This window comes from Micromesistius poutassou (genome assembly GCF_964030765.1).
Source record: "Micromesistius poutassou genome assembly, chromosome: 4".
Classification (NCBI taxonomy): Eukaryota; Metazoa; Chordata; class Actinopteri; order Gadiformes; family Gadidae; genus Micromesistius; species Micromesistius poutassou.
In genome coordinates, this window is record NC_140274.1 from 7,853,928 (window position 1) to 7,976,064 (window position 122,137).

The window sequence follows — 122,137 nt, forward strand, 5'->3', positions numbered from 1 at the left end:
TCTTCGAGATGGACGTGTTCTAACGCATTTTTAATCAATGAAATGTTAACACAACAGTATATATCTGACCATTTAATTTTCGAAATTTTAGGTGAAGCCGAGCTTCCCTTGCAGTCGAGAAGTCGCCACTACGAAAGAATGCAATGTATCCAACTAGCGGGATCTAAACAAACTAAGCTCCAGCGAATTACTACAATGCAGACGTAGTGGAGAATGGCGAAACACAGCAACTCTAGCCTACTCTCAACCAAAATAAAACTTCGCGTAGCGAAGTTGCATGATTGCTTTGCGCGTTAGCAGGGAGACCGTCAATGCGTGAGTAATTGGACATCCCGGCGCTGCTATTATGACGGGATTTTTATAAAAACAATATAGCTATGGGGAAGAAATATATATATTCTATGGGGCCTGGGGCTCCAGGCAAGTGCCTGGTTTGCCTAACGGTACGGTCCTCCCCTGCTTTTGTGTCTGTGCTGCTTTACCATTTCAATAATAGTGCTACCATATTGATCTATATTTAACCATTATCTGTTATCTTTCTCCACTCTACCTTGGCCTTCTCTCCCACCACCCCTCTCTATCGCTCTCCTGCCGTTTGTCCCCCTCTCTCTTCCATCCTCCGCCGTCTCCCTCCCAGGCGACGAGGACGACGACGAGGAGCACCTGCCATCCTGCCTGGACTACGTCATGCACTTCATCACCGTGTTCTGGAAGGTGCTGTTCGCCTGCGTGCCGCCCACCGAGTACTGGAACGGCTGGGCGTGCTTCTGCGTGTCCATCAGCGTCATCGGCCTGCTGACCGCCATCATCGGGGACCTGGCGTCCCACTTCGGCTGCACCGTGGGCCTCCGCGACTCCGTCACCGCCGTGGTGTTCGTGGCCCTGGGAACCTCCATCCCAGGTGAGCCCCAACCTTTACCCCCCTGTAGGGACTCTCCTCCACCGGGTCCGGCTGTTCAGAAAGCCAGGCGCCCTGCAGCCCTTAGTGGCTCAGTGTCGATCGTATACTGTTGTTCCCCTAACCCTAACCCGAAATCCAACCCTCCCCTCACCTTTAAGTCACTTTGGAGAAAGCATCTGCCAAAGGACCTGAATGACTCGTCTGGTGTGTCTGCCTAACATGTTAGATAAGACAGTACTTTATTGACCCCAGACGGGGTCATTGGGGAGCATCAGATAAATATAGGCATCAGATAAATAGAGGGATGTACATAGCACTCACAAAGGGTCTCCATGGTCGGCTCCTGAAACCCCCCCAACCTCTTCCTACCGGTCTCCCTCCACCAGACACCTTCGCCAGCAAGGTGGCCGCCACACAGGACCAGCACGCCGACGCATCCGTCGGCAACGTGACGGGCAGCAACGCGGTCAACGTGTTCCTGGGCATCGGCGTGGCCTGGTCGGTGGCCGCCATCTACTGGGCCTCCAAGGGCATGCAGTTCCGCGTGGACCCGGGCTCGCTGGCCTTCTCCGTCACCCTCTTCACCGTCTTCGCCTTCTTCACCATGGGGGTGCTGCTGTTCCGGCGCCGGCCGTCCATCGGCGGGGAGCTGGGCGGGCCCCGCAGCTCACGCATCGCCACCAGCCTGCTGTTCCTGGGCCTCTGGTTCCTCTACATCTTCTTCTCCAGCCTGGAGGCCTACTGCCACATCAAGGGCTTCTGAGGAGAGGGAGAGAGGGAGGGAGGGAGAGGTGTAGAGGAGTGGAGAGAGAGAGAGAGCGAGAGAGAGGGGAAGAGTGAGAGAGGAGTGGAGATAGAGGGAGAGGTAGAGAGGAATGGAGAGAGAGGTAGAGAGGAGTGGAGCAAGAGGCAGATAGGAGTAGAGAGAGAGGGGGAGAGGAGTGGAGAGAGGGGGAGAGTGAGAGGTTAGAGAGGAATGTAGAGAGAGCGGGGAAGAGGGAGAGAGTAATGGAGAGAGAGAGAGAGGAAAAGAGAGAAAGGGAGTAAAACCGCCACATATCATACACCCTCATCCTCATTGTTCAGTGTAGCCCAGGGAACAGATGCTACTGTTCATGGAGTCCCGCTGCGTTGCTCCCCCCGTGCATTGGGACAATGCAGACACACACGGCACCTCAACACATTGTACTCTTTACACACACACGACTTTTTAATGTATTTCGAGATTTTGTTTAAGTTTGAGTTCGAAAGATCCCCATTCTGCTCTTCTTATCACAGGTGTTCTGTCCCCATTCCAGTATTTACCCATGCCCACCTAGTGAAATTACCCAGGTCATGGTCCACTCGAGCGAGGTCAGGAGAAAGGCCTAACATTTACTTTTCTTGGAATAAGTCCTGTGTTTCCATTTCAGTTTAGTTCCATATTTTTCTGTAAACTCAGTGTCCGATATTATTTCTGTTAAAAATATTTTTCTATCTGTTTGAGTTGATTTTAGTCGGTTTCAGTAAACAACAATCACACTGAACACACATACACATTTTGTTAACACAGGGCAGAGGAGGGGCGACGGTAAGTGGTTTGGAGTGCATGGAAGAGTGAATATGAAGAAGTAAGAGCAAACAGAGATAAGAAAGGCTGAGTAGGTTTCATGAGGGAGAGTTTAGGGTATGGGTTTAAACACCGCAAAGGATTCAGTCAACATCCATCCACCCTGATTAGTTCTGTTACCGTGCCGATGATGGAAAGTGGACCCGAACTTACAGTTCCATGAGCCGACGCACACGGCAGAGAAGAATGCCCCTTGGTACAGTCAACCAGCTGTGTTTTAGACACCCTCTCATTCCTCCATCCCCATGGTGTACTTGTACTCTGTCCAAACAAACCTTTGATGAGGAGAGGGAAGGAGTGCAATGTTTACAAGAACAACATGAGGGACGAGCGCGCTCCTCTGTGTTCTACTGCGGTAAAGGACCGGCGGACCTAAAGGAAGGCCTGAAGATGGCTGTCTGAATGGAAGGAACCCTGCATCGCGCTGTTTTACACAATTGAATCACTTGCGTAACAGAGTACATCAACACACTGCACACAACACAACACACTGAATCCACACTGCTAGCTAATGTACAGACTGTAAATACAGTAAGATTAATTTCCTGTGACATGCATCACATATACTCTCCAACTCCATCCCTTCTTGGAACTAAGGACTCCTCCTCATTTCAATGTAAACGAACTGGAACTGGACCCAAGACTGTTTGGAATCCAGATTCATCCTCTTAATATCCACCTCCTTTTTCAGTGCGCAGGAAATGCAGTCCAGATCTGAAGTGATTATTTAGTGTAGAGTAAATATGGTGTTGTGTTTGAGAACGGTCACACTTTAGTCCGTCAAAGTGAGTTACTGTCCACTGATGCTGAGCCAAACATTTGTTCTCTTTGAAGCAGAGCAGCACATTAAGTTGTAGAGGGTTTAACATTGATTTAGGTTCAAACAGTGATCTAAATGCTTTTAGATTTGAGATCAATGAATTTGATTCTGTTTGTCTCATCAAAATTTGTTAAAGGATACTCAGGCTGCTAACATATTCATTTAGCAGCCTAAGGGAGTCAGGCATCAAAGTTAATTATAGCTCTTTTAATCAACACTGATATTATTCTAAAGGTGATTACATTTTCCCTTCTAATTGGGTTATATTATGCATGCTATAATACACACATGATAACGGGTTAAACAAGGTAATTGTTAAATGAATCCCACAGCAAAGAAAAAAGATTAGCTAACATTGATAATATAACTGTTATAATATAGCATTGTATTCTGTAACTGATTAATATTTTTCCACGCTAATTTGATGTTACAAAGGACGACGCTTTGAGGTAATTTTAAAGCTACAGAGAAAAACTTGTGCCTGTTCTAATTCGGTTTAATCCTCATTGTTAACCCTGGTAAGATTATAGAAACAATACAACAACACTAATACAATTGAAATTACATGCCTAGCAATTCTGGCTGTTAAAAATATTGGAATACAAAGATAATATTATATTGGAGATGCTATTTGTATTTAAAATGTATATATATATACAGTATATAAACATATACAAATATTGCCTGATTAGGCCGTGAAAGGGAATAGTGAGTGATTGAATGGGTATGCTAACTGAGGGTCCAACCAATTTAACATTTCCTTCCCTCATGTCTCTACTTAATAGTGATATGTAAATACATGAACCTCATTGGGTAATGTTTCCAGGTCAGTGGACAGTAACCATCAGCTATCAGCATTTTGAAGTTATCCTACTCTTAAACGCAAGGCAAACACACCTGTGACAGATTAATCTTCAAGACTGGTCCATCCAGAGAAAACGATGGGAGAAGAAAGAAGTTACACTTTTCTTCATCTACCAAGGACATTTGTAATATCATTGGCTCCTAAGCTCACAGAACAACTATGGGCTGCAAGCATCCAAACTCGTGTGCTGATTTTTTGTGTTTGCAAAACCATTCCAGGGGCCATCTCAGTCCACAACGGAACAGATTTAGGGCAAATTGTTGGAAAATCACAATTTAGTGGCCTGACAGCTGTGTTGCGGTATTGTGGGTAATGACATCCATGGGATTCCCATGAATCAATTTCTGTGGCATGCATCCTGACAAGACTATCGTAGCATGGTTATGGCATGGTTAACTCCAACTAATATGCATGGGTAGTCCGAGTAAGAGGCTGAACAGTGTTAGATGATCATCATGAGAGAGAAACCCTCAAAGAGGTCACAGTGACCTCTAACATCACTCATAAGCAGATCAGATCATCCGGCAGCATTACCTACCCATACCAACACAAAACAAATATGACTATTATACAGGATACTAATCGAATGCCTTAACTAAACGTTAAAAACTACACTAATAGTATATTAACACCTTTGGTTTTCCAAACTTTGTCTCTGTTGCACTTTAGTTTTTTATCATTTATGTCCACCATGTATTTAATACACGTGCAGGAGAACCCAAATTACCCTTTCGGGGCGTTGTCACTGATTTAAGAGAGACATTTGTTGAAACTTACCTCCCTTCTCTGCTGAGACAATGTCACCTCTGGGTGTCCCGTGTAGTACAATGCTAGGGTACAATTGATGTAAAACCACCCCAATATAGAGTGGACAGTCCTAACTGGTATATATGAAATATAATCCATCCAGAGTAAACTGCATTGATAGGACCTGTATTATATATCAAAGACAGGTCATGACCTAACCATGACATGATAAGGTAGGATCAAACCTGTTAATTTCGTGTGAGGTCTTGGATGATGGACTGAAAGAGGCGTGGTATGCCGTCGATATGTTTAAGTGTCCACACAAGTGCTCACTCACAAAATGCTGTCGGGGACAGGAAAAATGTACAGAACACAACATGTGGGGTCAGATGACTGCATAACAGCAAAACATTTGGTTTTATTTTTTCCGGTTATTTGAGTGATTTGGTTCAGAAGCAAGTATCACACCTAATTGGGGGCAGTTTCCCTTTGGTTGTTTGATATTAAAACATGACAAGTATTTACAAAGATATATTGGCCGATAAGCAGGGAGTGTTGTGAGCTTTGATATATTCAGATAACTGAAACTACTACAGTAAATTCACTGCCTAATATTGCTATTATTATGATTATTATTATATTACTGCAAGGATCTGTTTTGTAGTTGCCACGGTGTCATTGCAATTCTCTCCAACCCCCTCTAGAAGTTTACAACTGATAAGTGCTCTAAAGGTAGATTTTATTACTCCTGTTATTCATGGTAATATTTCGTAGCTGTCAAATTTGTTAACCCTATAGACAAACCATACTTTGTACAAATTTCTTAAATCAACTTTATACCGTTTCCTCACATATATAACTAAGATGGGTTTTTGTATTTCTTAACAATCTAGTAGTAGTGAGAACAAAATGGATTGTAGAGTGGTAGATGTGTCGATGATATTGCTAGCAAACACACCGTGGATTACATTTTGATCAATGTTTCACATGGAGGATGCTCCCATTCAAACCAGTCAGTGAAGTGTCTCATATTGAAAATACTTTAATCAAACGCACATTACTTTGTCCGTCGACTCGTTTGTTTCTGTGTTACAAAAACCTGTGTATATTTTTTCTGACGAGATTATTTATTTATTTACACAGATTATTTATGTATAGAAAAAATTGTACTGCAGTTTTTCGACGTACACTGTAGGTTCAACGTGCAATACAGATATCTTTAACACATTATTACTTTAATATCTTTGATGTGAACTGAACTACATTTAAACTCTAGCTAGGAGGTTAAAACTAAGACATCAGACATGATCTTCTCTCTTGTGTTTCTCGCACCCTTTTTGCCAACCCATCATCATCTATTCCCTTTCTCTCTGAGGAAGAAATGTTTTTAACGTTATGTTAAGTAGCATGTTTACAAAGGGAAACTGTTGAATATTCCCGGTATAGGCTTACTGTAAGCTTTGGAGTGTCACGACAAGCAGACGGGAGCATGAAAAAGCGACCACTTCAAAGCACAGCGGTCGCGATACGAGCCGTTAATAAGCACAGCATTTACGAGCAGAGCCACTAATAAGAACAGAGGTCAAACAGCTAGCTGCAACGGTAGCCTATTGTACTCCTTCCCGCCAAATCACACGTCTGCGCTCCTGAACTTAAAAGCAACGGTTACATCAAAGGTTTCCCTTGGCTCGTTTGTGGCCTTTTACTGGGTAGAGGCAGTCTCTGTAACAGTGTATGGTATATAGAGTGTTACTAATAGTACACCCAATGTGTCCTGCTTCTCCCCGGATGATGTGGCCCAGTGCCCCTCCCTCCTGCTCTCTGCCCCATAGAATTGTTTACAATGTCGCAACATGATTCTGTGTTTTGATAAACTTCTGTACCAACTGTCTAGCGGTGCCCTTGGCTGTTCTTGTAGCTAGATGTGATGTCTCCCCAGCCCCAGTGTTCGTATGACTCGTGTTTCCTCTAAAGACGCATGGTGTACGTGTGGTAGCAGCATGATCTACGACGATGGATGTTTCTAGACATATGTGATTGACAAGGTTGATTCCTGTGATTGACTTCTAACAAAACCCAAACTTTTTTGTAACATACAATAAACAAAAGCGGCATAAGAAATACATAACATGTGAGTGGAAACATGTAGGCCTACCAACCCGGTAACACAACATGGACACCGGGACTTGTGTTTCAAACACACAACTACATGCATACACATATGAAGGGATTCTGTGTCTGTGTAATTATATTTCCTTTCCAAGCTGTGAAATGAGAGCCTTCTCTGTTTTTGTTAAGGCTGTGCCTGCGACAAATACCATTCAAATCCATCTTGTTGGTGTAAAATATTTCTGTGTGTAGGCCTACCCCCCACCAACCTCCCCTCTCGCTCTGTAACCAGTGTCTTTGTGGCGTTTTACCCGTGATGAAATTTCTCTTTGCCTGAACCTTTGTAGGGTAACAACGACGAGTTATTACAATACCATGTGATAGAGATATACATTATTCAATACTGTAATAAATTATTAACCAAAATTGATTTTTTAACAAAATGATTGTGGAAAAAATAAGCAAATAGGGATGACGCTTGTTTTGAGAATATGGCATGAGGTGTTAATGTGTTACTGAAAGAAAATTAAGCTATTTAATGAACTGAAGTAGACCTTATTTAAATATAGTTTATTTATTTTCATCGCTTACTGTGTCTGTGTCGTTATTCTTTGCAGCACCCCAAGATGAAAAACGAATCCGAAAATAAACTTTATGTTGTTTCACTTGGGCAATTTATTGGGGTTTTCGATCATAGATTATATTAAGGTTTATATAGAGCGGGCCAGCGCCGCAGGGGTCTTGGTGCCCTCAGTGGTATTTTTTGCTCCCTATTTAAGCTTTATGTATCTATTGAGAAATAGCAAAAACAACACAATTTAAATGTGACTATCACTGAGGCTGTTGTTTCTAAAAAAAAAACAAAAAAAAACCTCCCGTTTCAGGTCTTCTACAAAGGCCACCAACAGCAGTTTTTAAGTGCATCTCCCTGCTGGTTTTGAAATTCATAAATTCTAAAAAATTTGCAATCTACTAGTGCTATATTCTTATGTCATTACTGAGATTAATAATGTACTCGTTGAGTTTGAAACCGTATGCTTATGCTGTTGCTGTACAGCCTCTTTGAGTCCATTGTATGTTTAAATCATGCATTTTTAACCCTGGGTAAATGTAAAATCCCCCTCAGCCACCATCGTGGCGCCGGGCCTGCTACAAAGCATAAATTCTGATGGCCAAATGGGGTCGCTGTTTTGTTCGTGGGGGAAGTTTCCTAAAAACCTGATTCCCGTCCCGCCCGCGACATTTTTTTCCTACTATGGCCACGCCAAGACCCGCCCTACTCTGTCTCTGATTGGCCGGGTTGCATGCAACTCAACGGGACGCTACGGTAGGCCTACCCTCGCTGTGAGCATTCGAGAGCGTCACAAAAGACCCCTAAACCTAACCCTAACCATAACCCCTAAACCTAACCCTAACCATAACCCCTAAACCTAACCTTAATCATAGCATCTAATATCAAGCCAGTAAAAGCGCGTATGACGGACCAATCAGACATAGAGGCGGGCGTGTCTTTTCGGGATATTGGCGTGGCCATAGTAGGATTAAAAATTTCGCGTCCCGCCCGCGAATCTTTTTTTCGTAGGATGGTAGGGCACGTACCGCCTTTTTCGCCTCTGATTGGTTAGAAGGGCTCTCCTCCGATTGGTTATGGTACAGGGCAGACTGTCGGCTAGTCTACCACCAACAGAAGTAAATGAACTCAATCGAACAGTGATAAGTGCATCATATTGAAGAGTACATAAGCCGACTTATGCATTGAATAAAACTGCACTATTTTGCCCAGCTGTGTGCAGTGCAGGTCACACAATTACACAGAGGGAACAAGGTATGGAAAGCAGCGAGAAATGTAACGCGACTATTGTACACTGCAGTGGAGTAACATTGACAACAACCTCTCAACCTCTCAAAATTAGGCTTCAAGTTTTCCGAACCGGCTTATAACAGCAGTACAATTAACAACAGTTAACACAGAGTCTAATTTAGGCTCCCTGAGGGGACGAGAGATGTGTAACTTGCATCCTGCCTGCTTAACATAAACTATTTAATGAAACTATTATGTCCAAATTATTACCAAAGTAAAGGCATGATGGTCATTTTTAGTAGGCTACCACAGATGAATGAAGCCGCAGCCAGTCAATGGTAGAAAATACACCACAGATTACTTCTGTTGGTGGTAGACTTGCCGACAGCCTGCCCTGTGCCATAACCAATCAGAGGCGAAAAGGCAGTACTTGCCCCCCACATCCTACGAAAAAAAGATTCGCGTCCCGCCCCTTGATGAAACGCTAGACTGCGCAGATGCGGATGTGGCGGCTTCGGGGGGCTCGCTGATTGGACAGCCCGCAGAGCTAGAGCTAGAACTTAGCCAGTTAGCCAAGGGGAAAGAGGTTCTTAGATACATTAACGCTTGATACGTTGGTTACTGGCCAAATAACACATTTGGATCGGTATATTTTCGGTTAAGTTGAGGGGTTAGCTGCTGCTTGCGTGCAGTAGAAGCTTCTTCGCCGGGCGCAGTAACGTGGAAACCGACGGAACAAGGTAAGACGGCTAACGCATGGGCTCGCCATTGTTTATGGACCGATGCGGGCACCGACTAATTCCAAGATATCGTAATAAAATAGTGTTTAAAATGTTTTTGTAATTTCGGTTTGCTGAGAATCGGTGGCCTCCAATGCATACTTCTTCTTCGATATTGATGTTTAATAACATTTTCATTTACTCATCGTACAACAGTTTATTTTTGTCCAGAACATAGACGGGTCCACACTCAGGTGTATATCTAAATAAAACGCTCTGACAATCTGATAGACTGTGGACAGACGGTTAAGTTTATCATGTTGAGCGAGCAATAACTAACGTTACTCATAAGTATTGGTTTAAGGGTTGGCTCATTGAAATATGAACTTATAATATTTAGTTTCAACTGTGCCGTAAGATGGGTTGAACGATTTGCATTCTTGGCAAACTGCATCTTATACACATGGAGCATAAGTGGCTGAATACCAAGACCGATATCTGTGTATGTTGCTGTTGCATTTAAACTATAAGGTTGTTGTAAAATAGACCCAATGAGGAAGCAGCTGATGAGCGGCCTGTGAGTGACACATGGCGCGCTTACAGGCGGCCGAGCGTGGCTCGAGTGGCGCTTGAGCAAAGGTCATCACGATGTGATTTGATTGATCTACAGATATCGGCAACACTGGAGTGATGAAGCTCCTCGATCATTAATCTACTGTTGTGGCTATGATGACGTTTCAATCAATTCCTTGTTGCATAATAAGACCCACTACTGTACTTTTATTTTGTTTGTACGGCATTGGTGTTTTATCATGCATTATTCTCATGTACACGCGCGGCTTCCGGTTTCCTTCCTTCGCGACTCCTTTCTTCTCCCAGCAGACGAGGTGAGAGATGTCCCACTACTCATCATCCCGTAGTTCGTCGCGGGCCACCGACTGTAAAGTGTACGTCGGTGACCTGGGCAATGGCGCAGCGAAAGGGGAGCTGGAACGGGCTTTTAGCTACTATGGCCCCCTCCGTACTGTGTGGGTGGCCCGGAACCCACCTGGGTTTGCCTTTGTTGAGTATGAGGACCCCAGAGATGCAGAGGATGCTGTGAAGGGAATGGATGGAAAGTGAGTATTCTAATTCTTCAGTCTCGCCGTATTCACGTGCATTGGTTTCTGTTTTGAACACGCACGTTTATTTAGCTTTTTTCTCAAATATATATTTAAATGTGGGCCATTTCGGTGTCTGACTTTTCACAGCAATTTCCACCAACACTCTATTGCCGGCCGGGCTTTGGCTTTGGCTTTGAAATTAAACCGTCTTTTCCATCAGGGTCTTGTGTGGGTCCAGAATTCGTGTTGAGCTGTCAACCGGCATGTCCAGGAAGGGTCGCGGGCGCCCAAGTCGCCGCCATTTTGACCCCCAAGACCGTTGCTACCAGTGTGGTGACCGCGGGCACTATGCCTATGATTGCTACCGCTTCAACAAGAGGGGAGGTGGCCGACGCAGCAGGTACCCCAGGGCTCCTCACACACCTCCACCACACAAAAAACACAGCTACCTTCTCTGAAAAGGCTCCTTTATGAGGTTGACCCTAAACATGTTAACTGAAGATGTCCAAAGGCATCATGGGGTTGAACCTAACCACTTTATCTGAAGATGCAGATGAATGCTTTCCAATATGCTGAGTCGGTTAAACCATATCGGTTGTTTTCTTTTTTTCTCCAGGTCACGCTCTCACTCCAGATCTCGCTCCCGGTCCAGGTCCCGCGGCCGTCGCTACAATTCCCGCTCTCGTAGCCGTAGCAACGAACGGTACATGGATGCCCTGCATGCCTCAAGAATTTGGTGTCAATGCCTGCCCATTGCAGTTTATTGATTGTGAGAATGGGGCACAATCCAGGTTGATTTCTAATTTCCTAACCCTTTGCCCCTTTGTGTTTTAGGGGCAGTGGGCGCCGCCGTTCTCCATCCTACTCTAAGCGCAGAAGCAGGTATGCCTCGGTGTAGACCGCTGTTACCAGGGTGTTTTGGCCTTTGTTCTTTCCCCACCATGTAATATGACCTCACTGCCAGAGGGCCGCTCTCTGTTATCGTATTTCAACACCCACACATTAAACCTGCTGCTAGTCCCCATTCCTTGAAGCCGTCTGGCTTGTTGAGTGCTTTGGCCTTGTTCATTTAAAGTGTTTCCATTCCAACAGGTCTGGCTCTCCAGCCCGCTCTAAGTCCAGGACTCCTGCGAGAAGGTGAGTTTAAATTTTTTTGGTGAAATGGTTTTCCTAAGATGGAGTAAAATATGTGTGAATAAATCGCCCATAGAAGCCTGACCCTACACAACAATTCTTCATTATTTTTCAAGCATTTCAACATTTAGCCCCAATCCCCCTCGTCTTTTAACATCAGACACACGTCTCCCGTAGAATTTAAGTGGGTCGTGATATTTTCACAGTCCATGACCCGTTTCCTGTGCTTCACCAGTCGCTCTAGGTCACGGTCCAGGTCCGCCTCGGCTCCCCGCCGTCGCTCTGCGTCTGGCCCCAGGCGCCGCTCTGCGTCTGGCCCCAGGCGCCGCTCTGCATCTGGCCCCAGGCGCCGGTCCGCCTCGCGGTCTCGCTCTCGCTCCCGTTCACCTAGCCACAAGAGGACAAGGTACGGCCCCATCTCTGCTTCCTCACTGACTGTAGAAAAGCTTTTTTAACTTGTCTAGTTCAACCAGATGTCTTCGTTTAGAAAAGTAATTGAATTTGCCCTGTGTACTACCCCATAAGCAGTCTAGTGATCAGCTAGCCTTATGAGTTCAGACAAGGGTCAGATTTGCCCATTAGCCAGGGTGGTTTGGCTTGTCCTCTGTATTAAGCAGTAGATGAGCCTCTCCATTAGTCTGCCTCCGCCAGGGAGCAGCCTCAGACCAGCCAAGGCACAGCCACAGCTCCCCTACTTCGTCGACGGGATTCGGACGGCTCTGCTACTGTTCCTTAGTAGCAGGATGGAGAGGTGGAGGCAGGGAGGGTGGATAGAAAGTGAAGTTGAAGGTTTAGAACAGCAGCCTTCCTTCATGTACCCTGTTCTCTCTTCACAACCATCACCGAGCAGTTGAGCGGGAGGTTCTAGTCCTATTGACCTCCGCCAGGCTTTGTGCTGAGGAACTGAGGAGAGGGCACATTGAAGGAAGGAACACCTTTAATCTTAGGATAGCCAATGGGATTTAATCTCCGTATAGATACAGCAAGGCCCTGTTAGCTAAGCATTTGAGGTTCATTAGATGCAGTCTGAATTGAAAGGGAAAACCACAGTATGACTAACACTAAAATCCAACAGCAGGAACCACACCATCTCCGGAAGCCTTGGTCCTTCTTATTGCAGTTTCAGATTGGTTTTATTAAGGGTATTATCCCTGGCCTTCTGCTTTTGGATCGTAGTGTTTAGTTACTCTTTAATCTGACTGCAGTCATGAACTGAAAGATTAGTAAACAGCTAGTAAAAAGCTTTTGGTTCAAATTTGTTGTTCTAAATTTGGGCGGGTTCTTGTGTACAGTAAAGGGTTACTTGTAGACTGGGAGTTGGGTGTAGTTGGGGTTCAGGCAGCATAGCACCAGTGGTGACTTCAATCTTTGCAGAACAGTTTTGTTTATTTTTCATATTTTCTTTAAAGCGTGTGGTGGCAGCGGACCCCAGGGTCTGCCCGCTGCCGGCGGTCACGTCCTGCGGGAGGGTGACTTAAGCCCTGAGCTGAGATCAGCCTCCGCCTGCAGCTGGCGTTAGAGTGAGAGAGAGCGAGAGAGAGAGGTCGACCGACCGACCGAGCACTCCCCCACAGTGAATGGGCGACCGACGCACGCGCTCAGACCAGAACCGCCCGAGCACACACACAGTTGTTCTACTAGAGCCAGCCTTCAGGCCTGCCAGCGGGCGGACCCACACAGTCAGAGTCTCGACCACACCCTTCTTGAATCCCTTACCCCCCCTACCCCCCTCCCCTTTCCCTTCCTCCCCCCTCCTCCCCCCTTCACCTTCCTACCTACCGGAGCTCTCCGGCCTCTGTCTTAGCTTCTGAGAGTGAGAGAATGAGAGGGGGAGGGAGCGCGCTGAGGAGACATCAGCCGTCTTCAAGAGCCTCCCAGCGCAGTCTCTTCGAGTAGTAGTCATCCGTCCTTCAGTGCTTTCGTCCTCCGCTTCAATGTACTTGTTGTTTCTGGCTCAAAGGTAAACATCCAGATGTCCCGTCCCCCCCCTCCCCCCACTGATAAGGCTAGAAAACAGCTGGTTTCGATGTAAAGTACTCACCTGAGGTGGCGGGGCTTACTGTTAGCCACTAGGGCAAAGGTGCTGCGCATGCTGATGAGTGAGTGACTGACTGAGTGAGTGATTGAGGGGTGAAAGGATAATGTGCTCAATTTCAGAGGCCTTGAACGAAATGGGGAACATAAACGGGTGCTTTAGCCTGAAGCTGACGGAAACTGTAACTGGTTTGCCAACAGAATAACAATATTGAAAATTACAAGGTGGGGCTCAAGACCATGTGGCCATCCATTTAACTCAAACCAACTTAAGGAGTAGACTCAGGAATGAATGGAATTGAATGCGCTCTGTGAATGATTTTATTGATTCCCCAAATAGATTAAACATAAGACTCAGTCAAAATGTATATAAGTATCTTGAGCCCCGTAGTGTGACGGTGACTTTCTATAAGTCTGTTTCACTTCTCCAGTGCAGAAACCCTAGCCCTGGTAGAAAGAGCCTGTTAAGTCCCAATTGGTGGTGATTGAGTCTTATATTTGTTACCATTACAATGTGTTGATCCCAGCCTACCAGATAACATGTATTGTTCTTTGATGCAGAGAGACAGTTTGTGGGGAAGTTGTATAATTGGGTTTGTTCAGAAGTGTCGGTCCTAACAATTGGATTTCCATTTGAAAGACAAGGACCGGCCTGCTGAAACTCCTTCATACATCTTAAGGGATTCTCCCCCAAACAATGCCATTTCCCTGGCACCGATTATCCCTAAATGCATTGAATCGGAGTCTCTGTACCAGGACTGATTGCAACATAACAATCTTCTTGACTATTATTGTATACAGTAATCGAATGGTTCTGAATCAAGCCAGGGAAATGGCACCGGAAGCGGGCGGGCATCCCAAGGTTGTGTTGTCATTGTCCCCATGCAGCAGCCATTAACCCTCGTCTCTCTCTGTTACAGTCGTTCCCGCACACCAAGCGCAAAGAGGAGCCCCACCCCCGGAGGCGATTGAACATACCCAACCACACCCTAATAAAGCATACCCTGATACACATGCTAATAACACACACCTAACCACACTCTGATACACACGCTATTAACACACACACACACACACACCCAAACACACCCGGTAATATGAGATGCTAATAACACACTAACCCTAACCACACAAAACAAAACATAAAAACACCCCCCCAAAAAAAAAATTTAACTAGTCTTTCAGAAACTATAGTGTGCGGTTTGCTTTTAACAGTTATTTGGGCAGTTGAAAATGGCACATTGTATGGACCTGGTTTTTAAGTTATGTGCCCGTGTTCCTTGCTTTTTTTTTTAACTTCCAAGGACCTTGCAATAACTTGCTTGAATTTCAGAGAAACTGTACATTATAATCAAATTCCTAGTTCTCAACGAATCCTGAAGGATTTTTGGTTTAATTTATGGAATGAAACTTTCTTTCACACTGAAACATGCTTCAACAAGACCCAACCTTAATTGCTTGATAATGTGTTTCAAACCTCCATTGCGGTTGTTTATTAGGGCTTTATCTTATGTTTTATGGGATGACCTGAGCCCCCATAGGCTGTTCAGTTCCAGCTCCACCTCTGTCCCGTCGGGACTGGCCTGCATGTCTTGGGACCATGGTTACATGTCATCATGGTTATCGTGTCGCTGGCTCATGGAGGAGACCGATACTTAGCATGAAGTCTGTCCTTTTACTGCACTGCCTGTTTTACATGTCCTCAGCCCACTGATCGGTATTTCTGTATGTGGTGTTCATTTGTTCCTGTGATTTTTTTTTTTTTGTATAGGTTTTTAAAGCTATAGAGTGCTGGCTTTTTGTTTTTGTAAGGGCTGTTTCTTAATATTGGTTGGCTCTCCCTTGCTCACAAGTGGCAGTTATTTTTGAATAAATTTCTTGGACATGTCTTTCGTCTGGTATTTCATTTGTTAATTTGTATCGGCTTTCGTCATACAATTGACAAATAAGCATCTGCAAGTTGATTTCTTGTCCTCTCCAGCAACAATTATTTCAAATAACTTTCAATTACCCCACATAAAATAATTGCTATTAAAGGTTAAGTAATATTACATAAGAGATAGTGAAGCTCTACTGAATATAAGCATAGTGCTTCTTTAAGCGCTACGTTGAAGTTAACTATTAACCGTAATTTGGTGCCAATCAATGGACACATTTGAGGAGAAATAGCTTGCTGCTTTGTGTAGGTCTACACGTTACCGCTACTTCGTGTGATGTACAAATTTTGTCTGTTTCCATTTGTTCAACCAGGGAAATAAGACGGTCTGACGGTCTATGTTTGAGTTAACCAGTGCTTCTTGACTCTACAGCACCCATAGAAGGCATGTGGTGCATTTAAATTAGTCTGAATTTATATATGTATGTGTGTGTGTATATATATATATATATATATATATATATATATATATAATTACATTCAGTTGGAGTACTTCAATGTCCACATCCGGTCTTAATCAATATGAATGGAATAATCAGGAAACACATTTTTGCATGGTTAGGGTAAGCAAAATCGCCGTAATATTGAGAGGGCCCATGAGCGTTAACCCTGTAAACCCATAATCTCTAAATAGATATAGGCCTAGTGACCTAGGCTAATCAAAACTTTGTCCCATGCACGTCTTGCATGGAAATCAATTTCAAAACACAAGGCGTCCCCATGATGACAAATTTTCCCAATTAATGACCAAAAAAACATTACTTCAAACATAGTAACTATGCATTCCAATAACCTTTCTTCCTCCAACATCGAGGCGGTCTGCGGTGCGGTTACAGCGATATAAAAGCCCGACGATGCAATGCGTCAGACAAATTGTAATGTGTCTATTTGTCCCTGTAAAATAATCCATAGCAAAAAATAATCTGGAAATCTATATTTGTACTGCTACTATAATACCATATATTTTTTTTATAAATACGTGGAAAATTCGCATTTGATATTTGAAAAAGCATGGTAGGTTGTATTGATTATTTCAATACTACCCTGATAACTGCGATTCGGTAAGTGACCCGTAATACTATTGGTTCCTCCTTGTGTCACATAAAAATGAACGTGGTGTTTTAAACCAATCAGTGCGCGCAAATAGCAATAATGGGAGTGGTCACAGGAGGGTCGTTTTTCTTGACTTTTCCGTCCATTTTCTCTCCGTCGTCACTCCAACCAACCTTTTTAACCGGGACAACATGGCTACTGCAACCAGCCGTTATTACAGCGAAGACGGCAGGGCAACGAAACGACAGAAAACCGACGGAATGGCAACGGTAAGTTCCCTCGGTAATAAGTATTAAGCCAGCGCTCGACGGTGCCCACAGTTGGCTAAAGCACGACGTTCTCGATACGAAGATCCATTCAATCCAACGCCTGTAGCAGTACCGCGAAGCAGTCGCTTCAAACATCAAAATGTGTCCTATGAAACGTAACAATCTCGTTATTTAAGAGTCGCTGATAATAATCCTGTATCCTTTTACAAACGGAATATGCTTAGGGCCATTGTACATCCATTTACACGAGTTAAACGTGAAAAGGGGAGCCCTGCTAACTGGGCCGCGCCACGCCGGATAGGCTTTGTTCGACTCATGCTAACGCTAGCTAGCACATACAGCTTCCCATATCGTATGTGGCAACATTTGAACATTGCTTTTTTTTATCATTACGTTCTAACACGTTCACACGTGCATTATGTTTGAATTTGAAGAACTACGGACCACTCATGAGTTATTTCGCATTAAATCCGTAACGGACGTAACGCTACTCAAGACCCCTCCCCCTATGGTTAACCCTTTGTCCCCATCAGTCCCATCCGCACCAGGTGTCGCTTAATGTGGCCAAATCGCGTTTTTCCTCACGCCCTGCACATATTGTAGTTACGTCAATCGATCCTCGTAATTACAATTATTTAAACTTGTCCCCTTCCTGTGGTAATGTTGGGCGAATTGGCCGGAAATGGCCGCACTGCTTTCCCCATAGGACATCGAAATGGGACTACTACAGAGTGGGTCGCATTCAAGTGAACGCACTTCAAATAGCTTTTTAATTTGTTACAGGGTTATGAGGACCCGCACAAGACCCTTCCGTCTGTGGTAGTGCATATCCGTGGACTGGTGGATGGGGTCACCGAGGCGGACTTGGTGGAGGCCCTCCAGGAGTTTGGAGCAATTAGGTAAGTTTGCTTGGAGAACATTTGACAGGGTAGTTGAACCAGGGGTTTATAAGGTTGCGTCTCCAGAACCTCATCGTTTTTTTTGTCTTTTGTGTTGTAGCTATGTGGTTGTGATGCCCAAGAAGCGCCAGGCCCTGGTGGAGTATGAGGACATGAACGGGTCTTCCACTGCTGTGACCTATGCCGCGGACAACCAGGTGTACATTGCAGGCCACCCGGCCTTCATCAACTACTCCACCAGCCAGAAAATATCAAGGCCTGGAGACTCGGACGACTCCCGGACTGTCAACAATGTCCTGCTCCTCACCATCATGAACCCCATCTACCCCATCACCTCGGTAACCACTGGGCGCCATTTGGTCGGATTTAAAGTGTGCGTTTCATTGGTTGTAATTCTGGTTGATGATTGCATGTTTGTTCATTTTTCCACAGGATGTCCTGTACACCATCTGCAATAACTGTGGGCCTGTCCAGAGAATTGTCATCTTCAGGAAGAATGGTGTCCAAGCCATGGTCGAATATCCTTTTTAGATGAGCGCTTGATTCTCAAGCAGACTATATATAATAATGTTCCCTTGCTTCACTGTTTTCACTTGCTTTTGAGGTCACACCTCTACTAGCTAATGCGTGCTAGTGTGCCTTAGCTAATGCTGAAAGACACTATTATGCTACCATGTTTTCTCCCATGTTTCCTTAACTCCAACATCACATTCGACTCGGTTCAGAGTGCACAGAGGGCAAAGGCCTCGCTCAACGGAGCGGACATATACTCCGGCTGTTGTACTCTTAAGATCGAGTACGCCAAGGTACTTGATTTAAACCTTCAACATCTATCTCTCAGCCAAGACTGGGTAACTTGTTTTTAATATGCATGCCCAAGCTGGTGCAAACAACTTGATTAGACTTACGGCAACTTTACTTTATATTAATGGTGTACACTTTAGAACATAACTAAATATTTTACTTTGGGGTAATTATAAAAAACTTCAAATGTATGCTACTGGAGTTAAAACTCTTAAAAAAAACATGCGATGTGGACCAGCAAGGGCTTTTAATATAAAGGTATGGTTTTTAATATCATCTTTGTCTTCTCAGCCTACTCGTCTGAACGTGTTCAAGAATGACCAGGACACCTGGGACTACACCAACCCCAACCTGGGAGGGCCTGGTAAGCGTTTAAGCAGGAGCTCCCCGGACATACACCATAGGCTCCTGCAGAGCGTGTACCTTACAGTCAGCTCGATGCTTCTGCAATAGTGGGAATGTTGAGTACCCAGGCTACTGGTGAAATGGCAACACGACTAGATATATACAACAAGACATGCAATATAAAGCCCCCATTCCTGTTCCATTCCAGTTTCACTGAAGATTGCGTTACTTGCACCAAGGAAAGTTACACTAGTGCAGAGTTGCAACATATTCATGGTGACGATACACTTCGGACTGCATAAGGCTAGGGCACGCAAAGATGCCCATCAAAGCCATGCCTGTTCACAACTGCAGCATTCTCACATTTTGACTTCAAATGATTCAACGATACAATAAAAAAACCTAATGGGATTGAGAGGTACACATTGTTGCTGACAACACCACCAGAACCACCACCCTCTCAAACATCCACTTCTCCAGTGAAGACACATCCACTCCAAAGCAGAACAGAAGGCCCCTCTCAAACACAGATGGACAGAGCACAGCGCACCTTCCATCCAAACACCACCGCAGTAGGACTGATCTGACTGCTGCTCCCGCAACACGCCTCATCTCCTCCCGCATCTCAACACCAGAGCCGTGAAGACTTTCATTCACCACACAGAGCCACCACACCCGAAGCCGGGAAGCTTGGTGATCCGTACTTTTGGGGCTGGAAGCTATGCTTGGTCTCCTCCCTCGCCCACCCCCTACCTCTGCTCTCTCTTTCCATCTCTATCTCTCCTTTCCTTCTCTTCTTACCCCATTGGTGTCATGTGCTCAACACACTGAAACAGACCTGGGGTGTAGCGGTGCCTACAGTCCCACTTTGATAACGGAGAAATGAATACTGACCTGATGGCCATCTCACAGAAGAAGGCCGCACAAAGACAACATCCACAACAGACCATCTGTCCACCCAACAAGCAGACTGATAAACCTAGTGGCAGACACGTGTAACTACAACGGTACTGATACCACTTGGGTTCGGGCTCTCTGTTCTCTTCGCTTTGTACTGGGCTCGTCCGTTGATGACTCGAGTGACATTCAAGCGACACATTCTCCTGCTGATGTACCAACTGATCCAAATAGATGCCTTGCACAGCAACAGGCCTCAACACCACTACTGAATCCTCCTCATCATGCTTAGCCAGCAACACAGGAGGAAACATGAGACCTATGAAGACAGGACACTGCTGACAACACCAAGCACAGAATCAAGTTACCTGGGTGTCTTACTACATGCATTTTTGTCTGGCTATTTTTTTTTTAATCTATCTAAACTCTCCAGAACGTGTGTAACACCTTCCATGTAATGCAGGTTTGGCAATTTTCGCCTAAGAGGAGCCAGCTTCACGTCTGAAATGTGCTCTAAAGGAGACAAAGTCAAACTAAAAGGAGAGCGGGAGCTCTGGTCGCCGCAGGGCCACCCTGGGTGCACCCGGGAGGCCGGAGGGTGCTCCCGCAGGAGTGGGCCTAAAGACAGTGTTGGATGAAATGAAATGGGTGGAGAGTGGTGGAACTGCTGCAGCTAATGTCCTTCTCTCCCTTACCGCAGTGTGTAACAATGCAGTAAGTAAATCCAGACCCCCCCCCTGTCTTTTCCACCGAGGAACACGACAACACCACCTCTGCCCAGCATCCAACACTGCCACACCAGACTGACGCTGACATTGTGTTCCCACTGAAACGCCCAACCCCGTTACTGCGTCTCTGGGTGTATTTGTGCGGGAGGGGATCGTTGGTTGTGTGAACTCCAGCTGTTATTCGATCATGCATCGTTTAAGTCATGTCCGATCCCTCGACATGGGTGAACTTACTGGCTACCCCTGCACTGTTCCGGTGCCAATGACTATTGCATTTTAAAACCTGTGTAATCGATTTGCTACAAATCGATTACGAATAGATTTCTACCCGTTTTTATTCCCTCTCATCCATGCCTGTTTTAGGATAGGTCTCCACTTTGAGGCAGCATATTACGTGCGCTCCTAAATGCATGCATGTTCTGTGTTTGTTGAGGGGCTAGCTGTAAAATGTAGCTGTACCTTTGAACCTGCCTCCTCATTGTCTATAATTATTGTGTACTTGTACAGATGGTGACGCGGATGGAAATGGAAGCAATTCAGGTGTGTACACGTGCTACATTTATATACAATCCATTTTTTTTTATTATCCAATCCATCAGTTTTTTTTAATGTGTAATCTAAAACCTGGTTTGATTGAAGCATTGTTTCTAGAGAAGGGTATTCCTTCTCCCCCATTGCTTCATACTGACCCTCTTTCTTCCGTTTTCCTTGTCATTCTCAGAGGATGTGAATGCCAACCCCAACAAACGGCAGAGGCAGCCTGCTCTGCTGGGCGACCACCCTCCAGAGTACTGTAAGTCCCTCTCCTCTGAGACAACCCTACACAGCACACAGCATCCAGCCACCCTCATTTATGCATAAGTGTTAACACTTCTGACTGGTGGCTTTAGACACTTGAAATTTCCGCCCTAGGAAGTCGGGTTTCTAGCCCTGGAATATAGAACTTTTTGATGTGTTTGTTTAATTGTAGATGTGTAAAATACTAGACACCCAGCAGCCAATTCTATAATGTACTTGGGCCTTATCCTCCCACACTGTGGTACTTAAGAGTTGCTGATATTAAATAAACATACATAATATGCTGGTTAAATATTTAAGCTTTTTTTTTTATTGAATGTTTTTCATTTAATTCAATTTCAAACCTTTATTTATACTCTGTAGGGCATTGAGGTTTCCCTCATTTACAATGTTGAAGAGTTAAATGATGTCAAATTATGTCAAATGAGGTTTCAACGGAGGTCCACAAGCCCTACTCCGGTGTCCTTTTACCGCTACACTAACGAACTATGGCCCTAACACTAAATGTCTTATCCTCCCCTCCAGCTGGTGCTTATCACGGCGGCTACGACGACAGCTACGGCTCCCCGCCCTACGAGGGCCGTCGCATGGGTCCCCCGATGAGGGGCCGTGGTGGGAGGAGCTTCGCGCCCGGCTACGGCCCCCCTCCACCCCCTCCTGGCGAGTATGGCGCCCACGCTGACTCTCCTGTCGTCATGGTGTACGGCCTTGAGCCTGTCAAGATGAACGCAGACAAAGTCTTCAACGTCTTCTGTCTCTATGGCAATGTGGAGCGAGTAAGTGGCCAGCAGAAGTTCTTTGCGACTTACAACACATGGATAAACCAGAATCTACTATAGGTACTCAATTGTTGGCTCAAGTCCGCCCTTTAGCAATATGTGACTGGTATCTCACCCAGTGTTCTGTGCCCCCGCCAGGTGAAGTTCATGAAGAGCAAGCCCGGGGCAGCCATGGTGGAGATGGGAGACTGCTACGCTGTCGACCGTGCCATCACTCACCTCAACAACAACTTCTTGTTCGGCCAGAAACTCAATGTCTGGTGAGTGTCTTTGTAGGTTCAACCCACTGCTTACCTGAAGACCAATGGGAATAAGGCCATAGTCCGTTAATTTACTTATAGTAAAAGGTCAAAGCTTGGTAGGTCAGAAAATATTCTTGAGTTGAAACTCGTGAGTTTCAATGTGGCCGCTGCAGACCCTCTCCCTTTGTTCTAATAGTGTTTTTCTCCCCGTGTCTGTAGTGTGTCCAAGCAGCAGGCCATCATGCCAGGCCAGTGCTATGAGCTGGAGGACGGGAGCAGCAGCTTCAAGGACTTCCACGGCTCCAGGAATAACCGCTTCACATCCCCGGAGCAGGCGGCCAAGAACCGCATCCAGCACCCCAGCAACGTGCTGCACTTCTTCAACGCCCAGCCGGAGTCGTCGACGGAGATCTTTGGTCAGGTCCGTACCCAACGCTCACACCTCTGGGCTCGGAAGCTCAGATTCCTGACTCATAGTTTCATTTGAAATTTGACATCTAATGCAGAGTGAGAAATCTCGGGCATATCAATGGGTGCTAGTTTATTGTCCATAGTTTTATAATCTTAATATTAACTTTTCTTTTACAGATTTGTGAAGAAATTGGAGTGAAGTGTCCAATCAACATCAAGCTGTTCACTGGAAAGAGTAAGCTACTCTATGTATTTATTCATTCAACATGGGAAGCTTCTATAATGTTTAAGAGACGGCAACATGAATTGTTTTGGAGACTTAAGCACCACTTGCACAATACTTGAGCCTGAAGGTAATGACGTTCGTGAGGTGTCCCTTGTGTTAAGTGACTGAATGCCCACCAGGTGGTGCTGCACCCAGTGAGCGCAGTGCGTCTGGACTACTGGAGTGGGAGTCAATCAACGACGCCATGGAGGCTCTGGCCATGATGAACCACCACCAGATGAAGAACACAAGTATGTACCTTATTGAACGAGTTCACTAAAATATAAATGCGTACCACAGCCTCCCAGCGTGAATGGTACTACAGAAACTCTTTTACATACCATTGTTCATACGACATTAATGACAACGCAAGACATGCAGAAGTAGAAACGCCGTTATTCAACCTATGTTAGCTCCTGTCATATGGTGTACACACCACCTGTGTTGTGCTGCTGAAGAGCGTGTTGTCCTCCAGTTTGTCTAATGCTCTGGTGCTCCTCCCTCCCCAGCTGGCCCATACCCGTACACCCTGAAGCTGTGCTTCTCCACCGTACAACACGCCAACTGAGTGTTTCCCGGCTGCTGCAGAGATCACCAAGTCCACCATTCCCCACCAATCCTTACCTGAGGCACCTCAAATGCTAGCGGCTTAGACCAGCCTGAATCATTATATATTTTTTGATTTTTACCTTGACACTTATTTGGCCATTCTGTGATTCAGCCTGTTGTTGGTCACATCCAGATGTTTGAAAGGTGGTTTGTGTATTTTCTCTGGTGGCATTCCTCGCTTGTCTGTAGTACTTGTGATGCAATGTTCTGTTGTCCTTTTTACTTGGATATTCTTATACAACAGCTATGATATGTGAGATGGTATATTTCATAAAAGTTGTTTTTATGCTCGGGTGGTTAGGAAAAACATGGTTTTGTATAAGATTTTTGTTTTATTCTATTTTTTTTATTTTTATTGCTGCCTATTCTGCCCCTTCAAGGATCTGTTAATATGCAGGGCAGTCTGTTTTTTGTTGTAAGAAAAATAAAACGAACATTAAGGAATGCTTGCTTCGATAGTCTTCACTTCAAACAATACAATGTAATTTTTGCTCACTGGCTGGTTTCTTAAGTGGCCCACCCCAGCTCCAATGAAATTGCTCAACACTTGGGCATTCGAGCTGCCTACATTAACTACATCTAAAAATACTTTATTAGATATGAGGCGCACCGACCAGTGCCCTGTACTACGAACCTCGATTAGTGAGTTAGCGAGGTATGTTGCGCTCAAAGCCTGTTTAGCTGGGACACGAAAGTCTATCTCTTTTAGCGTCGCGGTATCACCATGGTGACTTATGCTGTCAACCAAACCTGGTCGGGAGCAGGTTTTCAGCTAAGATAAGCGCAGCTTCCTCGGCCCTCCGTTGATAATGACATCACCATTTGTGGGTTTCCCCGTATACCTCGGAGCCCGTATCGTAGGCCTACAGGGGTCTCTCCGGAGACAGAGGGTCTTTTGGGACAGATCCGATCCCTTGGCATTGCCTGAGAATATTCTTTGAGAGATACAGGTTCTCATCAGATATCACATGGCGGGAGCTGCTCTACTGAAGCCACCGCCAAGCCTAAAGGCAGATGTGCGGTTGCATTTCGGATTCGAAAACTATGAAGACAGAAGAGCTGGACAAAAGCAAAGCCATATGTAGGCTGTGCAAAATAAGGTGAAATATTGTGGAAATACCACAAATCTACGAAACCATTTAACGAGACATCACCCAGATACGCAATCTGCAAAAACGCCCGATCCGAAAAAACAAACCCAACTGGAGCAGGCATTTGGGTTTAAGTTAGCATCCAATTCTCCACGTGCCCAGAAAATAACTGAGGCTGTCGCAACTTTCATATGCAAGGATATAGGCCCGGCCCGTACAGCGTTGTTGAAAATGATGGTTTCCGAAGCTTCATTAATATACTAGAACCACGCTACGTTTTACCGACATGCAAACATCTGAGTGAAGTGGCAATCCCAAACCTGTATGCAGATGTTAAACATACCGTCGCAACTTCACATAAATCGGGAGAGTCGCCCTAACTTGTGACAGCTTCACATCCAGAGCAACCGATTCCTACCTGACAATTACTTCTCACTATATCGACGATGACTGGAGACGTCATGTCTCATGTTTTACAGACTAGGGCAATTGAAACTAGCCACACGACGAGTAATCTCGCTGAACTGTTGTCCGCGGCGATAAAAGAGTGGGAGAGGGAGTTAACAAACAAAGACCCAGCCATCGTAACTGACAATGCTGCGAATATGGTCCGTGCGGTGGAAATGATGGCGCTGTTGCACATCGGCTGTTTCGCGCATACAGTCAATTTAGCCTCACAAGCAGCTCTGAAAGTTCCAGCTGTTGCGCGCACCGTAGTACTACTGCAAGCCACAAGCTCAAAGAGAACCAAAGGATACTGGATCCGCCTGTACATAAGCTGGTGAGTGACGTGGTGACCTGGTGGAACAGCGCGCTGGAGATGCTGAAACGCTTCCTGGAGCAGCAACCAGCGATCTCGGCAGCTCTGCTGTCACCTGAAGTGCGCAGGAACGAAAGCGATCTGTGCACTCAGACAGAGGCTGACATAACGGTCGCAGAAGATGTGGTGAAAGCTCTTGAGCCAATGAAGGCCCCACGACTCCACAGTGATTAAGGACCTCAAGACTGCTGTATACAACAACTTGAATTCAAGGTATGCTTACTTAATGTGTGTGTGTGTGTGTGTGTGTGTGTGTGTGTGTGTGTGTGTGTGTGTGTGTGTGTGTGTGTGTGTGTGTGTGTGTGTGTGTCTGTGAGAGAGAGAGTTATAATGGGCAGAAACAAATACATTGAGCTTTGTTTATAAAATACAAAAGACAATGCAATGGGATAGCAAAGGCTAATTTGTAACCCCCCCCCCCCCTGTGCTTGGTTATTTTACATTATAAAATATTAAAATACATGGTGTCTGTGTCTATGCATGCATGTGTGTGTAACTATGCATGCTGCATGCATGTGTACATCCAATGCAATGATATAAAAGTGATTTAATTATGTGAAATCTCTTTAAGATATGTGGCCCTGAAGGACAAGCTCTACATAGTGTCAGCATTAAATCTTCGCCCTGCCTTTCTTGTCTGATGAGGCCAGTGCCGACACATTCTCTAGACTGATGACTGAAGCTGCTGATCTAGAGCAAGTGGAGGTGTCTAATGTTATAGAAGTATAAAGTTATAGAAGTATTAATATACATTCTAAATAGTCTTTTTCTTTGTTTTAGCAATTAAACAATTTAATTCCCCAGTGAGTTCCCAATTGATTTTCCAATTAAGTTTATTCCTGAATATTTTCATCTTTCAACAGCAAGAATCTGATGGTGATGGAGCTGAGGAAACTGTTCCTGTACAGCAGGAAGACAACTCCCTTGGTCCTGTTGAAGTGGATGATGCCCCTACTCCACCAAAGAGGTCAAAGGACTCTTCTGCATTGATGGCTCTCCTTGGGCCTGCCTACACGCCAAAAGAAGCCACGATACCACAGAAAACTCTGACTGAAAATGCACAGGAAGAATTTAACAGATTCTCAGACTCTCTGGAAATCCCTGACCTGGTGGAGGGTGCATGCAGGGGTGTATCCCCTTTTGGCTCGCCAAGCAAAGCGGTATCTTTGTATCCCCAGGACCAGTGTCCCTTCTGAGAGAGTTTTCTCAACCGCTGGCGATATACTGCACAAAGGAGCTGCCTCACTCCGCAACATGTAGATCAGCTCCTTTTCTTGCAGAAAAATCTTACAATCTCCAAGAAGTGAAAAAGCAGTCATGAAGGGGTTTTAGTTTCATGGACTTTACAGTTTACAATGTCCAGAGGTTTTACAAGACTGTTTTTCAACATAAAAAAAAAAAGATTTCTTGCACTATTTTCAATAGTGCAAGATGTGCAGAAGGTAATTCAGAGCCTTTTTCAATTTCTGATTGTTGGTTTACTTTAACTTATTAATTAATTTATGGTTGTTTGTCTCTTTTTGTCTGATACACACTGTATTTACTGTAGTTGATTGCACAAAAGTTTTGTGAGACAATCACAGCAAAGTGTATATCAGCCTGACAGTCATGTTTAATAAAAAGTACATTAATGTTACTGCTTTGGGGTCAATTCTTAATGTAAACATTAATATTTTTAATAATGCACCAGGTTAGAGGGTTCCTTGTACAATTTACAGCATTAGTTCTATGAGAATCTATTTCATATCCAAGCAAAATTGGTATTGTAACTGAAATATCCCTAACCAAATTGAATCGATTCAGAGATTAAATCGAATCCGGACCTTGTGAATCGGAATCTAATTGATTCAGGAAATCAGTGGCGATACCCAGCCCTACTTTTAATACCATACAGCCAGTAATTTTACGTGAGAAGCTGGAGCTGATGCAGGTAGACACCACCACAATATCATGGATAATGGATTACCTGACTGACAGACCCCAGTTTGTGAGGCTGGGGAGGTCTGTTTCTGACCAGGCAGTCAGTGTCACAGGAACACCGCAGGGGACTGTGCTGTCCCCTTTCCTCTTCACACTATACACCTCAGACTTCCAGTCTAACTCTGAGGCTTGTCATCTACAAGTTCTCAGACGATACTGCGGCAGTGGGGTGTATCAGTGGTGGAGATGAGACAGAATACAGGCAGCTGGTGGATAACTTTGTTGCATGGAGTGGGGAAAGCCACCTTGTTTTAAATGTAACTAAAACCAAGGAAATGGTGGTGGACTTCAGGAGGGCCAGGCCTGAGCTAAGCACCATCTCTATCCTTGGGGATGAAGTGCAGGTGCTAAAAATTTGTAGGAATGCTACAAATACTTGGGTGTGCACATGAACAATAAACTGGACTGGAAGCGACACACAGAGGCTGTCTACAAGAAGGGTCAGAGCAGACTCTACTTCTTGAGGAAGCTTAGGTCTTTTAATGTGTGTAGCAAAATGTTATGTATGTTTTATCAGTCTGTTGTGGCAAGTGCCATTTTCTTTGCAGCCATCAGTTGGGGCAGCGGTGTAAGGGCTTGTGACTCTAAAAAGCTTAACAAGCTGATTAGGAGGGCTGGCTCTGTATGCTGTCCCTGAAGGTCCCTGGAGGTGGTGATGGAGAGAAGGACGGTACAGAAATTGTTGAGTATTATGGACAATAAGATGCATCCCTTGCACAATATATTGAGTAAACAAAAGTGTATTCAGTTGGAGGCTGCGACAGCTAAGCTGCAAAAAGGACAGATTTAAGAATACTTTTTTACCTACTGCAATTGCACTTTATAATGACTCCCCTTTTAGTAAGGACAGAAGAATATTCATTTCAACTTAAGCTTAAGCTGCTTATATATATCAAACTGTATTTTTGCACCTGTATATTTGCACACTTGTATATTTGCACACATTTTGTACTGTTATCTATGAGTAACAGCTACTACATGCACATAGACCATCCATTCCACTTTTTCTATCCTAGGCTATGTATTGTGGGCTCATGTTTTGTGTAGGTGGGATATGTATGCTGGCTGCTGGAACACCTAAAATTCTCTGCTGGGATGAATAAAGTATATCTTATCTTATCTTATCTTAGGAATAGGGAGAGTATTCACATGAACACAGGGGAGGTGAGTGTTATAATTATTCATGTGTCCTTCATTTCCATAACTACCTCATATAGAAACATACAGATTGTGGTAACATATATTGCATATGTTAATATAGCCTACATTGGCTTTAGGTTATGAACAACATTTTTTAACCATATATTCACAGTATAAACTACAACTTCTTGATTGATGATTAATGATTGATTCACCTGAAAGATATTCTTTTGAAGTGCACCATTGGAATATTTCTGAATAGCAAAAATCCTATTATACATCAAATAGGCTACTGCTATAAAGTCCTATACTGCTATAAAGGCCTAGTGTTTATTGATTATGCTTATTGACTACAATTGCCTAATACACAAATGATATATAATGCAGGCCTTTAAATGCTGTGGGAAATATGTTCCAAAAAGTTAAATTCAACTCGCCCAATGTTGCCAATTCATACCAAGAAGATGCAAAATGTTCCAAGTAGAGGCAAATAATGATGTAGGCCTATGTATATTACAAAATATAAACGCATTTGTCATACCAAGAAGACGCAAAATGACAAAATATAAACGCATTTGTCTTTTTTTGGCTGATCTAATTATAGATTTTTAATTTCGTTTTATAGATGACAACATTTATGTACGTTAAAAAAAAAAAAACAGTTCGCAGGTCTCGTAAATGCAGCAAGTTTCGTCCTGAATGAAGCACGATAAAGGTACTGGATGTGGGCTGTACCTTTCTGGCCGGGGCTTGACGTCTAGCTCCGCCTTCCCGCAGGCCGCAGCCGTTAGGACTTGGAGAGTGTCGCAAGTATTAAAACATACGTACATTTTTTAAATAAATTATGTTTAACCATTTCATTGCGTTGTTCGATTGAGACATGTCTAATCGACAGAATAAACATTTGTATCGGGAAACCACTGAACATGTCTGGTTGATATTCCTTCAGAATGATAACTAAAATAAATAATTAAACCCAGTAGAGGGCGCTATGCAACACACTGGGATTTAACGGCTAAACGCCGTTCGACTTGGTACCTACGGACCGTCAAGAGGGACATATGCCTCTTACATTAGCTTAGCTTTGTTTTGTTTTGTCTGTGCTGCTGTGGACATGGCAGCGCACCTGAAAAAGCGCGTTTATGAGGAATATTCCAAAGTGATTCAGGTAACATATTGTTTTAATGGTTTTACATTATCCTTGTTTTCAAAAGGCTTACGTTCAAATCAACTAGCTAACGCTGAACGTCTCGTTGTTCCCATGCCTCTATACTCATGTCACTTATTAAAGCAGAAGTTACCAACAATAATAGTTGATAGTCACACAATGTTCAAACTGCAGTAGACAGTACTACCAGTAATGTATTAGTCTACTCATTGGAAACTCGTTGTTGTAGTCAGCATGTGTGAAAGTTCCCTTCCCCACAAACGGGTATTCGGTTCTTGCGAATTTCTAGTGGGGGTTGCACTTGTTATGAATGTGTTATAAATGTTTCCATATGATGATTGATGACACATTTGTGGCAATCAGTCAATCACCAAGCTATAATCCGTTCAGCTCAATTACTCTTTGCGAGTGTGATACACCCTAAGGAAGACCTTGTTGTATCCCGGAACGTCATGTGTGCAACGACCTAAAGGGCTTTTATGACACATTTATAGTGCAATTAAAACACATTTTTGGACAACGCACGTTACATATAGATATACAATTCTAGTGTGTCTTTACATATTGGGCTTCGGGTAGATGTGATTTTTTTGAGTTTTTTTGTTGACAGATTTCCCCAGAGGAAGCGCCGGTGAAAAAGCTCCGTCTCTCCAAGCCCAGTAAGTCCGCGGCTCTGCACATCGACCTGTGCAAGGCCTCCGGCTCCACCGAAGCCTTGCAGTACCTGCTGCAGTTCGCCCGCAAGTCTGTGGAGGCGGACAGCGTGGAGGGAGTGATCCGAATCCTGCTGGAACACTACTACAAGGCAAGCAGCCTCACGGCGTCTCCCTGGTTTCAAATAACAGATGACTAACACTGCACCTTGATTTGAGTGGCTTAATTTACTTTACTTACTTTAATAATATACATGAAAAGGAAGAAACTAAGAAACAGTAAAAAAAACTGTTGGGCAGAATGAAGATTGCCGTTGAATGCAGTGATCCTGGTTATCTTGTGGTGCTGTGGAGCTAACAGGACTGCTCTGTCCTCCCAGGAAACAGACAACTCTGTGAGGCTAAAGATCGTCTCCCTGCTGGGTCTCCTCTCCAAGACAAAGGGCTTCAGCCCCGACTGTATTGTAGACGATGCCATCAATGCCCTCACCACAGAGAGTAAGACACACCTGCTTCTGCTGCTACTTTGGGTTATAAAAAACAACCACCCAATTCTTATTGTGTGTGTGTGTGTGTGTGTGTGTGTGTGTGTGTGTGTGTGTGTGTGTGTGTGTGTGTGTGTGTGTGTGTGTGTGTGTGTGTGTGTGTGTGTGTGTGTGGACACGCATAGAGTCTCACCAGGTTCTAGCCCAGCTGATGGACACACTGCTGGTGATTGGTTCTCGGCTGCCTGACAACCTGTCAGTCAGACAGAGGCTAATAGAAATGGCCTGCAAGGTATAGCCCCCCCCCCCATACAAACCATTATCACAGAAGGTCATACACAGCTGTTCACGTCATGAACTGGATTAATCAATTAAGGCTTAACACACTCTGTCTCTGTCTTTATGTGTGAGCAGCACCTGGCCGACACGTACTTCGGGGTGAGGAACAAGTGTCTGGAGGTTCTGGGTCACCTAGGCACTGTGGACTCCCCTCTGAGCCGAGACGGAGAGGCGTCTCTGAGTGGTATGCTCACACACCAGCGCCAACTGTTCCTTACATGGCTTCATATCATTTTAAGTCGTTAAGTTGTTGTTGTTGTGATTGAGTTAGTGTGTGTTCAAAGCTGTGTTATTTGTCACTTCAAGGCTGCCATACGCGTGCTATTTACGGTGAATCACATGCTACATTGTTTTGTGTTAATAGCTGTGTATCAACACAGCTATTGTGTTAAATGTGGAAATGTGTTATTAGAGGCCTGTTATTGAGTTGAGGGTATTATGGTGTGTTGTGAAGTGTGAGTTACTGATCTGTATGTGTTTGATGTGTTATACGTATGGTGTTGTCTGTGAATCTCTGTCGTCTGATTGGTTGGCAGGGCTGAGGGATGTCCAGAGTGTTATCAGTGACTACTTTGGTGACCAGGAGCCCAGGGTCCGCACAGCAGCCATCAAGGCCATGGTAATCCCCGCCGCCGACCTACAGGGCACCTGTTATATATGGTTATACTCTAAGGCTGCTTTCACACCTGAGCTGTTCATTTTGGCAAAATCAATATAATTAACAAATTCAGCCAGGTCCTAGGCAGGTATTGATTAACTTTTCCTAGATCAAAATGAGTCACAGTCAGACGTGGTGCAATTAGGAGGTGAAATCCCTTGTTGAAATGGTTGGACGACTATATAAATCAAGCAATGGTCACTGGTAAAACATTTTAAATTCTTCAATATTCATTTAATTTTTTGGAACACCAAAGCAAAATTAAAAAAAAAAACAAGGTCTCACAAAGTTGTTACAACAAGGAAGAGTTGTGAGTTTCCGATCTTCTGTCCAATAGAAGAGAAACCGGCCAGGCCGCGAGGCATTTGTTTACAATGTTTGGTTCGCCGAACAACGTCCAGTGTAAGGGCTAACTGGACCGCATGCAAGAAAGTATCTAGACAGAGTCTACCCAACGATGTGGAAAAGCCCTAACAAAATGTATCGTTTGTGCTCTGTTTTCAGCTGCAGCTCCACGAGAGAGGAATGAAGATTAATCAGATTATATACGAGCAGGTCTGTGTCTCTGTATTCTTATTCATTGTGTGTGTGTGTGTGTGTGTGTGTGTGTGTGTGTGTGTGTGTGTGTGTGTGTGTGTGTGTGTGTGTGTGTGTGTGTGTGTGTGTGTGTGTGTGTGTGTGTGTGTGTGTGTGTGTTAATGTGTGTGTGTTTGTTTATTCATGTGTGTGTGTGTGCAGGCCTGTCGCTTGCTGTCTGATGACTACGAGCAGGTGCGATCAGCTGCGGTGCAGATGGTGTGGGTCCTCAGTCAGCTGTATCCAGAGAGGTAAGTGTACCGGTACTTCCTGTCCCACAGATAGTACTCCCTGTTATTATTATCTTTCTTTACCATGCATTCTTCATATTCATTACTTTGCTTTGCTGTCATCCAATCAGCATTGTGCCAATCCCATCGTCCAATGAGGAGGTCCGACTGGTAGACGATTCATTCGGGAAGATCAGTCACATGGTCAACGACGGATCCTGGATGGTCCGTGTGCAGGCCGCAAAAACACTGGTGAGACAGTCATGGTACAGGTAGGGGTTAGACAGTGAATACAGGGCATTAAGGAGCATGTTAAGGTTAGACAGTGAAAACATGACATTAAGGAGCAGGTACATGTTAGATGGTGAACAAGGGGCATTTAGGAGCATGTAGGGGTTAGACAGTGAATACAGGACATTGAGGAGCATGTAGGGGTTAGACAGTGAATACAGAAGGATAATTGAGGAGCAGGTAGATGCTCGATAGTGAACATGGGGCATTAAGGAGAAGGTAGGGGCTACACATTGAACCCTTATTCAGTTCATTAAGGCCCAGGTACGGGTTGCGCTGTGGTGTTTGATATTCTGTGTTCTCAGGGCTCCATGCTGCAGGTCAGCCATTACTTCCTGGAACAGACGCTGGACAAGAAGCTGATGTCAGATCTGAGGGTGAGCGTTCCCGACCTCCACAATCCTACCACAACAACAACAACAACTACACTGTAGCACATTCCAGTACCTCACCACAAAGTGAACTGAACTTCTTTACCCTTTTTTAAGAAATGCTCTCAAATACGAACACAAATCCTGAGTGTAACCCAAGAAGAGTACCAGTTGTGGCTGGGCGGGCTGACTAATCCCCATCCCCCTCCACAGAGGAAGCGCACGGCCCACGAGCGCGCCAAGGAGCTGTACGCGTCCGGGGAGTTCTCCTCTGGCAGGAAGTGGGCGGACGACGCCCCCAAGGAGAGGCTGGACACCAACGCCGTCAACCTCATCGCCTCGGGGGCCTGCGGGGCCTTCGTGCACGGCCTGGAGGACGAGATGTACGGTACGTGTGTGTGTGTGTGTGCGTGACTTCAGACCACGTGTGATTGGCCAGTGGTGTGGGAGGGGGGAGGCATAGGAGAGGGTGGATCCAGTGAGACTGCCATCGTGAGTCCAGCGGTAATAGAGCCTGGGAGGAGGAGGAGGAGCTAAACACGAGCAGGAAGGGGTGTGTGTGTGCATGTGCGTGATTTGACCTGTCATAGGTTTAAAAATAACACTATCATCACTTTGTTTCTTTCCAATTGGCAGAGGTGCGCATCGCGGCGGTGGAGGCGCTCAGCCTGCTGGCCCAGTCGTCTCCCAGCTTCGCCGAGAAGTGCCTGGACTTCCTGGTGGACATGTTCAACGATGAGATTGAGGAGGTCCGGCTGCAGTCCATCCACGTGCTGCGAGAGATCTCCACCAACATCATCCTCCGGGAGGACCAGCTGGACACCGTGCTCGCCGTGCTGGAGGTACACGCACGCACTCACCCTTAAAATACACACACTCACTCACTCACTCACTCTCTAACGCGTAAACCCCAACGCTTACAACACACATGGAGGCACTAACAGACACACACACTTAAAGACACACACACTAACACGTAAACACAGACGCGTAACCACACATGCATGCACAAACACAGACACAGATTACTGAAGAGGTGTGTGTGTGTGTGTGTGTGTGTGTGTGTGTGTGTGTGTGTGTGTGTGTGTGTGTGTGTGTGTGTGTGTGTGTGTGTGTGTGTGTGTGTGTGTGTGTGTGTGTGTGTGTGTGTGTGTGTAGGACTCATCACGGGACATCAGAGAGGCGCTCCATGAGCTGATCTGCTACACCAACGTGTCGACTAAAGAGTGTGTACAGCTGGCTCTGCTGGAGCTCCTGAAGAACCTCAACAAGTACCCCACCGACCGCAACTCTGTCTGGAAGTACGTACTCACTCTGGTCACCCGTCTGTCCTGACCTACGTCCGTCTTTCTGACCGGATTATGCTGTTCCCCCCCCCCCACCCACCCAGGTGTTTGAAGTTCCTGGGCTCCAGACACCCCACGCTTGTGCTGCCTCTGGTACCAGAGCTGCTCAGCACACACCCCTACTTCGACACGCCCGAACCCGACATGGATGACCCTGCTTGTATCCTCACACCCACTCACTCAGTGGTCTTACAGCTCCAGTATATGGAGCGAGACTGAGACTTGTAAACGGCTATGTGTTAAATGTTAGGGGACTGATTAAGATGTCGTTACTTGCGCTCTTCACATTGGCAGCAATTGTTCAAAGGTAAGTCGAAATGCATTCTGGGATACTTCTATATAATTACCTCACAGAGCCAGCTAATGATTCTCTCAGTTCCCTAGGGCCTTAGAGTAAAAACAGCCCTACCTCAATAGCCAGGTACAATTGGGACACGCCACACACTCATAGTCAAGGTTTTGAACACAGAGTGTTTAAAACCTTGTGGTAGGGGGTATAGACCATAATGGGACAGGGGCTTTTTTTCTCTGGGTTGAGGGTCTCTGTCCCACATGTGTGTTTGTTCCTTGACCTCAGCTGTGTCCAGATATTGCAGTGTTGGTGCTGGTGTTCAATGCAGCCCAGTCCTGTCCCACCATGTCCTCCCTGTTCTCCGACCACACCTTCAGACACTACGCCTACCTCCGAGACAGCCTGTCCCACCTGGTCCCAGCGCTCAGGGTGAGGAACACACACACACACACGTACACCTGGTCCCAGCGCTCAGGGTGAGGAACACACACACACGTACACCTGGTCCCAGCGCTCAGGGTGAGGAACACACACACACGCACACACACACACACACACACATGCACCTGGTCCCAGCGCTCAGGGTGAGGAACACACACACACGCACACACACATGTACACCTGGTCCCAGGGCTCAGGGTGAGGAACACACACACACACGTACACCTGGTGCCTGCTTTGAAGATCAGAAACAGACACACCTACATACACACACACATAGTGCTGACCTCTCTGTTCCCCCCCAGCTGGCAGGTCGGGGAGCGGGGCGTGGCGTGGAGCTGGTGGACTCGGCGGCCGGCCCCGGGTCGGTGGAGTCGGCCCAGGTCTTCCTCCAGGACAGCCTGAACCGGACCAACACCATCCACAGCCTGGAGGCCCCCGGGAGCCAGGACCTGCTGGACTTCACCATACGGTACAGACCACACACGTTGGGGGTTTGAACCCATTTCAAAAGGCCAAATTGTACTTCCAACGTCCAATTTATGAGTGATTCTGAGTGTAGTCTGCCTAAAGTCCAGGCATGCAAACTAGTCACCTTTCGGCGAAATTCGCCGTTTTTTTAACAAAATTGGCCACTTGTGTGATCCGTGGAGATCCATTGAGAAAACATTGGGGGTGTGGGGGGTCCTACAGTCTGACGAAAACGAGACGATAACTAAATAAATAAATAAAAAACTACGACAAAATTTAGTTAACAAATAAAAACTAGACGAAAATGTAAGCGGGATGATTTGGGAAGCGATCCAATCAGAACTAAGCTCTTTATGTGGGGAAGTACTGATCCTCCCGCCCGGCAGGTCAACTAGCAGGCGCTTGCTGCGTCGCAAGCAAGTGTCCCTTTGTTGGCGCAACAATCACCGGTTAAAACTCAACCAACTTGAAGTCATTGGTAGACGAGTCATCCCAAAATTCACGCAAAGATAAGCATCCTTTAACAGTTTTTTCTTTCAAGCTAATGTTATGTGTGTTTTTCGCTAAAATTGGAATACAATACAAGCTGAAAGAAACCAGCTCTGTGCTGTCGTCACCACAGCGGGGCACAGAAACACAGGATTCACTGTGGTTTCTGTGACATGATAAACACAAAAAATGAATACTAATGTTTTATAAAGAAAGCTATCTTAGTGGGAAAGCCACGCAACAGGGCCACGGTTACATACAGTAATGTTCTTATGACGGGAGAAAGGAGCAGAAATATAGTATAGAGACAACTTGGAGCTGTGTGTGCGCGTATGTTTGAGTGAGAGACTGGAGTAAAAAATCGGACCCCCTCCATTCTACCTCAGAGGTAGCCTGGCTATTGCCAGACCAAGTCCAATCGTAGATTGCATGCTGGGAAAACTCCAGGGAGTTATCTAGGTAGGAGGTATCTAAAAAAATGATAAATAAAAAAAAATTGACTTGCGCGCGAATGGTTTTTTTTGGACCTGCGCGCGCATCTTTTTTTTTGACCTCCAAAAAAAAACATTTGTGCGCAGGTCAATTTTTTTATATATATTTTTATAATTATTATTATTTTTTAATAATAATAATAAAAATAATAATAATAATAATAATAATAATAATTATTATTATTATTTTATATATATATAATTATTTTTTAGAATTTTTTTTTTTTTTTCGCGTCCTTTTTTTCACGTTTTCGCGTCCTCCTTGGTCTGTTGTTGTTCTGGGATGCACTAGCTTTATTTGCACTCAGTGGCCCATCCTTGTCGGAGGCCTTCTGTACCTGTGAGGTAGACTGGGTAGCCCCACCCCCGGCGGCGATTGGAATTCGCCCTGCACATGGGGATGGAAAGGAACATGTCCTACAATCCTCCTGTTTCCTATCCCAATCCGTTTGGCACCAATCACCAAGCTGGCTTTTTTCACCTGGCGCGCTATTGGCTGGTTAAACACGATGACGACAGAGAAGCGTCGCAAGCAGCCGAAGCGGAGCAACCGCTACCCGTTGATGCAGGTGTCGCTGCTGTTTTAAATGTTTTCAGGGGCAAGTTTTCTTTGAATTGAATACCCGATTGAATACAGAAAGAAGAGCCGCCTTGGAAACGACGGCTGACCGACCAACCAACCATAGACTGTATAATAATAACGCGCATAACTGGTACGCAAGTAAGCATGCGCGCCCATAATCATCGATGCGTAACGTCACTTGTGCCACTACAGCGCCTTTGCGTAACTCACCGTCAGGTCATCAAAACAAAACTACACGTGTATCTTGTACTACTTCTGCGTCTCCCCACCTGCAAAAAAAAGGCAAAACGGAGCCAGAGCGCTGTGTGCACCGCGCGCACACTGGAGAACTGTGCAAAATCAGCTGATCGCAATATCCGTCACTGTGAGACATCCTATCGCTCCGTGGCAGTGACGGACTGGACCCCCCCGTCAACAATCCTGCCCGACCGCAACCAAACACTCTCCCCCCCTTATCATTAATTAATTAATTAATCGCCTTTATTATTATCAAAACGACGCTACGTGTGGAGTGCGTATCGAACACCATCTCCTGGTACTCAAATGAGTAACTCACTAAAAAAGTTATGTGCACCCCTGATAATAACCGACTGTATAATGAGCGAGAAACAAGTTGGCTATCTTCACAATAAAAAAATCTTTGGCCAAATGACCACGTTCCACGTTCCATGTTCCACGACCACCAATCGCTATCAAGATATACCACAGCACGCGTTTTTTTCCCCATCGTTCCAGTCCTGGAGTGGACTGCTCAGTCGTAACTGACCAGTTTATGGGTTAATAAATGTGCCATTTTTACTATAAGAAGATGTTGTCTTTTCCCTTTATTTTCTTCTGGGAGTACACCAGAATGCTTAATTTACATGTTAAAATAACAAAATTTGGCTGGGGGGGATGCCACCTTTTTCAACCCTTATGAGTTTGCAGGTATGAAAGTCACTTGGTCGGTTGAATCTGTTGAACATCATAATGTGAAGATGATATGAAAGAGTGTGTGTGTGTGTGGGTGTGTAGGGACCTCCAGAGGTTGGGGGAGCTCCAGACGGAGCTGGCGGGCGCTGCAGACTTCTGTGCCACTTACCTCCGCTGCCAGCTTCTGCTGATGAAGGTGGAGGGACCAAAGCAGCCAAGTCCTCCATCACACAGCCATGACTCAATAGTCAATACACATTACATCATCATGACATTAATCATCAATACACATTGAACAGTGAAGTCATTGGGTCATCTTGTTTCTATTCAAATATATCCCTGCAGTCACACATAAAGTACCATGTTTTGATTGAGATTTTGACCTTTAACCTCTTCATTCCAGGCCCTGCAGGAGAAGTTGTGGAACATGGCTGTCCCCCTCTGCCTCAAACAGAATGCCATGGCAACGGCGGCTGCTCGGCAGGTGGGATACACACACACACACACACACACACACACACACACACACACACACACACACACACACACACACACACACACACACACACACACACACACACACACACACACACACACACACACACACACACACACACACACACACACACACACATACATACATACATACATACATACATACATACATACATACATACATACATACATACATACATATTAATTGTTTTTGTTGTTTGTGTGTAGATCCTGGAGGAGACCTACAAGCTTGAATTTGTATACAGCGGTCTGGAGAGCAGACAGGTGGCCACGGTCCATCACGTCCGACTGCAGGCCAGGGCTCTGCAGCTGGTGCTGACGGCACGCACACGCAAAGGGTATTCTCAGTCTCTGTACTCTCTCTGCGTATTGAGACTTGCAATTGCAATTGACTGCAATTGTGTTTCTGTGAGTGTGTTACTGCAAGTGAGTGTGTTGTCTGACTTGTCTGTGTTACTAAATGTGTGTGACCCTCATTCCCTTTCAGGTTAGAACCTCTCGTCAGCAGCTGTGACAAGTTTCTACAGGAAGTAGATTCCTTTCAGAGGTCAGTCTTAGGCCCAGTCCCATCTCTCTCCCCTTAACAAGAACACTTGCTTTGAGTGCCCTTGGCTGCAAGTCAGCTGTCGAGCTGGCTAGCGTTCAAGGGTTGATTTTAAGGGAAAAACAGCACTCCCCCTTGCTTCCCTTTTTTTCGTGATGGACACACCCTACCCCTTCGCGGAAACACACAAAATCTAGTGTTAGGGCTCCAATCTAGGGGAAGGGGTGGAATCGGGACAGGGCCTTACTCTACTGGAAGTAAAGTCCCAGTAGCATATCAAGTGTAGCCGGTAGCTCGTTAGCCAACAGCGCTGAATCCCTCCATCTGCTCCCTCCAGGCAGTTCCTCACCGAGCTGCCCCACTTCCAGGAGAGCTTTGTGGGCAAGCTGCTGGAGCTGATGCCCCGACTTTCTTCTTGCAAGACGGTGGAGCTCATAAAGATCCTACAGAGCACTCTGCGGCAGAGCAGCATGCTACCGCTAACCCTGCCCCAACAGGTTAGCATACCGAAATACAATTCACACACTAGCATGCTACCTCTAACCCTATCCAAACAGGTCAGCAGTGAGATGCACAGTACACACACACTAGCATCCTCCCGCTAACCCTGCCCCAACAGGTAAGCATACAGATATACAATATACACACTAGCATGCTACCGCTAACCCTATCCAAACAGGTCAGCATTCAGGTACCCGGCAAGTACACACACTAGCATGCTATCGCTAACCCCTGCCCCAAGGGGTAAGCATACCAATACAGACAGCAGACTGTCAGCATATCCATACACAATGCACATGCTAGCATGCTAAGAGTTGCATCATAGCCTCAACGGCCATCTCCTGTTGTTCCAACAGCTGCACCGCGCCACAGCCACCATCATCGAGCCCACGGGGGAGTCGGACAACCCGCTGAAGTTCACCACCGGCCTGGTGGTGGCCCTGGACATCGACGCCACGCTGGAGCATGTCCAAGACCCCCAGAACCGGGTCAAAGTCCAGGTGGGTGGGGGTCCTTTCCCCATGATGTCCTGTTTTACTTCAGTCTTAAGCACAGATCGATGTAAGTGAGTTGGGGTTTCGCAGAGGGCCATTTATCACCTGGATGATTACAATATGCCCCTGAAATATATATTTTATGTTGATGCGTTTTTTAGATTTCTATTGCATTGTATTTTTAATCAACCCCAGTATATTGTGCACTGGATAATAATACCCTTGGTCAGCTTGCTGCACTGTTTCCAACAACACTTTGTACATGCGTATGGTCAACAACGTTGTTGTGATCAATGTGTGCATGCTCGGTGCAGGTTCTGTATCCCGACGGACAGGCCCATGTGATCACTCCCAAACCAGGAGACTTCAGGAAACCTGGTCCTGATCGGCACAGACTCATCACCCAGGTGTACCTGTCCCACTCTGCATGGACAGGTGTGTACACACACACACACACACACACACACACACACACACACACACACACACACACACACACACACACACACACACACACACACACACACACACACACACACACACACACACACACACACCCTCTGGTGATAGTAAAACAGGACTTGTAAAGATTCATCCTATTATTACAAAACCCAGAACTCTGTCTTCTGAGTCTGATCCGTCCTCCTCCCTCCTCTTCTTCTAGACCCTGGTCACGTAGAGGTAAGCCTCCTCCTTGCGTACAGCTCCTCCACCTCCTCCTCCAAGCCAGGCTGGGCCGAAAGCACAGACAGCCTCCCACCACCGGAGGGCACCATAGAAGGAACGATCCCCTTCAGCAAGAGCGTCAAAGTCCTCATCATGCCCAAACCGGCTCGCCGCTAAAACAGTCGTTTTAGCTATGTTCTCCAAAGCCTTCCAACCTGATCTTTGATCATATTTGATCGTACATGTCATGAATTGGACATTTGTTTCGAGGATTATTCCCCTAGTATAACGATACCGTCACTGTCCCACGGTCGGTAGGAATCTCAACTCGCCTCCCGGGCATCCAGGGGGTCCAGTCGTTTGTTTGTTTGTTTCTCCTCACACCTACTGCTGAGTTTCTGGTTAGATCCTGAGGTTTTGTTTGTACAACATTTCTTATATACTGGACATTTTCTTGGTAGTGCGAAAAATAAACAAGGCAAGAATTTTTCACTTGTATTTTTTTTTTAGACTAACTATTCTCCTAAATACTGTGCATTACAGACTTACTGACACTCAACAGTTTAGGTTAACGGTTTACTTGCTGACCTTTTCAGTGTGTAGTTATCAACTCTTATTCTCCATAGAGTGGGGTTCTTATTTGTGCACTACATATAACCTGCGGTACCTGTAAAGATCAGGGAAGAAAGGAAAGGAAAGGAAAGGAAAACCCCGCCAACCCAGGCTCCCTGACCAACCAGTACATTGTATTCAGCGACGGCCTTTTGGATGTGGAGACAGGCATGCAAACTAGTCATCTTTCAGCGAAAATTTTTTTTTAAACAAAATTGGCCACTTGTGTGATTCGTGGAGATCCATTGAGAAAACATTGGGGGGGGGGGTCTACAGTTTGACGAAAACGAGACGATAACTAAATAATAAAAAATAAAAAACTACGACGAAATCTTTTGACACTTTCCTTAACGAATAAAAACGAGACGAAAATGTAAGCGGGACGATTTGGGAAGCGATCCAATCATAACTAAGCTCTTTATGTGGGGAAGTACTGATAGTCCCGCCCGGCAGGTCAACTAGCAGGCACTTGCTGCGTCGCAAGCAAGTGTCCCTTTGTAAACAGTTTGGCGCAACAATCACCGGTTAAAACACAACCAATTTGAAGTCATTGGTAGACGAGTCATCCCAAAATTCATGCAAAGATAAGCATCCTTAAACAGTTTTTTCTTTCAAGCTAATGTTATGTGTTTTTCGCTAAAATTGGAATACAATACTTGTAAGCTGAAAGAAACCACCGCTGTCCTGTACCGGAGCTCTGTGCTGTCGACACCACAGCGGGGCACAGAAACACAGGATTCACTGTGGTTTCTGACATGAGAAACACTAAAAAATGAATACATAGTTACATACAGTAATGTTGTTATGACGGGAGAAAGGAGCAGAAATATAGTATAGAGACAACTTGGAGCTGTGTGTGCGCGCAGGGACGTGCACATGAGTTTTAAGGGGCAGGTGCCGAATTGTTGACGGGGGGTTGGATCGCGGACGAGCGCTGTTGTTGTCGGGGGGGTTGGATCGCGGACGAGAACTATTGCGGGCGCGATTGTTGAAGAACACTCAGAGGGCACTTTTTAATACGAGGCAAAAAGGGCAGGGGCTCATGCACCCCTACCCACTGTCAGAGCCGGATTAACCCAAAGGCAAACTAGGCACGTGCCTAGGGCCTGATTGGCGGGGGGGCCCAGACAGAAGGACAAAAAAATAAAAAATTGAAATAGCCTATACAAATGTCCTATCTACTATTTATTTCAGTATTAATATATCAATATATATTAATTAAATAAAAATAGTGACGTTGTTTATCTTAACGTTACGTCACATTAACGCCAATCAGTTAAGTCCGAGGGGAGGTCAGCGGGACAAGACTTCTTGTCCCGCTGACCTCCCCTCGGACTTAACCTCCCCTCGGACTTAACTGGGCCCCAAAATTATCCTGCTTAGGGCCCCCAGGTGTACAGGGCCGGCCCTGGACACCAGACAGATAGACAAACAGGAGACAGACCGGTAGACAGACAGGTTAGGGAAACGGAGAATGGAGAAATGGAGAAAGACACCGAAACAGACAGACAAGACAGGAAAACAGGTAGAGCGTGAGACCGGAATAGAGAAGTAGAATTACTGTATGCATGTTTGTGTGCGTGTAGGCCTTCCTGCTATTGTCTCTCTCGCTCTCAGTCACAGTTCAGTAAGGGGCATGTAGGGGTTGGACAGTACAGAGACAGTTCAGTAAGGAGCGTAGGGGTTGGACAGTTCAGTAAGGAGCGTAGGGGTTGGACAATACAGAGACAGTTCAGTAAGGAGCGTAGGGGTTGGACAGTTCAGCAAGGAGCAGGTAGGGGTTGGACAGTACAGAGACAGTTCAGTAAGGAGCGTAGGGGTTGGACAGTTCAGCAAGGAGCAGGTAGGGGTTGGACAGTACAGAGACAGTTCAGCAAGGAGCAGGTAGGCGTTAGACAGTGCTAGAAGGCGTATTGATCTTGAGTTGGGTGGTCTTGTGTGGATGGTGGTTCTGGTTATCTGTCCTGTGTCTCCGCCACACGGTTCTTGCTGGTTCTGGTTGTGTTGCAGTTGGCCAACAGAACACTGATCCCAGGACAGGTTGACGTGGGCGGGCTGTATCATTGGGGGACCAGTCCTCCTCTCCAGACCAGCCTCATGAATCTCAAGTCCTTCTCAGACCGGTCCCAGGAGAGTTCTTCATAAACTCTACCTACACATAACTTTATGATGCACTGAATGAAATACAATGTATCTATATACATTCATATGCATAACTTACTGGTACCTTTTTGTTCCAACTCCTCTCCCTTACTTACTGGCTCCACCCACTAACCATACACCCTCTCCCAACACACATACCTCCTTCCACCATAGATTACATCATTTAAGGTAGTAGATGACATCATTGGGACCACAGATTAAATCATTAGGGACAGTAGATAACATCATTAGGGGTAGTAGATGACATCATTGGGACCTCAGATTAAATCATTAGGGGCAGTAGATGACATCATTAGGGGTAGTAGATGACATCATTGGGACCTCAGATTAAATCATTAGGGGCAGTAGATGACATCATTGGGTAGTAGATGACATTAGAGACAGTGATCGACATCAGTAGATACTAGATGAGATCATTAGACAGTGGAAGACGTCAGTCGACAAAATTACATCATTAACGACAGATTACTATCATTAGAGAGTGAGATTGTTTTAGCACTGATGCTACATCATAATATTTAAGCGATAGATCACGACAGGCTGTGGAATGTGCTCATTATAACACTGTTAAGGGGCGTTGTTCGACCACCTTAACTGTGGTATAATGAGAACATTTCACTGACTGAAGTGATCTATTGCTATTATAAAACGGTTACGTAAGTATGGCGAAATGAAAGTCATAGACACCCTCAATTTTTTTAAAAATTGAGGAAGTCGGTAAAGCATTTTTTTTAACAAATACAAAAATGTAGTACCTCCTTGCTGCCTGCAAAGGCGGTTGCATAGCAACACACTGTAGCGTCCTTCAGAGAGAAGGCTAGAGACGTAGCTTGGTTCGCCAGCAATTTAGCCTACTATCAAGCAGTTCACTCACCGTGTGCCTATTGCTTTACAACATTTCCACCCTCTCCAGCAATCAACATATTTTTAGGCTTCAGTGAACTATGGTATTGCTTTTATATATAAATAAACAACAGTTCAAGTTAGGCATGGAGTGATACGGAACTCTGTAAACTGAATGGGCGTCATAGCTGTGTGTATACGCTCATTATACAACAGTTAGCAACCAATCAGATCGCTTGATTTAAGCCACCCGTTTTATAATATATTATAAACATCTTAAAGGGGACATATTATACCACCAGGTGTGAGTGTGATTAGCCATTACAAGCCGTTTTGAAAATGTGCCGCTTCTGATAGATGTGTGCTGGATAGATCAGTCTACCAGCCTACCCAGTGGACTGTAGCAAACATTGCTCATCTATCCGTCATACATCTAGGTGGACTTGCCCACCTGTGATGTCAGAAGCGGCACATTTTCAACGGCTTGTAATAGCTAATCACACTCACACCTGGTGGTATAATATGTCCCCTTTAATATACGATGAAAGATTCCAACCCTCCCCTCACTGAGACAGAAGACACCTGACATGAAGGAACCATGTGACGAAACAAACACATAATATAAGATGGACAAAACGATATAGAAACGTTTTTATTAACCATGTGAACAGAATGCCCTGTATTAAAGAGCTCTTTGGTTCAAAGGATGAAAGAGTTAATTGGAATATTAAAAAAAAAACACCCCAGAACTACTCACCCACAAGCCAACATGGCCGCCTTCCCAAGCAGCAGGGTAAGACACGCCCCCTTCCGGGCCAGGGAGGGTGTGACGTTGTTACAGAGAAACTATTGTTTAATTGTGTTTTTTGTAGTTAATGCCGTACGCTTTCAGCACATACTTCAAAGTGTCTGGAGGTCATTTAGGACCAAAGCTTCAGAAATTTCAACATTGTAGAAATCAGGAGGGGGGAGTCCACTATCAAGGACACTTCTTAGGATCCTTCAGGGGCAGGTCTAGTTTCCTCGGACATGTGACGGACTCTAAGAGTCCCTAGGTAAAAAAGTCTAGAAGGAAACCGTTCTTCACAGTAAGTCCGGTCTTGTTCTGTTGAAACCAAGATATAAGAACACATTAGATATATGAGATCATTATGGGATAGATCACAGTCCTGTTGAAACCATAACATGCATTAGATATATGAGATCATTATGGGATAGATCACAGTCCTGTTGAAACCATAACATGCATTAGATATAACAGATCATTATGGGATAGATCACAGTCCTGTTGAAACCATAACATGCATTAGATATATCAGATCATTATGGGATAGATCACAGTCCTGTTGAAACCATAACATACATTAGATATATCAGATCATTATGGGATAGATCACAGTCCTGTTGAAACCATAACATACATTAGATATAACATGCATAGTCTGTGTGCTATAAAGCAGGGTTAATATATATATGTGGCTGTGTGGTCAACAAAGTAGGTATCATAAAGTGTGTGTGTGTTTGTTTAATAAAGTAGGTATCATAAAGTGTGTGTGTGTGTGTGTGTGTGTGTGTGTGTGTGTGTGTGTGTGTGTGTGTGTGTGTGTGTGTGTGTGTGTGTGTGTGTGTGTGTGTGTGTGTGTGTGTGTGTGTGTGTACCTTTATTCCCTCAGGAACGGAACACGTGCACGGCCCGGACCACGTACTGCCGACAGATGGGACACTCCGACATCCTCTTGCCACACTTAGTGCACGTGACCATGTGACCGCACTCCAGCAGAACGCAGTCGATGGGAGAGTCCATACACACCCTGCACAGAAGGTCCTCGCCCGCTGCAGTGGTATCCCCCAGGCCTGGGACACACAATGTGACACTTTAATACACACATTTTAACACTATACTACACACAGGATGTCCTCTCCGGCTGCTTTGGCCATTACAGGGGAAACACACACACACACCACACAATACTAACCCAGCAAAGTCCCCTTCTTGACACACAATAATGAATTGGGAATTAAACAACTTGTCGGAATCTGGGTAAGACTATTTACCGATATCTCAGAGTATCCCTTTCACACACACACACACACACACACACACACACACACACACACACACACACACACACACACACACACACACACACACACACACACACACACACACACACACACACACACACACACACACACACACCCCTTATCATGGGAGAAGATTGGAGGTCCAGGTTAGTCACTAAGCAGCCTACTGACCCTGGTTGTGGAGGTTAGTCACTAAGCAGCCTACTGACCCTGGTTGTGGAGGTTAGTCACTAAGCAGCCTACTGACCCTGGTTGTGGAGGTTAGTCACTAAGCAGCCTACTGACCCTGGTTGTGGAGGTTAGTCACTAAGCAGCCTACTGACCCTGGTTGTGGAGGTTAGTAACTAAGCAGCCTACTGACCCTGGTTGTGGAGGTTAGTCACTAAGCAGCCTACTGACCCTGGTTGTGGAGGTCCAGGTCGTTCTGGTAGAGCCGGGTCACTCTCTCCATCAGCTCCCACTTCTCGCAGCATCCTTTGTAGTTGACAAAGTTCCGGGCCAGGATCTCCTTCAGCTGGCGGACACTCAGCTGCTCAATGTCCTCCAGCGAGGACAGGTCGGAGAGGGAGGCTCTACGCCCTGGGACCGCCACCTCCTCAGAGTCTGACCACTACAGGGAGACACACACAGCTTAATGGTTACACACCGCGGTGCAAGCAGAAGGCTCCAGCATAGAGCTGTGGAGTAGGGCTCTGGAGTAGGGCTCTAGTGTAGAGCTCTAGTGTAGAGTGTAAAGTTTCTGGGGTAGAGCTCTGGGGTAGATGTCTGCATGAATCAAAAGGTGTGTATATGTGTGTGTACCTCCAACTGCTGCCCAGTGAGGCTCTCAGCGTCAGACACCTCCACCTCCACCTCCACACACACACAAACAAACACAAACAATGCTTGGATCAACGCAGTTCAAGCATCCATGCTGGCTGGACAACACATCTGCAGTATACCATGACTCCGTTAACGGTTGGTCCTCACCTCGTCTGTCCTCTGCGGGGGGGCCGCCCCGCCGGGCACTGTGTCTGTAGGGGCCGCGGGGGCCGCGGGGGCCGTGTGGACGGGTGGCGTCTCCGTGGGGAATGTTTCCGTAGAGGCGCTGTGTGCCGAGGCCATGGCTGCTGCGCGGGCAGGCTCTGTGTGTGCATGTGCGTGCGTTGTGTCTGTGTGTGCTGTGTGTGTAGAGTCTGTGTGCGCCGTGTGTGTGGGTGTAGTGTGTTGGTCTGGGGGGAAGGGGGGGCTCCCGAAGGTGGAAGTGAGCGGGCTGGTGCTGCTGGGCGAGGGGGTCTGCTGTCCTAAGACCAGCTCAACCAGCTCCTCCTAGAAAACAACAACACAGACATCCTCTGTTCAGAAGCACAGCAACACCATCTGACCTCGCTACATCCTCAGAGTAATAAAGCCATGCCTGTTGTTATCAAGCCACGCCTGTAGTAATCAAGCTTCTTGTAGTCATTAAGCCGCTCCTGTAGTTATCAAGCCTCTCCTGTAGTCATCAAGCCTCTCCTCTAGTTATCAAGCCTCTCTTGTAGTCATCAAGCCAGGCCTGTAGATATCAAGCCTCTCCTCTATTTATCAAGCCTCTAGTCTCCACCCATAGCCGGGTGGAGGCAGGCTGACGGTATGTAGTGTAGTATTACTGTATGTATATGTAGCATGGGCGTCACCATAATATAATTGGGGGGGGGACACGTCCCCCCCACCCTTGAAAAAAAGTCATTTCAACCCCCCCACATTTGCCATCAACGATATTAGTGCATGACTGGTCTACTAGTCCAGCGTTCTTTCCATCGCTTCACAATCAAATCCGTTCCACTTTATCAGTAGGGGGAATACCCATATAAATAGAATAAATAGAAAGTTTTTCTGTTTTTTTAACACACAACGCAGCATCACGCACGCATTCAAAACACGCACCGAAGCCGACCGAAGCAAGCTGTTGTTGAGAGTCGGATCAACGACAGCGACACAAGATGGACATAAGGACTTTTTTTTCTGAAGAAGAGGAAAGTAAAGTAAAGTAAAGTAGCCCAAGTTTTCCATTGAGTGGCCAAACAGCTAAATTGCATTCTTCCATGGCCAAACACAGCCAGCTTTTCTGATAAGAATGTTAGCACCCTCATGAGACATTCTCTGGCATTAGCAATATTCAAAGTCACAAAGATCAAATATTCGTGCCTAATAGCCTACTTTGTTGTATAAAAAACCTAGCCCATATATCATCAAGACATGTAAACGTTCAATGGCTGTTAATATATATATATATATATATATATATATATTATAATAATAAAAAATAAAAAATAAAAAAAAAAAAAAAAAATATATATATATATATATATATATATATATATATAAATAACATAATAGTAGTCAGTAATTGCAGACCATGCAAGCTCCAAGGAAAATCAATGAAAGAGGGACCCTCATCATCCTCATCCTCATCGTCGTCCGCTTATCCGGGGTCGGGTCGCGGGGGCAGCAGCTCAAGCAGGGGGCCCCAGACTTCCCTTTCCCGGGCCACATTGACCAGCTCTGACGGGGGGATCCCGAGGCGTTCCCAGGCCAGTGTTGAGATATAATCTCTCCACCTAGTCCTGGGTCTTCCCCGGGGTCTCCTCCCCACTGGTCGTGCCTGGAACACCTCCCAAGGGAGGCGTCCAGTGGGCATCCTTACCAGATGCCCGAACCACCTCAACTGACTCCTTTCTAAGCAAAGGAGCAGCGGCTCTAATCCGAGTTCCTCCCGGATGACTGAACTTCTCACCCTATCCCTAAGGGAGAAGCCAGCCACCCTCCTGAGAAAACTCATCTCGGCCGCTTGTATCCGCGATCTCGTCCTTTCGGTCATCACCCACCCCTCATGACCATAGGTGGGTAGGAACGAAGATCGACCGGTAGATCGAGAGCTTTGCCTTGCGGCTCAGCTCTCTTTTCGTCACAACAGTGCGGTAAAGCGAACGCAATACCGCCCCCGCTGCTCCGATTCTCCGGCCAATCTCACGCTCCATCGTACCCTCACTCGCGAACAAGACCCCGAGGTACTTAAACTCCTTCACTTGGGCTAAGGACTCATTTCCTACCCGGAGGGTAGGAAATGATGTCCCTCTTTCCCACGGAAAGAGGGACATCATTTTAAATCTAAAAACAAAAATGCACCAGAATGTGGGAAATTGTATCTACTTCTTTCAATTTTTTTCTGGGGGAGGACCCCCGGCCCCCCCGTGAAAATATATCCCCCCCACTCTCAAAAAACTGATGACGCCCTTGATATGTAGTATTACTGTAGTACCTTCTCTCTGCAGAGCTGGGTGGGGACTTCATGCAGGTGGAGGTAATCTCGGAGGTCCTTCACCTTCAGCTTCATCAGTTCAGCCGGCTCCAGCAGGTTACCGTAGAAACGCTGGCAGGTGTGGCAGAGGCGGGGTCTGGGATCTGCCTCGGCTGAGCAACTATTGCAGTAATCCTTCTTACAGTCAACACACACATGCTGGGAGAGAGAAGTAGACAGAGAGAGAGAGAGAGAGACATATACACACACAGTTAGAGAGAGACATAGACACAGTGAGAGAGAGACATATACACACACAGTTAGAGAGAGAAGTAGACACACAGTAAGAGAGAGACAGACACACAGTGAGAGAGAGACAGACACACAGTGAGAGAGAGACATATACACACACAGTTAGAGAGAGACATAGACACACAGTGAGAGAGAGACATATACACACAGTTAGAGAGACAGACACACAGTGAGAGAGAGACATATACACACAGTTAGACAGAGACAGACACACAGTTAGAGAGAGACAGACACACAGTGAGAGAGAGACATAGACACACACAGTTAGAGAGAGAGACAGACACATAGTAAGAGAGAGACAGACACACAGTGAGAGAGAGACAGACACACAGTTAGAGAGACACAGACACACAGTGAGAGAGACAGACACACAGTGAGAGAGAGACAGACACACAGTTAGTGAGAGAGAGACATAAAATAGACAGAGAGAGAAGAGAGCGACATCCACACAAGTAATAAGAAATGTCTAGATTTGGCGCCAGTGTATCGATTCTTGTGTCGCACGAGGAAGGCGACGATATATCTCCATATAGATATTTTGGCACACCCCTACTAGATATGGTTTCATTGATATATTGGCCAGCTCTGTGTTCTAGTGGTAGAAGAGTATAAAGGTTACTCAGTGAATAATGGGGAAGTGTCAAAGAGCCATGACAAAATAGCGGTATAGTAAACTTTTGCAAGGCGTTGAGATTGCTTCAAAACCAGCAGTTCAATGGAGTAGCTGTGATGTGTAGACTAGATAATATTCTACATTAATGGGCTTACTAGCTGTTAGCCTAGTTCGGAGACCCGAATATTAATTTGTTAATACAACTAACGTGTAGCGATCAATAAAATCACATCCTGTAACTGATCAGTTCTGCAAATAAAAAAATGCTGGGCAGCACATACCTCTCTTTGTTTACGAGAATCTTAATTTCAACACTCCTAGACCCCACTCAGTCACGCCACCCAGCCAGCCAGCCGAGCCACGCTGGTTCACGTCACACAGTCTGCCCACTCCAGTCAGAGTAGACAGAACTCTGGACAGAATCTCTCCCGCCTACCAACTGGGAGGGGCTCAATCTAACACATTACGCCTTTTTTAAACGAATGAAGGTTACCTAAACTGGCACAGACTGTTTATTATACGGTTGGTTAATGGAAGAAGGTTAACTAATAATCTGTGATAGAGGGTTGACTATAGGGTTGGTTAATGAATGAGGGAGAACTAATACGCTGTTACAGACTGTTGACTATGGTGAATGAATGAAAGTTAAAAAGTCAGGGTTAGAGGTGTCCATGGTTACCTTGCGGGCCAGGGTGTGGAACCCATCACCACAGGCCTTACAGCGGGGCTGCTGATTGGCCGAGGGCTGGCTGCTGTAGCCAGAGTTGGTGTAGGCCTGCTGGCAGTGCCCTCTGCGTGCCGGCTCCTCGGACGGAACGTCGTCCACACACAACCAGCTGCAGCACGACCACATGGGTCTAACATATGCACACACACACACGCACACACACAATTATAAATGTATTACTCCTAAATAAAAGTGACACACATACTGCATGCGTACAACATGTGTGTACTAACATAGACTGTAGAAAATAAGGACAATTACTATGAATAGGTGCTCACATTATTTGTGAGTGAGTGAGAGACTGTAGACTAATAATTAATTTAAAGCATTAGCCAAGTGACATCCTATATCCAACCGGCTACCTGTGGTACGATGTTAGAACTATGTCATCGCTACGACACAAGCCAACATCGTGAGTTGGAACTGTGGTACCTTGTAAGTTCCTTAGTACTAGGGGAGTACTGTGGTACTAGGGGATTACTGTGGTACTAGGGGATTACTGTGGTACTAGGTGAGTACTGTGGTACTAGGTGAGTACACTTAGGCAGTATTAATTATTATTAATCACTTAATGTGATACTGTCTCAGTACTGTGGTAAAAGGTGTGTAATGTTAGTACTGCCGAACTAGGTGAGTAGTGTAGTAACAGGTGAGTACTTTCTATGCAGCTGCAATAGCGGAGTACTGTGTTAATCTGCAAGAGGGCCTGTTTAAGTAGCAATTAAGAGTTAGTGAATACTAAACAGTTGACCATTATACAAGAGACTAAACAATACACAGAAAATCATACTCAGAAAGGGAGTGTCTAAATGACGACTCAGGAATAATATCAGCACGGTCGGCCTATGAAGTGTGTGTACGTGTCTCGTAATGCAAGTCGTTCAGACCCATTGTTGATCCAGGTCATAATATATGTAACTATCATCTTCCCTTTAAGAACTCTATCCATTCATGAATCTAAAGCACATGGAAATAATACCAAGTACGTGGAAATGTATGGAAAGTATAAGTATGGAAATGTTAGTCTGTCAAATTAGTTTTAACCATCTGCAGTTTGGACAGATAAAATAGAGCTAAATGGAAGTTCTATTTATAGATGTATTTATATTTAAATGTACATTATAGGGGGACAGGTAACATAGTACAGCTAGATTGGAGGTAGTATTTATAATTAATTTATATTTAAATGAATTTTTTTAGGTAGGCAGGTCACCTCGTACAGCTACATGGGAGAAGTACTATAACTTAATGAATTTTTATATTTTTATGTAAATTATGATGCTTGGTTTGGATAATAAAGTGCAATATAATGACAAAGTTAAAGTTAAACAATGTTAGACAGTCAAGTTAGTGTCAAGTGTTATTAAAAGCTTAAAAGTGATCAGAGTACAACAATTAGTACTGTAGTATAATTACACGATAAGAGAGAGAAGTTAAAACCAGCAGTCTTACCTGAAGAGACGACAACAAGTCGGACTGGAAGCTCGTCAGCCTCTTCTTTCACCGGTGGTCGAAAGTTAACCTTACTCGACTAGTCAACGAAACTTCATAAACTAGTTCGGATAATATAATGATGTAAACTGTATGTATTTAAAACGACAACAGAGTCAAGTTAATCAAACTTTTTAAAAAGCGACATCTCTGTTGTTAGGTTCAACCAGGAAGAGAGTCCTGGACGAGACTCCTCCTCCTCCCGTGGACCTGCCCCCTGGCGGCTGACACAAGCACGACAGAGCCTTGGATACCTAGTCACCCGTAGTTCCCTTACTTGTTACCTAGTTACCGAGTTACTGACCTAGAGTCAGTAACCTGTAGCTCACTGTGGTTCACTAACCCAGGAACAGTTAGATGTAGCTTCCCAGCTAGTTACCTAGAAACTGTTACCTAGAGTAACCTCCTGACCTAGAGACAGTAACATGTAGTTCCCCAACTAGTTACCTAGATTTACCTGCTGACCGCGAAGTTAGTTACCTAGTTATCTAGATACCTTGAATAGTTATATATATAAATACATGCATGCATCTAGAACTATATAACCTCGATAGTTACTTAGTTGGTAGTGGTTAATAGTTAATAAATAACTAGTTACTAGTTACAACATTCACCTTACAGCCTTACAGCTATCTACATTAGTTAGTAATGAACTATATTATATATATCCTATATAACTAGTTACCTACGCAACCCAGGTAAGTCAATACCCATAGAACTAGTAAGCCTATTTAGTTAAATATATATACCAACCACAGAGCTCTTCTGAATTAAAAGTAAATGATTTCTCTCCTAGACCCTCAATCCTTTTGCTTGTGAACCAATACAATAGTAATCTGCATGTCTTAATTAAGACAATGTTAAAACGTTTAATTACACTAGTTAATTAGGAATGAGGCTGATGGATAATAAGGCCCTTATATAGCTGTAAGTGCTGGGGGGGTTAAACTAAACATCACATGAACATTAAGAGTTACAAAGCTATAGACATATTAGATCTTCACCTGCTCTAGACTTCATGTGACCCTATAAGAAATAATAATTGTAATATAGACAATTAAATTGAGTAGCTATGAAATCTTAATTCCCCACCCCTTATGAAATTAAAGTATGGGGGGGGGGGGGGGGTAGGGTGTGTGTCTGTGTGTAAGAAGTTACATGGTTTTGTCCTGCTGTTGAGCCCCCTCAGAGACAGCTTCCTCTGCCATGATGCCTGAACAGGTTCTAAACTAAATAGTTTTAAACCAGGCCATGGGGCGGGGCAGTCACACTGATGTACAGAAAAACTTTATTCTCGACTTCCGCTTCATTTTGAAGGAAACTTCATACAACGTCAACGCTTCCCGAAATGTAAACACATTCTTAATAATGTCAGATGGTACATTTTTATTGCCATAAACCGTGTAGGAAACAACTTAACCCAAAATAATAAAAACAGCTGTTCTTTCTATAGTACAGTAAGAAAAGGTTTCACGTTCCCAATCTCGTTTCCAGTAAAACGTCAAATAAAAATGGTTCTTGCAACACACAAAATGTTCAGAAAGCATCTAGAGTTGGTCTATGGGGGAGCGTGATGCTGGTCGTTAGTGAGGCCAGCGGAGCATCTGTTGGTGGAGAGAGGTGTGCCTGTGGTGGCTGCTGCTAGGCGCCCTCACAGTGACACCACATTATTCCAGGAAGCCAGGACACCCGAGCTCAAAAATCTTTCAAACAGAGGAGCTGGTAACTCTGGGCAGGGCCTCGCTGAAGACCCGCCCCTACAGCAGCTTTAACCAATCAGCTGCTTGAAATAAAGCCACATGGAGGAGGGGGACCAATGGCTGACCCAGCCAGCCAGCTCTCTTTGGGGGGGAAGAGGGAGTGGGGGGGTGGGGGAGTGGACTCTTTGAAAGATTTTTGTTGTGGAGAAGTGGATCCGGGCTTGCTTCCAGAATAATGAAGGTTATTCGTCAGCCTAAGAAAGCACAAACAACGCCAGAGTTAGGAAAAGCCAGCACATTGGACACAGCAGCTCTGCAGTCAACATGCTACAGCGTTAATAAACACATGAACCGTCACAATGACAAGTGGGCTCAAAGTTCCATGATTGACGAGTAACTCAAGATATGACGATATGCTGATTAAGCAGATCAATCACAACATGCTTTACAACATGACCCTGCCTTAAAAGCTGCTGACTAACCCACATCCTTTCACCCAGGCTACACCAGTAGAATACAGTCAGGCCAGCTGTAGCTCTGATTGTAGGGCACTCCTATCAAACCACCTGACCAAGACACCAGAGCACACAGGTATCTGTGAGCATGCATTCAGAAGCTGGTGTGTTGTTCGAAAAGAGTGTCTATGTGTGCATGCAAATATTGAGCCGAGGACAACAAGGCTTCATGGTTGACCGAAGGTTCTAGTTGCCATGCTAACATAGGTCCTCCCCCACGCCTCCCCCTTTATCTTCCCCAGTCCGCCAGTCTCTCTCTCTCTCTATGCCTTCTCTTGGTTGGTTACCTCCTCTCTGGGCTTGGCCCCACCGAAGATGGCTGAGTGGGGGTTGGCCACCTGGTTCAGCGGGCCAGCCACGGTGCGCGGCTTCAGTTGGAGGCGGGGCCTCTGGGCACGCTCCTCTGCGGACACACAACAAGACACTTTAATACACAACACAAACAAAGACGCAACACAGACATGTGGTCTGCAGGCTGGGACACAGCAGCAGGTAAACCACAGCCAGGTGTCGGCAACGTGACCTCCCCACATTGCTGCAGTGTGCTGATGTCCCTTAAACCAACAGTGCTATGGTATGCGTGTCTCACCGTCTGAAGGTTCTCTGAAGTCTGTGGGGGGTCCTCCACGAGGAGGTCCATCTCTAAAGCGACCCATACCCCCTCCGGGTGCTGATCCTCCCCTCCGGTCACCAGGGCCCCCAGCTCCTCGGCCCCGCTCCCCCATGAAGTTGTCATCTCTATAGCCTACACGCAAACACACACACACAAACACACGTTAGCCTTCAGAAACCTTGCTCAGCCAAAACCCTGGATGGATGATCCTGTAGATTGATGTCATGGGGTGAGGGGGGGATGAGGGGGGAGCCTGCAGAGAGTGGGGCACCTCCTCCTGACCAAACGTGGCTCCAGACAGGATGCAGGACAGAGACCGCCAAACTGCTACCAAGCCTCATGAACTCATTCACTCACTGCCAATCCATTACTCATACTGGAGGGACCCTTACAACCACCAGACGGCAGCACTGAAGGCGTCTATACAAATTATTATTTTGATTGGCCCAAACCAGCTGTCCTATTGGACATTGATTGGTCAATAGCTGCTGTTGCCCCGCCCTGACCGCACCTCCTGAGTTCTCATAGTCGTCGCGGCCTCCTCTCGGTGGTCCTCGTGAACCTCCTCCTCCTCCTCCTCCTCCTGCAGGGAATAGCTTTAGTTAAACAGATCGGGGGGGAGAGAGGAGGAGAAACGCAGAGGAGGGAGAAAAGGAGGGGAAACAGAGGGGGGAGAGACGAAGAAAGACGAAAACAAGAAAACGACAAGCACTATATATACAAAGGTTAAGGGGAGAGGGCTGAAAAGAGAGCTGAGGTTAGGTTAGAAGAGCTCATGCATTCTTCCACAGCACCATACCACCCATGAGTGTCAGCACTACAGTACTACAAAGAGCGAGTAGGGGAGCTGAGGGGAAGGTGGAGTGAAGATGAGGTGAAGATGAAGGTGTGCAGTTAAACTTCATAGTCCATTACTGAACGGATAGACTAGCTGAAGAAGAAAAACAAGGGTTAGTTATAGGCTGCTAGCAAGAGACCACTAGCCACTAGCTAAGAGGATGCTAGCGGCTAGTAGAGCTAGTAGTAGCGGGGTTGTAGCGGCTGGAAAGATGCTGGTAGTGACAGGCTGGGTGCTGGTAACACCTAGCTAGAGGATGCTAGCCCCTAGTTAAAGGCTGGCAGCGGCTAGTAAGAGGCTGGCAGCGGCTAGTAAGAGGCTGACTGCTAGCTGAATGAAAGGCGGCTAGCTGCTATTTAGCTATCGGATTAACACTCACCTCTGTCGTCTTTCCTGAAGCCAAAGCCACCGGCTCCTCTCTCCTGCCTCCGACCCTCGGCAATGTCCACCCTGAGCGACCTGTCTTCCAGGAGCTGCAAGGGTTAAAGGTTAAAAGGTCAGAGAGGGCATCATATGTACTTGTATAATAGATATATATTCTTAGAAACTCACCGCTCCATCATATGCCAGGGCTTCCTTCAGTGACTCCAAGTCCTCAAACTCCACATAACAAAAGCCTGCAACACACACACAATCAGGCTCCAAATAGCATGCGTGTGTGTGGAAAGTGTGTTTGTGTGTAATTGTTCCGAGTCAATAAACCGCTCCGTACGGGATGACACGCAAGATTTGCGCCAGATATACGAAAAGAAAAAGAAAAAACTACAAGAAAATCATTATTTTTTATAACCAACTATCACCAGTGATACTTTATAATACAACTATACAGACAGCCAGTCACAATGAGTGCAAAGGATAACATCTGCTCATCGCTGGACAGTGCCAGGGGAGTTTAGCGGGTGGGGGCTAAACATAAGAAATCAACTAGCTGACGTCCCAACTCTCCTTACAGCCGCCAGCCGACATTTATGTGCTTATAGCCGCAGATGAAGACATGGGATTTAAAAACATGGTTTAAGAAATTGACTTTTAATGTACAGATATACACAAGTAGCCTTTATATAACATATAGAACCATATACACTCTTATAAGATGGACCGAATCATGTGGACACCAGGAAGGAAATACATAACATTGTTACCATCTGCACAACCTGTGGAACCACTCACTCCCATTATGGGCCTTTAACCCCCACACCCACACCCTACCTTTGAACTTGTCCGTCTCTTTGTCTCTGACCAGACGGACGCTTCGGACGCTGAGGTCCTTGAATATGTTGTCGATGTCTCCCTGCACCGTCTTGAAGGGAAGGTTGCCTACATAGGCCGTGAATGGAGGGTCCGTCGGGAGATCCTTCTTACGGGAGCCTCCACTCGGTGCGTCCCTGCGAGGTCTGGACACACACAAACATACACGTTGACAACAGCACACATCAAATTGATATATTGCTTTTTCAACAAATTTTGGAGCAGACTCCGTATTGGGATTATTCTCTGGATTTGCTCATGGTTCATGTACATTTCAGGGTTGGAACCACTTAACTGCCCCCTTGTGTACACGTTACACGTGAGGGGTAAGTATAATGAGGCAGTACTGTGAGGATCCCTGTCTGTGTCTCCATGTGGACCTTGGCAGATGTGCTGTAGGTAGAACTGGAAGGTACATTCACACCACCAGCATAAGCTAGATGGTGACAACCCACTAGCGATGGCCAGTCATCCCAACGGTATCTCAGTAACAGGGGTTGGAGTTACAACAGACAAAATATCTCAGAGACAGAAAAGTCGGGCTCTGACCCATGTGAATGGTGGAATCTACTCCCAAGGTAAGGTTTTCCACACCATCCTTCAATTGAGGATATTAAGGAACTGGTCTTAGTTGTTTTTTTTTGATAATATATGATGTCTCTAGCCATGTACAGATAGATAGATAGATAGATAGATAGATAGATAGATAGATAGATAGATAGATAGATAGATAGATAGATAGATAGATAGATAGGCAAGTATCCTAGTTGTTAAGCTGACATTAGAATGCACTTAAATAATAGCATCAGTCTGTATGGTAATGATGAGTAGTGAGCTACTAGTGACAAAGATGCAAAGTGCAAAGATGAAATCAGGTTTGTGAGTGATAACACTAGTTTGTCAGCTTATTGATGAATGTAATGACTTCATTAAGATAATCTGCTAGACCAAGCCCCTTTAAGGTGTGCTAGTGTGTACTGTTGAAACAAATGTGATCTAATGCTGAAAATATGTAGTTCAGATATAGTGTCTGGTAGGCAAGTCTAACCACCTAGGGATGGCTCTAGGTGAATGTAATACTAGTCTTGCCCTTTTATTTTGTGGTAATAAGGGATGTTTGTTGTCCTGCGTCTTACTTACGAAGGCGCATGCGTGGAACCAGTCATATGTGGGGGTCTGCACTCTGCGCACAGGTGACTTTATAAAATACGCGTCTGCGGACTTTGTTTACAATCGCGTAGTGTCTAATAGCGCAGTGCCTACTAATAGACAGTCACCAACGAGAAACTGGTAGACGCATATAACCAGATTATAACACGCACTGCAGCATGCAGTCAGACACTCTGCCAGCAGAGCCCCGTTGGCCACACGTGGACCGGGCGACTGTTCTGCTATGTTCCTTTATGGAGTGCCATTATACTCGGCATAAATTCCCAATAACATACAACCATTGCGTGTACTCGCTGGGTTTTCCAAAAAAATAAAAACTGAAATCAAGCGGGATAACCCCCCTCACCCCCCGGCCCACATGGACAACACTGGCCTGGCTCTAAACATGGTCCTCGCTGGTCCACTTCCACCTCCTCCATCTGCCTTTAGACGAACTGGAGAGACTGGAGGTTGGGCGTTTTTCAACAGTACCTGTAGTGGTTCTCTGGGGGTCCATGCAGCCCCCCCACCGCACCGGCGACTGCGCCGCTGGTGTCGGCTGGACGGGCCCTGATCTAAGGCTAGACCAGCACCCCAATCCCTCCAACATTAATATAACAGGTTATGGATGTATTGCGGACTGCCCGTTGTGGTTTAAAGACTGAGGTACAGGCTGCACGCCTATCGGGTCGTCGCTAACAATGTGCACCATGTGGGCTGACCAGCCCCAGCCTCTCCGAAATAGCAGAGTGGTTATACCTTAATTTCTTGTCTATTCGTAGATGCCTTCTGTATTTCAGCCTGAATAGTCAACGAGTTGCCCGACATGGTTCTACTAAATCTAAAATGATCGCAGGCCGGCCAAGCCCCGACCACCCCTCCAGTTATCGCCTACCTAGCTTTCGCTGCTAACTAGCTCAGAGCCGCGGTGTTTCCTGATCCCTCACGCCGACCTTCAGCGCCCCCTGAACGGCGTTGACGAGAAACGCCAGTCAGGAGGAGGCCTGGCCTTCACAAACTCTCTCTCCCCCGAAACAAATCCAATCCGCCAGCGAATCAACGCGACATTGCGGCTTTGGCTTACCCCTACTGCGGTACATACAGTTGTGTAGCACGCCATCCCGGGGATTGTTCTTACCCTCGGCCGCCCCGGCTTCCACCGAAAGCCCGGTCGTCGTAGTTGTCGAAGTCCGCCATCACCGCCAGTGTGTGAACAGGAGGGTCCTGTTCTACATACACACAGCAGCGCTTAGCTGTCCACCAGCCGCCTGCGCTTAGCCCTATCTAGCACTCCAGATGCACCAAGCCCTCTATCTTACACTTTATATTCATCATGCTTATCTTGCATCTCACTTAGGCGCGTTTTGTTATGTGTTTTGAAAGTTTGCTTTGTAAGTATTATTTTTATGTGTGGCCCAAATATGCTGAAATTATTAAATTATTACAGCATACTGTTACTGTATGGGTAGGAGGTGTAAAATATAAGAATTGTACGGTGTAGTCTAGTGGTCTAGGCTGACATAGCATCACAGCACACATCATAATACTCCCATAGTACCACAGTACTCCCATAGCACCACAGTATTCACACATTACAATAGTACATACTGCCACATACTACACGGACAACAGGACTCTACATGTGCTGAAATCTTTTAATTCTTATCTCAAAATTAATAATATATAATAATCACTTAATAATAATAATAATAATATAAATATTGAATCACAACATAGTTATACTGGTGACTTCCAGAATCCCTTGGCAGTGGACCAAATTCTACCTACTATTGCCCAAGTAGTATATTTTACTAAGGTAAACACTACTTCATAAGTATAGGTACTACTTAATAACACTTATGTAGTAGTATACAGTAGTATACATACGACTTGGTCTCCAGTATAAGCACAGCTAGGGGTTCTATAATTGTTAATGTTTATATCATTAATTTATTCTACTCAATATTCACTGGGACACATGTGGTGTTCCTCAGGTGTGAATGTTAGGAATTTGAATTTTAAGTATGACTCTCATGGCAGTACAAAGTACCTAACACACACACACACACACACACACACACACACACACACACACACACACACACACACACACACACACACACACTTCTGGAAGACACCAGAACTATGTTGTGATTCAATAACTATAATTTTTCATTTATTATACTGGATATTCACCTACACCTCAGGTGTCCTAGGTGCTCAGGTGGGAATGTTAGGAATTAGAATTTTAAGTATGATAACTCCCTCACCAGACCTGAGTTCTGGCATTCTATCAACTAGCCAATGGCAGTAGAAAGTACCCAAAATTATATTTAAATACAGTATGTATATATATATATATATATATATATATATATATATACATACACACACACACACACACACACACATATATATATAAAAATATATAACAACATTGGGTTGTTGTAGGACTGTGTAGGACCAGGGTTGTGGTGTGACAACGCACAAACGCTGTAAAAGAGAAATAGAAAAGGCTGCGCTGCGCCCCCTAGTGTCTTAGAGGAGTTGGTGTCTGGGGAGTTTTCTCCACGAGCAGTCAGCAAAGGGTTTCTTTCACGGAACTTTCCTTTACAAAAAAAACACAGTACCGCTACCAGTACATGAAGGTATTGCATCAGTCTCAAATAATATTCATATATTGTCCCACAATTCATATTATAGTATGACATAATACTGACATATTGGTGTAAGAAAATTCTGAAGTGGCATCATTATTTACGTAATAGTAGTGCTAAGTATAAATATAGTTTCAGTTTTCAGTTTTTAAGTATGAAAGCTAGCCTCAGCATACATTTTACATATTATCAGCATTAATATAGTATTACAAGTATTACTAAAGTAAGAAACTGAGTCAAGTCTAGAAATGCATGTTTTTTAATTTATTCTAATTTGGAACAGTCACCATCACCATGAAAACATGACCTCCGCCACAGTCACCATGACTACCCCCGCAACCGTGACAACCTGACCTCCGCCACTTTCCCCATGGGAACCCAACGATGGTACATACACGGCCAAGGTAAATAACGTTAACCAGATGTTTATGCTACACGTTGTCAAGTAAAGCTATGTGTGCTAACAGGGGTCCGCCTCCGTTAGTGTGGCCATCAGGTGACATTTATGTTGGTAGATTGTTAACATAATTAATGCAGACTTCTCTAATGCGGAACCTAAAGCAATGTCAAGCTGTAACAGAAATGATTAAGAGATGAAGAGATGCCTCGGAAATACAAGAAATAGGCAGACACGCACTTAAACATACACATACTTAAACCCACACACACACTTGAACACACACACACGCGCACGCGCACACACACACCCTTGCTGACTGGCCACATCGTGGTGTACATGAAGCCAGAAGCCAGCAGCCAACTGCATGATCACATGATCACGTGATCAACTGATCGGAGTGGGCGCTGTGATTGGTCCTGGTTCACTTGCTCTTCTTGTCAGAGAGCAGTGAGTCATGTAGCTTGGAGACGGTCTTCTCGAATACGTCCATCACCAGAGTCCCGTTCTGGTCGAAGAACTCCGCCACAGAGCGAGTAACCTCCACCTCCCTGCCCCGCCCACTGCCGCCGTCCGTGAAGGAGACGCGCAGAGAGTACTGGTCATCAAACCTGAACACACACAGGCACACACAGTGACTATCTCAAAATACAATCTTTGTATTTTTCAATTTGAATATGTACAGGAAGTTGAATCTGCTGCAATCTGGTTAACGAAACAGCTAAACATCTGGTTTTATCTGGTACAATAGTCATTAGTTGTATTGTGGTGGACTAGTCGACTACTTGTATTGTGGTGAACAAGTTACATGTGAACTAGGTCAACTGTAGTTAACTAATTGTTGATTAGTTGTACTAGTGAACTTGTATAGTAATGAACTAGTTTACTAGTTGTATTGTGGTGAACTAGTTACAAGTGACCTAGTTAGACTGTCGTTTACTAGTGGTCTGGGTACCGTTTGAGGGAGGAGGAGAGGGTCCAGACATGGTCAGGGTCCATGCCAGCCGGGTCTCTGTCCAGCGCCAGCAGAAAGATGTTCTTCTCCCGGTAGGACGTGTACAGAGTTAGAACACCCATCATCACAAAATATGTTCTCTGGAGTCAAGGACCATCCTCCATCATGGACATGACTCTATTCCTCCACCTGCTCAATACATAAACATGATTCTATTCCTCCACCTGTGCCCTGTACTACGAACCTCGCTGAACATACCCAGGCTTTCTTGGGAAAACCTGGATCGACAGACACAACTCGCATCCAGAGTTAAATGGTACTACGAAGCTCACTTAGGATTCAATTAGTCAATCCAGGTTTTCCACTTGAGTTTCGATGCGCGTTCCTGTGAAAGGGGCGTTTATCGCATCATTTTACTCACTTATACAAAGCGGATAGATCAAGAGCAGCATATTTCACTCAAGAGGAGCAGATAGTCATAATGAACTCCTATAAGGAGTTAAAAAATCAGATAACAACTAGGGGCAACACAGTTGCACATAATAAGGCTAGGGAGGCGTGCTGGCAAAAAACAGCCGATAGTATAAATTCGTAAGTGAAATGATTGTGCATATTGTCTAAAAAATATATAAGACCCGAACGCCAGCGACTAGGATTCAAATCTCGCCTCATCAAATCTCCATCATCATTCCTTTTACCCCCATAGATGTGGTGCCAGCACGGCCTTGAGAGCATGGGTTCAAGTACAAAATAAGCACCAAAATAAAATTCCATAACCTTTAGTGAATAAGTATTCCATATGACACAAGAATTGGGACTTTTTAAGCTTCACATAAAAGCGCTTCACTTGGGAGACGAACCCCGCACACAGAAATTAAAGACTGACACTACCTCCACTCTACCACACTCCCCAGAGACACACTGCGCAACAGTAAGCATTGTCTACATAAGGTCCAACAAGGACGATCAAATAGCGAATACCCTCTGATGAGAACCTGTATCTCTCATAAAGAATATTCTCAGGCATGCCAAGGGATCGGATCTGTCCCGAAAGACCCTCTGTCTCCGGAGAGACCCCTGTACGATACAGGCTCTGAGGTCCACGGGAACACCCACAAATGGTGACGACATTGTCAAAAGAGGGGCTAGGAAGTTGAGCACGCCGATCTAACCCAACAGTCTTAGCTGAAAACCTGCTCCCCGACCAGGTTTGGTTGACAGCATAAGTCACCATGATGATACCGAAACGCTAAAAGAGCGACTTTCGTGCCCAAGCTAACCCAGGCTTTGAGCGCAACATACCTCGCTAAGCGAGGTTCGTAGTACAGGGCACTGCTCAATACATAAAGATGACTCTATTCCTCCAACAGCTGATCAACACATGCACATGACTATATTCCTCCCTAAGCTCAACAAATACACATGTATATATCCCTCCACCCGCTCAACACATGCACATGACTATATTCCTCCACCAGCTCATGATGAACAAATTCTCTCTAGAGGAAGCTAGATGAGGCCATGTCTCTAGATTGAAGCTAGATGAGGCCATGTCTTTAGATTGAAGCTAGATGAGGCCATGTCTTTAGATTGAAGCTAGATGAGGCCATGTCTTTCGTGAAGGATATGAGATGACGCAGCAGGCCAGGACTGGTTTGGACTGGGGGAACGGGTGCAGGAAGTCCCAGACCAGTGCCACCATGGCAAACAGACAGGACACTGTGCAGATCAGCAGTCTGCCGTCCACAAGACTGAAGTTTTCTACATAACCAAACTTCTCCAGCAACACCTGGAGGACAGACAGAGAGGAGACAGGGAGATCAGGACCGACAGACGATCAGCATAGAAAACAGACAGTGATAAATAGACAGGAAGAAAGATGGAGCAACAGGTAGACTAGAAGGATGAACTGACAGAAAGGTAAAAAAAAACACATGCAGACTGAGATACAAACAGGCAGGTAGGAAGACAGATTGGTTAGACACATCAGAAAATACATTTCTTCAAATCATAAAGCCTATAGTTGCAAGTATATATATATAGCACTAATATTAATACATGCATTCTTTGAGGTAATACTTCAATCGATAATAATCCCATTGCTAATACCAATACAAGGATTCATTCTGTATTAATTCTAGTAATAATGCTAAAACATGTATTAATCAGAGTTATACTAATAATCATGAGGGTATTAATAACCTTCTTTGCAGCGTCATCCAGGGAGTTTTTCACAGCGGCTCCGTCCCACTTGTCGATCTTCACCGGCTTCTCCTCGATCCTCCACTAGAGAGATTATTAGATCACACTACAAGAGATTAGTGTACATGACATCCTTTATTTATCCTACTTATTCATAAATAAATACTAACCTTGCATCTGTGATTCCTAGCTTCTTTGCTCTCTATTCCGTGGTTTATTTTACCTAGTTTGTGCAGAAGCACTGTAACTTTATTAACAATCTTAACTGTTCTCTGTCCAGTATTATGTCTACTTACCCACAGCTGTTATCGTCTGCTGTAAAGCATTATAGTCTCCTCATGTTTTCAAATGTAACAATATATTTTAAGTTATTAAAGTGCCATATAATTATATGATTGAAAATCTGCTTAAAATCTATGAAGTTTGCTATACATTAGACAAGTTCACCTCACATACTATAAGATATATAATATAGTTTAGAACAAAATGAACCGTAGCTCAGCAAACAGTTAATCACTTATTATAATATATCATGATGCATTATAATAGATTGTACTATGATCATATCATATATAATATATAAGTTAACACCAGTCCTGCACCAGGATGCTATCAGTAGCTTAGCCAACCAAGCGGATGTTACAATTGAAATAAGAACTACATATCATTCAATTAACCACTCGACTAGAACATGCTGCTGCGTGTGAAAGTAGAAGATGTGAATTAAAGCCCTGTTTAATCACATTGTCATTTTAACCTCATTCAAGCTCACTTTCTCCAGGATGCCGTTCTTTCCGTTCCGCGCTGCCATCTTCTCTTTCTCTCCGCACCTGGAGGCCGCTGATTGGTTGACACAACCAACGTATAGTGCTCTGATTGGACTGTATAACTTTCTGAACGGAGGACGATGATTGGACTGCACGCAACTTGTCGACGTTTACGCAACGTGTCATGTATCTCAGTCTATGATGTATCTCCTCCTACGTCTTAATGGAGTCCAGAAACATACATTAATTCATGTGGTTGTTAATCATATTGAGCTGGTGCTTAATGAAATAAAGAAATCATATAAATCAGAAAAAAATAATTAAAAGTTGTATCTCCTACGTGCGTGTGTCAACGTCATCGCGTCTCCAACATGCGTTGCGTTTGTGAGCAGTAGCCCTTAAAGTGGAAATGAAGCAGTCAAATAAAACAGATGTCTATAGCACTATTTAAATATTTAAATTTACCATAAATACAAATAAAGTCGGAAATATGACCCGTTATTCAGAATAAAGCACAAACAAGTTGCATTAATTATAATGTTTTCAGCCTGTGCGCCGCCATCTTTGTTTTCAGAACGTGATGACGTCACGAGAATGGCTGGTACAACATTCTATGTTGTTTACATAGCGGCTGTTAGCCTCACAGCTGGGCTACCACGCTGCCTTACAGTTCGTTCATTTCATGATAATTGTCGTGCCATTTGGGTGTGCACATGAATATGCGAAAATAGTGCAACCGACGGTGTTTGCAAATGAATTATTTCCATAAACAATGGATTATTTTGGCGATGGATCAGAAATTATCAAGAGCATGGAGCGAGCTAGTCTGAAAACAAGACCATCTTCAAACAGTGAGTGTACTCATTTCTCTGTTTTGCAACATGTGGACTACACACAGCAGAACAAAGCAAACGCAAAAAATAATAGCATAATCTCGAAATGTTGACTTGACGCATACCCACTTGGCAGGACAATCACAAATTGACCGTTTATCATATAGTAGCCTTCGTTCCTCTGCCTGGCAAGCGCGTTTCTGCGCTCTGTCTCTGCGCATAAGAGCAGCGCCCGGGTCCGATTTGACAGGTCTGTCCGTGTCTCCAGCACTATAGCCACTAAAATTTAAAATTGTTGGCACAGCATCTGGCTTCAGGCGATTGGTGGGACGGCGAACAAATCTCCCATCTTCAGCAAAAGCTCCCTCTTCGACGTAATCAGACTCGATAAAGTGGTCGCTACATAGGCCTACTCTCTGCCCTGGTCCCATGAGGCGTTTTAATGCAGCTAACCATCTTCGGAGCAGTTTAGGCTTGTTGACTGGAATAACATGAAAATGAACTAATTTACCGCTCTCTTTTACCCGATAATATTAGTTTGAACAGCCAGGGGCAATACAAAATGACTCCCCTGTTCTTTTTCGAAGATCTGCCATGTTTATTTGACAGTTAGCGAGCAAGCTGTGGCAACCCCGATCGTCGGACGTGTAGGATTTCTCAAAAGACGCACTGAAACAAGGTGGCTGTGCAACGGTTTTTTTATTGCTGCAGCTCAAAAAAAGAAAATCATATGGCAACTCAGGTACTTCCCCAGCGGGGCAGACAAACAAAAAAGAATGCGCCTCGGATCCGGGTCCGTTCGGGAGGGCGGCGTGGATCTCGCTCCCGGCTTCCACCCGCTCAGTACTGTGGGTGAAAGGCATAGACGCGCTCTCGGTACGTGCCTCTCCCTCTTCCACTCGACTTTTCCCCCGCTGTCTTCCCCGGGCCCGGCCCTTAAATCCCCTCTCCCGTCTCTCCCCCCCAGGTGATCGCAATCTCCCTGATTGTCTGGGTCTGTTCGATGCGTCCTCTAGCGCCGCCGCACTGAGCGGCACATATCTCCCGCGGACGACTTGTCCGCGGAGAGGGAGCCGCTCCGGGTGCTGGCGTGGATCGTCCGCGCCAGTCAGCGCGGGGTTGCCACAAAGCACAAACAAACGCTAACCATTCTGATGACGTAGCTCCTGCATTTTAGTGACAGCTTGGCAACTCCGCTCCCGAGTCCCGCTCGTTCTCAACATGGACTTCAAAACTGCGTCTCTCGTTACTAACTGTGGATGTTGCCAAGCTGTCACTCCGATCGAGACTGGCCAATAGAGACGTGTCTTACATCTTTTGCCGTAGGTCCCGCCCACGAGATTCAGCTCAACAGCAAGCAAAACTTTTGGATTCGCAAGCAAAACTTTTGGATTCGCAAGCAAAACTTTTGGATTCACAAGCAAAACTTTTGGATTCGTAAACAAAACTTTTGGATTTGCAAACAACACTTTTGGATTCCCATTAATACATTTTTTATACATTTTTTTCACATTTATTTTACTTGCAATAAAACATTTTTTGATTGCAGTGTCGATAGTTTTTCTCTCAAATCTATTTTTTGATTGCAGTGTGGAAAGTTTTGCTCTCAAACCTATTATGTTTGATTGCATAATAAAGACACAAATCGACCTCCATAAGTATACGGGCCTACAGTGTTTTCAAATCATACAGGATTTCCTTATCATTATCAAACATTTAAATACAATTAACTGTCCCGTGTTATTATTTTTATAACAAAAAAAAAATAGTTACATTTGTATTTAACAAAGTATCACACATTTTGTGCTTCAAAATAAGTTGTCAGAAGTGGGATTCGAACCCACGCCTCCAGAGGAGACTGCGACCTGAACGCAGCGCCTTAGACCGCTCGGCCATCCTGACTTATAAACAAACACGAATATTTAACGATATTGTACATACTAAATATGTTAACTTAATTAAAATGATTATTAAAGCATATGCATTTTTAATACTTCAATTGGTATAATATAAAACTGGTTTATATTAGTCTATTAAGCAAATAAATAACCTTCCGATAACTGTATAATTCCATAAACACGATCTGATCGATCGTGTGAGGTTAAGTTAACAACAGGAATCATTACATCTCAACTCTCAACTGTTAACGTTACACTTCTGCCGTCCGATAGAATAATCAATAGTCCATAAACGCGAATGTAGTTTGCCGATATGTCTGGGCGTCAGTAAGCCTACTAGTCACAAGGTGATGAGTCACTGGTATTAGTTGAGTTTCGTTACCACTTCTGTGTTCAACCAACCCTCACATGGAGCCAAATAAACAACAGGTAAGATAAGGTCTAACTTTATTAGATGATATGAGTTTAGATTTATCCATACGGATTCGATATCAAGCATCATCATCAGCATCAAGCGATGTATTCTACTGAACCAGTGATGTAAATTATTTTAGTCCATGCTATTTCTGATGACATGTTTCAAGCCTACAACAGTTATGAATGGTTTCTTCTCCACATAATGCACTACACCATATAAGGTTTTATGAGTTTATAGATAGGTTAAAGAACTACAAACATGGCCACTCTGCCATTTCCGCCTAAAGATAGGTACATAATGCCGCCTTCAAACAAAGTCCTTCTATAGTGGACTATAGTATACTATAGTATACTCTTCCTTCTATAGTGTCTCTGCTTCAAAACAGCTCAGAGGTTTGGAAGCTCACGTGCCTTAACGTAAACCTTCCCTTCTTCCGAAATAGCAACCCGAGTCCTCCGTGTTCAAAAACAATGGATTCCCTTTCGCTGTCATTACATTGACAGACTAAAGTGAACTTGTAGCAAGCATTAAGAGGCGTACTTAACACCCATTATAACATTTGTATTACGATACATTGCTTACAATTATAAACAACCCTCTGATACTTCTTATTCTCGCTCATGTTCAACCATCGCAAGCAGTTCTAATAACTGATTCAGATCTGATTCAGCAAAGAGGTTTACGTAAAGACACGTAAGAGCTTCAAGATGCGTTGATGCCACACGTAGGTGGCATCAAGATGGAACGCTGCCAACGGAAACTGTGTAGTCACGTGTTCATGTTTCAGCCAATACCAGCGCGATGTCAAATGTTTTGCGGAAGTTATTTCATGCACGCTTTTTTTTTGCAGCGAAAACAAAGGTAGGCTACATTTTAGAGTCAAGTTAAAGTAATACCGTGATGTTTACCATTACATGATAAGTCAGATAACTGTATATTATTTGTTACACAAAAAAGGAAACCTTTTGTACATCTTCGCATCATGTCAAAACCAAATAAGCATGAAACTAAGCGTGAAAGTAAACGCTGTGATGAAGCGCAGTGCCTGCCCATCCTTCAACACAAAGCCACACTTACAAAGCTGGTGAAGGACAACGTGTTCCTTGTTGTGACTGGTGAAACCGGCAGCGGGAAAACCACACAACTTCCACAGTATTTGTATGAAGCAGGTGCGTGAGATCGACTCCGAAGTGTATCAAATACGATCTGGTAGAATTAGAGGGGGGTATAAAGCTACAACGTGTTCTTAAACATTGACATGACTCTTACTTCCAGGTCTATGGAAGGGAGGTATAATAGGGATCACCCAGCCGCGGCGGGTGGCGGCTATCACAGTCGCTCAGAGGGTCTCTCAAGAGATGCACTTCACCTTGGGCAAGGAAGTGGGCTACCAAGTGCGCTTTGATGACTGCACATCCCAGGTGAGAGACTGAAGCAGGGGGGGCGTTATTGAAAATGCATTCGAAATGTGTGAAATGATGAACTCATTTGTGTTGCAACCAGGCTACAGTGGTGAAGTACATGACAGACGGCTGCTTGTTAAGAGAGATCCTGGCAGATCCTGGCCTTTCCCAATACAGTGTTGTGATTTTGGATGAGGCCCACGAGCGGAGTCTCAACACAGTGAGTGGATTGTGTCAACGGTGTATTCTATTATTCTTATTATTTTAGTTGAGGCCAAGTATTCTTCAATTTGAACATACTTGAGAAATTGGAAGTATATTCTTAAATGCACACTCCTTTGTTGTACACTTCTATTCTAACTTATATTTCTTGAAAGAAAGAAACAAGACGGATGCTTTTAATAGCAATTGGTAAATAGCCACGACCAAGTACCAATTCACTGATGATTATTGTCAAAAAAAGTTAAGTTAATCTCTGCAATTTCTTTTCCCAGGACATTCTTTTAGGTTTGTTAAAGAAAACCCTCCTTCACACTGATAAAGGCTCCAAGGACGAGTCAGTCCGGCTGCGCGTTGTGGTGATGTCTGCCACGTTGGAAACGGATAAGCTCTCCACCTTCCTCGGCCATTGTCCTGTGTTTACCATCCCTGGAAGGACCTTTCCTGTGACCAGCCGGTTCGGTAACGCCATAGGCCCCAAAGAAGTCGACAGCTCCAGATACGTGAACGAGGTTGATAGTTATTGTATTGCAGACTTGCATGGTTTAAACATTTCATTGTTATATTTAGCTCACATTTCTTGATATAACATTTTCTGTTCGACAGGTGGTAAGAGTCGCCCTCGATGTGCACGTCAGTGAGGTGGCAGGGGACATTCTGGTGTTCTTGACGGGTAAAGACAAAACCAATGTACTGCTTCCACCCAACAATGGGAGGGAATTATTTTACCTAAAGTTCAAATGTTTAATGTTTGACAGGTCAATCCGAAATTGAGAAGGCCTGCGACATGCTGTATGAGAAGGCCGAAAGTATAGACTACCGTTATGATGTGCAGGACCAAACCGTGGAGGGACTTCTGATCCTGCCTCTATATGGATCCATGCCCACTGGTATGAACACAACATCCACATCATTCTGGAACCTATATTCTCTATCCAGCAATGGCTGTGTTAAATGTGTGTATCATAGCGTGATTTTAATAATGAAGACAACAAAACAAGTTTAATATAAACGTCCATAGTCACCCCGCATGCTTGCCTCACAGATCAACAAAGGCAGATCTTTCAAGCACCCCCTTCTGGAATAAGGAAGTGTGTGGTGGCCACCAACATCGCAGCCACATCTCTAACCATCAATGGAATAAAGTAAGACTGACTGGTGGTTTTCTGCTGACAGTTCTAATCCAATCAATCTAATCCAAAATAATGGATCTCGGAGTGACTATAACACATGTTCAAGTTGAAATGAGTAAGTAAAGTCTGTTTAATTACAATGCTGTTTTTCAAAATAGGTACATTGTCGACAGTGGGTTTGTGAAACAGCTCAACCATAACTCGAGGGTAGGCATGGACATACTGGAGGTGGTGCCTATTTCCAAGTACGTGTCTTGTGCCGTTCCCCCCTGTTGCTATGACTCCTGATTTCAACGTTGACCACTTTTTCAACTTCTGTTTGCTAATTAGGTCTGGGGTTGGCCTTCTTTCTCGCCAACAGGAGCGAGGCCCAACAGAGAGCGGGTCGCGCTGGAAGAACTTCGGCTGGGAAGTGCTTCCGCATCTATAGCAATGAATTCTGGGAGAAGTGCATGCTTGACTACACGGTGCCAGAGATCCAGAGGGCGAGCCTCACCAGCGTTGTCCTCACACTCAAGTGCCTCGGGGTTCACGATGTCATCAGGTCTGTGAATAATCATCCAACCATCTCCCTTCAGGGATTTGAATCAGTAGTTCATATATTGCACATGTCTGCTTTACTCTAATAGCCAAAGCTGTTGCTTGATGGGGCAACGCTGTTTGTTTTTGTTTTTTTGTTTGGTTTAAGGTTCCCTTACCTGGACCATCCAGAAGAGCGGTTGTTATTGGAAGCCCTGAAACAGCTCTACCAGTTTGATGCTATTGACAGGTTAGTGGCTGTCCACCTGAAAACATTTATTTTCTACCCCTATGCTCTATCTATCTGCATCATGACGGATAGTGAGAAATTGAGGCTTGAAGCCGGTGTAGGCAACTTCTGAGAAACCAGCAAGAATCCAACCAATAAAATCCAACCTCTCCCTTCAGGCCGTGCTCCTAAACCAATCCCCAAAAACACGTGACTAGCTCGCTAGCCTTAGCAATAGGTCTGTTCAGTCTTGTGGACGACTCCAGTCATGTGCAATTAGTACACAGCAGAGTGCGTCCAGGTAGCTGGACAGGTAGGTAGACAGGTTGGCCATCCAATCCTTTCATTTTCATTCATGAAATGATGCAACGGGTTTATCAAAGGCCTGTGACAGCCACAGATAGCCAATTTGTTTTTGTCTGTTTATTAAAAAAAGCTTTTAAAAATATAATGCCTAACCTTGCTTTATCTGGCCAACATCTGCCCTGGTACTAGGAGAGGCCAGGTGACCCAGCTGGGTAGACTGATAATGGAGTTCCCCCTGCATCCGGGCCTAACCAGGGCTCTGCTGAAGGCTGCGTCTTATGGATGTGAAGACATTCTCCTCCCCTTGGCTGCCATGCTTTCAGTGGAGAACATCTTCATCAGACCAGGTACAGCAGCATGAAAGCTCTAGTGCCCAGGTTTTAATTAATTCTGTGCTTTTTAATGTTTTATAATGGCCCTCTATGACATGACAAAATAGACAACGTGTATGTTCTGCTGCTCATTGTCTGGCTTATAAGAATGAACATTTCATGTTTTGTACACCCAGTTAGTGCAAGCTACTTTTCAGGCTCTCGCAAGTTTTTCTTTTAGCTGGGGGAATGTTTTCAGCGAAAGCAGGAAGTAGACTTGTTATTTTTGGGTGGAGAAATATAGTGAGAAAGTCCTCTACTGCAACACTGTTTCACCATCCACATGCACCACAACTAGTTCTGTATGGGAAACGAAGTGTCACACGCAGGGGTCCAGGAGAGGAAGTACCTCATGCATCAAATGTGGTGAATGGGAACCTGGCCTCCGACACATCCTCAAACAATAAAGTAGGACCGATACAGGTGTGACATGCTCAGTCCCTCTCTGTATATGTATCATTTATGTGAGGCAATTGAGGGGCATTTTGGGGTCTGCTGGCAACTGCTTACACCCAATGGGAATGGAGGAAGGATGACGGGATGCCCCTGACCAATGGCAGCCACTCGGGTGTCTTTGGACGGACTTTGCCTGTTGCCCTCGACTGACCGAGCAGCCACACTGCTTCATCAGCTGTTTGCTCAGCATCGGGCCCTTCCTCAAGGGTAGACTTGGGGCCAAAAAATACAGAATTTAAATGTTTTATTTTGATTAAGGCATGTTTTTGTGTCTAATTTATTTGAGTTGTGCCAACTTAGGGAGGAGTGTGATAAAAGACTGTCATCAGTATACTCATATTATCGGTTATACCATTCTCCAGGGCATCCGGAGAAGCAAAAGGTAGCGGATAAGAAGCACAGAAATCTAGCTGCCCAGTCGGGTGGTATGAATGACTTTGCCACACTGCTGAGTGTGTTTCAGTGGTGTAAAGCCAGGTACAGTTATTATATGAAACCGTTGGGAAATTTATATGCTATTCATTTGATTAAAAAACAACAACTGAGGATTCATCTCATGCCACATTTCTTTCAAAGTTGACTTCATGTTTTTTGTGCTGCATATCACAGCGATTCTCCTTCAGCATGGTGTAAAGAGAACTGGATCCACTGGAGGGCGCTGAAGTCAGCTTTCAGCATAGAGACTCAGCTGCGTGAAATTCTTCTCCGACTACAACAGGTAGCTATAAATTACCTTTAATTAAAATTCTATCTCTCAAATATAAATTTGAGAGTCTTTAAGGCAATTATCGTCCAACCATCTCAATGGATTATTTAGTATTTTGCATTGTATGCTGTCAGTTTCTAGCATATGGTTGGCTGTGACACAAAACAAGTGTTTTGATAATTCCTGTTGCTTTTGCCTTCCAGAAGAAAGATTTCCCTGTGGAAACGTTTACTGGCAACAAAAGTGAACTGTTCAGAAGATGCCTCTGCACAGGATACTTCACCAATGTTGCTAGGAGGTACAATCATGAAGTCTCACTGAGTTTTTTTTTTCTTCTTCAAAACACCTGTTTCTTTTTTTACTTGTTAATTTCCTTCTACAACGGCTAGGTCTATTGGAAAGATATTCTCCACAATGGATGGTCATGGAACCGCAGTTCACGTTCATCCGTCATCCTCGGTAAATGTTTTATTGACATTTGTCAATGTCCAATTGTCAGTGGAGTATTATTATTGTTATACAAGAAGACTGCATCATTCCCCCCACCCCCCCCCCCCCCCCCCCCCCCCCCTCCCCCAGTTATTTGACCAGGAGGCGGAGCTGGACTGGGTCATCTTTCATGACATGATGGTCACCTCCCGGGTGTACCTCAGGACAGTGTGTCCGATCCGCTATGAGTGGGTGAAGGACCTGCTGCCTAAGCTTCATGAGGTGGATGCCTATGAGCTGAGCAACATAGCAAGGGAGGAGGTGAATGAGGAGGAGCTGGCCAAATTGGAATCGAAGGAGGCAAAGAGACAAAAAGGTATATTGGTAATGATTGTAGGATTTATGTGTTGTTGTCAAGTAGTTTAGACTGTAGGATGGGTGTTATGATTGCTTGGGTTATGCAACATAATGATAAGCTTCATAGTATAATGAAAATTCTCCACATTGTTGTTGTTTTTTTTCAGAGGGGTTGGATGAAGACATGGCAAAGAAACTGGAGAAGCGAAACGACGAGACATCAGTCAGCGATGCCCGCGCTCGCTACCTGCAGAGAAAGTTAGAGCGACAACATAAAGTATGACGCAACAACACGCAGTCAATACCAGAAGGATGCCCTTCAACACCAGGGTGGAAGTCCCAGTGCCGCAGAGAAGATGAATCATTAATGATGATGCATTCGCGCTCCAAAACAGGACAGTTTTAAGAGAGGTTTTACAGTGTATAATAAAACTTGCAAACTATTTTTTTTAAAAGACGCGTTAATTCATTGTACTTGATCCACGGACAGTGCGTGGGACAGGGCGTCGGGGGGGAGCGCCACAAACAGGACGTGGTAGCTCGCCAGCCTCGCACGTCACGTCCTGTTTGTGTGAGTATGCGGGGCTGGTATAGTCAGTCTGGCTCTTAAGACCGAGGGCCTACACGATAAGGAGGCGACCCGCCGCATAACAATAACAGCATCAAGTGAACATGGTGCGTTTTTTGTTCCAGCGATATTAGAAACCGCACTAGTCTCCTCGTGAAATGCGCATCCGCGCTCCGCGCTACGGGGGGCTTCTTTATCCGACTTGTGTCGTGCGAACGCGCTGATCCGCACCGCCGTCACCAGCAGCAGCACGCCGCCGCGGTGTGCGGAGAAGAAAGCAGTGCGCTAAGCCGTGTGATCATTGACAGAGTTCAATACACACTGGCTTCGAGTAGAGCTGGATCTCTCTCTCTATACACGGGCGGCTTTTTAAAGGAGCTCTGCTGCTCACGGATTTATTGCCCGGGAGGTGAAAGGTGAGTAAAACAAGGGCTTTATACACATCAGATCATCCGCAAGCTGCCTGGTGGTGAGGGGGAAAAAATGCTAGCTAGTGTTTTAGCTTGAGAGCTACATTTGCTTTGTCGTGATGCGGTCACGGTCAATGTCCTGGTAGACACTACTAGTATGGGCCTGACTCAACACTCCTGGTACATGTTACTGGTATGGGCCTGATGCACCTCTCCTGGTGATCACTATTATGGGCCTGACTCAACACTACTAGTACGGGCCCGACTCAGCACTCCTGGTACACACTAACGCTAGTCTGGTCCTCACTCACCGCTCCTGGTACACACTGCTAGTATGGTCGTGACTCCCCACTCCTGGTAAATACTACTTACTAGTATGTTCCTGACTCACCACTCCTGGTAAACACTACTTACTAGTTTGTTCCTGACTCACCACCACACACTACTAGTATGGTTCTCACTCACCAACCCTGGTACACACTACTTGTATAGTCCTGACTCACCACTCCTGGTACACACTTCTAGTTGGGTCCTGACTTGCCACTCCTGGTACGCACTACTAGTTGGGTCCTGGCTCACCAATTATCTCCCGGCTCATTAAAAGGACCGCAGCAGAGGGTCCTGGATGTTGTATCCTTCGTTTAGACGTCCCACGTTTTGTGACCCAGGGAACATCCTGTACAGCTGGCCAGACCACCATGGCCAATGCTCAGCCTCTTGAATGACAGGTAAAGGGACAGATGAAATCTAAACAGTAATAGCTGTGTTATATTTGCAATAAAGCAGCTCACCTGACGTGGTATACCTGTTATTGTACATTCTTGTCCAAGACATATTTGGTTTGAAGATGAATTCTATTCCATTTTGAATTTATGGAAACAACGCCGGCGGCTGATATAGAAGTAGTAACGGATTCATTGTAAACAAAGCCATGCCATGTATTTTTTTTCTCATGTAATTGTGTTAACTTCACTTTCTAGTTTGACAGTTCTTCGGCAAAGGCCATCGTGTAGTAGGAGCAGTAGAACTTTCTGTCCGGATAGTTCGTATTTGACAATGCAGTGCAAGCAGTTATGTAGATGCAGGATAAACAACTAGCTGTCAATGGCAGTGACCCCAAAACAGTCTTGACAAGAGATGCCGTATTAATGGCATGCCAGTATCTTGGCAAAAACAACTTGAAACGGAGCTGTTGTGTAGCAGAAGGCTTCAGAACGTAGCACCTGTCAGAGAGCCCATACAGTAGCCCTTATTGGGGCCTCTTTGTTTACGGCCGCCTCACGCAGTCAGGTGAGGCTTGTGTCCTGTGGTGTAGCAGTACACAAAACGATTGACGGAGGGATGTTGTCCAATAAGCCACCATGGAGGGTCCTGTATTTCTCCACCTTAAATTAGGGCTAACAAAATGTGCAATGAGTTCAATGTTGTATTGTGTGTAAAGTACCTCTCATCCACCAGAATCCTCATCTGTATACATTGCTAATTTGTAGTCCCTTTTGTGCTCTTTATCATGGAAGTAAACCTGTAGACTTGTGTTCATCTGTTATCAATTTAGACATCAAATGAGAGCTTGCCATGTCCAACTGTACTGTAGTAAAAAGAGATGCGCTGTGGTCATTTGTCTTACGAAGTTTAAAATAGCTCATGTTATATGTGGTGTGCCTACCTTAAGGACAATCATTCATCATTTAGGCATCTCAATGGACTGAAAGCTCTGTTTTGAAGCTTAATTACAAGCACCATAAATTCTGACGTAAACAAGATTTAGTTTTTCATTGCTTTTTTGTATTGATCGTGCAAAGGACCTGCACTCACTCCTGACCAGAATGAACTAGTATTATGTTTAATTTTCTCTAGGTGTCGTCAAATCAATCCTTGCCCCTTGCCTGGACCTCATCTACACATCGGACGAGTCCTACCGTCTCCACCGCTGCCGCCCCTATAGCCCCACCCTTGACCCCAGGCGCCCCTGCACCCCAGCATGAACGACATCAGTGTTGTGAGAGAGGGGTGGCTCCACAAAAGAGGCAAGGCCCCCGGCCCCCCTGCTTAAATTGAGGGTGCTCCGATCGATCGGCCACCGATCACGTCAACCGATATTCGTGATTAACAGTTTGGCTGTTAGATCGGCTGATCAGAGCACTCCTAGCTCAGTTATCTATTGTCGTTACCATGGTGTATATGCAACTTAAGCCCTGTTAAAGTAACCTGTTATACAATCAGAAATGTCGCTAACCTGCTCTAAGCTGATCCTTACGACCCGTCTCCCCCCCCCCCCCCCCTCAGGTGAATACATTAAAACATGGCGCCCTCGCTATTTCATCCTCAAGAGCGACGGCTCCTTCATTGGCTACAAGGAGAAGCCGGAGGTGTCCAGTGACCACAACCTACCACCGCTCAACAACTTCTCTGTCGCAGGTCAGTTTGGACACACAGGGTCTCAAACAAGCTTTTCCAATGTAAAAATGAATTGGTGCTCTTAACTCTTTTGTTTTGTGAAACACTTTGTAATGCCGTCTCTGCTCTTGCGCAGAATGCCAGCTCATGAAGACCGAGCGGCCCAGGCCCAACACGTTTGTCATTCGCTGTCTGCAGTGGACCACCGTTATTGAGCGCACCTTTCACGTGGACAGCAACGAGGAGAGGTGGGTGTTGTTTTCTGTTACCTGTCAAGCACTAATGTAAGAGAGCTATGTACTTGCCAATTAGTTGCACCAGAACCCTTATGTTTTGAGGTAAACAGATAAGAGTATGTAAAGCCCCTTTAAAATATATAGTGCTAATATAGAGATATAGATATAGTTAGATAAGTCGGATATAAAAGGTAACTATCGTGACTCAATTACATTTCTAAAAGTACAAAACATTGTGTTTGCCTTCTCGAGGCTGGTAAACACAATATTGTTATTTCACTGTTAATCTTTAAAAGAGCAACTACTTCTTCTACTTCTCTTCAAAGGTCAGACCAAGAAGGTCATGCCCATGGGCCATATTTCCTTCTACATCATTGTGGAACAGAGCTCCTGTTTGGCCGTCCACTCATGCACTCCAATCAGTATTCATTGCCAACTGTCGTTATGATGAAATCCTGTATTAAAGCGAAGTGTAAGCCCCATTTCCCAAATGAACCCTCAGAGGGAGACTTCCACATAAGCCCTCCTAAACACCCAATCAGAAGGGCCTCTAGTCCAACAAACACAGTGGATTATTCTCTGATCCCTCAAAATGTGTTTACTTTACTTTTCCTTTGGTAGGCCGTAAAATATATTTATGAAATGCCACCAATCCCACTTATTTGCAATGCATTTCACGTCTTCTGAAAGCGCCTAGCATGTAACTTTGATCATGTTGGCGCAGGGAGGAATGGATGCGGTCGATCCAGACTGTGGCCAACGGCCTGAAGAGCCAACACCAGGATGAAGAACCCATGGAGATCAAGTTTGGCTCGCCCAGCGACAGCACCGGCACTGAAGAAATGGAGGTGGCCATGTCCAAGTCACACAAAGTGGTCAGTGTTTTTTTTTTTTTTTTTTTTACTTACTCTCAACCCGTAGGAAGCTTAAGTGTACCAGTGGTTTTCTTTCAGATCATACTTTAGCTTGCATTGATGATACTATGGGGATGATGTTTGATTTCCGTTTGAGACTGTTGTATTATTTCTTTATTGGCGGACATTGTGCGTACATCGCATTTATCTTAAAGCCGAGGAGAGGCGTTGTTGTGGCTGAGGACCAGATCTAGACACTCACCATTCTCGCTCTCTCATCCCACAGACCATGAGCGACTTTGATTACCTCAAGCTGCTGGGTAAGGGGACGTTCGGCAAGGTCATCCTGGTGAAGGAGAAGGCCACCGGCATGTACTATGCCATGAAAATCCTGCGCAAAGAAGTCATCATCGCCAAAGTGAGTGGAGGACACTTTCCTAACATGAGACCCACTTGGATGACAACAGATACTGTTTTGCCCCATACCCCGTTGCATTTATTGACTGAAGTTATGTGTTTTCCCTCCCATTAGGATGAGGTGGCCCACACAGTTACAGAGAGCAGAGTTCTCCAGAATACAAAGCATCCATTTCTAACGGTAGGGCAGCATCGGGCTGGATGGTGGCCTTAGGGCTCACTGTTTTAAAAATGAAGTGGGTTCATGCTGGGTTCACTTTGGGTTCACTTATGTTCTTGCATCTCCCCTCCAGACGCTGAAATATGCTTTCCAAACACACGACCGGCTATGTTTTGTAATGGAGTACGCAAATGGAGGAGAGGTTAGTCTTTTTCTTTCCTTCTTGTTTATTTATTATTTATGTGTTTGTTTCTTAACCTACTCAACCTGCTTTTTTTCTTTATATTAAACTTATATTTACGTGACGGGATGTGGGCTAATAACTTTGTCTCGCCCTTTTTCCCCATCCAAACGCAGCTCTTCTTCCACTTATCAAGGGACCGCGTCTTCACCGAGGACCGGGCTCGATTCTACGGTGCAGAGATTGTGTCTGCCCTGGAATACCTACACTCACGCAATGTTGTTTATCGGGACCTGAAGGTAAGGCCTCCTCTCTAAACCTGGCCTCATACAAGCTGGGATTTTTCACATCCACCCTAACTGAAATAATCCCAAAAAATAAGAGGACCTTTTCTCAACACCAAGTGGTATTTAGTCCATAATAAACTTGTGTGTACTGTGTTATGCATCATATCCAGTTCACTCTTAAGATGTTTACCTGGTTGTCGTGTTGCTCTCTCAGCTGGAGAACCTCATGCTGGATAAAGACGGACACATCAAGATCACAGACTTCGGTCTGTGTAAAGAAGGCATCACAGATGGCGCCACCATGAAAACCTTCTGTGGAACCCCAGAGTACCTGGCCCCCGAGGTAACATACATTCACACTGTTCTTTGGTCAGGTAATTGTAACAGAACTGTGTTCAAATCCCTCAATTTACGATTGTAGGCTAATGTAGGAAATAATGACCTTAAGTGACCTACATACGATTTATTAATTAAGTCCATTAAATAGATGAAGAGTTTGCAGCCCAGTGTTACTCTGCAAGCACCGCACTGCCCAGCAAAGAGGATTGCCATTATGTTGTGTTCCTCAAGGACATCACATAACATTCCACTGAGTTGTTTGCCTGTCAGTTATTTCTTCCTCTTGCCTAAACCTTAGTTAGCTTTCTTTTTCCATTAAGTGGTCAATGATTAGTGGAAGGTGTTCTCAAGCAACCACAGTGGCATCACCAACTGTGTAACAGCAGTCACAAAGCGCTGCTTTGTGCTTTCATGATGGAGGTAATACGTATTAGGGTTAACAATGCGCTATAAAAAATAAAAACGCATGATAACCGATAATTAGCTGCTTCTGTTGTCCGATAACGGATCATTTAATAACCTGTAGTTTGTGACCAACCAACTGACATCACTAATAATTGTAAACACAAGTTGCAGTTAACACAGCAGGTGACATAAGATGCATTGTGTTAAAACTAGTAGACCCCTGATGGAAGCCGTCATGGCTGCCACTTCGGCTTCTCCTCCCACAATCCACAATCTGCATTGAAGATAATTGCAAAACTAAAAACAACTTTATTCATTCCTTGTGTTCTATAATGAGAGGAAGAAATGTGAGATGAATGTGTGATGCTGCGACTGCATGACCTTGCCCAGGGGTTGAGCGTCCCATGTCTGGCATAGTGCTCATCACCCCCCCCTCCTCTCCATCAGGTCCTGGAGGACAACGACTACGGCCGGGCGGTGGACTGGTGGGGCCTGGGCGTGGTCATGTATGAGATGATGTGCGGTCGGCTGCCCTTCTACAACCAGGACCACGAGCGCCTCTTTGAGCTCATCCTCATGGAGGAGATCCGCTTCCCCAAGAACCTGGCCCCCGAGGCCAAGGCCCTGCTGGCAGGCCTGCTGAAGAAGGACCCCAAGCAGAGGTGTGGTTGGAGCCGCTCCTTGGGCCTCTCATGTCACAACACCGCTTCACAAACTGAAAGTGTAGTGTGAGGGTTGATAGATTTTTGTGTGCTTTTAACAGATGATCAGAGTTTTTAAAGGTTTTGCTTGAAATTATTGGACAGATTTTGATGTCAGGTGTATAAGTATTCAGGTGCTACTCCATTGAGTCATTCAAAAAAACCAACAAAAGGATTTTATGTATTGGTTTCAGGCTTGGAGGTGGGGCTGAGGATGCCAAAGAAGTCACGAACCACAAGTTCTTTACCGCCATCAACTGGCAGGATGTTGTAGACAAAAAGGTAAGCAACTGGAAAGATGTAGTGGATGGTGAATTGAGAGCAGTTGGGATGCTCCACTAATTGTACACGAAAAAAGTAAATCTTCATGTTGTCTTTCTCCACAGCTCATTCCCCCGTTCAAACCCCAAGTGACTTCTGAGACGGATACGCGCTACTTTGACGATGAATTCACCGCTCAAACCATCACCGTCACACCTCCAGACAAATGTAAGTGGAATGTTTCATTGAGTGTGGTCGCTTTTGGTGGCACGGAAACATCGGCTATCAACGGTTGTATTTGTAGTCTGTGTTTTTTGCAAGGATCATGGAAGTCTATCCAAAGGGAGTCAATTTTTGGACATGAGTATTCTCTAAACATGTTTGTGTTCATCCCCACACGGCTGTGCTTTGAGCTCAAGAACTTGAACTCCGCACTCCGTAATCCGCACCTTTTCAATGTCAGTGTTAACTATTCTCCTTTCAACTATTCTCCCCCCCCCCCGTACACCAGATGACACCCTGGACGCGGAGGACGCTGACCAGCGTACTCATTTCCCCCAGTTCTCTTACTCTGCCAGCATACGGGAATGACCCAGTAAAGCTGAGAATCGGAAGGCAGGCACACAAAGACACACACACACACCCCCCAACACCCACCCACACACACCCAAACCAACACCCTCAGAAAACACGCACTCGCACTGCTGGGGACATCGGCACGGGGCGGAACGAGAAAACAAATGGCACATGTTCAATTCACACACGGACACACAAACACCCCCCACAGCAGTAGATCAGTGTGAGATCAAGACACGGGTCGCCAGCAAGACTCAAAACACCAGCCGTGGATGGGCGACCTCGTCGGGTTCCGCGCGGACCCCTTGCTGGTTCGCTTCTGTTGCTCCCGTCCACAGAGTTTGCGTCGGGCCGCGGCTGCAGGCCCCCTGCTGCACTACAACGGGCACCTCAACAGGCACCTCACCGGGTCCTCCACACGGGACTATAACCAGGTTACGCCAGCATCTCACCACCTCGTCACCAGCTGAAACAATGCCACACACACACACACACACACACACACACACACACACACACACACACACACACACACACACACACACACACACACACACACACACACACACACACACACACACACACACACACCCCTCCATTCACATGTAAAAACCTGAAAGGATTTTTTTTATTTTAAGTAGAATGAAAAATATGAATGAAATCTAGAGATACAGAATTGATTTTTGTTTTTCCATTGATACGGTTTTAAATTAATATAAAGCCATATTTCTTCAATTTTTTTTATTTTATTTTTATTATTATTATTTTTTTTACAAGTGCTCTTTCTGGAACTTGCTGTTACAAATCAAGTGTGGGACTGTTTCCTACAGGGTGGGACGGGGAGGGGCACTGGCAGAACCATCGTTAGGAGCTGGACAGAATGTGGTGGACACCTCTAGGAGGGACTCCATCACTTGTGTTTGCACTGTGTTTGTGCATGTGCGTGTGTGCGCATGTGGGAATGAGTGTGTCAAAGACTGTGTGTGGGTTTGTTCGTAAAAGTGCAAGAGAATGTATGAACAACCATTTGATTTTCAAAACATTCATCATGTCTATTGATAAGATTTGTTTTTTCACCAAATCCGTTAGATAAATATTGAAAAGTGGGGACACTACAGAGTACAGTCAGTGGTTTCACAGTAATGGGGTGATTGAAAACTCAAGAGGTTGATAGTTTAAAAATCCGGTCACCTCATTCATTCAGTCATCTCTGCAGAGCGCACAGAACCATTCACCATCACTGTTGAACATGTCTGGGTCCATTGGCAGCAGCTAAATCTGCCGGAATATCACGTCAATCATGTCGTCGGACACCTGTTTTGTTTTTTGTTGTTCCATGTCCTATATCAGTGTAATGATTTGTCTTATTTCGTAAAAAATAAGCATTTGAATGTCCCCATATTTAAAGAATGACAAATGGTTCAATCTTTGCTGTTTTTGCTGTGATGAGGCCAAAAATTGACTGATTGATTTCCGGAGAGAACACTTAGAATGATTCCACATGTAATGTTTTGGTCCTCTTCGTTTGTATTTTCTCTCATGCTGTGTTTTTGAGTACTTGGATATATTTCTTATTTTGCCAAGAAGATACTAGGGCACTAGTAAGATCTTTTTATTTTTTTGTAATCCTGAATGTTTGCTCCGGACAGCAAATTTAAAACACTCTTGTCAACATAAGCATATAGTATTCCATAATTGCAAGTATAGAGCAAGGCATGTCTCTGAACTTTGCAAAATGAACATCCTTGTTTTGTTTTAATTTTTTTTTTTTCATTGTTTTGTTTTAATTTTTCCATGTATTCTTTCAACTTTGGAAGACACGTCTCTTTTGAGTATATATTATATAATATATATTAAAACAAATTCTTTCAAATGCTGTTCCTTTTTTAGGTTCCCCGTTCCTCTGTTTCAATCTCATTACTTTTACAGCCTGCCATCTCACATTTATTTTAAGTATACGTTTCACTTCCTTGCTTTTTCCATTTTGTCTCTTGTCCTTATCACCCCACTCCTAAAATAACTGAACAAATCAGAATGTTTTGGTTGGCTTCGATTGGCTTTCAACCCAAAACAGATTTATACTAGGTATAAGTCATCAGTACAGGCCAAGTGTTCATTCCCTAAATAACAATGAGTTGAGTTGCTTTGTTGTGGTGAGAGCCAAGATAAGGAAGAAGTGGACAGAAGGGGTGGACAGAGTAAACCATTTTGTAGACATTCTCGTGGAGTCTCCCGTCGATGTCGCAGAGAGCTGAAGGACACGTTTCATTTAAGACCGGACCACTTATGTGTGTGTGTGTGTGTGTGAGAGTGAGATACATATGTAGATAACTGATGAAGACACAAAAGACGGCTGTGAGGTCACGTCATCACGGAGAGCGAGTGTGTCCCTGCAACTCCGGAGACACTCCCAGTACCGATGGCTGTTTAAGTTCTTACTATTCCAACTTCAGCACCTCGTCTCATTGGCTCAGGCAGGGCCAATCAGTAAAGCCTGGTGTCCACCTTCTGAAACGGCTGGGCCGGACCTGAGGATTATGCCACTGATTGTCTCTCTTTGCCTTCATCATTAAGGGGAGATGCCACAAAGCTTTTATAAAGTTGGCTCGGAAGCCATACACTGCACTTTGCTGCTAACTGCTTTGTTTATTAGTGCTTTACAAATGAAAAAATGCAAGCTGACACCCTTCCCCTGACTTCTCCTGTAGGCGCACACGGGCACGCTACACACCTGTTCACCAGTATGGACAGGGATTCACCAGTATGGACAGGGGTTCACCAGTATGTATATACCAAAAAGGCAAAAGAAAAGCTTGATAATAGCAGCAATAGAAGGGGAGGCCTGCCTTAGTAGTGATTCATTTGCAGCTTTATAGGTTACACGGCTTATCTATATCTGAATGTGATTTAACTTAACAGTCACGAATGTCACACCTTAATGCTGATGTAACACATTTGATTTTGTTTTGTATTTTTGTTTGCTTGTTGCTATCCAAGTTCAGATGACAATGAGAAAAGCAATCTTTCGGGGAGAACATTGTCCTGGAAGACAGATTCAGTCCCCCACTGCAAGATTTTACAAAGTGATAGGGGAGACATGCTACATTATGATAGCTTATAACGTTTGCAACTTATAATGTCCCAGTAAAGGTTTTTACTGAATTATTCAGTGTCTGTCTTTTTTTTATAGCCTACAATGCATATGTTCTTATTGCTGCATCAATAAATGTGCGTATTGCTTTTAACCCAAACATAATTGTAACAATACATATGGCACGTACATAAGTAGATTTATAATAGTGCTCAACTAAGCATACATCAGTATTTCAGTATTTCATTTTCATCTATCCATCTTTTGTTTAGAATGCAAATTGATTATCCTCAGACACAACTAGGCCATCATTATGCTATATGTATATTGCAGGAAAGATACTAACAAATCTGTATAAAATGATGTATACACACATCATTTTCATCAGCGCGATTACTGACTAGTGGGCGCGGCGCTCCACAGCCCAATCAGCGGTGCACCTGTCTTCATTAACCCGGCCTACTGCACGCATGGCGGCACGCTTCACCTTTCTTTCCTACCGCTCCTCCTGAAGAAAGTAGCTGCAGTGGTCTGGGGAGGCAACTCACGGTCATCGGCTGGAATAATGGCCAAGACTGGGTTCTGCGATTCCAAGCCACTGTTGGACATACACAAGAAGGTGAGTGTAGCCTGGTGTTTATTTGTTTCTACGTATCGCCACGTGTTCGTGGGGCTCGTGTCAACTATGCGACCTCCGCGCTGTCTCAGCACATTGAACCAGTTAAAAAGTGTGATGAGGAGCCGGCTGTATGAATTACTGCCTTTTAACTTTAGACATTGTCAACGACTACAAGCTCTGCTAAATGGTGGGTATTATGTTAATCAATGTTGTCCTTCCTTGCGTGACGTAAACGTTGGAGTAATTCATACCCAAATCTTCTCACAGGCGGAGGAGAGGCGCCCAGCCCTCCGAGCCTGGGCCAATGCATGTGGGCCCAAAGACCGCAGACACCCTATAGAAGGAGCCGAGCCCTGGAGGGGCCAGAAGGTGGAGCCAGAGTGTAAATGGGTAAAGTCCTCCTCCTGTTGTCCTTCTGTGAGCTATATTTATTTTGTTTTCTGCACCATTAATGAATGGTCTGCTGTTTGCGCCTGCAGGAAAGGAGGCTGCCAGTGTCAATAAAGGAGGGCAAAATCACTGGCTACTATGAAAATGGTGTGCGACTGCCATCTGGCCAATTTTCACAATACAAACTGGTGTAATGTGTTTTCTTTCTTTCCCAAGAGCACCTCTCACTATAAATGTCTATCTACACAAATGTCCATATTTGCAATACCATACAAATGTGAAGTTAAAGCACTTGGTTTGTGCATGCACTCCCATGGCCTCAGTAGGTTTTCCACTGCTTGGGATCATTTTCTGAAGGGGGCACCAGTGCATTTACTTGTCCTGTGGTTGGTGACGTGTGACGGTACCGCTATGTCGCTCGATCTCACTGCTGGGATTCATCTAACCCTTCTGCCTGCCTGTCTCCAGTTGGCTTGGTGAACGAGTGCTCCGACAGCGCGGCGTTGCTCTACCACCACGGCTTCCAGGGCTTGCAAAGCCTGCTGCGCCATGAGGTGGAGAGGGCCATGGAGAAGCTGGACCTCACCTGGGACCGGGCGTGTGCCTGGGACATGTTTGAACACATGATTGTGCGACCCTTTCAACTTTTAAGATCAAAACATAGAAAGTTGTTTTTGTGTGTGTATATTAGTTATCAGACACCAATGACTACAACAACCTAATTTTTCTAACAGAAGAAATTGATTATGTTCCATTGACTATGTTCAATGACTCAAAGGTGACCTGGGATGTTGGTCTTTCCCACCTCGACAGAAAAATCAGTACCGAAACACCTTCGCCAGTGCTGAGCTGCCCAGGCCCTTCACAGACACCACACGGGCCGTCCTGGTGGACTGGTTGATCCAGGTTCATGTGAGGGCTCTGCTCGGAACGGTGTTCGTTTTTTTAATAACGTGTACCCCATCGGTCACTAGAAAGGACTGTCGCAAACACATGTTTATATTATTCAGTCATGTCTTGGTAGGATGCAGTGTTTGCAGCAGGATATTTCTGTGCCCAAGTTGATAGCCACTTTTATAATGTATTGAACCACATGTCTGTCCCTCCTAGGAGATGCTGCATTTCCAGGACGAGACTCTGTACCTGGCCATCAACCTGATGAACCGAGGCCTGCGGCAGATCAATGTGTCCACCGTCAACCTGCAGCTCCTGGGGGTGGTCTGCCTCTTTCTGGCAGCCAAGAAGGAAGAGTGTCTCGTCCCCGAGGTACATGAGTATTGTGCTCCCCACCCCCCGAAAATTTAATTGAGGAGAACTTGTTTATTAGTGTGATGGTGTCCCGTTCTTTGGGTTCTGAACGAGAAGGCTCTCTATAAACTGGGGGACGACACATTTCCACATTGAAATAACCATACGTGTGTGACACTGACTGTACAGAAGAGCACCAGACTAGGGTGTATGCATCGGGTTCTCCCGGTCCACTGTGATTGGCTCCACTTGTTGATTGATCAACAAGTGTGATGTTTATCTTGGGCAGGATATGTAAAAAATCACGTTCTGGATGGACATTTCCAACTGATTTACATAAAATATTGTGGGCCAATGAGAGGAAAGGAATAACTGTTTAGGCTCTGCTCAGCGTGCCACCATAACAGCCCCTCTCCCCAGCTTAAAACGACATCCCATTGCTGTGATCAATGACTGCGTTTACATGGGACAACATTAACCCGACTATGGACCTTATTCTCATTATGCTAATATTGCGATTAAGGTGTTTACATGAGTTGTTAAAAGAATACTCTGTTCATATTCCCTGTTTACATGTAACCCAGCATAGACTGATTAAGCAGTGTTTTTGATTTCAGTTAAATTACACTGGTGAGATTAATTATTTAATATATACATTTTCGGGTAACATTTAAATGGATAGTTACGTTGGGAATACATTGGTTCCTACTTCCTACCCACCTTTTTTAAAGGGGACAGTTAAGTGGGGGACCAATTGACCAATTGAAGAGTAACGGAGCACATGCAGGGGTACTGTTGCTGTGTTGGTTATAATTAAAAGAAGATACAAACGCTGAGAACAACTGCATTGACTTATTTATTTGTAACCCGAATGTTCCCACAATCCTGAAGTGACCGGAGGACGCTACCAGACCAAAAATAAGGGTTACATTTCCATAGCAACGCTCTACCCTATACTATAATTTAGGTTTTCTTATTGATTATTATACTCACGAACAACTTTGAAAATATAAAACTTAAACGTTGTGACTCAGTTGTCGGCTTGTCGCAAAATGCTGCGAATATTCTGAAAGGACGTTATAATGCGATTAAGGTGTATACATGTCTAGAATGCGCCTCAATAATCAGGATATGATTGGAATACTCCACACACCTTATTCAGATTATGCTTATTCCGAATATGACCTTAATCTAATTAAGGCAATCAGAGAATGGTGTTTACATGGCAGCGTCATATTCTGATTAAGACCTTATTCCGATTAATATCGGAGTATTAATTTCCATGTAAACGCAGTCATTTACCCTGGAAATCTTCTGTTCTTGCGAGAACACAATTTGAATTTGCTCAGAGAGTCACTCTGGGAACGAGCAATAGACTCACTCCCCGATTCCCCTGGCCCAGAACATTAACCAATCACATCAGTGTATCTGATATAGGCGGCCAAAAGCGTTGCTGTTTTACTGACCGGATACGGCAAGAGTCTTACCTATTGGTTAGCGCCGCTGGTCTAGATATGTCACCCCTTGTATTCTTCTGATTGGTCGTAGTGTTATCCAATTGCGTGCAGTAATATTTTCAAATGCATGCTTGGTGCCGCCCCTCGAGTTGGGCCGTTTTCATTACTCGTTGCCAGGCCCTACAGCTTTCTAGATGTGGTTCTGGATTTCTAGGCTGGTGATCATTATGAAGAAGGGGTACATTTATGTTGCAGTACTGATGACTATGACCCGTGTTCTGGTTTCCCGTTGTAGGTGTCGGAGCTCTGCTACCTGATGGATAACGGCTACACAAAAAAGCAGCTCCTGCGGATGGAGCGGCGAGTGCTCTCCGGACTGCAGTTTGACCTGAGCCACTGTCCGCCGCTGCACTTCCTGCTGCTCGCCGCCTCCATTGCACGCTGCAGCGCCAAGGTGGGTCGACGGGGGTGGCTGACTGTGACACAGAATGCATTTCTAGAGAGGAATAGATTGGTTCAGCGCACTGAAGAACATCTATGTATTATGTTTTATTTATTTGTACGCCAGGTAGTGTGGATGGCCCGGTACCTCCTGGAGCTCTCCCTCCTGGAGGGGCAGTGTGTGGTGTACCTGCCAATGCAGCTGGCCGGTGCAGTCCTCTGCCTGGCCCGCAGGGTACTGCAGGAGCCCCCCACCCCCGATGGAGACACCGCCTGGTGCATAGCGTCCAGCATGCACATTGGCAGGTGCGCTTTCCATAATGACACGCGAGTGTTGGCTTTGTACGACGCCAAGCAGCTACGTTAAACTCGGGCCATGTCCACCTATTCAGCTCTGCATGCCAATTTGAGGACTGTCTTTTTCTATGAGTCTTATAGAGTGGTGTTTGTACACTTGTGGCAATTGGTGAAGTGTTGGTGACTTCCTTCTGACAATCTGTCAAAAATATTAGCTGCAATCCTTTCCTATTCTTTTTATAATGTGTTGGATTTAATATCATGCCTTTTATTAATCCCAGTAACATAACATAAAATAAAAAGAGTAGGTGGGTCAAAAGGCCCGGGAAAATGGGTGGGTCTTCAACCTCTTTTGGAAGCTGCTAATGGACCAGTGTTGCCGCTCTTGGCAGGGAGTGCGTTCACCCTGGACGGGGCGGTCACCCTGAAAGCTGTTATATTCTGATGGCCGTGTCCTTGTTGATTTCAGTGAGACAACTTTGCTAAGGATCATGCACGTCCTGGCAGGGGCAGCAGCCAAGGCCCACTGTCAAGAGAACCGCACCTTTGTGAAATACTCTTCTGCGTTGACCATGCACGTCAGCAGCCACCCGGTTCTCCAAAACGCGCTGTGTCTGCTGCCACTGCCTCCCCTGCACACCTGACATGGCCGACTGGCCAAGTGTGGCACAGCCGGAATCGCTTGTGGCGCTCGCATTGCGTGAGAAGATTGCAGAGGTATGGCTGCAACAAAGACTTGATGAGGATCGTAAACTGTGAACATGTGGAGCCCCAATTTACTCAAGGAGGTCATGAGAAGGATCATCCAAAATGCTGCACAAACTCCTGCACAGTAGAGTAATGCAATGCCTGTGGATTGCCAGCCCAATGGCAAAATGTAGTTGTATATTTTTAATGTTCTTATCCTGCAGCTGATTTTTGAAAAATATATGTATAATGTGTAATGTTGCTTCTGGTCTTACCTGTGTGGACGGAGCTGTCTGTCCAATAATTTGATCTTTTTTTAATGTGAAAAATAAAGTGTCTGCTGCAAACTAGTAGCCTGGTTCTCCTTTATTCCCTGTTGTCTTTGGGCCACTCCCTTGCATACACGTCCCATCGGATACAATCTGTCAAGTCTGTGGCCCCTATGTACGAAGGGCTTCCCGCGTCTTCCCAGGCTTTTGCAAAATAAAACTTGTTCATAGCTTCATAGCGTCATGCTATGAAGCAGAGCCCGAGCACAACTTCAACGCATGACCGGGACGAGCAGACTAGACTGCTCTTTCCTGATTGGTTGTTGGGATGTCGTCAGGTTCCTTCCTTTAAAATTGAAAGTTGTCCCAATTCCCTATTTGAGCCCTAACCCTAGATTTTGCGCGTTCCCTTATTGGTATCCAAATACTTAAGGGAGCAAGAGTGCTGTTTTTCCCTTAAAATCAACCCTTGAACACTAGCAATCTCGGTAGCTGACTTGCAGCTAAGGGCACTCAATGCAAGTGTTCTTAAGGGGATAGAAATGGGACTGGGCCTTAGTTACCGGGCGGTGAGTGGTCCAAAATGCGATGAAATGCATTTTATTGTCACGGATCAATGGCCCCCTTTTGAAAACTGCACGCCGCTGCACCGTTCTTGGCAGAGCGCTGTACTACATAGTCATCACTTTATGATTTTGAATGCAGTTATTAATGTGATGGCCAGGTCCATCCGCTTTGCCCAAGTTCAAACGTAGTCCAGTTACAACACAAGTGTTTACTTGCGTTGGTCTTGGTCGTGGCTTCCATTAGGCTACTACAAAACGGGTTGCTGCATATACAAAGCAGCTCTAAGGTAGCGCTAGTTGCTCTGTATTGACCTCTACTTATAATCAGGTGTAAACAGTGTCCATGCTGGTGACCGAAGGACCGCAGCGGGCAGTGCGCACAACCCGGCGGCAGCCTGTTTCCAAACAGGTTGAAATTATTAACTCATGTACTCAAGATGTACATGAGTACATCTTTATAAATATTGTACATGAGTGCAACACAACGCAAGTGACCGACAGTGCCGTGTGATCCGTTGTCCTCCCCGGTCTCCTTGCGCACTTCCTTGATCACATCACAGCTTGTTGTTGATTCGTTACGACTTGGTTGTCGTCACGTTGAAAGCGACAACGATCTGCCTAAGTTCAATTTACGCATTTCTTAAATTGTTACTAATAAAGGGCCGTTGCGTGTTGGCGGTGCAGCCGAATTAGCTAAACTGCTCGTTTTGAAACTAACTAGGGATTTCAAAGTGGAGGACTTTACGCACAGACAGACGTGGTGACTTACGCATAGCTGGTGCAGCCCCGTCACACCCACTTCCCCACGGCTCTAATGCTGGATAAAGAGTTTAGTTTCCCGTCAGGGACCATGGACATAAAAGCTCCTCATGCTCGCCTTCCCAAACCTTGGTGAGGCTCCACCAGCTTTCCTTCGTCTAGTGTTGGATTTCCCCGAGGTAAGTTTGAATCTGTAGGCTATAGTTGGGTCATATATATTTGTATACAAAATGTAGGCACATGATATTAATATATAGCTACAGTACAGTACATTTGAGTTAATATGTGTATTGTCGTATAACTTATATATTCTATCAATCACAATACATGTGTAGACTTATGGGACGAGCCTGCGAGAGGAAGTCTAGTCAGCAGTGTGGTCTAAGTTGTTACATAATGTCGTTCAGTTCGTCTGCCCTGTCTACCCGCCCGTCTGAGGCCTGCCCTGTCAGCACAAAGGGTTTATAATAAGATCACAGCTACAGCCATGTACCTTATTCTCTATAGCTAAATATTATTTATATTGAATGCACATTATCCCTACTTTGTAATGCTGTCCAGCACCATTTGGTCTCACGTCCCTACCGACGTTTTTACATGCTGAAGTATAACTTATAACGTTACGTTATAAGTAGGTATTCACTGATAATATACAATGAACTGCATCCTTATCTGGTATACCGATTAACTCACTAACAAGTAACACATTGTAAATTGCGCTATCGAGGCTGTATAACTAATAATTTATTAGCTGGTGCCAACAATTCACATAATCAAAATACGATCATCACTTTAAAATCATTATATTTAACATTGTTTAATGCCATTTCAAAAGAGGATTTCGTTTGCCTGGTGTGTGTATTTTCTGGGGGGAGGGACGCTGTAGTCACCGTAGCACATGCACTATACCAATATACACGCCCAGTTTCAGGGTGAGTTAAGGACAGCACGTTATCAGGCAGTATCACAGTCTTTAACAATTTTCTGTGAATAGCTGTATAATTGCTATGCTTGGGTTCTTAACCAATGGAATGCAGATACACAAGAGTGAAAGGATGGTTATTCCTCCTGATTCACTAAATTGTATAGTTTAAAACCAGAGAACATGGAATTATTAACATGTGCCTAATGCCCCATCCACTGTAAGATTAATTCTGTGAAATTAGCTAAATATAGAACTGCCCTGTGTGTGTGTGTGTGTGTGTGTGTGTGTGTGTGTGTGTGTGTGTGTGTGTGTGTGCGCATGTGCAAAGGATACAAGCCTCGCTTTGCGTCTCTGGTAGATTGTTCCTGTGTGTATCGTACCTTTATGGGCACTTTGCTTTAACCCTTCAGCATGTCGAAAGTTCAGCCTCACACCAAAAATGCCAAGGACAAGTGCAACAGCGCCGCCCTACTGGCCATACACGGTGACTGGGACAAAGAAGGATGTGGGAGGATCTTAGAAGGCTGCAGCTCAGAGAAAGATTCAGGCTACTCTGGTTGGTTGAATCAAATCCGGCCTCAATGCTGTCCTATCTGTCACTTTATTCACAGATGTCCCCCCCCCCCCCCCCCCCCCCACACACACACACACACACACACACACACACACACACACACACACACACACCGTCTACCTTTCTCTCTCAGTCTTTCAATCTGTGAATTTTATGTATTTATTATTTATTTAATATTAATTCTCTCTCTCTCTCTCTCTCTCTCTCTCTCTCACTAGACAAATGACCTTTTAATAGACCAACCAAACCACTGATAATGTCTAGCAATCAGTGGTGCAGTGTGTAGAATTTACTGGCATCTCAGAGCTACAGACTGGGTGTCGGGGATTCAGTTGAAAACAATCTGCATACACACCACTAGATTACTACTATATTTTATACACTGGACCGTTTAAGTTCCACTGTCTTCACTCCTCCTCCTCCTCCTGTCTGCAGACAACGGGTCGGACCGGCAGCAGACAGATGCAGGGGTTCAACGATGCAGCGTCGCGGGCCAGTCCGGCCCCAAGGGTCACGGTGAAGTGCCGGCGCAGTGTCCTGTCCAGCTGCCCAGCCAGGGCCCGCCTCATCAGGCCCCACACCGCACAGTGGCCGATGCTCTGATGGTACCAGGGAGCGGTCATGTCAGCCCCGTCTATATCGTCCAGAACCTGATGCTCCACCAGGAGAGGTCCACAGTCCAGGGGGTCATAGACAAGGTGCTCAATGAACACATTGCATGCATGCAATGTGGGCCTGTTCACTCTCATTACATTATCATCATCAACATCAAAATGATAATCAGATATCTAAAGTTGATGTAAAAGGCTAGGCTCTGTAGATTGATAGACTTTAACAACATTAACTTGTAATTGTATGTTTGTGTGTGTACTAGTCTTGTGCTTAGTTGTCAGAGTGTCACATTCAGATGGATGGTTGGTACTGTGGTGATATCAAGGTTTTCTATTGAGAGCACTATTACATTTCAATCAAATAGTGTTCACAATTAAAAATGTGCTAAATGGTGCTAAATGGTGCTTTCCCTTGTAGGTGGATGTGAAACCCATGTTGTGGACAAACCCCAAAGATGGGGTTTGTCAGCCGCTGCTACTACAGCAGACCAGCATGGCTTCATCCCGGCCCCCTCTCACCCAGCATCTCAACAAGTCCCAAACCCGCATGGTTCTGGGCACAGGGAGGAGAAAACCCAGCTCCTTCCTCCGCATCGCCCCACATCCCAGCAAGACACCCCCGGAGAACACCTCACCCAGCCCGGGCCTGAGACATCTGAGCAAACGGGTGTTGTGTCCTGAGCTCAAGAGAGACGAGCCTGCGTCTGCACCCAGCAGCTCCCGTCTGCTGCGCACGTCTTCCCCTCCAAGCAGCGAGCGCCAAACAACTCCCAGCTCTTCCTCCATTTCCTCTTCCTCTTCTTCTGCCTCGCGAGCGCCCAAAGGCACCAGCCCCGCCGGCGCGGCCTGCTACCGCCGCTTCCTCCACACCATGAAGGCCCTGAAGCAGTCGGGTCTACTGGACATCACCCTGCGCACCCAGGAGCTCATGCGTCGGAGCACGGCCACCGAGTGCGACATCGCCCAACTGGGCCAGCACACCCGCCTGCTGTGCCAGCTGGCCAGCCAACCGGGCGCCGCTAGCAAGGGGCCGGACGGAAACACACCGTGGGAGAGGCTTCACCAGGCCATGGCCCAGTCAGGCAGCTACCCCAGCCTCAAGGTCCTGCACCATGAGCCCTGCTTCCCGGGCCGTGACGGCGATCTCCCTGTCTCCCCCTCGTCCTCCTGCTCGCCCACACCCACACCCTCGCCCACGCCCGGCCTGAGCCAGAACCCCACTGGTTCTGAACCCTCAGGGAAAGTCAGCTTCATGCCTCCTGACAGTTCTACGGGTTAAGAAGTCTGTTTGAAGAGGGGTAAGGACAGCAGCATCAGGGTGGAGCATGGGTCTCAAACCCTTTGGTAAAGGTTCTGTTCCTGGGGCTCAATGGGGATGGTTATTTTTGTACATGTTTATTTAGGTCCAATTTGACAGAAGACTGTAAAACAGTAGCTTTAAAAGCCAGTAGCTTTAAAGGCCATTGTAAATGGCTATCGTTTTCCTATCATGGTTCCGTTCCTTTCTCTTTTTGCACGAGAAATGGTTTGTAGTGGCCAAAGCAGAGAGGTGGCCTGGGTGCCAACTTTTATTAAATCACTACCTTAAAGAAAAGCTGGAAAAAAAGATGGTCTTGGCTAGTGAGCCGCAAAAAGGATCATGATGTGAATAATACAAGGGATTCCCTAAGGGTGGTCTGCACCCCTAATTCACATGAGACGCAGAGACTATTGTGCCTTTAAAATCAGCATAGGGGGTTTATTCATAGTAGTTATTTTTTTAGAGGGGAGATGACAAAACAACACTAATGGCAGAGGCATGACTCGAGAGGCAACGTAAGAAGTTGGTAATGGAAAAGGAAAAGGAAATGTGTGCATGTGGTGCCACAGAAAACTCTGGTAAACTGTATGTTGCATTGATGTATGCCAAGACTGAGCCTTAAAAACTTGAACTTATTATTTATTTGTCGCCCATCAATTTTTATGATTTGGGCACATGCAACATTAAATGTAATTATTCAATGTGAAGTCCAGAACATCTCATTGTAATTAATTAAATGTTTTTTGTTGATGTTTTGCCTTCATCACAATGCAAAGCAGGTTTTTTGTATTTATACATACAATTCTGTGTATTGGTAATTGAGCCAAAACCAAAAATGTTGAAGTTATGTTAAATATTTGTTACCTAAACTATTACTTTTCATAACATTTTGTGGTCACAAAAATTTAGATTTTACACTGACCGTTTTCTACTTACTCTAAAATGACTTTCTTTTCTGCACCATATTCCTTCAACTGCTGATAATACAGGAACTCAATCAATATCACCTGCATATAAGCCTTAATAAAGTGGAGTGAAACGACAATGTGACCATCCATTAATAGTAAATAAATAGTACATTTAATTTATTATTGAAACATAATTGATAATCTACGATTAATTTATATATTTGAAAAATGCACAATTGACAGCACACAGTGGGCAGGATTGTTGCCCCATTGCTCCAGACAACCGGGTTTGAATCCTAGCTTTGTCCTCTTGTGTGTGTCAGTGTTTGTAGCCCCACCATGGACCAGCCATGGACCAACAGATCAAAGCTTCCATGATAAATGTAGCGTATAGGCCAATGTCAAGTTTCCCTGGTGACCTGAAAAGCAAAATGCTGAACCACCACAAAGTATTTAAGTTTACTCTTTAGGATAACCTATTTGTTGCATCATAAATAACATCACTTATTTCTGATTAAATCTTAAATTGGTATTAAATGTGATTGACAGGAGCAGAGCAAATGAGTGCACACGCACACACACACACACACACACACACACACACACACACACACGCCACTACACGTCACTTTAGGCCTAAATTCCAAACTCGTATTTCAAACTCGTCGTTACTGACAATTATATAGTTATGCGGCAATTGTTGAAATGCCTGAACCATAATGTCAGCCATCAAACAACAGGACAAGGGGATTTATAGACCACGAGTGTGAGTGATGTGAAGCATATATATATATATATATATATATATATATATATATATATGAACAGAATGTCACTGATGAGCTGAATATGCTGGCGAACGCACACCAGTCCGTCTTCCAGTTGACCGTTGTGAGGCTGGTTGTCGGTCCACCAAGAACCTTCGCTTCCATCGCAGGGCTGGGTTTCCAGACTTGACTGTTGCAGACCTGATTCTCAAAGGCCCGCAGAGACACGAGGAATCTGGACAACCCCACACAGGATAATCGCCCTGCTGAGTCTCCACTACGCATCTTTAAGCACAGGATTCCGAGTCACATTGATTGAAGAGGAGGACTTTGTTTAATGATTGAATGATTGATACAGTTGATACATTATGAATCATCATTGGTGTTTATTTGTTGTCTGCTGTTACAGGCCAGAGGGGTATTCCATCAAAGTTGCTAACGAAGGCGGCGCTTAGTTGAAGCCTAGTTTAAGCCCAGTTAGAACTAGCGCCAACTTCCACTTGAGGCTAAAGCCATTCCATCAACGCAGTTCAGCTGGGCCTTGTTCAGGTTAGTTCAAGCCATGCTAACATTATCATGGATTATGCACGCTCACGAGATATGTAACCATCCCAGAACCGTGTCGAATCATGGATCAAATCTCTGAAAAAGGGCCGAGCGGGATCTTATCCATCGATGAACAGAAGCTGCTTGTGGAGGTCTATGTGGAGTACAAGCATATAATATCTCAAAAAGGGAACACCGTAACCATTAATAAAAACAGGAAGGCCGCCTGGCAAAAAAATCGCAGATCTGTTGAATGCATAAGTAGTATTAAGCGTAACATATTTTAATTGAATATTGACCATGAATTTGTAAACAGGGCGATAGTCTCGAGGTAATGTGTTGGCCTTGCACCCAGTCGTCCGGGTTCAATCCCCACGCAATTAGTAATTTAGGAAGGATTACTGGAGAAATCTTCATGCCAATTATTTTCCATTTCTTTGAATATTCTAAATTGACTGACTTGAGTGGACTTGGCTGCCTGCCAAGAAACTCACCTGAAAGAAATTTATGTGGCTGACAATTTCCCATGCAGAGTCCCATGCAGTGTCTTTGTCATTGTGACAAAGGCTTCACTATCAGTAACATTAATATTAACATTAACTTTACCATGGGTTTTTATTATTAAGTTATATTTGGGTTCTAGGGAAATTGTAAGACGTATTTATTATATAAAAAGTTAGGCCTACTTTCTCTGACATAAAGGGAATTGCAAAAATAATGCCAAGAATTCTATGACATACTCAGGACACTAATCCTGGTAGCCCATACCACAGGGCAAGTTTTAGACCAACTGCCAATTTTAGTTGCTTATTTAATCTTAGACCCTTAGTGAAAATATATGCTGTTTGTACTTCATATATGTACATTTATGAAAAAATCATGAGGACTAGGCTTGGCGGAACCTTCTGATGATACAGTTGTTGCCGACAGATGGACTTCTCTGAAACACCGCTCAAGTTAGCCTGACAGTTAACCTGCTACCGACCAGGTTAGTTTGGTCGGATAAGTTGCCACGGTTACTTAGCGTAGATTCCCTTAAGTCACGTTAATGGAACGCAACTCTAGCTGAAAGAAGTAAGGCTTGGTGAAATAAGCCTGGCTTTGTGTTTAAATTAACCCCCCAATTAAACGTTAAACCCTTGCTGTGGCCAATCATAAGTGAGGCCCATCAATAAATGAAATAAAAGTTTAACAGTTAAGTCTGTGTCTGTATATTGCACGTTCCAACCTTAATACCATTCCATAACACCAAGTTATTAGACGTACAGTATCCTCTAGGAGTGTATGAGTTTTTACCTTTTACCCATTTGATTAAAACTAAACTAAAATCGTATGATATTTAACCAACTAAAACTAGGCTAAAACTAAAACAATTCAGATTACTAAAATATGACAAAAACTTAATTGCATTTTAGTCAGAAGACGATGACTAAAACTAAATCCAAGCTTTCCATCCCAAATATCAAGTTATTGTACTTGGAGCAATGCAGCTTTTCAGTCAAGATAATAATCGGTGCACACTTTCATATTCTAGGCCGTACAAAAATCAAACTAGTTGTAGTCATCTGCAAAGATGTTCTCGATACGTGGTCACGTTTAAGTGTGGGCCAGCCAGTCCGCCTGCGCCCTGGTGTCCTGCCGCAGCTCCACCTCCCCCTCCCTGTCCCGGGCCAGCCGCTCCACCTCCCCCTCCCTGTCCCGGGCCAGCCGCTCCCCCTCCCCCTCCCTGTCCCGGGCCAGCCGCTCCACCTCCACCCCCCTGTCCCGGGCCAGCCGCTCCCCCTCCCTGTCCCGGGCCAGCCGCTCCCCCTCCCTGTCCCGGGCCAGCCGCTCCACCTCCACCCCCCTGTCCCGGGCCAGCCGCTCCCCCTCCCCCTCCCTGTCCCGGGCCAGCCGCTCCCCCTCCCTGTCCCGGGCCAGCCGCTCCCCCTCCCTGTCCCGGGCCAGCCGCTCCCCCTCCCTGTCCCGGGCCAGCCGCTCCCCCTCCCTGTCCCGGGCCAGCCGCTCCACCTCCCTGTCCCGGGCCAGCCGCTCCACCTCCACCTCCCTGTCCCGGGCCAGCCGCTCCACCTCCCTGTCCCGGGCCAGTGGCTCCACCTCCACCTCCCTGTCCCGGGCCAGCCGCTCCCCCTCCCTGTCCCGGGCCAGCCGCTCCCCCTCCCTGTCCCGGGCCAGCCGCTCCACCTCCCTGTCCCAGGCCAGTGGCTCCCCCTCCTTGTCCAGGGCCAGCGGGTATTCGGCAGCAGGTTGACACAGACGACGCAATCGCTAACAGCGGGAAAGAAAATACATAGTCAAATCATACGTTTATTCCGCTGATTATCATCAATTATCAAACTGAAGTTACAAACTGGATTAGATTGTGATTTGTGGTGAGTACATGTGGTATAAATTATTTTTATCTATATATATGTTACCTGAATTCAACCATAGTTTCTTAGTTCAAAACCCACAACAGAACCTCCCCTTTACCTGAGGAAGAGTTCCAGGCACAGCGGCCAGTTTTATCAGCGTCAACGCTGGGACCAGAATCATGGAGGACACGGCCATCAGCCAGCCCAACGTATACGCCCAGGTTGGATACACATACCAGCGGTTGAAGGTGAGTGGCTGGTATTCAACCATTGAATATATAAAAGAGACCTGTAAAAGGGTAAAACGTTGAAATAACCAGGAATGTTGAGGACATTGTGGACACCACATTCCAGGCTGCCTTAATGCTAACATGGCATTACATTGCAAATAAATACTTTCTTAGTTTGATGAAAGTTGAAAGGGTTAGTTGTGAATATCATTTAACATGGTGTCATGGGTTGAAACCCAGTCCTCTGGTATGGTACTGTATGTGAATTTGAAGGCGTGAACCAAAGGGCTGTTCTACTTTCTTACCAGTGAGACCAGCGGTGTGAGGTAACGCCAGCACAACTTAAAGAAGCAGTTGGGCCGCACACCTGTCATATCCTCAATGATGTCATACATCCGCTCAGCCCCTGGTGGAGAGAAGAAAGAGAGAGAGACAGAGAGAGAGAGAGAGAGAGAGAGAGAGAGAGAGAGAGAGAGAGAGAGAGAGAGGGGATGATAGGATATGTTTCATTATTCAAAGACAATTCTGGTTACCTCTGTGGTTTACCCAAATCATATGTTGGGATATAAAAGTAGGATTGCTTACCAAATATCCATCCTATTGCAAGTGCTTCAAACACACAAAGGCAGAGAATGCATGCTCCATTACATGCATAGTAATCAACCAGCTGGAACACAAACATTCCTCCCTGAGGGTGGAGAGATAAGAATGGTTTATCTGGTGAACACATTTGCTAGTTCTCAGGATTTATCGCAATATGGTCACACAAGAATATACACAAGAATAATACACAAAAACACTTAGGAACTCCAGAGGTGACCACCAGATAATCTAATATATTGTGATATAATATAATATGATTTAACAATGTAATATAATATTTGGGAGTATATGTAAAAAAAAGAGGACTCTGCAATATAGCTGTAACCATCTCTGAGTTGATCCACTGGTGCTGGAGTAGCTTTGACCCTTTCCCCGTCCTGCCTTGTGGGGTCACTGTGCTTCTGAGGGGTTTCTGTCTCAGGCCTGGTTCAGTGGGTCACACACATCACCTGATGCAGACCAGCGGCAAGAGAGCAGTCTGCCTGCCTGCTCTCTCTTTCTGACAACATGGTCGTCCCCCTTCTGTATTTTTTTGGTATGTTCTGGTTTCATACACACACACACACACCCCAAAACAACACCCCAAACCTCATCCATCCATACATCCATGACACCACTGATTAGCCGACTATCACGTCTCATGGTTATCCTTAATTTACAAGCACGTCTTGTAATAATTTCCATCAATTCTAGCAAAACAAAGAGTCCTAACCGTACTAATATTGACCTTGTTTGCACTGACCTCCGTGACCATGACTAGCTGCGAACAGAAGCAGACAAAGCAGACCAGGAGCAGCATGAGTTCCCGGCGGCCGGTCTTGCGGAGCACTGTGGGGAACAAATCTATGACCGATGTCATCACCACCTCCAATGCAACAAACTGCAAGGGAAAATAAGAGCAGAAACAGAAGATGGATCACGTGTTGCTGTGTGTACTGCGAAGATTATAACTGTAACTGTATCTGTATTTGTATTGTTGTTGTTGTGTTTGTTTGACTTTTCTCCACACTTACCTGAGTGTCCAGGCCCAAGAGAATGATCATAATGAAGAAACACACGGCCCACAGCTGAGGCAGCGGCATCATGGCTATCGCCTGAGGATATGCAACGAACGCCAGACCTGGGCCTGATGATCATTGTATTAGATACAAAATCTTTTTTGCGTGAATTTTGACTCAAATTTTACTTATTTACTGAAAACATGTTTTCCTGCATTTATTTGTACAAAAAAAGTATATGAAGAATCAGGGATTTCTTTCTCTGTGCATGCAGCTTCCTGCAGTACCTGACTCTGCCACTTGCTCAATGGGCGTGTTCTGCATCTCTGCCATGAATCCAAGTACTGAGAACACAGCGAACCCTGCTACCACACTGGTGCAGCTGTTCAGCAAGCACAACCACAGACAGTCTCTGCAACACATCATAAGAAAACACTTTACTCAGCTTCGTCATTGAAAGCAATTGACTCTCAATTGAAATTGAAATCTCAAGGGTTTTGGTGAGTGGCCTAACCATAGAATTGTAATTTGTTTCAGGGTCACCTGTAGCAGTTGTTGTAGTAAGGGTTATAGCTCCCCAGCACGGTCAAGGATCCCACTCCTATGCTGTAGGAGAAAAATATTTGTGCACCAGCCTCCATCCATACCTGTACACAAGGTAGTATCTGTTATTATGGCCGATTACACACTGTGGAACAATGTCAATTAAAGATATGATATGTAATTTCTGCTGCTCGGGGTCACTCAATCAAAATAACAAAAGAGTGATGTCATGGATGTATTTTTGTATTTTCTTTGATAAAGTGTGCATGCGTTAAATAAGTCACAAACTCAGTACACGACTGCTCTGCGTGCAAGTTGCACGTCCATGTTCCTAAAGCTCGACTTTATGGTGCAGTACAGACACCAATTGGCACGGAGTCCGGACCTGGATCCACATACACCGTGATGATTGTATAATGCCATACATTATCACTCTAAACTTTAAAGGAACACTTAATAACTAGTAGTCTGGCCCAGATAATCTTCTCTGTTCATCCTGAAGTGTGGGTGAAGAGGGGGTGAGGCCTTGACTACCTGTGGGTCCATAAGATGTGATGGCTCTGGGTAAAGATAGTACACCACTCCGTTCATAGCCCCCGGCAGTGTGAGTCCACGGATGAGCAAAACGAGCAACATTAAGTAGGGAAAGGTTGCAGTGAAATACACCACCTGGAAAAAAAACATTGCCTTTATGTATTTTAACAAATCTATATTTAACAAATACGAAAATATGAAAAAGACTAACAGGGCCTTCAAATTGTTGGCAACTACCTTGCCTGTTGAGCGGACTCCTTTCCAAATGCAGAAGTAACAAGCGACCCACACTACAAGGGCGCAGAGCAGCATTTCCCATCGGATGCTCCCTAGTTCTTCAATCCCACCTGAGATGGACAACGCTCGCTGTCTGCTCAAGACAAAAACAACAATTGATTAATAATGTCAATGAAAACTAAGCTGATATTGTGTTTTCCATAGACCGCTGACATACTGTACACATACTCCCAAAACTCTGTGGCTGCGGAGGTAGAGTTGGTCTGGTTGTCCCCTCCGACGGCCCCGTTTCCCAGGGAAAATGACACACAGTTGTCTGATGGGGTTGAAAGAAGATACATTTAAAACTCACAACTAAATGAAAGCAAGTCTGTTAGTCACTAAATGTCCCAGTTTAACAACGTAGAAGGTTCTCAGTCATCTCAAGCAAGGTTTATTGCTTTATTCAAATATGGCGTGGTGCTTTATAAAGACACCACCCAATTCTTTTAAATACACCCCCCAATGCAAACACTACATTGGGTCTATGGTTCTAACCAGCTCCTCCTTAATGAAAGGTGCTTTGTACATAAAGTGTATTATTAGGAGTGTTACTATTACCTGTGTTCCAGTAGTTGGTGCAGCTGGCCCAGGGGAGCTCATAGCTGAAGGAAAAGATCAAGTAGAACAGGGCCCAGGTCAATATGATGGGGTAGGTTGTGCAGCTGTACAGCAGAACCACCTGGCCCCCATAACCTATACCTGCAGGACAACATGGGGCATTTCTGTCAAGGGAAGCCTTCAAAATATTAAACAGTTTTAGATGTTGACAACTCAACAAAATACATGACATAGGTATTGTCCTTTTTAGATATTTTAATTAGTAAATATTACATATTATAGCTTTTAACCAGTAAGGTTCTGCTTGTCAAAAGGTAAGCAAGCGAGTATTCTAGTGGGTTATGATGTGCGCTGAGGCTTAAAAAAATGACTTGATAGCATTTAAGTAAACCAATGGCAAGGACCTTTTATCTCATTTGAGATGTGTTGGGACATATGTACATAGTATCATTGTGGTAATGTCTTATAAATGATTGCTAGGCCAATAGCTAGCCAGCTGGCACTGGGCACGGTTGAGCAGAGCAGCTAAGAGCCATGTCAAACATTAAAGACATGTGGCACTTGTGTTGAAATGAAAGGCAAGCCATTCGGTTTTAGTGGGTCAATGCACTTTAATTGTTTGTAATTTGTGTTTGAGGTTATTTTGGTTTAAAATACATACTTTTTTTTGAGTGAGTTAAAATGTTAAAATCATAACTTAAATTCAACTTTGTGTTTTATCTTCGTTTGAAAGCATTTTATGAAATACTGTGTTACAATTTGACCATTGTGATAAAGCTTTGTGCTGAGGTAGGCTTAATCATTACACAATGATATATTTAACCATGAATCAGCTGTTGTGGTAACGTTAGTTCAGAGAAGGAGACTTCTCGAATGAAGACACAGACTTTTGAAAAGCACCTCTGGCCAAAGTCACCACCTCTCTGCAAAATGGCGTCCAGTAAACCAATATAAAAAGTTACCAATGGGTCAAGTCACGGATGCTACGTCCATATTTCATACAAACCATGGAGCTCACACTCCAGTACTCTGAATGAATACCAACCAAAAGCGCCAGTAATAAGAATACATTTACAAGAAAGCACTGCTAACCACACTATTAATGTTCACATTCAAGGGCAAAGAATCACATTGTTGGTTGTATTGAACACAATCAGTTAAACATTACTTCGTCCAAACAGAAAATGGTACTTTCCCCAATCCATATTTGACTGGTCTTGGGATTAATGTGATTTTGTGATTGCCACAATAATTATTTAAACATGATGATATACTGGTCATCATAGCACTATTTGTCTGTCAAGAGGAATAAATGAATGCAAATAATAAATTTAGTTTCTTAGAAAGTAAACCCCAACCACTCCCACTTCTATGAGTCTCAGAGCGCCTGACCCTCGGCCCGATTCTACCTCATTGACACAGTCTTGACTAATTTGGACACATCTTCATTTCTGAAACTGAGCTTTGTGCCAAAGCTCTAATTCACTTCAAGGGTATTTATTTTCATTTTGAATTTCTGAGCAGTAATTCACACCAAAACACAACTGGTTACCTTCTGCCAAAGGGCAAAGCTTCCTCCACACAGTGATTCCTCCTTCCTGGGTGTACTGACCCATCGCCGTCTCCAACATGAACAGGGGCACGCCACACGTCACCACAAACACCATGTATGGCACCAAGAATGCACCTGGAACCACAGGCAGACACGGCTGGACAAGGATGGGGGGGGGGGGGGGGGGGTACTGAGACGCAGAACTTTTTATCCGAAGATTAGTTAAAAAATCGGAATGATTATCATACCCCCTCCATTTTTGTAGCAGAGGTAGGGAAACCGCCACACATTTCCCAGGCCCACCACGTTCCCTGCGACTGCCAGGAGGAACTCGGTCTTACTGGCCCATTGTCCTCGCTCTTCAATCTTCGCTTCCCCCATCTTGTCCTTCGTGGAGAATATTCCTGATTTCAGCCAAAGCTGTCAGAACAATCTTCTCTGGCTGCGTTCTCCTTCTCACCTGCTCTGGCGATCGGAAGACCCAGTTACTCATCTGTTTCCCAGTATGACTGCATCGGGAACTAAAGCAGTATGCTACTGATTGACTGAAGGTCATGAATCTCTAGGGACCATTTAAATAAACAATAGTAACTCAGGTGGTTTTGAAACATTTTCTATTAATAAACACCACATTTACACTTGGCAAATGTGCCCCAACATGAATTTGGATACTTTTACATTATCTTTAAAGCTATATATTATTTAAAAAGATTGGACTGACAATTCTGGTACATTATAGAACAGGGATTATTAAAGGTGACATATTATACCACCAGGTGTGAGTGTGATTAGCCGTTACAAGGCGTTTTGAAAATCTGCCTCTTCTGACATCACAGGTGGGTGTGTCCACCTAGATGTATGACAGATAGATGAGCAACGTTTGCTACAATCCACTGGGTAGGCTGCTAGACTGATCTATCCAGCACACATCTAGGTGGACACGCCCACTTGTTATGTCAGAAGAGGCAGATTTTCAAAACGGCTTGTAACAGCTAATCACACTCACTCACACTCACACTCTCAAGTGGTATAATATGTCTGTGGCATTAACTACCAGAATTTAGTAAAGTACGTGTATTTACTGTGTTATTGTTTGTATCATGGCACCTGAACTTGGTTATAACTTATGTTGGGGAATTACAATCAAGATATATTGTCTGTGGATACTTTTGATCCAGCTACAGCCCTTTGTCTTGATTGTACGATTTAAAATCTCACTGATGTTTGTAAGCATTGAAAGATTGCAATTCTCAATATAGATGTCCAAAGAAAGCTTAAAAGCTAATTCTTGGTATAGACAGCATTTGTAAAACCAAAGAGAAAAACAATGAAATTATTTTGTTTTCGGGGACATTGAAGACCTATAGAAATGTATAGGACAAACTGTAATTCATGGTCTGTGTACATCTCTTACTCAGTTTGAAATGTTTGGAGACACACCAAAAGGTTTCATTGTATTGCTGCATTTTCCAACGCAGCATCACACATGTTTGTGAAATACGAACATGGGATACCGGGTTGGCCTTGTCATGAGATGATAGAATGCTTTGATTGTTGTGGCTTGATTCGGAATACAAGCAGCTATATACAGTTTACAACCCGTAACATTTATTTTCAGTTACAAAGAACAAAACCAGATGAGTCCATAGGCCCAAAGCAGCAGCACGTTTGTAGAGTGGCTGAATAAAGTCGTCTTCCCACTTCCATTAGTCTCAGAGTCCCTGACCCCTAGTACCCCCTGCTGGCCGGAGGTCAGATGACAGCGCCTTAAATTTCCAGCCCTGTCCCACACCAGGAGCTCAGCGTGTGGGGCACAGCAGCCAGCATTGTACCTCACCCACATGGGCTGAGATGAGTCCCCCACCCACTCGGAAATGTTCATAGGGTGCTCTCCCTTTTTGAGTGATAGCTTCTCCTGGTCTGACCGATTCTGGCCTTCCCCTGGAGGTGTGGGGGCATGGGGGAGGAGGGTGAGGACCCCCTCACCCCGGAGCAGTTGCAGGGAGGCCAAGCCAGAGCGGCCCCTGTCCGATACGGCCAGGGAGACAGTCCAGCTGGAGTTGGTGCAGAGAGAAGGACAGGGCCTCTCCAGGCGTAGGGTGGAGCATGACGGAGGAGACATGTCGGGATCCTTCGGGAGGAAGAGGATGGGAGGTCAGGGAATCGTCAGTGAATTATCCAGTAGGATAATACGAAAACGCTTCCATACACCGGCTCTAGTTTAGTTTGGTTTTCGCTCCACTGTAACAATCTGTAAACAACGGCACAAACCATTGCACTAGTGCACTTAAAACCAATATTTAATTATCTTAATTAGATTATTAGACGGAGCTGTATAGTCAAATGAAAGGTATGAAAATGTAAATGTATTTCTTTTGAGATTGACAACCCTTAAAAAATGATGCCTTTCCTGGAAGACCCATATATATACTTAGAATATTAACAAATAAGAGAACACATGGATTGGGATTTCTTCTATATTTGCCATTTTAACTGATGGGTTTGACACAACAAATCGCCCCATTCATCGTGACAACGGTCCAGGAACCTACGGGAGGAACCACGGTGAGGTAGGCCACGGCGTAGTTTGAGTCCAGTGAGTCCAGGGCGCGCACACTGAGTGTCAGGGTGAGGGGGGCGCCGGCCTCAGCCGTAGCGGGGGTCCGGAGGTCCACCTGGCCACGGATAGACCCTTTCTCAGCCACGGGGAAGCTAACGGAGCAGGTTGAAGAAGACGGAATAAAGTTAAACATTCAGATATTGATTGATGGATTGATTTTATTTCATAATTTAAAATGTGCAGCAAAAGAAACACATTAATGCAAAATGATCAAGAATGACACCAAACCTTGAGTTTAAGGAAGAGGGAGGGGGGCTGGCGGGGGGTGCAGAGGTTGAACTAACAAGGCAGCAGTATACTTTAAAAGACCAGTCCACAGCAAATACTTTGATGAGCTGAATTCCATTTTGTGAACAACAGAGACCAGTTCCAAGCCATTGATACTCACAGTTGTTGAGAATAGAGCGCATGGTCTCAGCGGTGTGTTGTTGGGTTGTTGTGTTGTGTTGTTGTGGTGTCGTACCTATGAGGGCCGCTCGGATGCAGATAGCCGCGGTCGTCGGCGGCGGTGAGGTTGAAGAGGCGGGCGGGGCCGTGGTTTAGGACGTCAAAGTGGACCGTGGTGCTGTGACCCGGCACCAAGCGGGGCACAGACACAAGCTAGAGAAGGGTTTCGAGAGAATGTGAAAACATACACACGGTTTCTACTTTGTTCATATGTATATATCTATAAAGTTGATTGATGGAAAAACAATATCCAAAAGCCAAGGAACGAGCGATTATATTCAGTGATGGTTTCAGGGCTTGATGCTTTACAGTGCAACCGTATTCTTTTCTTTGTTTATGTATCTGCGCTAGCATTAGTAGCTTCCCACTCCACCACCACCTACCCGTATCTGAACATGGGTGGGTTCGATCATCTCTGTGGACACCCTTTCCAGCTTGTCGCCGCTCCCATTGCGTCCGGACAGGCGAACACAGAAGGGCACTCTGGGTACCAAGTCCACCACGCCGACCAGCTCCTCCCCCGCGTAGGAGTGGCCGGACAGGGACGAGGATGAGGAAGATGAGGAGTTGAGCCACACCCTCTGTAAGCTTTCTCCATTGGCTCCCAACAGCGTCACATGACTGAAATAGGCCTCCTCATCGGGGGCTAGACCCTTCACGGTCAGTACCAGAAAGGTGGGAACACCTGCAAGACAACAGGTGAGATGAGGAGTTTCAGACTGTAGCAACAATGCAATTGAATGCTGACTAAACTCATAATATAACACATTGCTATTACCAGTATAACTTAGAAGTATTGAAATTACGACAGAATCGAGTTTGGCGCTATGTGCTAAGAGAGGTCAGGTACTTAGAGTTTACAACACAGACTAGTGAACCAATAGAATCCCACTCAGCCACCACCCTACTCACCTGCTATTGGACTGCCCTCCACCCTTGACAACCCAGGGTGAGTCTCATTGGCCACCGTGGCAAAGTAATACAGGAAATCCACACTGCTGTCACCTTGGGGGAATGGGTCAATTAATTTTATTATTTATTATATATTTTATATCTTTTTGTTCCATTACCTCACAGAATGATAATCGGTGTAACAGAACGTAACTTACAGTGATTGGAAACAGAAATTTATCATTTACTTTTAATTATTAAGTTAAGTTTATAAGCTGATTTGGAGATTTAAATTAATATAATGACACTTCTTGACGAGATATAGGTGTGTAGTGGCTTACATCCCTCTGTGACATGCTATGAGGATTTTACATTTTTGGGTCCTGTTGTCCATCACCTCAGTCTGATGATCAGTATGAACAGTCAGCATCAATAGTAAGAGTCTGTGTTGGTGTGATTATGTCGCTCCTTCTTCTTACCGATAATATTGAATGTGAAGGCTCCGTAGATCCGGGCGTGAAGGTGCCACTGTCCTGGCTCTACAGGAGGCAGCAGGCGCACGCGGCTAAGGCCTTCAAAGCTCTGGCACTCTGCCAGGGGCCCGCCCTCTGCTAACAGGGATTGGCTAACGCCTATGTCAGGAAGAGACAAACATCAGAGGTGAATCCCTCCAATAGAGACCAATACCATTAGTGTGGTACACAACAAAGGTTGAGGACCTTACACTATTAATATGCATCCATGTTGTCATGTATATTTATTTCATTTTCCTCATACAACTCCTCCTGAGTTCCTCAAACTTAAATATGACCCACATTTGATTAACAAACACAGTTACAAGGTTATGAATTAAGAGACTTGATGATCTGAGGATGTTTGTTGTTTGTTGTAAATGTCACCACTTTATTCAGTAGACAGAGTGAACGGCTTTGAGCATAACAAAGAGCAGAATGGTGATGAGGTTGAATGTCTGTATTTCCGCCAGGTATATAGTGTGTAGAGTGCAGGCACTGTGGGTGATTGTGTGGGGACTCACCCGAGGGATCTGTGAGGTTACAGTCACTGAGTTTGCCAGTGAGGTGCAGGATGACTCTATTCAGGGCCCCGTCTACTCTGAAGGGATGATGGATGTCCATGCCGCTGTCACTCTCCACATGGAGTAGTGTCACCTGTTGGGGGGCGAGCGGCAAGTTAGTCAGTGGCAGTGGTTGGGGCCTGCTGTTTGACCCCATTCTTCGGTCAGACAATGTATCCCACCTTGTTGTACATCTGCTTCCCGCACATCTTTTAAACCCCATCAACAACTGAACACAGTATAATGAAGTAAAAGTCAAAGTGTTTTATTTATCAAATGTACAGTGCAACACAGGGTCATATACTGGGCGGTGAAATTCTTCTTCTACACAACGATATCCAGAAGAGCGCCACCCTCTCCTTATACGGAGCTACTACATAGTCTTTGCGTCAGACTCTTGAAGAGAATCCAGAAATCGAAAATGGTGTCCGTCCTCTACCTTGTCTGCCACTGTGCTGTCTTCCACTATGGCCGAGACCTTGTGGATCTGGGCGTTGGTTGTGAACACAGTCAGTCCCCCGGAGGCGGCGGACAGGGCGGAGTACAGGGAGAAGCGGTCCGGGGACAGGTGCTCCCTGCTCCTCTTACTCCGTCTCCTTCTTGCCGCCGCCCTCTTGTGACTGGGGTCTTCAGTCAGGAGGAAGGTCACCTGGGGAGGAGAGCCAATGGTTGCTCTTGGTTGGGGAGACACCTGGACGTGCGCTCTGATGAAACAGTGTTATACATACAGGGACATAGCTACAACGTATCTTTTACATTGACCTTGACATTGATGTGGGGCATTTAGCTTTTATCTAAAGCGACTTACAATAAGGACATTTGTCAGAAGAAGAGAAACAATATATTGCTGTCAGTACAGTAAAGATATTTATAGAAACAAGCGGCAAGCCCTTACATTCCCCGTAGACAACAAAGGTAGCTAGGATAAGATGCTTCACAATGATAAGTACTATTTTTAGGTGCCAGGGTGTACAACATATAATTATCCTCTTGTGTATCTTGTGTCCTGTCATTTTTGCCTTTTATGCACTAAACACTGACTGTTTACTACTGGAACTACTGGAATTCAGTTGAGCAAAGGCCTGAGGCAGAAGCTCTACCTTGCATTGCTTCTCCAGCGTCAGGGCCTTCACGGAGCTGAACAGGTGAGCGTCTTTGGGGGACGCATCGGTGAACACAAAGATCTCCGACAGTGGTGGACTGTGTGTAAGAGCCAGCTGAGGACACACACACACACACACACACACACACACACACACACACACACACACACACACACACACACACACACACACACACACACACACACACACACAATTGGTTAGGTTAGACATAGATACTGTGCACTGCATGTGCACACACACACACACACACACACACACACACACACACACACACACACACACACACACACACACACACACACACACACACATAGACACACATAGGCAAACACTAATGTCTGAGTCAGTGTTGGGTTCTTCTCACACTAACCTGAATGGCAGAGAGGCTCATCTCCGGCTCATCTCCTCCCCCCAGGGCCATCAGGTCCTCCAGATAGTTCATGAACTGCTCTGGGTCATCTGTTTCATACACCGGGCCCACCTCTGAACCATGGGTCAGAAGAAAGCAGAAAAAATGCCACCCACTCATTCCTCCAGCTCTGTTCAACAGGCTCCGCAAAAAGCTAAGGAAGTGCAAAGGACCCTCAAAGTGGTGGAGGATGGCTGTGGTGGACGGTACTCACCGGGGTCGTGGAAGGGGACCAGCAGGTAGGTGCCGGGCTGCCCAGCGCTGGACTGCGTGCGTCCCTGGATGATGGCGAGGGCCCGCAGTCGCGCCGCGTTGATCTCCTCGAACATGCTGCCGGTGGTGTCGATGACAAACACCAGCGCAGGGGGCTGCTGCACGCTGAACAGCCTGGCCAGAGGGGGCACAGGACAGAGGCGCTTCAAGCTTTGGACCCTGCAGGTCTACTCCTTGGCAGGAGAACAGCTTGGATTGTACAACTACCCAAAAGAAGACTTTTAAAATTTTTATGTGTGCAAAATTCTTTTCAGAGCGAGAGAATCACTTTTTGACCAACAATGTGTTTCTGACCTTAAAATGTGAATTGTGCTCAAAATAATGTGCTTCCCTTCTAAATGGTGGTATGACGATATACTGTGTGCGTAATTTGAAACATCACACTAATGTTTGTTTATTTTTTTGTGCTACTTTTTTTTTTTTTTCTTACTTTTTTTTTTGTGCTCTTTTTTTTTTTTTTTTTTTTTTTATTTTTTTTTTTAACTTTGCCTTTACTTTCTATCTATTTTACTTTTTACTTATCTATTATTTTATTTTATTGTATGACAATGTTTATATGTGAAGCACTTTGAGTCTGCCTTGTGTATGAAAAGTGCTATATAAATAAAGTTGCCTTGCCTTGCCTTGCCTTGCCTTTACTTTTGCACATGTTCACTTGAAGGCATAATGTGTCCCCCTCTCTTTACTATGTGACCCGGAGAGGGAGGGCAGACTCACCTGAGGAAGGGGGCGTGGCCCACGGTGTCCCGCAGGTCCTTCAGCACGGCCAGAGTGGCCTCTGAGGCCAGCCGCGCAGCCTCCAGGTGCAGGTAATGGTGAGGGGAGAAGAGGGGCGAGGTGCTGTCCTTATTGATGCCCCCCTTGGCGCCCATTCGACGGCTGCTGTCCAGGATCCCACCGTGACTGCATTTCCCTGTGCAGCGGGAAACGGCTTGTGTGATTAGGGGACGCTATTGCTATAATAAAAAAAGCTAACTCAAGCTCGAATGTGAATTTCGAAATATTGACTATTGATTTAATGTCATCCACTTTGACATTGGTTCCCCAGTGTTTGCTGTGGTCTTTCTACAGAGAAGACGGGTGGTCCAGAGCCCCAGCTCTGACCCACCCTCTGGTTTGGAAGGGTGGTCGCTGAAGTAGCCGGTGGTGAGCAGTCCCAGGTGAGGCTGTCTCTGGGTGAGCCTGGGCATCAGGTTGCCTCGGCAGGTAGCACTGAAACACTCCATGCAGGTCAGGGTGGCCTCTGCAGCACATACAGGAAATGATAGTGTATTGCGTTTAGCAGCCAATGACAGCTCCCGTTCAGTAGGGTTGGGATTGATTTTGAAGTTAATCATTTACTCATAGGCATCTGGATCAGGAAGACACTGGGCAGCTTTGTAATTATAATAGTCTGAGAGTCATGCGAGTGTGTCAGTGTTTTTGGCATTCACAAAGACATGGATGACTCGACGCTCTACCACTCGACAGGTACCACCCTAAGTACCTGTTGAGTGGGGTAACTCACCCTAAGTGGGGTACAAAGTACGAATATATGTGTTGTAGTGTGAAATGTTTTCCCATACATTAAATTCATCAAGGTTCTGACATTTTTGAATCACATGTTTAGACATCAGACACATGGTTACCCTGAGCGACGGGGACGGCAGTCTCCTCGGGCTGCAGGAGGTGATGGTAAATGTCCCGTTGGCCCATCTCCACCCAGTTACTGTGACTGTAGAAGTCCTGCCGTGATGGATGGAGACGGCCAGAGAGAAGGAGAACAATGTTATGCCGTTTTTTGTTTTTAACCACTTTTTACTCTTTTTACTGATTTAAGTTTAATGATAATCATATTACTACTACTACCACTTCTGCTGCTGGTAACACATAAAATAAGGATACATTTATTAACCATTAATTGACATGTGTTACTGCAGTAAGTAATAAGCATTAGCATAGGGGTAAGGGAACAGAAAATCATTAAATGTCATGTGTTAATGTGTTAAAGGATTGGAGATGGTGAGCCAATGCAACCAGAGTAACTGTGTCTTACAAGAACTGAAACCTCACCCTGACCCTATTAAATACCTTATGAATACCTAATGAATACCTTAGTTAACATGAACCCCACGAGTAAATTGGTACTAGCCCATAAGTTAAATGTTAGTTAAAGTTTATTACTGCATTCACTAAGGTTCATTAATGGTTCATTAATAAACCTTTTCCCAAATTCTGAAAAACATGAACTTGGATCTTCAAAATTGAAAGAATGAAGAACCAGTTGAAAGGCCTGGTTCTCCTCCCCCGGGCCCCCTGGGTCTCCTGTTTACCTGCAGGGAGTGGAAGAGCTGTCCCAGGCTGCGCCGGGCGCTCTGGTGCTGTGCGGCCCGGACAGACAGCAGGGTCTGGGACCAGGCCTGGCGGAGCACGGCCGTGGCTCCGTCCACACGCTCCGAGTCAAAGTGGAACACGGGGTCAGAGCGCGTGGCGCTCAGGAAGTCCATGGCCGCGTTGGACTTGACCACCTCCCCCACCGCGCTCCAGAACACACGGCCCAGTCTGGTCTGGAAGACATCCCAATGACATCACAAGGTCATCGCAAACGCTGTGAATATTAGCAATATATAATGCTAATAAATTGTATTTTAAATTGTAACCTTGTTTATATTTATGTTTATTTTTCATATTGTATTGCTATATTATTTATCTAAATATCAGTATTTTATTCTGCGTATTACAATTGCGTATGTGTATATGCATTAGGCTACTTTCTACCTAGCTATATACTATATCAATACCTATACATATTGAAAGGAATTCTACCTGTACCTGCGTGTCATGACCGTGCTGGTCTCTGTTGATCCCTGAGAGTGTTTCCATGGTGACGTTGAGGATGGCCCGCTCGGTGATGTACTGGTGGGTGTGCGAGTCCCAGGCCAGCGTCAAGGCGCGGGACCAGAAGTCTGGGAGGAAGCCGGCGCAGGGCAAGGCCAGGAGCAGGTAGGCAGCAGCCAACCAGTGTAGCCTCCTCCTGTGCCATCCCAGCCCTACCAGGCGGCCCATCACGTCCTAAGAACGGGACGGTTGGCATCACAGCTGAGTGGCATTTAATAAATTGACAGATAAAAAGGAGCCATTTGCCAAAGATTGTGGTCGATTATTACGATCATGAAATTGAAAGGGGAAAACGGTAATAAGGGTGAGGCAGAGATATTAATTTAAGTTTATTTATTATTTAAGAGAAAAGCCACTCCCTAAACACATTAAAATTGACAGGTTTATCATCCCACACATACACACACACACACACACACACACACACACACACACACACACACACACACACACACACACACACTCTCCTTCACTTCTATGTCAGTGCAGCCTTGTCTGTAAAGAGCATACTATTGTTTTGAGTCAGCTAGACGCACAGACAATACACTGCTTCTGTTCCCATGGCCTGCGCCCAATTAAGACAATGACCAGAAACAAAGACTGCATGAGGTCTTTAACAAAAAACTTCTATTATGTATTTTCTATTATGTCATCCTTCATTGAGCAAACCTCCTTCAATTGATCGACTCACTCGTCTTCATTCAGATCCCAGACTACCCATCATAATCAGTACAATAATTAACTGTGAAACAGGAGTAAGCCATGTGTATTCTTATTTTTTCGTATTATTATTTGCTTTATTAACTTTTTACTTTATTATCGCTTTTGCATCAGCATCATTTAGGCTGTGCCACGCCCAAAGGCTAGTGTACATGACATTCTTAATGTACAGCATAACAAAAAGTAACAGAAAAATGTGTAGCATGTATTCTGTCGAGTGGAAACACTAACACAGAAAGTACAAAGTTGTGTTTCAATACTTTGGTACTACAAAATGCTTCCTTACCTCCGATCCCTTGGTTGGTAGATTCTCTCGTTCTTCTTAAGAGCTCATCAGACCCCTCCTCTAAAACCAGACATGTTGCAGAAAGGTGTCTGCATAGGAAATCCATGCAATTCTAATGTCCACAGAGGTGCATGCTGGAAACCCCACGCAGTGTCAAACCAATCCACTCCGTACTCTTAGTAGTCGTATTGTTGTTATGATTGCTGAGTCTGAAGGTCTCCAACGATCAAAAGTTATGAATGAAAGTAAGGAACAAGCGTTTTCATGGGAGACAGTCAGACGCCCCGTAGTCCTGCCAATGTGTGCGCGCCTGTGCGTGTGTGTGCGTTTGTGTGTGGAAAAGGACAAACGTTGGGCTAAAGACACCCCACCACAGGCCCAAGTCCTCTCCCCCAAGCCTGTGCCTCTCCTCGCCCCGATTATCACACGGTGCATTGAGCCATCACAATAGGCCTGCATATATTACTAGCCGTGGTGTTTGGACCCCCAACCCCCTGCCCTCTGCCCCTTCATTCTCCCCTCTTTTCTCACCAAACAAAAAAAAGAAACTTGAAGGCGCCCTCCACCCCCCCCCCCCCCCCCCCACACACACACACACAAACACACACACTCTTCCCCTACTAATCTTCCGTCAGACAGCAATGCATAGCAGAAGGGGCATCAGTTGCTAGCCAACGCTAAGGTGAGTTCATAGGAACTTGACATTTTCAGCTGTTATAAAATGTTGGTGTTGGATCAACCTCTGCATGGTTATTTTCTTATTTGTTTGAATTTTAAGAAAAAATGACATAATGTCGTAATCCCATTCCAATTCCTGCATCACTTCAAAAAGTCAGATGAACAGATAGAAAAACATTGACAGACAGTTCAATCACACAGAAAATCTGAACACACTGCCGACACAAAATCATAAACCACCAAACTCCAACTGTGCTCTGCACGCTTCTAAGGTGTTTGGTGCATTGATACAGCTCTTTCTCTATGACACAATATATTTACAAACGAGCGTGAGGTCAACGTGTGTGTGTTTGCCGTTTGCATGTGCGTGTGCGTGTGCGTGTGCGTGTGTGTGTATCTGTGTGTGCAGGAAGAGTGTAGTGTACAGCCAGCAGACCATGGATGAAGCTCTGAAGGTGATTGAGGACCTGAAGGCTGACATGGGAGGAACAGAAATTCTTGAGCCACAATATTGTGCATATTATCATCACCAGCTGTGTGTAGATATAAATCTAGTTTTAAATACAAATATAGTATTTAAAACCAATTCAAGGCACAGTGGGCTGCCATTACATTATCAACAGCGGTTCAAGAGTTATGTAGTTCACTAAACTCTGACTCATGGCCATACTAGGCCTGTCGCCGTCTTGCTCTCCCTGGTTTAAACCTGATGCACCTCTAGCTGAATGTATTACAGAGTTATGCCATCACAATGCTGTTTGTCTTTACTGACGGCGAGGTGTGTAACACCAAGGCAGTGATAGATGTGGTGAAGAGGATTTCCGGTTCTCACAGGTTGGGCTTGCAGTGCGCATGAGTTGTGTAACTAATCCAGAATCAGCATTGATTTATTATCTGGTTGGTGTCTGTGTCATTATATTTTTGTACAGAAAACGTTGATAAAAAATAAAAAAATAAAAAATTGATAAAATGATACAAACCCCAATGCTTCAGCTCAAGAAAGACACTAGTGTGTGTGGGTGGTACTGGTTTGAGTGTGTGCATGCGTGTGTTCTATACACATCCATTGAAACGACATCGCCAAGTCAATTATTCAAGAATTATTTTGGACTCGCGAACAAGACAAATATTATTTGACTTGAGCCAAATTAAATGTTTAGGAGACAATATGTCCTCCAAATTTGAATCACCCTGTCGGGATTCATTTTGAGATAATGTCTGGCTCCCTGTACATTACCCTGCTAATCTATCTAAAAATATAAGCCTGTGCCTCCGTGTCATGACCGTGCTGGTCTCTGTTGATCCCTGAGAGTGTTTCCATGGTGACGTTGAGGATGGCCCGCTCGGTGATGTACTGGTGGGTGTGCGAGTCCCAGGCCAGCGTCAAGGCGCGGGACCAGAAGTCTGGGAGGAAGCCGGCGCAGGGCAAGGCCAGGAGCAGGTAGGCAGCAGCCAACCAGTGTAACCTCCTCCTGTGCCATACCGGCCTCACCGTGTATGTAGGTATATAATTAATTGAACAAAATATAGCAACAAAAGAGTATTGTAATGATTTAAAAAATATTTTATTGCTTCCACTAATAAAAAAAGTTTGTTTCTACGGCTGTAAATTGTGTCCATAGCAATGGTCTGTTATTCAGAAATAACAGACTTTGAATGCCGAGATTCTTGAGCATTCATCAAAGCTGTGTAATTGAGAAACGGAAAACCATTAATGCCGGGTAGACACAGGATAATTAGGCCACATCTGTGAGCATTTTTTGCCAGATTGTCCTGTAGTGTACTACAGGACAATGGACCTGTGGGGTCCATTGGACCTGTGGGGTACTAAATAAATATTTAGTAATACAGTTTCTGTGCCCTTGAACCCTTGTCTCGATATACTGTAGCTCAGGTGCTTCTCTGTTGGTATTGGCGGGGGAGCCAGTGGGGGACAAACCAACCAAGTTCATCACCGGTACAGACAGAATGCAGTCCAAAGTAAGACTAGGACCCGGGATCAGATGGAGGCTTCAGAGGTCATTGATGTCCAGCTCACTGGACAGGTAGGATAAATGTCAAGAATAGAAGAATAAATGCACCTACATACCAATATTTATTTCTCTAGAAGATAAAAAAAACACATGTCCTTTATGTCAGAGGCGATCTGGTAATCTGGCTCTCCATGAAGCACTGAAGCCAGAGAGACCCTTTGTGTAGGAGAGGGTCTCTTTTTACATAGAACCAGTGTTGGGTGATCGCTAAACCGTGGTCTGCGTATGCGTGTGTCTATTTCACAACGTATCGGTTGCAGACAGTCTTGGTGCCGATACATTTGATGCAGTGTCTTCTGATGCACTCCTTTCCTGAATGCGTCACCATTCTATATGTTTTGGAGTACTGCTGTGCTGGAACAGAGAGACATGAGGGACTAAGTGCCACAAGGTGATGGCTGATTAAATGTACATAACAGTCATTTAACACACTCTTATCGAATGCATTTTAATAGAGAGGCTCAGAAACAAAATCAAAGCATATTGCTAAAATTCAATCAAGTGCGACATTTTCTGGGATCCAGAAGACCTACTATGTAAAAGCAGGGGCGACCATTGATCATTGATCACTCAAAACACAAAACACAAACAAATACAAATGATGGAAATGGGGTAATTTTTATTTTGTAGGATCTGTACAAGACCGTACAAAGTTGTTGCTCCATTCTTTTTGTCGACAACAAGGTAGCGTTTTGAGTTTCCCCTCAGATTTTATGTCCAATAACAGTCTATCGCAATACAACCACTGATACATCTTAAAACTGTTATTTAAAGTAATTCCATTTTTCCTTTTTTTTTTTTCATTTATATGTTGTGGTGTAACACTCATGTTACTCACTGGGTAAGTTGACACCCCCTCTATTTAGGCAGGTGGTAGAGGCGGTCTACCACCCTTACACCAGATAGCGCCAGTGAGTGAGCACCAGCGCCAATCAGCGAGATGCGGAGCACCTGAGGTCAGAGCAGTTGGAGAAGCATCAAGCATGGCTTAAACAGCCTGCTTAAACAGCCTGCTTCAACACTCCCGGTTCTCGTGTTGAGAGACTGATCCACGAGGGGGAGAGACTGATAAATAGACGGAGGAATACCCAGAGGGTCGTGATTCCGGCCAGAATGACACGTCTGGATATTCCTCCCAGGTTTTTTGTTATTTTTAGTAAGATACCATTTGTTTGGAATAAACGTGCCTTTTTGGCCTAAGCGAGCAGAATCGTGTGCTGATTGGGGGGAGTCGAGTAACTCAACGAGCTGGGTTGCCACAGACAGCACCCATAATTCATATCTGGCTGTGATGGAGAGAAGCACATGGTAAAGTTGCAAGTATGTTTTCACAATCAACAGTTTTTTGCTTGTCAAAGTAAGTTTTTAACATATCAGGACAGGTATAATGTCAAAGCAAATTTATCAACGTGTAAAAATATATATTTACCCCGAGATGGCTCAACTTAGCCCTACGCTGGGGCAAGTTGAGCCACAACGACACTTTTTGTTAAGTCATATTTTCACAGACCCATGTCAAAGATGCACATAGTTGCTCTCTGCTAACGGGACTTCGCACACGCACACATCTACAGTCCACAAACGCAACGATCCCACTTTCGACATTCCTGAAAACATCGCCAGCATACCTGAAAAGGGGGAGAAATTAACACGTGATTGATACGGTGTTGCCTCAATGGTAACTATAATTTTATGACACCGCGAGTTACTAATATTAATATAGGCTACATTTCTAATACTAGGTTATTAGTCCATTCTTCCAACTTGGCACACAGGATGTTGAAGAATTGTAACAACAATCCACAACAAATGCATTTTAATTAATTTATTTTCATTGGATTTCCAAAAACTCAGTCAACACCATCATCATGCTGCTGCTGTCAGTCTGCAATTCGTTATTGATAATCACCTGTCAGTTTCCCGTCCTATCGGAAATTCTTAAAGATTACATTAGTTAT

The 122,137-nt window shown here is 44.9% G+C and overlaps 13 protein-coding genes and 1 non-coding gene across 19 annotated transcripts in view; 8 read left to right on the plus strand and 6 right to left on the minus strand.

Moving 5' to 3' along the window:
- Nucleotides 1–1,664, plus strand: part of slc8a2b (solute carrier family 8 member 2b) — a gene marked incomplete at both ends in the record, with an annotated part of 26,081 nt that extends 24,417 nt beyond the window's left edge. The window contains 2 exons of the mRNA XM_084467302.1: nucleotides 638–901; nucleotides 1,288–1,664. Coding sequence (XP_084323428.1) covers nucleotides 638–901; nucleotides 1,288–1,664 — 641 coding nt within the window. The remainder of the gene's footprint in view (nucleotides 1–637; nucleotides 902–1,287) is intronic.
- Nucleotides 1,665–9,371: 7,707 nt separating this feature from the next.
- On the plus strand, nucleotides 9,372–15,729 carry srsf7a (serine and arginine rich splicing factor 7a). 3 transcript variants are annotated; one of them, XR_014633385.1, is made up of 9 exons: nucleotides 9,372–9,592; nucleotides 10,451–10,689; nucleotides 10,895–11,074; nucleotides 11,291–11,377; nucleotides 11,509–11,556; nucleotides 11,767–11,811; nucleotides 12,044–12,214; nucleotides 13,218–13,768; nucleotides 14,763–15,729. XR_014633385.1 is itself a non-coding variant. In XM_084466920.1 (8 exons), exons 2-8 carry the CDS (start codon nucleotides 10,466–10,468, stop codon nucleotides 14,812–14,814), a joined length of 807 nt encoding a protein of 268 aa, XP_084323046.1. In that variant the 5' UTR covers nucleotides 9,372–9,592; nucleotides 10,454–10,465; the 3' UTR covers nucleotides 14,815–15,729. The 3 variants fall into 3 exon arrangements, 1 of the variants encoding a protein (XP_084323046.1); XR_014633386.1 differs by having other exon boundaries at nucleotides 10,454–10,689; XM_084466920.1 differs by lacking the exon at nucleotides 13,218–13,768 and having other exon boundaries at nucleotides 10,454–10,689.
- A 1,253-nt stretch (nucleotides 15,730–16,982) lies between these two features.
- Nucleotides 16,983–24,321, plus strand: LOC311341453 (heterogeneous nuclear ribonucleoprotein L-like). Its single transcript, XM_084466286.1, has 14 exons — nucleotides 16,983–17,100; nucleotides 17,884–17,999; nucleotides 18,100–18,337; nucleotides 18,432–18,517; nucleotides 18,709–18,805; nucleotides 19,095–19,167; nucleotides 21,281–21,313; nucleotides 21,495–21,566; nucleotides 22,097–22,347; nucleotides 22,489–22,610; nucleotides 22,812–23,013; nucleotides 23,181–23,238; nucleotides 23,409–23,519; nucleotides 23,778–24,321. Exons 1-14 carry the CDS (start codon nucleotides 17,023–17,025, stop codon nucleotides 23,834–23,836), a joined length of 1,596 nt encoding a protein of 531 aa, XP_084322412.1. The 5' UTR covers nucleotides 16,983–17,022; the 3' UTR covers nucleotides 23,837–24,321.
- A 5,647-nt stretch (nucleotides 24,322–29,968) lies between these two features.
- ints4 (integrator complex subunit 4) lies at nucleotides 29,969–41,906 on the plus strand. Its single transcript, XM_084466697.1, has 24 exons — nucleotides 29,969–30,076; nucleotides 30,687–30,881; nucleotides 31,110–31,227; nucleotides 31,400–31,506; nucleotides 31,629–31,737; nucleotides 32,090–32,172; nucleotides 32,716–32,766; nucleotides 32,950–33,038; nucleotides 33,149–33,269; nucleotides 33,614–33,685; nucleotides 33,893–34,067; nucleotides 34,316–34,521; nucleotides 34,838–34,980; nucleotides 35,070–35,185; nucleotides 35,613–35,746; nucleotides 36,064–36,230; nucleotides 38,807–38,900; nucleotides 39,108–39,188; nucleotides 39,428–39,558; nucleotides 39,708–39,767; nucleotides 40,102–40,261; nucleotides 40,622–40,765; nucleotides 41,074–41,194; nucleotides 41,424–41,906. The coding sequence occupies exons 1-24, from the start codon at nucleotides 30,023–30,025 to the stop codon at nucleotides 41,600–41,602; spliced, it is 2,910 nt and encodes a 969-aa protein (XP_084322823.1). The 5' UTR covers nucleotides 29,969–30,022; the 3' UTR covers nucleotides 41,603–41,906.
- A 3,773-nt stretch (nucleotides 41,907–45,679) lies between these two features.
- On the minus strand, nucleotides 45,680–53,679 carry rffl (ring finger and FYVE-like domain containing E3 ubiquitin protein ligase). Its single transcript, XM_084466794.1, has 8 exons — nucleotides 53,492–53,679; nucleotides 51,992–52,169; nucleotides 50,409–50,606; nucleotides 48,098–48,436; nucleotides 47,930–47,980; nucleotides 47,528–47,738; nucleotides 46,703–46,897; nucleotides 45,680–46,148 (listed from the first exon to the last, which is right to left on the minus strand). The coding sequence occupies exons 2-7, from the start codon at nucleotides 52,163–52,165 to the stop codon at nucleotides 46,713–46,715; spliced, it is 1,158 nt and encodes a 385-aa protein (XP_084322920.1). The 5' UTR covers nucleotides 52,166–52,169; nucleotides 53,492–53,679; the 3' UTR covers nucleotides 45,680–46,148; nucleotides 46,703–46,712.
- A 1,217-nt stretch (nucleotides 53,680–54,896) lies between these two features.
- Nucleotides 54,897–60,858, minus strand: eif4h (eukaryotic translation initiation factor 4h). 2 transcript variants are annotated; one of them, XM_084467519.1, is made up of 8 exons: nucleotides 60,732–60,858; nucleotides 58,406–58,590; nucleotides 57,749–57,813; nucleotides 57,576–57,669; nucleotides 56,870–56,938; nucleotides 56,335–56,490; nucleotides 56,033–56,148; nucleotides 54,897–55,484 (listed from the first exon to the last, which is right to left on the minus strand). In XM_084467519.1, exons 1-8 carry the CDS (start codon nucleotides 60,788–60,790, stop codon nucleotides 55,473–55,475), a joined length of 756 nt encoding a protein of 251 aa, XP_084323645.1. In that variant the 5' UTR covers nucleotides 60,791–60,858; the 3' UTR covers nucleotides 54,897–55,472. The 2 variants fall into 2 exon arrangements, with proteins under 2 accessions (XP_084323645.1, XP_084323644.1); XM_084467518.1 differs by having other exon boundaries at nucleotides 56,870–56,941.
- A 1,635-nt stretch (nucleotides 60,859–62,493) lies between these two features.
- spcs2 (signal peptidase complex subunit 2) lies at nucleotides 62,494–66,649 on the minus strand. Its single transcript, XM_084467180.1, has 5 exons — nucleotides 66,577–66,649; nucleotides 65,805–65,888; nucleotides 65,227–65,391; nucleotides 63,603–63,733; nucleotides 62,494–63,258 (listed from the first exon to the last, which is right to left on the minus strand). Exons 1-5 carry the CDS (start codon nucleotides 66,613–66,615, stop codon nucleotides 63,072–63,074), a joined length of 606 nt encoding a protein of 201 aa, XP_084323306.1. The 5' UTR covers nucleotides 66,616–66,649; the 3' UTR covers nucleotides 62,494–63,071.
- A 2,574-nt stretch (nucleotides 66,650–69,223) lies between these two features.
- On the minus strand, nucleotides 69,224–69,306 carry AC3HAE_012568 (transfer RNA leucine (anticodon CAG)). The gene has a single exon. It is a non-coding gene; the product is annotated as a tRNA-Leu (tRNA).
- Nucleotides 69,307–69,649: 343 nt separating this feature from the next.
- Nucleotides 69,650–76,146, plus strand: dhx40 (DEAH (Asp-Glu-Ala-His) box polypeptide 40). 2 transcript variants are annotated; one of them, XM_084466874.1, is made up of 18 exons: nucleotides 69,650–69,731; nucleotides 70,678–70,889; nucleotides 70,996–71,141; nucleotides 71,224–71,343; nucleotides 71,618–71,854; nucleotides 71,949–72,015; nucleotides 72,101–72,232; nucleotides 72,388–72,487; nucleotides 72,634–72,720; nucleotides 72,837–73,019; nucleotides 73,164–73,244; nucleotides 73,719–73,876; nucleotides 74,719–74,833; nucleotides 74,966–75,074; nucleotides 75,266–75,360; nucleotides 75,452–75,521; nucleotides 75,642–75,867; nucleotides 76,016–76,146. In XM_084466874.1, the coding sequence occupies exons 2-18, from the start codon at nucleotides 70,703–70,705 to the stop codon at nucleotides 76,129–76,131; spliced, it is 2,229 nt and encodes a 742-aa protein (XP_084323000.1). In that variant the 5' UTR covers nucleotides 69,650–69,731; nucleotides 70,678–70,702; the 3' UTR covers nucleotides 76,132–76,146. The 2 variants fall into 2 exon arrangements, with proteins under 2 accessions (XP_084323000.1, XP_084322999.1); XM_084466873.1 differs by lacking the exon at nucleotides 69,650–69,731 and adding an exon at nucleotides 70,408–70,581.
- Nucleotides 76,147–76,186: 40 nt separating this feature from the next.
- Nucleotides 76,187–86,710, plus strand: LOC311342062 (RAC-beta serine/threonine-protein kinase). 2 transcript variants are annotated; one of them, XM_084466875.1, is made up of 14 exons: nucleotides 76,187–76,832; nucleotides 78,684–78,853; nucleotides 79,113–79,244; nucleotides 79,360–79,471; nucleotides 80,184–80,334; nucleotides 80,600–80,731; nucleotides 80,846–80,911; nucleotides 81,024–81,092; nucleotides 81,248–81,370; nucleotides 81,573–81,701; nucleotides 82,550–82,764; nucleotides 82,998–83,085; nucleotides 83,190–83,292; nucleotides 83,576–86,710. In XM_084466875.1, exons 2-14 carry the CDS (start codon nucleotides 78,808–78,810, stop codon nucleotides 83,653–83,655), a joined length of 1,446 nt encoding a protein of 481 aa, XP_084323001.1. In that variant the 5' UTR covers nucleotides 76,187–76,832; nucleotides 78,684–78,807; the 3' UTR covers nucleotides 83,656–86,710. The 2 variants fall into 2 exon arrangements, with proteins under 2 accessions (XP_084323001.1, XP_084323002.1); XM_084466876.1 differs by lacking the exon at nucleotides 76,187–76,832 and adding an exon at nucleotides 76,842–77,554.
- Nucleotides 86,711–87,218: 508 nt separating this feature from the next.
- ccnp (cyclin P) lies at nucleotides 87,219–92,195 on the plus strand. The gene is given in 10 exon segments (XM_084466514.1): nucleotides 87,219–87,350; nucleotides 87,618–87,740; nucleotides 87,830–87,887; nucleotides 88,209–88,369; nucleotides 88,554–88,652; nucleotides 88,851–89,006; nucleotides 90,741–90,899; nucleotides 91,014–91,192; nucleotides 91,653–91,808; nucleotides 91,810–92,195. Coding segments are annotated over 10 exon segments (1,278 nt in total). The 5' UTR covers nucleotides 87,219–87,296; the 3' UTR covers nucleotides 91,943–92,195.
- A 1,113-nt stretch (nucleotides 92,196–93,308) lies between these two features.
- LOC311342112 (uncharacterized protein) lies at nucleotides 93,309–98,373 on the plus strand. Its single transcript, XM_084466950.1, has 4 exons — nucleotides 93,309–93,643; nucleotides 94,800–94,945; nucleotides 95,399–95,661; nucleotides 95,993–98,373. The coding sequence occupies exons 2-4, from the start codon at nucleotides 94,801–94,803 to the stop codon at nucleotides 96,851–96,853; spliced, it is 1,269 nt and encodes a 422-aa protein (XP_084323076.1). The 5' UTR covers nucleotides 93,309–93,643; nucleotide 94,800; the 3' UTR covers nucleotides 96,854–98,373.
- A 384-nt stretch (nucleotides 98,374–98,757) lies between these two features.
- LOC311342484 (sodium- and chloride-dependent GABA transporter 2-like) lies at nucleotides 98,758–107,236 on the minus strand (the record flags this gene model as incomplete). The annotated part of the gene is made up of 15 exons (XM_084467303.1): nucleotides 106,995–107,236; nucleotides 106,747–106,881; nucleotides 105,195–105,335; nucleotides 104,823–104,910; nucleotides 104,595–104,727; nucleotides 104,358–104,492; nucleotides 103,824–103,927; nucleotides 103,568–103,692; nucleotides 103,296–103,408; nucleotides 103,025–103,162; nucleotides 102,265–102,367; nucleotides 101,985–102,085; nucleotides 101,568–101,738; nucleotides 101,106–101,363; nucleotides 98,758–98,784 (listed from the first exon to the last, which is right to left on the minus strand). The coding sequence occupies exons 1-15, from the start codon at nucleotides 107,125–107,127 to the stop codon at nucleotides 98,758–98,760; spliced, it is 1,905 nt and encodes a 634-aa protein (XP_084323429.1). The 5' UTR covers nucleotides 107,128–107,236.
- A 1,128-nt stretch (nucleotides 107,237–108,364) lies between these two features.
- On the minus strand, nucleotides 108,365–116,630 carry vwa7 (von Willebrand factor A domain containing 7; the record flags this gene model as incomplete). The annotated part of the gene is made up of 16 exons (XM_084467304.1): nucleotides 108,365–108,877; nucleotides 109,299–109,458; nucleotides 109,830–109,966; nucleotides 110,197–110,498; nucleotides 110,726–110,818; nucleotides 111,184–111,336; nucleotides 111,741–111,873; nucleotides 112,219–112,428; nucleotides 112,880–112,996; nucleotides 113,274–113,386; nucleotides 113,527–113,699; nucleotides 114,303–114,498; nucleotides 114,694–114,828; nucleotides 115,214–115,310; nucleotides 115,898–116,131; nucleotides 116,391–116,630. The coding sequence occupies 16 exons, from the start codon at nucleotides 116,628–116,630 to the stop codon at nucleotides 108,365–108,367; spliced, it is 3,006 nt and encodes a 1,001-aa protein (XP_084323430.1).
- Nucleotides 116,631–122,137: the final 5,507 nt, after the last annotated feature.

Bases quoted from the DNA above. Each gene is read 5' to 3' on its own strand.
- LOC311341453 (XM_084466286.1), top strand. From the start codon at position 17,023: ATGGCTACTGCAACCAGCCGTTATTACAGCGAAGACGGCAGGGCAACG. The intron at 18,338-18,431 runs GTAACCACTGGG...ATTTTTCCACAG, and splicing joins CCATCTACCCCATCACCTCG to GATGTCCTGTACACCATCTG. The intron at 21,314-21,494 runs GTGTGTACACGT...TGTCATTCTCAG, and splicing joins TGGAAATGGAAGCAATTCAG to AGGATGTGAATGCCAACCCC.
- LOC311342112 (XM_084466950.1), top strand. From the start codon at position 94,801: ATGTCGAAAGTTCAGCCTCACACCAAAAATGCCAAGGACAAGTGCAAC. The intron at 94,946-95,398 runs GTTGGTTGAATC...TCCTGTCTGCAG, and splicing joins GAAAGATTCAGGCTACTCTG to ACAACGGGTCGGACCGGCAG. The intron at 95,662-95,992 runs GTGCTCAATGAA...TTTCCCTTGTAG, and splicing joins TCCAGGGGGTCATAGACAAG to GTGGATGTGAAACCCATGTT.
- dhx40 (XM_084466873.1), top strand. From the start codon at position 70,436: ATGCCACACGTAGGTGGCATCAAGATGGAACGCTGCCAACGGAAACTG. The intron at 73,020-73,163 runs GTCTGTGAATAA...GTTTGGTTTAAG, and splicing joins GGGGTTCACGATGTCATCAG to GTTCCCTTACCTGGACCATC. The intron at 73,245-73,718 runs GTTAGTGGCTGT...CCCTGGTACTAG, and splicing joins CAGTTTGATGCTATTGACAG to GAGAGGCCAGGTGACCCAGC.
- ints4 (XM_084466697.1), top strand. From the start codon at position 30,023: ATGGCAGCGCACCTGAAAAAGCGCGTTTATGAGGAATATTCCAAAGTG. The intron at 32,767-32,949 runs GTCTGTGTCTCT...GTGTGTGTGCAG, and splicing joins ATCAGATTATATACGAGCAG to GCCTGTCGCTTGCTGTCTGA. The intron at 35,186-35,612 runs GTATCCTCACAC...AGCTGTGTCCAG, and splicing joins CGACATGGATGACCCTGCTT to ATATTGCAGTGTTGGTGCTG.
- spcs2 (XM_084467180.1), bottom strand. From the start codon at position 66,615: ATGGCAGCGCGGAACGGAAAGAACGGCATCCTGGAGAAA. The intron at 65,889-66,576 runs GTGAGCTTGAAT...TAATCTCTCTAG, and splicing joins AGAACGGCATCCTGGAGAAA to TGGAGGATCGAGGAGAAGCC. The intron at 63,734-65,226 runs CCTTCACGAAAG...CAGAGAACATAT, and splicing joins CCTGCTGCGTCATCTCATAT to TTTGTGATGATGGGTGTTCT.
- LOC311342062 (XM_084466875.1), top strand. From the start codon at position 78,808: ATGAACGACATCAGTGTTGTGAGAGAGGGGTGGCTCCACAAAAGAG. The intron at 79,472-80,183 runs GTGGGTGTTGTT...ATGTTGGCGCAG, and splicing joins GTGGACAGCAACGAGGAGAG to GGAGGAATGGATGCGGTCGA. The intron at 80,732-80,845 runs GTGAGTGGAGGA...CCCTCCCATTAG, and splicing joins AAGAAGTCATCATCGCCAAA to GATGAGGTGGCCCACACAGT.
- eif4h (XM_084467518.1), bottom strand. From the start codon at position 60,790: ATGGCGGACTTCGACAACTACGACGACCGGGCTTTCGGTGGAAGCCGG. The intron at 57,670-57,748 runs GTGAGTTTCTAA...TAACCCTTGCAG, and splicing joins CCCTGGCATATGATGGAGCG to CTCCTGGAAGACAGGTCGCT. The intron at 56,491-56,869 runs GTGCGGTCAGGG...GTTTGCGTGTAG, and splicing joins CGACTATGAGAACTCAGGAG to GCTATAGAGATGACAACTTC.
- rffl (XM_084466794.1), bottom strand. From the start codon at position 52,165: ATGTGGTCGTGCTGCAGCTGGTTGTGTGTGGACGACGTTCCGTCCGAG. The intron at 50,607-51,991 runs GTAACCATGGAC...TCTCTCTCCCAG, and splicing joins TCCACACCCTGGCCCGCAAG to CATGTGTGTGTTGACTGTAA. The intron at 46,898-47,527 runs GTCAGTAGGCTG...TGTGTGTCCCAG, and splicing joins CCTGGACCTCCACAACCAGG to GCCTGGGGGATACCACTGCA.
- srsf7a (XM_084466920.1), top strand. From the start codon at position 10,466: ATGTCCCACTACTCATCATCCCGTAGTTCGTCGCGGGCCACCGACTGT. The intron at 11,378-11,508 runs GTACATGGATGC...TTTGTGTTTTAG, and splicing joins CGTAGCCGTAGCAACGAACG to GGGCAGTGGGCGCCGCCGTT. The intron at 12,215-14,762 runs GTACGGCCCCAT...TCTCTGTTACAG, and splicing joins CCTAGCCACAAGAGGACAAG to TCGTTCCCGCACACCAAGCG.